This window comes from Cryptomeria japonica, chromosome 4 (assembly GCF_030272615.1).
Source record: "Cryptomeria japonica chromosome 4, Sugi_1.0, whole genome shotgun sequence".
Taxonomy (NCBI): Eukaryota; Viridiplantae; Streptophyta; class Pinopsida; order Cupressales; family Cupressaceae; genus Cryptomeria; species Cryptomeria japonica.
The window spans coordinates 646,084,778-646,228,956 of NC_081408.1; positions in this window are offsets into that span (position 1 = coordinate 646,084,778).

Below are 144,179 nucleotides of genomic sequence, written 5' to 3' on the forward strand. Positions count from 1 at the left end.
AGCTCCAAGGCATCGTCCTCCCACTCCTCGCACCCCAGGTACGGCCTCCAGATCACCATGTCAATGTCATCTATAACTCTCCTCCAGTGCTCCAATCTCCCAATCCGAGGCTGGGATGTAATCATGGCATACAGGTGCACAAAACTCTATCCCTGTCCTCTGCCTCTGAAGTGAATCGGCCGTGTGATGGGAAGGTGCTCATAGGCCCACACCTGCAAGAGAGTCACGCCGCAGCCCAAACCCACTGACCCGTGGTATACAAACTGATGTAGCTCATAATACAAATGTGCTAGGACACATGGCCCCCACGCATACCTAGTGTGCTCTGCCATCAGCATCTCCAAGGCCCCTCCCCAACCCACCGCCAATCCTCGTGTGGCCCTGTCTGGACACAAATATCCACTGATAACTCCTCCAACAACTGCCGGCAATGCTAATCCTGTGGCAGTCATGGTATCCCAGGCTACATGACCTACTCGCATCTCCAACTCAGGATCCTGAAAAACTCGTCTCAATGCCTCCCTGTCACCGTCACGGTCATAGGGGATCAACTCTCCATCAATGGGAACATGCAGAATCCTGTATACATCCTCTAATGTCACTGTCATCTCACCCATCGGCAGGTGAAACGTGCATGTCTCTGAGTGCCATCTCTCCGCTAATGCAGTCAGCAGCCCCATGTTTGCCCGAAACTCAGGCACATAGAGCATATGTGTGAGACCCATCTCCTCAATGGAAATCATGTCCTGAATCGACAACTCTGGTCGTAGTCTCTGGGTCGATGGGAATCTCTCCCGTGACTCCAACATCGGCAAATACTCCTGCAGTCAAGCAACTCACTCATGTCAGTTATCGTGGCATTCACTGTTTATCACAAAATGCTACTTGCTACCTAAATGCATATGGTTATCTACCCTAGTGACACTCACTGTTCATCACAAAGTGTTGCTATCTATCCTAGTAGTGCTCCCTGTTTATCACAAAGTACTACGTGTGTGACACTCCCTGTTCATCACAAAGTGTCACTCACATTCGCACTCCCTGTTCATCACAAAGTGATGTCTATCTTGGTGCTCCCTGTTCATCACAAAGTGCCTTGATCTATCCTAATCTTCCTAGAGGACCTGCTTGAGTGTATCCTCTCAGCAGCTTATCCAATCGATAGCGTATGTTCATCACAGAACTGCCGATTTGACCTAAAAGACTAAAACCATGCATTTAAACACACAAACACACTTTTACAACACACACGCGCTTTTAACTCATAAACGCGCTTATAGACTGCTTAAACGAGCCTCTGCAACACTGACGCGCTTTCTGAACACAAACGTGCCTATGCCAGACACAAACGCGATCATGGGACACAGACGTCCCTATATGACATAAACGCTGCTAAAAATCATAGACGCTTCTACATTTTACAAACGCGTCCGCAATCAACACAAACGCGGTTCCAGGCACAGACGCGCCTGGATCCGACACAGACGCGCCTGTTGGACATAGACGCGCCTGGCGCTGACACAGACGCGGTTGCGCGTTTTTGCACTTTTAAACTACCCTATTCCTAGCGCATTTATTGCTACCTAGCATGCATTAATGACAAAACTCGAAATGCGTGAAAGTACGAGGAGGTTTTCGGGTACTTACCGGCTCTCCTGCATCGGCTGGTCGCTGGAATCGGCGGACACGGTCGAATCTATGCACGAATGCCATCGCTGCTGACTGCTGCTGCTCTTTTCTCGCTCTGCACTGTGATCTTCTAAGGGTGTGGATGACAATGAGGATGTCTTTTGCCCGTGGCCTATCTTATAGCCTACCCTAGCCCTCGCCTGCATTTTCCCGAGTCAGTATTCTTCATCCTGTGACTTTGTCACTTTATCTGATCAGTCCATTCTATCCCGTCTTTCTTATCGAGAGATTGTCTGCAATCTTTTCAGACATTTTCATCCAATCTCTCGAGGGGGCATATAATTCCCATCCTGGGGCAACTTTGTATCAGTTCATCTTATCTTCTTTGAAACAACGCGACAAGCCGCATTGTCTCAAAGAGGGGCAAAATGTAGACACTCAAAATTGTCATGTCTAATTAAATAAATATTTTATTTATTTAATTATCTAAGCCTAATTCTTCTATTAATTAAATAAATTTTTATTTATTTAATTAATTCATTTATCCTCTTCTAGGCTTATTTCTCATTTAAATAAATACATTTATTTATTTAAATTATCCCTTTCCTAAATTAAATAAATATTTTATTTATTTAATTGTCCTATTTCTTCTATTAATTAAATAAATCTTTATTTATTTAATTAATTCATTATCTTTTTCTACACATGACACATGTCATTCATCTCTTATTTCCTACACTACCTACCTCTTTCATTATTTTATTATTTCTTATACCTACCCTCTAATCCTAGCCGACCTCTCTTTTTACACCTCTCAATCTTAACCCTCCATTTCTTATTGTGTCTTCTATTTAAGGAGATGCTCTCTTCATTGTCAAACCCTAATGCTAATACCTAATGAGATTTTGGAGGACTTGGCTACACTACAATTCTACTTGCAACCACATTCCGTTCTTTATTGAGCTCTTGTGCATACAAAAATCTGAGAGCAAGCATATCAAACAAGATCAATGGAGATAGGAAGAATGGAGATCAAAACCCTAGTGGACATGTGATGGTATAATCTTTGTGATTTTGAGTTATTTGCATTGTCTTAGGTTATCTTCATATGTTATGGTGGATCTTTGTTCATTGTTAGACTAGGGTTTGGTGCTTGAATCCATTTTAGTCTTTCAATATTGTTGTTTATTGCTATCCATTTTCACCATATACAGCCCCAAATTAACTTCTTGATGGCAAAGGTCATCCAAGGCTTCAAATCTATTGAAGGTGTCCTCCTCCTGTCTCTCTTGCAAAGACCTCTTTTGTCCTTGGTTCCTGTTCTTTGTCTTAACTAGGACAAAACCATCAATACCACCAGCCTCAACAAGCATAGCAACTTTCCCTTTTTTAGCCTTATCTTGGCTCTGTGTCGACTGCTGAGGTTGGTGCACAACCAGTTTATATCTAGAGCACTTACGCTGTAAATGACCATACTCATGACACAACTGACAATGAAAATGTAAAGTCTAATAATCTAACTGTTGAACCCAAGAATAAGATCCTGTGCACATATCTATAGCATATGGCAAGGTCTTACTAAGATCAATTTTAACACAGATACACGCAAAGGTCATTACCTTTCTCCCCAGGGTTTGCATACAAGATCCCACTGGCTACCCAAGAAAAGTGGCAAGTATCTAGAGCATATCTTCCTGGCACCATTCCACAGGAAAACGTGGTAAATGAACCCACATAAGAACTCTATTTGGGAGCTCCTCTGAAGGGTTAAACCCCGCATACCAAGGTTTGATGAACAACCCCACCTAGTTGTAAAAATACGGACCACCTTTGAAGATCTTATTGTGATCCTTCATGCAGTTGAAGGTAACCATGAAGTAGTTTTTTTCCAACAACGTAATCTCCATTTCCCCCTCCAGGGCCCAAGTCCTTTGTGCCCAGTTTTCCAAAAACTGCAAAGAAACCCTCATTCCCAAAAAATTTCAATACAACGAGTATTTTTAAAAATATTCGATGTCCTTCGCTATCATCTCAGGAGGAATAACTAGCTTTGGCCTCTCGCTACATCTCCCCAAGCAACCATTAATCTTCAAAATGTGAGAGCTACCCACACTACCAAATCCCATGTCTGAGGAGAAAAGGTTATTATTGAACGTCTTCATGCTTTGTGATGGGGATTTTGATCCCACTCAGCACAAAAAATCCAAGGCTGGTTGATCCTTCGAAGCTTCCTTGCCAATACTCATCATAAGGCTCAAGGTGGATGAAACCCTCAACCTCAAGGGGGCCCACAAGAAAAAGGAACCCCCAAATCACCACCCCTCCCCCACACACCCAGGATGGAGGTCCACCCATGGCCCCCAGCCCCACTAGATCTCGTTGCCTTCTTAGAAAGGTGGTCGAGCCGCTCAGCTTGCACCCATTCATAGACAGCCACACGTCTCCCCTCTGTCCTCTACTGCTCCCCACACTGCATAGCCTCCTTCGTGCACCCTGGACTCCTTGTGAATAGCCCTGATCATGAGCTAGGGCCTCGGTGCCCTAGCTTGGCCCTCTGCAACACTCGCCTGTGCGACACGAGCTAGGGTTATTCCTTATTTTTTTCAATGATAAAGAAACACAAAAGAAAGTGCTCAATAAGAAATTTTGGAATGTAGAAAATGCTTGTTTTAGGGTTGTTCCCTGGACTCTTGTTGCATGTAATGAGGAAATCATGGCACTATCTAACCCTAAATGGGTCGTTATTAAAAAATGTTCCTTCATTCTTATGGAACTGTATCTCAAAAATTACCGAGCCTCTAGGCAAAGTGATTAAAATTGATTCTTCTGTTGCTTTATTACCCCATATGGATGTGAGGGTACTCATTGCCTTCAATCGTGGCTCAGCTTTACTCTCTGAAATTGATATCTGTATTAAAAACCATTTATTTTCATGTCCCTTAGAGTATGTGGGGGGAGTTAATGCATGTCATAAGTGCAAAAGAAGTGGGAACTTCTTCAAAAATTGCCCTCTATTGGGGGGAAAAAACTTTGCTCCTTCCAAGAAGGCCTCTACTCGATATCCTCTACATTCTGCCTTGGAAGACCCCTTGAACCCAAAACATACTGGCCCTACTCCTCCCCCATTTCACCCTAAATCTTCACCTCTCGTCCCCCCAAACCCTTCACATCCTAACTTTCTAGACCCACCACCTCCACCCAGCCCTGACCCCCCACTATCTAGCTACTACCCACAAGATTGCCCTAATCCCTCTAGTGCTCCTCCCTCGACTGCTTAGAGTTTAGTTAAATATCAGAAGGCCCTAAAAGAGGCTAATTTGGCTGCCAATGTCTCTATCCCACTGGAATCTGATGTGGTTGGAATTTCCACTACTAATGGTGGACCTAGAACTCAAAATGCACAACAACGTCCTTGAAAATTTGAAAATGGCTGCAGAACATAGAAAACAACTTGAACTATCATTAAGTAATCAGAAAAAGGAGATTGAGTCCTATGCCATGCCTTTCCTCCATAAGTTGATCATAGGGGATGGTGGTGGTGCTCAAGATACCACTAATGCCATCTATAGTGTAAGTCAAACACCTCTGGGGTCTTAATGTATGGGCAATTGTGACATTCCTCCCATTTTATTTTTTCAAATACTCCCTTGGAGACCAAGGTTGAGGGTGAGGGAGCACAAATCCCTACCAAACCCCTTGAGTTGACATATGGTGACATTTATGGGGATATGAGGCTTACCATCCTCCCTTCTGACTATACCATAGGGGATGTTCATGGTACTAGACTTTGTTCGAAATATGATGACTTTGAGGTTATCAACAATGGTGGGGATAATCCACTTTCCCTAGATCTTAGAGTTTTTTATTTTGGATCTAATAATGGGGGAGAAGACCTATCTGGAAATAAATCTAAGAAAAAAAGGAGAAAAAGATCTCCTAAGGCTTCTAAGGAGTCATTGGGACTAGAACAGCTCTCTGAACTTAGGAAGAAAAGAGGTAGACCACTTTCAATAGTGGCTTTTGATGCTAGTTACCTCTCTAATCTTGAGGAATGGCCTAAGTGTTTCGAGGGGTTTAAGTCCCTGATGGACACTCCTGAACAATCTTCCTAATATTGAAAGCCATCTCATGGAACATCAAGGGCCTTGAGGCCCCTGGTAGAAAATATGTGGTCAAAAGATTTCTAAATATGCACAAGGATATTGACTGCCTTATGCTCCAGGAGCTAAAATTAGTGGGATTTACCTTAGAGGCTAGTCTAAAATGCATTTGGAGGGAGGCCACTCCCTTCTATACCAATCACCCTAAAGGAAGAGGTGGAGCTGCAATTTTATTAAACCCTAATTGGGTGAATAAGGTGACAAAATGGGGGCGATCCCCATGTGCAAGGGCAGTATGGGCTATCATTTAGAATGACAATTCCACCTTTGGCATTTGTTCAATTTATGCCTCCAATGACTACCGATAAATAGGGAGTATGTGGTAACAGCTTGCTAAGTTGGAGGATATCCCCTGGTTCTTGGGAGGAGATTTCAACATGGTACTTAGTGCTCAAGATAAATAGGGAGGAAACAAGGTTGAACGGAAGGGTTTTGAGAGAGTGCAGTGGGAAAGGATGGTTAACAAGATGAAATGGATTGATCCTTTAGTAGGAAAGAATGGAGACTATAAATCAATATGGTACACCTAGTGTAATCATCAACAGTATAATAAAAGATTCTATTCCAGGCTAGATAGATTTTATTTCAACAAAGATTTCTTCAAAACTACTAAAAATGATGATGGTGTTCAATATGTTGTCATACCATATACATTATCATATCATCAACCTATTATGATTGGGCTAAAGATAATTGATAGTAGGATGGCCCCACCAAACCCTAGCTTGAACTTCAGAATGAACACTAGTCTACTAATGGATGGGGACTTGAAGTGTACCATGTGTCTTGTCAAAATGTTTAATAAATATGGTAATTACCAAATGTCCAACATTGGCAGATGGAACCAATATGTTAAAACTTGGACCTCACTCTGCCAAGCTACGGGTAAAAAGAAGGCTAAGGATGCCAGAGCCTCTGAGTTACAAATTCATAATGCCCTCCAAGTGGTTGAGCTAGAACTTCAAGGGGATCCTGAGAATGGATCACTCACCAACCAACTTATTAGGGCCAAGGCTAATCTTAGAAGATTGTAGAATCAAAAAATCAAAGGGTGGAGAACTAGGGCTAAATTAAATTGGTTGGATACTGGAGATCGATGATCTAAATTCTTCTTCCAATTTCTTAAGATGAAACAAGCCAGAGAGAAAATTGACACCATCTGGGAGAAAAATAAGAACCTCTTTGAACCAGCTGAGATTCTTGAGTGCTTTGCTTAGTTCTACAAGGATTTGTTCTCTGTTGAACATGTTAGGGAAGAACATGAAATTTCTAGAAAGATTGTCTTGTCATTGGTCCCCAAACTTATTGATAAGGAGGATAGTAGGCTACTTGAAATGACTATCTCAAAAGAAGAAACCAAGAAATCTATCTTGGCTCTTAGTAATGATAAATCCCCTGGCCCTGATTGGTTTCTAGTAAAATTTTATAAGGAAAATATTGGATGGATTATTGATGATCTTCACTCCCTATACACTGAGGCGATACAAAATGGTACCTTGGGCAAAAATATTAACCAAGGTTTGATCAAGCTTATTCCTAAAGAAGGTGACAAAACCCTACTTAAAAAATGGAGGCCTATCACACTGTTGAATGTGTCATACAAAATCTTAGCTAAGTTGATTGCATGCAGATTGGAGAAAATCTTGCCCAAGATTGTCAGTACTACTCAAACAGGGTTTGTTAAAGGACATTATATACTAGAAAACCTAATTACCTGTTGGGAGTCGCTCCACTAGGCTAAGGAATCAGGACAAAATGGAGCCATGTTGCTCATAGATTTTGAGGAATCCTATGACAGGATAGAATGGGGTTATATCATTCAGATGTTGTAGTCATTAGGCTCCCCCCTGGATTTTGTAATATGGTCGGAACTTTGTTATGTGATGCCAATGCTTCTGTTGAAGTAAATGGGATAAGGTCCTCAAATTTTGCACTAACTAGATCCATTAGACAGGGATGTCCTCTGGCCCCTTGCTTATTTGTCCTAGCTACTAATGCAATGTTCTACTTGCTTAAGGACTCATCTATTACTCCTCTTGTTAGGGGTATCTCCCTACCTAACAAGGAGGAAATCTGTAATGTTCAATTTTTTGATGACACTGCACTTTTAATTAAGCTTGAGGAAGATAACCTTGCCACTCTGTTGAAAAATATTGATCTCTTTTGCCTAGCATCTGGCAGTAAGATTGATATGCACAAGTCCAATCTCCTTGGTTGGGATGACAGCCCCTCGAGCTAGCTCTCAAAATTCTCTCTCAAATTGTTGGGTCCAACATAGATTGTAAGATATCTAGGTATTCCCTTTTCCATTCTTCCAAATCTAAAAGAAATGTGGGAATGGGTACAGAATAAGATTCATAAGAAATTCTCCAAGTGGAACAAGAACTTCCTCTCCTTGGCTAGAAGATTCCAGGTGTGTCAGAAAATATTAGTCTCATATAATATTTATTTCTCATCAACTTGGCTCTTTAGGAATTACCAATTTAATCATGTTCAAAAGCAGATCAGGGAATTCCTATGGTCAGATGGCAAGGGTACTAGGAAGCAACATGCAATGAAATGGGAATGGTGCACTATGCATAAACTATTTGGTGGGATGGGGTTGAAGGACTTGAAACTATAGGGCATTGCCCTTGCCTCCAAGTGGATTCTTAAGGCCATGGAAGGTAATGAGCCATGGAAAGTTCTTATAAGAAATAAGCCAAGAAATGGAAAGATCTCCCCATTCTTGACCTTCTTATTGGATAGTTTGAGGTATCTCTAGCTGGATCTGATATCTTTAAGTCCCTATGGAAGGATTGGGAACATGTGAAACACTTAGTACATATCAAAGTAAATGGCACTATACAAGGGCATATTACTGATAATAGATCAATATGGTGGAATCTATTCCATAATGGAAAACCTTTAGCCACTCTCCAAGGCTATTCTACACTGAAATGACATAATATGGGTATTAAATACTTTGAGCATCTATTTGAAAATGAACAATTGAGATCGTGGGAGGAACTGACACTTACCTTCTCTATCCCGACATCCCAGAGCAGGACCTATAACATACTTAAAATAGCCTTATCCTCTGCTCTACCCCCCTCTCACCCCCTTCTCCTCCGTCACCCCCACTTTTGCACTTTGTTGGATTGATGGCACACCTCTCCTTTCCGTTAAAGCCAAATGCATTTACTCTTCACTCACCGAGGCCAATACCATTTTTTTGCACCTTAAAAAATGTTGGGGTTTAAACTGGGAACCAAAGGCCTAGAAAGATAGCCTTTGTAAATTTTAGATGGCTCATAATGAACCAAAAAAGAAATCCTTTGGCTGGAGCCTGCTGTTAAATAAACTCCCCATAAAAGATAAGGAGGGTGTTTTATTAATTGGTAATATATGCAAAGTGCCTGAAACTGTGGAACATATATATTTTTGAATGCCATTTTGCAAAAGAAATATGGAGATTGTTTGGTTTTAACTTGGAATCTATTTCTTTTGAATACATAGATGTTATTCTATGCTATATCAAGGGTTGCGGGAGAATTGAAAATATCTTTTGGTCTTGTTTTTCTTTGGAAGTTCTTTGGTTTATATGGAAGTATCGTAATGATGACATCTTTAATAGCAATACTAGGAACCTCACTAAGTCTCTTAGGAGACTCATTGTTTACTCTATTTCTATGCAGGTCATTGTTATACTTAAGCTGGACTCAGACAAGTTTCACAGGTGGATCAAGGAGGGGTCTACTACTATTTACATCTAATAATTATCACATGGATTCACTTGGGAGAGGGATGAACTGGGCAAGGTTGCATTTGAGCAAGCACTGGTGGCTTTTATGAAGCACCTGGAGTGTAGGTAGATACACATGGAGATTACTTAGGAGGAAGCTGACCTGATTCGTGAGTGCACCTTGCACCCCCATAAATAGGACATACTTGATGGTCAGGTGGAAGTATGGCAGGATGGAAACTTGGGGTGGGTGGCTTGGATCCCCCCAATGGGAAACAACACTTCACTGGATGCTGAAATCTCAGGTTCCTACACTGATGCATATGTTTCTTACATAGACTGTCGCTGATATTTTTGTTTACAAATATGTATATCTAATGTAATCACCACTGTTATAGTGGAGGTACCCCCGATAACTATATATATTTTTGTGCATGCACCTTCCCTTGGTGCCCTTGATACTATTGAACTCAGGTTTTGTTGATGCTATTTAATGGTTTTTTATGATATCTAATCCAAAAAAAAAAAAAAAATAACAATAAATTAATATTGTTTATGAAAAATAATAAAAAATAAATAAAATAGAATATAAAAAATAGAACTACATACCTGGAAGGAGGTAATAAATGGTTTGGGGGGTCAGCTGGGATGAACAAAATGGGTACGCGTGCTCCTCTGAAATGTTTACCCATGTTTGAAACAATGAAAATGATAGAAAATGGTTTTTAAAATAAAATAAATACATTCAAGAAACGGGCACCCATTTTTTTCAAATCGGGCACCCGATTTGAAAAAAAAAGCACTCATCTAGCTTCGAGCACCTATTTTTGAATGGCTCAGGCACCTGAAGTGAAATGGGTGCCCGATTTGTAAAAATCCAGCACCCGTTTCTAGCGGGATCCTTTCCCAACCCGTGGACTTCTGTGGGATTGGGACCCAAATTTATGCATTTACCCTTCTGCTTAGCCTCTGCCTTGCCTAACATCTTCTCACTCTCTCTCTACCTTATTCGCTCACTCTTGCTAACTTACCAGTTCAGATTCTGCCAATTAGATGAACCGTCAAACTCTGTAATTGTTTATCGGTTACTCTATGCCTTACCGGTTTTTACTCCAACACACACAGTCACTTCAAATTTCAACACTTAAACACCTAGACTATTTTGCACTCTTCACTGGAATGTGACTGTTACTACTTATCAAGTTGCCATTAGTTTCATGTCAAAGTTATTCTATATACTCTAGTCGGTTATCTCTACCGAGATATTTAGTCGGTATGCACAGTCTAGTCGGTTATTGAAGAAAGTAGTCTCAAAACATAGTATACACTGAGTTGTTTACCGAGTATCATTTCATGTCTACCGAGCAGCAAAGATGACACACTGAGTTGATATACACTTAGTGAAATGTGTTACCAGATTCATTGAACCTGGACATACATATGAAAATGTGTTACAAGATCGAGGCACATCTAACCGTTATCACATTAGAAATTGCACTTAAAGATTGTGTATGATTTTGAGGTCATCTAACCAATGAAATAATTTAAATGGTTATCATTCGATAAATCATATTTGTAAGATTGAAGCAATGAATGGATCACTGTCATAAGACATCTATTTATACAACATGAGTTAAGAATTAAAAAGTGTGTGTGCGTGAGTGTAAGAAGACTATTATAGAGACACAGAGGTCACCGAGAAGGTTTTCAGAGAACAGTTGAAGAATAGAGTAAACAGAAGGGTTTACCAAGTTACTATATGGGTTACCAAGGTATGCTATAAGCAAGGTAACTTATTTTGAGCACATAGAATCTGCTATAACATTCCAGATGTAAAGTTGCAGATATTTGTAATGATTTTTTTGTAATATTTTGAAGTTGTAAGAGAAACCTTTAACGGGGTAAAAGACTCTAATCAAGTCTATAAATTGTAAAGCCTCTAACTAGGTGCAGCATTTAGATGAAGTGTTGTGAAATCCTTTAGTAAGGTAGATCTAACAGATCTTGTTACTCCTAACAGGGTAAGCTATCAAAAATAGCTAAACATGTAGCTCTAACCGAGCACTCTTTATTATTGTAGTAGTGAAGTTGTGGGTGCCATCCCCATTGCAGTTTTCCTCTCTAACCAGGAGTTTCTACATAACCAAAATATATGTTTTATGGAGTGAATCATGTATGATTGTTATCTATTTGTTTTAGCTTTATATTATGTTACTGCACTATTCGGTTTATGCATAACAGTAAAGTTATTATTGAAGAAAAGTTTTGGAGTACTGATTCACCCCTCCCCTCTTAGTACATTAGCTTTCCATATTGGGCCTAACAATTGGTATCAGAGCTTGAATCTTGGAAAAGGGTTTAACTTCCTAAAGAGAAAGATCTTATCAATGGAAGGCTATAAACAATCTCAGAGGATTGTATATCTACAAGAAGAACTGGATCATGTTAATAAAGTAATTGCAGACATGCAAAGACAAATGCAAAAATCTCTAAAAGTAAGAAGAAGATTATCTGATGATTTGTAGGACTCTCAAGAGTTAGTGGAACAAATTGAGACATCATCTAAGAATAGTATATCTGAAGAAACTAAAGAAATGATTGGAGTATTGAAAGAAAAGAACAAAGCACTGGCTGATCAACTGAAAGCAATGAAAAGAGAACATGAACATTTTAGCACATAGATGATTGAAAATCTTGATGCATTGAGGACAATCAAGGATAAAGTAAGAGATCTAGAAAGAGAGAAACAACAACTTGAATTCTTAGTATCTGATAAGAATGATGAAATCACAAGGTTGACTAGAATTCAACAAAACCTGTCAGATCAACTAGGTTATGCACATCATGAAGCAATTCTGAAAAATATGAGAATCAAGCATTGAAACTTGAAGTATCAAGGTTGACTGATGAACTTGAAACAGAGAAGAAATCCAAAGAAACACTCAAGAAGAGTTATGAAGCATCAAAGAAGCTGGATGAGCAACTGAATACAAGAAGACCCAACAAATATGCAGGACTCGGTTACAAAGGAAAAGACTCTACCAAGAAGGGAATTCATACTACCAAGAGAGGAGAATCATCAAAGCAAGCTGGAAACAAGAATAACATCAAAAGAAAGAAGCCTATTTGCAACTACTGTGGAAATCAAGGTCACACTGCCAACATGTGCCAAATCAGAAAAGGTAAGCAACCAAATGTCACTAAGTCCAAAGGTTATTGTTACAATTGTAATAAATATGGTCACACACCTAATCAATGTAGGACAAAGTCTATTAACAATTATCAAAAGGCAAAATTTAAAGGGTTTTGTAAAAACTGCAATAGATATTAACATAGTACCGAGAAGTGTTGGCTTAAGAAAAAGAACTATATGTGGTCTACACACCGAGCAAATGCTAGAGGTTACCGAACTCACACACATCCTTACCAATAGTAATCTGCAGTACCATGGGATTACAATACAAGGATATGGTGGGAATGTTGTGGAAGATATGGACATATAAGTGCCAACTGCTTTATAAGGTTTGGAATGAACAACCAAAGATCATGGAGAAATCTTGGTATGGCATGTTTTCATTGTCATGAAGTTGGACACTTAGCTGGAGATTGCAGAGATCAACCTAGAAAAGACACTGTAGAAATAAAAGACAAATTAAAGATGATTTGGAAAAAGAAGGAAATTGTGTCAAATGAAGAAAGCACCTTACCTACTGAGTTAGGTGCACCTATTCCAAATTAATCGGTAAAGGTATGAAGGGACTGCATTCTCTCAAGGTTAAAATCTTAACGGTTCCTATTTTATCATGTACTTAATTCAAATCTACATAATTAAGATGTATTAGTAAGTTTGAAATTATATCAAAATCTTTTGAAGCACTATACAGGAAAACTGTCAAGTCGGTGAATATAGGAAACTTGTCTAGTTGGTAAATGAAGTTTGTTTGGTTACTCGGTCAAAATGGAAAAAAGGAGAGTAAATTGGTTAAAGAGGAACCAAGTGAATTTAATGTTTTTGACCTAACCCGCACAAAGCCCGATAAGGCATATGGTGTACTTAAAAGTATTTTCGCAGTCATTTACACTTACCAAGTTTTTGAGAGAGTAGAGAAAAGTGAATCCAAGGTGATCAAACCTCCTACAAAGAAGATTCAAGGTATTTACATCAATCTCAACACATTGTTAAGCTGGTTTACCGATCTTATCTAGTTGTCATTATCTGCTAAGTATAAAGCATCATTTGTTTGAAAATCCTGAAACCCTAAGGATCCTTTGTTATCTTTTATCTGTAATCTACAATGGCACCCAAGATCCAAGATCCCATAGTTGTCAAGAATGTAGAGAAGCTCTCACTAAAATACTCTTTGACTCCCAAAGTTGCATCTGAAATGGATGACAAAACCGCCTTTTTAGTCATCCCGAATAGAGTGTAGTTTGTCGAGGATGTGAGATTCTTCACCAAATGTCATGTTGAAATCAGAGACACCTATGATGAGCTGTGCACAGATGGTAAATTGAATAGCAAGTATGAACACATCAAGATCAAGGGATTAACTAAAGCCCTAACCTATCCCCATGTGTTAAAACCCTAGTGAGTTAAGTTTGTTCTAAACAGAGTTCACGATGATTTCATGTGGCTAGAACAGAAACCATTTAAGATTACCAAGGAAATCATTCATCTGATTACAAGTTACCCCATTTATGATCATGCTCAAGCCCAAAAGATGATATCACAGAAGGAATTGATCAGTTTAACTTGAGTGGAATCAGATTGCAGAGGATTGAAACTAAATAATGTCACAGATGAAGAACTAAAATTTTCCATTAGAGTAATGGGCTACTATTTCTTCCAATCGGCAAGGGAAAATAGTGTACCCTATGCAACAGTAGACCTAGCCTACAAAATTGTGAAAAAGGGAATGAAAATTGACCTATGTGAGGTGTTGCTGAAGAACCTATTTGAAAATCTAAACACAATCAAGAAGCCGAAGAAAAACAACTCGGCTAATACATTAAAAGTTTGGATCATTACTGGTATGCATGTTTTTCTATTTTGAAAAATTCTTTCCATCAGTCGGTAAAGTTGTTTGGGAACTACATCGACCAATCACCCATCAGATAAATGACTTCATCAAGAAGTTACGTGATAATTTCAATGATATTATGGATGACTACTTTAGTAAATTTCAGGAGAAAATGCATAACAGATATAGGATTCCACCCCAGCTAGTGGAGAAATACAAAAATGATATATGTTTTGAAGTTGACACTGATTACTGTTATGTGAATGCTATGGAACCGAGGACTCAATCTTTGTCACCGATGGGTTACAAGATTGACTTTGAGATCACACAATAGCAAATTGATGCATTTCTCTCATTACCGAGACATGCTATTGAGCTAAGGTATGGAACCTATGAGGAAGTAAAGGAAAAGGTAAAAATGATAAAGGCATTGTCAAAGAAATTCAGAGAAGACTCTTCCTCTACACCTGTCAAAAGCACCATTACCATTACCAAAGAGGAATCTGAAGCCCAAGAGGCAGCAATAACACTAAGCACTGAATTGCCTAAGGGAAAAGTGTTGAAGAGAGAGAAACAAGACACATCAAAGGCCTCACCAACTCCACCTCCAAAGAGACCTAATACAATAGCATCTACAGCCTCACCGAGTAAGAAAAAAAAAAGTTTTATTGCTCCCAAAGTAACAAAGACATACAAGAAATCTACTCAAAGGCTCATTTTGGCAAAAGAGTCTAGTGATACTGAATTAGAGGATGCAAGCAAATTCCAGATTGTCAAGAGCAAGAAGGTAAATATACATAGTGTTGAAAACTTATGCGCTAATCTAAAAGAATATGGAGGATTTGAATCATTTAGATATGTCAAGTATGAAACCAAGAATAATGATGAGAAGAGACAAATTGAAGAAGTTGTCATCTACACACTTCTAAAATTCTGGTTAGCTCCATTGGAACTAGCTAAGTCACTTCCGAATGAACTTTACTTGCATATTGATAATAGGTGGAAGTATGCAATGGACTCAGAGAACCAGATCAGAGAGAGAAGTCTGGTTCATCTCTTTCCTAACATGTCAGTAGATGAAATAAAGGAACATCTGACAACCTACAATTCAAAGTTTCTTGTCAAGCAAAGAGCTTTAAAACTGATGAATGGGCTGTATATTGAAGTTGAAAATGAGACAAAAGCAAAGTGCTAGGAAATCTTTAAAATCAAAGATGTCGGTGAGCAAGCTACAGTTGAAATTGTTGATGTCACCGAGAAAGATCCTGATGTTACTGAGAAAGACCCTACTAACACCATTCAAATAGATGAAGATGTCATGGATACAGAGGCACCAGAACAGGAAATGATAGAAGGCAATGCATATGCAAAACTTGTATCTAGTGAATCAGTCTTGGAACAAGTTCAGCCTTATCCACTGGTCAAGCAACCTGTCTCAACCAAAACCCCTCATGACATGGAGCAGGGCACTGAAGGTCACAAGTCTACAATAGGAGAAGGTACTACTCAAGAGCAGACATCTCAAGCACCTTCTAGCACTATGAATGTTGAAACTGAGACACCAAAGGACTCTACAGAGGCTAAAGAAACCAATCAAAGTGTTGCCTCTACTGAGCAACCTACCAAGGGTCATCAAGCCTCACAAGCCCTTGTCTTAGTTCCATTAGTGAAAGGTAAAGAAAAGAAGATGAAAATGTATAGTTTTAAAATCGATTTGTCAAAACCAATAGTGTTGCTCAATGTTGATATATCAAAATTGAAGGGGCAAGCACTCATTGATTTTGGTGAATTATGCAAAGCAAAGGCTGAACAAGAGAAGAAAATGGCCATTCAAAAGAAAAATAAAGTACTTCAGAAGGTGAAAGCACTCTTAATAGATATGCTATCTAAAGCTACAGTATCAATAGATGCAGCCATCCACATTCAACTGGATGAACTCCTAACAAAGATAGAGACATCTAGAGTAGATGCATCAGAGTATTTGAGAAAGCTAAAAGACAAAGAGCTCATTGAAAAAATGATAGAAGAGGTACAAAAAGCTATAGCTATTGGAAAAGTTAAACTTGTCAAATTTATTGTTGAGTTGACTCCTCAACTCAAGCACATTCTTTATTTGTTTCAGAAACTCTACACATTTTCTTTATTCATTAAAGACATTAAGAATAAAATAGAGGCAATTGAGAAAGAGATCACCGATCTCTCAAGAAAGTTGACCACAGAGCCAAATTCAGTTCATAATTTTTATACAAAGCTACAATAGCTTATGGCTCAACAATTAGACCTAAGAAATGAAGAACAAAAGATCCAGATGGACATAATGACACTTCAGACATTATTCCTTCCTCATCTTTCATCCATCCAAGAACAGATCAATCGAGGCACCTCCTTATCTACTACACAAGAAGGAAGCACTCTAGATGGCTTAATATCATTATTGGCTGATATTCAAGCACAAAATTCTTTTATGGATAGTGTAAAGAATGCCCTCTCTGTCACTCTCACCGAAGCCCAAACCAAGTACAAATCCATTTTTGACTAGTTACCACCCCCGAATGGTAATTAAGTTTTGATGTTTGTCAAAAAGGGGGAGTAATATGTTATAGTATTAGAGGAGTGATATAGTACTGGGGGAGTGTAGCATAAATCAAACAAAAGGAGTATAGTATACAGGGGGAGTATACCGAGCAGAGCAAGCAAAGTATCCAAGAGCAGTGTACCGAGCAGTATACAGTATAGTAAGCAAAGCACATAGAACAGATCACCAAGCATGCAAAGTCAGATTTTTGTATAGTATATTGATAAGGAGAGTATATCTGGATATATTATATTATTGACTATTGTATATACTGTCAGCATAGTCAAATGTTGCAAGTATATAGAGTATTGAGTTATAACTTTGAAAGTAGTTTTTGTCAAACATTTCAACGAATGTCAAAAGGGGAGGTTGTTACTACTTATCAAGTTGCCATTAGTTTCATGTCAAAGTTATTCTATATACTCTAGTCGGTTATCTCTACAGAGATATTCAGTCGGTATGCACAGTCTAGTCGGTTATTGAAGAAAGTAGTCTCAAAACATAGTATACACTGAGTTGTCTATCGAGTATCATTTCATGTCTACCGAGTAGAAAAGATGAGACACCGAGTTGATATATATCGAGTGAAACATGTTACCAGATTCATTGAACCTGGATATACATATGAAAACGTGTTACAAGATTGAGGCACATCTAACCATTCAACCATTGGAAATTGCACTTAAAGATTTTGTATGATTTTGAGGTCATCTAACCAATGAAATAATTTGCATGGTTATTCATTCAATAAATCATATTTGTAAGATCGAAGCAATGAATGGATCATTGTCATCAGAGATCTATTTATATAGCATGAGTTAAGAATTAAAAAGTGTGTGTGCATGAGTGTAAGAAGACTATTACAGAGACACAGAGGTCATTGAGAAGGTTTTCAGAGAACAATCAAAGAACAGAGTAAACAGAAGGGTTTACCGAGTTACTATATGGGTTACCGAGGTATGCTATAAGCAAGGTAACTTATTCTGAGCACATAGAATCTGCTATAACATTCCAGATGTAAAGTTGCAGATATTTGTAATGATTTTATTGTAATATTTTGAACTTGTAAGAGAAACCTTTAACAGGGTAAAAGACTCTAATCAAGTCTATAAAATGTAAAGCCTCTAACCAGGTGCAGCATTTAGATGAAGTGTTGTGAAATCCTTTAGCAAGGTAGATCTAACAGATCTTGTTACTCCTAATAGGGTAAGCTATCAAAAATAGCTAAACATGTAGCTCTAACCGAGCACTCTTTATGATTGTAGTAGTGAAGTTGTGGGTGCTATCCCCACTGCAGTTTTTCTCTCTAACCAAGAGTTTCTACATAACCAAAATATATGTGTTATGGAGTGAATCATGTATGATTGTTATCTATTTGTTTTAGCTTTATATTATGTTACTATACTATTCAGTATATGCATAATAGTAAAGTTATTATTGAAGAAAATTTTTGGAGTACTGATTCACCCCTCCCCTCTCAATACATTAGCTTTCCATATTGGGCCTAACAGCAACATCTAGAGTCCCAACTCCTTCATCACCAACTTAGATCTTCAGTCTGCATATTTATACTTGTGTAGGGGAAAAAAGTGAGACTAAGAATGGAAGCCCTAATCCCACTCTCATACACATAGAATACGAAAGAGCCTAGGGAGGTGACACACTTCGGGCTAGTTCTTGTGTGGAAGAGAGAGTCGAGGATAACCTCTTAGGTTTTCTATTCCATTGCTATAAATGAGAGAGAGGAATGATTCAAAATGCAATCTAACTTAGAATGCAAGTAAGCAAGCAAACCCTATTCTAGAAATGCCGTAAGACTTTAGACAACATAAACTTATAAGTCTGAACACTTCAAATACATTCAATACTTGATAACAACTTCACCCATAAACATATCCATGTGGTATACCAGTAATACCATAACCTATTACCTCTGCATGCATAATCACTCAAACACAGAATACTTAATCATCACATGAAAAATGCACAACTCATGACATAGATTATTTTCACGTGGAAACCCAAATGGAAAAAACCATGGTGGGGATGAATACCCACAAGCTTGTTTTGAACTCTTTTGAAGCTCGCTCTATTAGGAGCCTAGTCTGGTTAAAGACTTTACAATAAGGTTCTGTTAGGAACTTATCCATTTAAAGATCAACCGGTTAAGGGATCGCTATATACCCTATTAAAGGTTACCTCGCTAGAGGATTTGAAGAACTCAATGGTCTTGAGTCACTCGGTTAAAGGATTTACAATAAGCCTATTAAAGCTACCCGGTAAAGGGATTTTCCAACTATATAAATTGTTAGAAGACAACAGGTAAAACTCTGATCTGATAATAGCACTACATGCCAAGGAAGATCCTTTTCAATTCCTCTCTTCTACAATCACACTCTATAGTTTTCCTCTTACTGGTCTGGCAAGTATCTCATCACTTAGACACACACACAAAATTTTCCACCAACAAACAATAACAAACATTATCGACCTTATAGACAACACTTAGGGCGGTAGCATAAACCTTAAACTCTAAGAATTTAGGTTTACAATACAAGCGGTCCAATCCTGACCATCCAAAACACTTTGCATAGAGAAATACAATCTTAAATAGATCACAAGAAAATCTGCATCGTTCATTCTTCACTACATATGGGAATCAGTAACCCATCATGCTCTCTTCTCATACCACTAAGGAGAATGATCATTCCCAAGGTAGACATTTAATGCAATCGATCTTCACATGCAAGATCCTCAAGGAAATCCTTCACATGCACAAAACTGATGTGGCACCTCTATCTCATTATCAACTCTTAGCTAACTCATCATAGGATGTCTTTAGTTGCATCACACAAGATGGATTGCCAAACCGAAAACCCTAGAGCTGAGACTACCAACCGGTAGTCACACTAACTAAAGCCCCAACATCGATTCACTTACAAATCTTCATACTGGTTCACCGCCTTCTTCCAATCTGCATATTGGTTCACCTTCACTTATTGACATCAATGACAACATACATTATCATCATATCATCATGCTGGTTTATCATATGCCAACAATATCCCCCTTTGGCATTGATGGCAATACTCAGTGTAGCATTGCAACTGTAAACATATAGACTAGTGTATCTGCATTATTAGATAATCTCTCCCCATTCATTAGTTATCTTCTCCCCATTTGACAACAATGCCAAAGTAAAGGCACAAGCTTCCATTCTCTATTATTCTGCTCCCCCTATGGAGTAGCATCCTTCAACACATCAATCCTAAAAGATTTGACACTATAGTTCTTGACTGATGCGGAGCACACAACTTTAGTTCATTTCATGAAGGGGAAGAACCCCTAATTCACCTCTCAAATGGGTAAATATAGTCTTTGGTAAGGGCTTTGTGAATATGTCTACTAGTTGCTCCTTATTGGAAACATGTTGTAGTAGAACCTCCTTATTCTGAACTTTCTCTCTTAAGAAGTGATATTTAAGCTCAATGTGCTTAGTTCTAGCATGCAATACCGGATTCTTGGAAATATTTATTGCGCATGTGTTGTCACAAAATATATTCACCGGTTCAGATATAGGTACTTTGAAACCTTCAATACATGTTTCATCCAAATTGCTTGAGTGCAGTTCATAAATATTGCTACATATTCTGCTTCAACTATAGATTGGGAAATATAGCTTTATTTCTTACTCATCCATGATACTAGTCTTCCACTGAGAAAGAATGCTCCACCAGTTGTGCTCTTCTAGTCGTCCACATTACCTACATAATTGGCATCGATATACACTTTGAGATTGAAGTCATCTTTATATGCATATGACAATCCATAGTCAATTGTTCCTTTCAGATATCTAAGGATCCTCTTGACTGCTATTAGGTGGGATTCTCTAGGACACTTATGAAATCAAGCTACTATGCCCACTGCATGAGCAATATCTAGTCTATTGTACACCTCATAGTGCAGCTTACTAATCATTGACCGGTACTCCTTTTCATTTACCAGTGCTGAATCATCTTCCTTAGTCAGTTTACAGCCGGTCACTATCAGTGTACTAACCGGTTTGCTCTCCTCCATGCCAAAATCCTTCAATACCTCTTTGACATACTTGGACTTGGTAATAAAGATACCCTCTTTCATTTGTTGAACTTGTCGTCCAATGAAGAATTTTATCTCCCCAATCAGAGACATCTCAAACTCTTTCTTCATTATATCTGCAAATGCATGGCTCATTTCCTCATCTCCTCCAAAGATTATGTCATCTACAAATACTTCACAGATCAGAATTTGATCACCTTCTAGTTTCAAGTAGATGTTGCTATCTTAACTTGTTCTCTGAAATCCAATCTTCACAAGATGAGAATGTAATCTTTCATACCATGCCCTAGGTGCTTGTTTCAATCCATATAGGGCTTTGTGTAATCTACACACCATGTTACTATCTTTTGATAAGAAAAACCCTTCCGGTTTCTCTATATATACTTCCTCTTCAAGGATTCCATTCAAGAATGCAGACTTCACATCCATCTGATATACCTTAAATCCCTTAAATACTACAAATGGAAGTAACATTTGAACACCTTCTAGTCTAGCCATAGGAGAAAAGGTTTCTCCATAGTCTTCTCCCTCCTCTTGAGTGTATCCCTTGCATACAACCCTAGCCTTGTTCCTTATAATTGTACCTTCTTCATTTAAATTATTCTTGAAGACCCATTTGGTACCTATGACATTTTTGTGTTATGGTCTAGGTAGTAAAGACCATGTTACATTCTTTTCTATCTACTCTAGCTCCTCTTCCATTGCTTTAATCTAGTCTTCATCTGTAAATGCTTCTCTAGAAGTCTTGGGTTCTAATTCAGAAATCATGCAAGAGTTTTCTTTCACTTTTCTTCTTGTGAGTATCCCTGCATCTTTATCTCCTATGATTTTCTTTGGATCATGATGTAGTTTCACATATCTAGGAATGACTCTAGCTAGTTCTTCTTGTGTTTCCTCTTCTCCTTCTTCTCCTTCTTCTCCATCTTCTTCTTCTCCTATCGCAGCTTCTACTGGTATAGGAAAAATGAGATCTTTGCTTGTTTCTTTTGTAACTGGTTCCTTGAAAGCTATTCCCAATTCACCTTCCACTTTCTCATTGTTGGTTCCCTTATATTTCTTAGGAGATTAATCAACCTTGACATTGATGCTCTCAACAATCTTCTGAGTTATGTTATTGTAGCACTTGAGGACTTTTCTCTTAGTGGAATATCCTAGAAATATTCTTTCATCACATTTAGCATCAAATTTGCTCAAATGCTCACCTCTCTTGATATAGCACTTACTCCCAAATACCTTAAAGTAACTCATAGTGGGAGTCTTCCTAGTCCAGTACTCATAAGGGGTTTTATCTTTGCCTTTCTTGATAAGTACCCAGTTCATTGTAGAGACTGCAATGCTCACCACTTCTCTCCAAAAAGTGTGAGAAACCTTTCCTTGGATCAGCATTGTTCTCATCGCTTCAACTACATTCATGTTATTCCTTTCTGCTATGTTATTCTGTTGTGGTGTCCTAGGGGCAGACAGTTGCCTCTTGATGCCGATCTCTTCACAGTACTTGTTGAATTCATCAAAAGTGAATTCCCCTCCTTGATCAGTTCTTAGGAACCTTATCCTTTGGCCACTTTCCTTTTCTACTAATGCTCTAGAGGCTTTGAATTATCCAAATGCTTCAGACTTGTCTTTCAAGAATGTGACCCACATCATTCTTGAGAAGTCATCAATAAAAATCATAAAATACCTATCTCCCTAAATACTTCCATTTTTCATAGGACCACACAAATCAGTATGCACAAGATTAAGTAAATTATCTGCTGAAAAAGACTTACCTTTAGAAGTTGAGGAAGACATCTTCCCAAGTTGACATTCTCTGCATAAATAATTCTCAAGTTTGTTTAGCAAAGGCAATCCTCTTACCGCCTTGATCTTACCAGCTTTAACAATATTGTTAAAGTTTATATGACAGAGTCTCCTATGCCATATCCAACTGTCATCAAACTTGGCCATTAGACACTAACTAATCTTGGCATTCAACTAAAATAGGTTACCTCTGGTCTGCTTACCAGTGGTAATAAGTTCACCACTCTTTTCAATTATACTGTAGATTCCACCTTTTAACTTCAGAGTGAGTCTTTTGTCATTTAGCTAAGAAAAACTTAAAAGGTTATGCTTCAAACCTTCTACCCAGTAGACATCATCTGCACTGCTCTTTCCATTCAAAAAGATGGATCCTTTAATTTTTACCAAGCATGGTGCATCATTGCCAAATCTGACAACACCTCCATCATATTCTTCTAGAGACATAAACTTTTTCCAGTCACCAGTCATGTGGTGAGAACAACCACTATCAATAATCCACTCATTGGAGTTGTCAATGCAAGAGACAAGTACTTTCTTTTAAGACACTTCTTCCTTTACATCTACAAACTCTATATCTTCACTCTCTTCATCCCCCGATTCTTCATCATTAACACCTTCATCTATAGCAACAAGACAATTTCTCCTATTTCATCCTTTATACTTTCTAAACCTCCCCGCTTTATCCTTATTATCACTGTTAGGACAATTAATAGCTATATGTCCTATCTTGTTGTAGGAGAAACATTTTAAAGGAAGCTTACCTCTATATTTACCAATTTCTTTTGGAAGTCTTTTAGCAAGAAGAGCTTCAAACTCCATCAGAATCTCTTCATCATCCACATCCCTGCATTATCTAGATTCATAACTAGTACTAGTTTCTTTTCCTTTTCTGGATGGTGCAATAGATTCTCTAAAGGATAACTCAATCTTGTGAACACTGCCATCATAGTTATTCAACTCATATGCAGTCAACTTTGCAATGATAGAGTCTAAGGATACCTTGGTTTTATCAATAGACCTTAGTTCCTGGATAGTAGCAACCCTGATTGCATAGATCGATAACAATGATCTCAAGACTTTACTAACAATGGTGGCATCCTCAATCGTTCCACCAGCGCTTTTGATATCTCCAACCACAGTCTTAATCCTAATGTAATATTGATGAATGGTCTCTCCTTCAACTATCCTTATGTCTTCAAAGTTTCCTCTAAGGCTCTCTTCCTTAGCCTGATTTACATGCTCATCACCACCATAAATGGTTTCCAGTGCGTGCCATACATCCTTAGGAGTGTCCTTGTCTTGTACATCAATAAAATCAATATCTGATAGGCTGTTGATAAGGGCTTCCATGACTGGCCCATTTTCCTGAATCTCAATCTTTTGATCATCAGTCAAAGTGCCAGTGGGAATCACAAAGGCATTCTCAACATAGCTCCAATGTTGAGCACCCATACTCTTGATGTAAATCTTCATTCCATCCTTCCATGTCTAGAAGTTATCTCTATTGAACTTAGGGCCTTCCCTCTTCATCATTATAGCCGGATCTTTTACCTCAAGTGGTTAAGATTATATCACCGAGGACCTGGAGTTGCTCTGGTACCAATTGATGAATAATGATTAAGAACAGATACCCTAACTAGTACTGAGAGGGGGGGTGAATTAGCACAGACAAAAACTTTCTCAACAACTTCTCAACTTAAAGCAATATCAATTCGTTGTCTTCATTAGTGAACTTAATCATGGCAATACTGGTTAAACTCAATAAGACTTTAGACAACATAAACTAATAAGTCTGAAAACTTCAAATACATTCAATATTTGATAACAACTTCACCCATAAATATATGCATATGGTATACTAGTAATACCAAAATCTATTACCTCTGCATGCATAATCACTCAAACACAGAATACTTAATCATCACATGAAAAATGCATAACTCATGACACACAATTTTTTTCATGTGGAAACCCAAATGGGAAAAACCACAGTGGGGATGAATACTCACAAGCTTGTTTTGAACTCTTTTGAAGCTCACTCTGTTAGGAGCCTAGTCCAGTTAAATACTTTACAATAAGGTTCTGTTAGGAACCGATCATGTTAAAGATCACCCAGTTAAGGGATTGCTATATACCCTGTTAAAGGTTACCTCACTAGAGGATTTGAAGAACTCAATGATTTTGAGTCACCCAGTTAAAGGATTTACAATAAGCCTATTAAAGCTACCTGTTAAAGGGATTTTACAACTATTGAAATGGTTAGAAGACAACAGGTAAAACTCTGATATGATAATAGCACTACATGCCAAGGCAGATCCTTTTCAATTCCTGTCTTCTGCATTCACACTCTGTAATTTTCCTCTTAGTGGTCTAGCAAGTATCTCATCACTTGGATACACACATAACATTTTCCAACAAAAAACAATAACAAACATCATAGACCTTATAGACAACACTTAGGTTGGTAGCATAAACCCTAAACCCTAAGCATTTAGGTTTACAATACAAGTGATCCAATCCTGACTGTCTAGAACACTTTGCATAGAGCAATACAATCTTAAACAGATCACAAGATAATCTGCATCGTTCATTCTTCACCTCATATGGGAATCACTAACCCATCATGCTCTCTTCTCATACCCCTAAGAAGAATGATCATTCTCGAGGTAGACATTTAATGCAATCGATCTTCACATACAAGATCCTTAAGGAAGTCCTTTTTGTGCACAAAATAGATATGGCACCTCGATCTCATTCTCATCTCTTAGCTAACTCATCACAGGATCCTCAAGGAAATCCTTCACGCACACAAAACCTAGAGCTGAGACTACCAACCAGTAGTCACACTAAGTGAAGCCCCGACACCAGTTCACTTACAAATCTTCATACTGGTTCATCATCTTCTTCCAATCTACATACTGATTCACCTTCACTTATTGACATCAATGACAACATGCATTATCATCATATCATCATTCTGGTTCATCATATGCCAATAATATCCAACAGAGGTAGCCACATATCATGGGATTATGATAGGGAGGGATCGTAGGAGCTCCTTGAGGAGTCACTCTTGGTCTGTATTGCGATACACACCCATGGGCCCACCTCCACAACAAGATCAAGAGGGGATATCTAGTCACCATCCTCCACCTACTAGTCCTGGGGATAGGAGATGATCTTACGATGTCATGAGACATTTTTTGTTGATATATATGTTATAAAACTAATGTATATGTATTCATTCATGCTCATCAAACATGTTATTTTAATACTTAAACAATGTATACATTTCTTTAGATAAAAAATGAACAAATTTGGTGGTGAACATGTATGTTTAATTTAATTTTCATGTGATTGATTTCTCAATGCTTCATGATTAAATTGATGCATGTGTGATTTAATTATATAACTAAGTATTTAATTAAATGATACCTTGTTGATGTAGAAGATAAATGTGTTAAGATTAAGAACTATATGACTAATGTGATTTAATTGACTCTAATTAAACACAACATGATATAATCCAACTTAACACACAGGAAATTGTATAATATGCTAGCACATATAAAATGTAAATCTATTAAAATTTACATAAATGAATCCAAGACAAACAACAGAGTAAAGAAACATGTTGGCCAAGAATGGAGTAATGTAGACTAAATAATATAACATCATTTAATCCAATATACTTTAATGAAGATATGCTAACACATTATCCAATTTAGAAGAGAGAAAAGGTACAAAGAGAGAATATAAACTAGAAGGAGAGAAGGAGAGAGAGAAAGAAAGAGAAATAGGCTAGGCATGGTATCTACAAAGGTGCATAGTATTTATAGGTTCCCTGAGAGGTGTACCTTCTACATCTACTATCCTATAAGCACCTGATCCATAGATCTCAACAATGATGTATGGTCCAAGACAATTAGGACTGAATTTTCCTTTCTCCCCGGGTAAAGCATGCATGTTACGTTGATACTCATAATGCACTAGATCACCTAACGAGAAGGAATGTTGAATAACGTTATCATTGTACCTCTTTTGCAAAGTTTTATGATATAATTGAATATGCTTGAGAGAATTTATATATCGTTTATCAAAAATTTCACATTGTTGAAGTCTTTGTTATCTATAAGAATCATCATCCATTATACCCCTAAGAGAAAATATCAAAGAAGGAATTTCTAACTCCAAAGGCATAATGGCATAAGAGCCATAAACAAGATTATAAGGAGTACAACCTATCGACGTATAAATCTAACCACTTTCCTAAGTGAATATTTAATTTTCATTTTAACCTGATTCCTTTATTTAATTAGTTTCTCCGCATTCATCTATTTGATTGAATAAGTTACTCAATTTATTTAATTAAGTTCACCTAAGCCTTTTCTAACCTTTAATTAAATAAATCACTTTATTTAATTAATTCCCCTTTCTCCCCTTTTAATTAAATTTACATTTAATTATATTGATTGTTGCATGTAAATATATCTAATTTATTTATTTAAATCCCCCACTTGAATTTATGCAAGTTGCTTCTATTTTTGTTGAAATAAAGTAATTTATATTAATTAAAATTCTCCTCTATCCACTTGCATTTTCCTACATCTCCCACTTGCCTCCAAAACCCCTTATAGATTGTTCTAATCAATTCTAATTTAGCCTAATCCATCTCCTAATTATTGTCACATCCCTAAGCAAAGGGAAGTCACTTCTCAAAGTCTCCAAAGTCTTTGAAAACAATTAAAGGCTTTATGTCCTCAACAAGTTAACCCTCAAAGTCTTCCAAACTATTAAAGGCTCTTACATAACCATTAATGGTTAAACTAAACCTTCTTGCATGATTAGAGACTTTCTCTCTAACTCAACCCTCATCTAACCGAAGGGTCTCATCAAGCATTCATGGCTTTAACCTTGGTTATCCTATTAACCCTTTCACAAGAGTTTATCCCTTGGGTAAAAGCTTTATCCAATGGATAACCCTAGCCTAACCTTAACCCTTACCTCCTAAGGTAACCTTCATGTCTTCTCAATCATTAAATGCTTATTTCATCTCCTCTCAAGCAACCTCTTGTTGACAATTGTCACCATTTCATTGGTGAGAATTTTAAACCTGGATTGATAGCTTTCAATCCTGGCCCTTGTTAAGGTTATCCAATCTTGACCATCCATTGCCCTATTTTTCCTATAAATAGAGCTCGCATTCTCTCATTTTAATATATCCAAGTTTCATGCATCTAACTTATAGTCATTTTACTAAGCATCTAGCCTCTCTTTGTTAAAACACATTAAACATTTAGAAACATTTTTAATATCATAGCATATCCATGTTAGACTAGTATATCTTGTTAGGATGGGATTACTAATCTTTATCATAGCATCATATTCATACTAGTTTAAATCATTCTAATTTCAATATTATACATGTTGTAGGAATGCATTCATACTTATAAGAAAACATCACTCATTCTTGGAGTTGTCATTCCTAAGTCACTTTGTTAAGTGATCTGAGAGCAAAGACATTGACTTCAAGGATACTATGAGATAGGGAACAATGGGACACCCCTTGGGAAGTTGAGCTATTAAATATAGCTCCTATAACTTGCAACAAGAGTCTCATTGGTGTGTGGACTCTTGGAAACTAGAATTTCATGTATATTTCACCCTCATTTCTTTCACACATTTTTGGTGCCCACTGTGGGGCCCGACCCTATTAATCACATCATTTTTTATGCAGGATCAAGATTGCAAGCATGCGGAAAAGTTTTTTTAGCACATTGGAACCTTTCATTAGTGCTTTGGAAACTTTTGTTATCGCTTTTGGTACACTGTTTAGTGCATAAGACCCATTCCTTAGCGCATCTAGACTTTTTGTTGGTGCATAATATTCTAGTTTTTATCCTGCATATTATAATAAATAGCATAGGACAACTGGTAATTAGTGTAGTGCTTAGGGACCTTTAATTAGTGCATCAGTAACTTCTTGTAGCACATCTACACCAAAGTTTAGTGCATGACTTTAATAGAGAAAATACAAAACTGTAACCGAGGGAAGAAAAATTTAGGCTTGTGTAAGCCCACCTTAGATTTTGGTTTTCACTAAAAAATATTCTTGCAGGTAACCAACCATTTTCTTGCAGGTTTAGAATAATTTAAAAGTAGGAATTTTAATCTTGTCTAACTTTCTAGTTAGATAAAAGAATTCACTTTTCTATAATTTTGAAAAGAATCTCACTTGTCTTTTGGGTTTTAAAAGGATCTCCATTGTTGGATAAAAAGAACAACAAAGCAAACCTTTTCATTTTGGCAAGATTAGGCGAAAACACTTCAAAATTGGGTTTAAAAAGAACAAGCGAATTTCCTTTTTTAGTTTGCAAAGTTAAAAAGAACACCATGCCTTTTGGAAGAAAATCTCAAAGTAGAAGTTAGCAAATCATTGCTTTGAAAGCTAATAAGAACTTGTTTTCTTTGTCTCAAAGATGGAAGGTATATGCTAATGAATAATGATGAACAACAGATACCCCAACTAGTACTGAGAGGGGGGCGTGAATCAGTACAGGCAAAAAAATTTCTCAACAACTTATCTAGCTAAAGAAATACCAACTGGTTGTCACCATTACTAAACTTAACCATGGCAATACCAGTTAAACACAGTAAGACATCAGATACCATAAACTGCTAAGTCTGAACACTTCAAATACAATCAATACTTGATATCAACTTCACCCATAAACATATGCATATGGTATACTAGTAATACAATAGCCTATAAACTCTATGTGCATAATATTTCAACCAAATACTTCATAAACATCACATAAAAAATGCATAACACATAACATAGATTTTTCATGTGGAAACCCAAATGGGAAAAACCACTGTGGGGATGAGTACCCAGAAGCTTGTTTTTGAACTCTTTTGAAACTCGCCCTGTTAGGCTCATAGTCTGGTTAAAGACTTTACAATAACATTCTATTAGGAACCGATCCTATTAGAGATCACCCGATTAAGGGATGGCTATATACCCTGTTAAAGGTTGAAACCCTGTTAGAAGTTACCTTGCTAGAGGATTTGAAGAACTCAATGATCTTGAGTCACCTAGTTATAGGTTTTACAATAAGCTTGTTACAGCTACCTGATAAAGGTATTTTCCAATTATTGAAATGATTAGAAGACAACAGGTAAAACTTCTAATTTGATAATCTATTCGAAACTGGTATGGCAAGTATCTCATCACAAGCTTCCAAAATCTACTATGTTGTCCCCCCTAAGGAGTAGCATCCTTCAACACATCAATCCTAAAAGATTTGTCACTATAGTACTTGACTGATGTGGAGCACACATCTTTAATTGATTTCATGAAGGGGCAGAATGTTAGGGTTTCAAGCAGATCTAAAGCAAATATGAACTAACAATTATATGCAGATTTAAATACAAAAGATAAAGAAATAAAATAGGACACAGATAACATAGAGATTTAATGTGGTTCACCCAGAATGGGTTATGTCCACCATACATAGTCGTCCAATCTTTCTTATTATCCAGCAAAAATAGTACATCAACCTTGCAATGCCTTAAGCATCCCAGCCGCTTATAACATGCATTTTTAGGGCAACAAACAAAGTCGGCCTTTTTTAGGGTTTTATTACAATGTCGATTTTCATCAACAAAAAATGGCAAAAAAAATTTTCTCGAGGGCTGCTGCCCCTGAACCCTTGCTTTCTCGGGGGCTATTGCCCCCGAACCCCTGCCCGGGGCCCAGCCCGGCCCCAGACCCCGGCGAGGATACATGTTAAGTGTACAATACTTTGCTGATCAGTCGCCACATTTCAACAATCTCCCACTTGGAGACTGATCAGGCTCCACACCGAATAATCTCCCAACTGGAGACTGATACTACACGACACCACTGTACATGCAACATCTGCTGGATAAAACACTAGGACTTGACTGGTATAAATTCCACAATTATCAATCAAGAAGACCAACAGAAACTAATAAAGAAATCAGCTTCTCCTGTGGAACTGCCTTTGTGAACATATCGACAGGATTCTCAATTGTGTGAATCTTCTCAAGTTGTAACTGACCCTCCTCCAAGATAGTCTGGATGAAGTGGTACCTAAGCTAAATGTGCTTTGTCCTTGAATGAAAAGCAGAGTTCTTTGCAAGATGAATGGCACTCTGGCTATAAGTATACAATGGGCTATCCTCTTGTGTCTGACCCAATTCCTTCAGAAAACATTGCAACCAAATCATCTCTTTACTGGCTTCTGTAGTAGCAACATACTTAGCTTCAGTGGTTGAAAGTGCAACAACCTTTTGCAGCCTAGAAATCCAACTGACTGCAGTTCCCCCTATAGTAAAAACATACCCTATAGTACTCCTCCGTGAATCAATATCACCCGCCAGATCAGAGTCAACAAATCCACTTAGAGCAGTATTAGATCCTTTGAAACATAATGCCTTCGTAGTAGTTCCTTTCAAATACCGAAGAATCCATTTCACAGCATTCCAATGTTCCATACCCGGATTACTCATAAACCTGCTCACAACTCCCACTACATGTGCAATATCTGGCCTTGTGCATACCATTGCATACATCAGACTGCCAATAGCTGATGAATACGGGATGTTAGACATTTTATTAACTTCTTCCTGTGCCTTTGGGCACATCTCCTTAGTCAATTTGAAATGACTAGCCAAAGGTGTACTAACTACTTTTGCATCCGACATGTTAAATCTTTTCAAGACCTTCTTTATATACTCACTTTGGGACAAATTCAAGGTTCTATTTTTCCTGTCCTGTGTAATCCTCATACCGAGAATTTGCTTAGCTGCACCCAAATCCTTCATAGCAAATGACCTGGCTAATTTCTATTTAAGATCATTTATATGTTGCATGTTAGACCCAGCAACAAGCATGTCATCAACATAAAGCAACAGGATAATATAACTGCCATTATCAAATCTCTTAAAATATACACAATGATCAGAATGACATCTATGATAGCCATGTTCAGCCATGAAACTATCAAATTTTAAATACCATTGTCGAGGTGCTTGCTTTAGGCCATACAAACTTTTCTTCAACCTGCACACCAAGTTCTCCTTACCTTTGACCTCATATCCCTGTGGTTGCAACTTGTAAATTTCCTCCTCCAAATCTCCATGGAGAAAAGCTGTTTTGACATCTAATTGTTCAAGATGTAAATCATCTGCAGCCACAAGACTAAGTACAGTTCTAATTGAAGTCATTTTTACAACTGGAGAAAATATTTCATCATAATCTATACCCTTTTTCTGTGCAAAACCTTTTACCACAAGTCTAGCCTTATATCTTTTCTGACCTCCTTCCTCCTCTTTCAGCCGATAAACCCATTTGTTAGGTAAGGCTCTTTTTTTTGTAGGTAAAGGGACTAAGTCCCAAGTCTTATTTTTCATCAAGGAGTCCATCTCCTCTTTCATGCCTAGTTGCCACTGTTGTTTGGCATCTACCTACATTGCTTCTTCATATTCTTCTGGTTCACTAGAATCAGTTAATAAAATAGAATACAAAGAAGGAGAAAATCTTTCAGGGGGTCTACTTGTCCTCGTAGAACGTCTAACACTTGCAAGAGTTTGTGGAACAATTTGTTGTTGCTAAGCATCAGGTACTTGTGGCATTTCATTTTCAGGAATCTCATCCAACACCACATATTCTTGTTTGTCCTGTTCATGCTTTTCCTGCATCTGTTCTTTATACACAACCTTCTCATTGAATATAACATCTCTACTTCTAATTATTTTCTTATTTTCAAAATCCCATAACCGATAGCCATATTCATCTATCCCATATCCAATGAAGGTACATTTTTGAGATTTAGCATCAAGCTTGGTTCTGTTTTCTTTATCAACATGGACAAAAGCTTCGCAACCAAAAGTTTTTAGAAAAGAATAATTTACCTTTTTACCAGTCCATGCCTCCTCTGGAATACCACCATCCAAAGGGGTTGAAGGTCCTTTATTTATCAAATAGACAGTAGTATGTATAGCATCTGCCCAAAAATGTAAGGGCAATCCAGCATGTAATCTCATGCTCCTCACACGTTCCATGATGGTCCTATTCATTCTCTCTGACACACAATTTTCTTGTGGAGTTCCTGGAACTGTCTTCTGCTTTTGAATCCCATTTAAGGAACAGTAATCTTCAAATGCTTTGCTGCAATACTCACCTCCATTATCCGATCTGAGACACTTCAACTTTTTTCTTGTCTCATTCTCAACCAAAGCTTTCCATTTCTTAAAAGTTTCAAAAACATCTAATTTTTGTTTTAGGAAATATACCCATGTTTTTCTGGTTGATTCATCAATAAAAATAACATAATAACAAGAGCCACCAAGAGAAGATACCTGAGCCGGTCCCCATACATCTAAATGTACAAGCTCTAACTTCTCACTCTTCTTCTCTTTCCCAACCTTGAGAAATCTGACTCTTTTCTGTTTACCATAAACACAGTTTTCATAGAACTCTAAATCAATCTTCTTTAGCCCTGGCAATAGATTTTTGGAGTGAAGGATTTTCATCCCTTTCTCACTCATGTGCCCAAGCCTATGGTGCCACATTATCAGATCTGTTCTTGCAACATTTATTGTTGTTGTCCCTGCAGTAACTTTATCTGTAGTAGCTGAGGTAGAGTAAGTGTTACAAGTACATAGATATAATGTGCCTACCTTTGCACCTTTAGCTACTACTAATGATCCTTTAGTGACCTTCCACATACTGTCTAAGAAGGTAACTATGAAACCTTCACTACCTAGTTGCCCTGTAGAAATTAAATTTCTTCTTAAATTACGAACATGTCTTACCTCCTACAGAAACCAATCATTACCATTCTGAAACTTGATCTTTATCTTTCCTTTTCCAATAATTTGATAGGGCTCATCATCACCCAAATATACCTGTCCAAAATCACCTTGAACATAATCTTGAACATAATCTACTATGTTGCTCCCCCTAAGGAGTAGCATCCTTCAACACATCAATCCTAAAAGATTTGTCACTGTAGTACTTGACTGATGCGGAGCATACATCTTTAATTGATTTCATGAAGGGGCAGAACCCCTAATTCACCTCTCAAATAGGTAAATGTAGTCTCTGGTAAGGGCTTAGTGAATAGATTTTCTAGCTACTTGAAACTGGAAACATGTTGTAGTATAACCTCCTTATTCTAAACTGTCTCTCTCAAGAAGTGATATTTAAGTTCAATGTGCTTAGTTCTAGCATGCAATACTGGATTCTTGGAAATATTTATTGCACTTGTGTTATCACAAAATATATTCACCGGTTCAGATATAGGTACTTTGAAACCTTCTAATATATGCTTCATCCAAATTGTTTGAGTGCAGTTCATAAATACTACCACATATTCTGCTTCAGTTGTAGATTGGGAAATACAGCTCTGCTTCTTACGTGTCCATGATACTAATCTTCCATCAAGAAAAAACACTCCATCAGTTGTGCTCTTTTGGTCATCCACATTACCTCCCCAATCGACATCGGTATATATCTTGATATTATAGTCACCATTATATGGATAACACAATCCATAATCAATTGTTCCTTTCAGATATCTAAGAATCCTTCTGATAGCTAGCAAGTGGGATTCTTTTGGATATTAATGAAAATGAGCTACTATGCCCATTGCATGAGCAATATCTGGTCTCTTGTGTACCACATAGTGTAGTTTATCGATCATTGACTGGTACTCCTTTTCATCACCAGTGTTGAATGATCTTCCTTAGTCAGTTTATAGCCAGTCACCATCGGTGTACCAACTAGTTTTCTTTCATCCATGCCAAAAGTCTTCAATACCTCTTTGACATACTTGGATTGGGTAATAAAAATACCCTCTTTCATTTGTTGAATCTGTAAACCAATGAAGAACTTTATTTCTCCTATTAAAGACATCTCAAACTCTTTCTTCATTTCATTTGGAAACACATGACTCATTTTATCATCTCCTCCAAAGATTATTTCATCCACAAACACTTCACAGATCAGAATCTAATCACCTTCTGATTTCAACTAGATGTTACTATCTTCACTTGTTCTCTGAAATCCAATCTTCACAAGATGAGAGTGTAGTATTTTATACCATGCCCTAGGTGTCTGTCTCAGTCCATACAGGGCTTTGTGTAACTTGCACACCATGTCACTATCTTCTAATAAGGAAAACCCTTCTGGTTTCTCTATATAAACTTCCTCTTCTAGGATTCCATTCAGAAAAGCAAACTTCACATCCATCTGATAAACCTTAAATCCTTTAAATGCTGCAAATGCAAGTAGCATTCAAACACCTTCTAGTCTAGCCATAGGAGAAAAGGTTTCTCCATAGTCTTCTCCCTCCTCCTAAGCGTATCCCTTGCATACAAGCCTAGCCTTGTTTCTTACAATTGTGCCTTCTTCATTCAGCTTATTCCTGAAGACCCATTTGGTACCTATGACATTTTTATGTTTTGGTCTAGGCACCAAAGACCATGTTGTATTCTTCTCTATCTAATCTAGCTCTTCTTCCATTGCTTTAATCCAGTCTTCACCTGTAAGATCTTCTCTGGAATTCTTGGGTTCAAATTCAGAAAATCATGCAAGAGTTCTCCTTTACTTTTCTTCTTGTGAGTATCCCTGCTTTTTTATCTCCTATGATTTTCTTTGGATCATGATGCAACTTCACATATCTAGGAATGACTCTAACCTAATCTACTAGCTTTTCTTCTTCTTCTTCACTAACCTCTTCTTCTTCTCTTACTGTAGCTTCTATTGGTACAAGAACATCGAGATCTTAACAAGTTTCTTTCTTAATCGGTTCCCAGAAGGCTATACCCAGTTCATCTTCTACTTCTTCATTGTATGTTTCTTCAGGGGATTCATCAACCCTAACATTGATACTTTCAACAAATTTCTGAGTTCTATTCTTGTAGCACTTGAGAGCTTTTCTCTTAGTGCAATATCCCAGAAATATTCCTTCATCACATTTTGCATCAAATTTGCTCAAATGCTCACCTCTCTTGATATAGCACCTACTACCAAACACTTTAAAGTAACTCATAGTGGGAGTTTTCTCAGTCCAATACTCATAAGGGGTTTTATCTTTGCCTTTCTTGATGAGTACCCAGTTCATAGTATAGACTGCAATGCTCACCGCTTCTCTCCAAAAAGTGTGAGCAACCTTTCCTTGGATCACCATAGTTCTAGCCACTTCAACTACAATCTTGTTGTTTCTTTCAACTATGCCATTCTATTTTGGTGTCCTTAGGGCAGACAACTACCTCTTGATACCATTATCTTCACAGTACTTACTAGATTCATTAGAAGTCAATTCTCCTCCTTGATCAATTCTCAGACATTTTATCTTTTTACTACTTTCTTTCTCTACTAGTGCTCTGAAAACTTTGAACTTTCCAAATGCTTTAGACTTGTCTTTCAAGAATGTGACCCACATCATTCTTGAAAAGTCATCAGTAAGAATCATAAAATACCTATCTCCCTGAATACTTCTAGTTTTCATAGGACAACACAAATCAGTATACACAAGATCAAGTAAATTTTTTGTTGAGAAAGACTTACCTTTAAAAGTTGAGGAAGACATCTTCCCAAGTTGGCATTCTCTGCACAAAGAATTCTCAGGTTTGTTCAGCAAAGGTAGTCCTCTTACCGCCTTGATCTTACTAGCTTTAACAATATTGTTAAAGTTAATATGATAGAGTCTCCTATGCCATATCTGACTGTCATCAAACTTATCCATTAGACACCGACTTATCTTGGCATTCAACTGAAATAGGTTACCTCTAGTCTTCTTACCGGTAGCAATAACTTCACCACTCTTCCCAATTATACTGCAAACTTCGCCTTTGAATTCCAAAACTAGTCCTTTGTCATTCAGCTGAGCAACACTCAACAAGTTATGCTTAAGACCTTCTTCCCAGCAGACATCATCTGCACTGCTCTTTCCATTCAGTGAGATGGATCCTTTACCTTTCACCAAGCATGGTGCATCATTGCCAAATCTGACAACACCTCCATCATATTCCTCTAGAGATAGAAACTTTTTCTGGTCACTAGTCATGTGGTGAGAACAACCACTATCAATTATCCACTCATTAGAGTTGTCAATGCGAGAGACAAGAGCTTTCTTGTCAGACACTTCTTCCATTACTGCTACAAACACCATGTCTTCATTTTCTTCATCCAAAACAACTAGACAATTTCTTTTGTTTCCTCCTTTATACTTTTTGAACCTCTTTGGTTTATCCTTATTGTCATTGTTAGGGAAATTAATAGCCATATGTCCTATCTTGTTGTAGGAAAAATATTTCAAAGGGAGTTTACCTCTATATTTTCTTGTTCCCTTCTGAAGTCTTTTTGCAAGAAGATCTTCAAACTCCATCAGAATCTCTTCATCATCCATATCTCTGCATTGTCTGGATTCATAACTGGCACTAGTTTATTTTCCTTTTTTGGATGGTATATTAGATGCTTTAAAGGCCGACTCAGTCTTCTAAACATTGCCATCATAGCTATTCAACTCATATGCAGTTAACTTTGCAATGATAGAATCTAAGGATGGCTTAGTTTTATCAATAGACCTTAGTTCTTGGATAGCAGCAACTCTGATTGCATAGATTAGTAACAATGATCTAAGGACTTTACTAACAATAGTGGTATCATCAATAGTGCCACCAACACTTTTGATATCTCCAACCACATTCTTAATCCTAATGCCATACTATTGAATGGTCTCACCTTCAACCATTCTCATATCCTCAAATTTACCTCTAAGGCTTTCTTCCTTAGCTTGATTTACATGCTCATCACCACCATAGATGTTTTCCAATGCATCCCATACATTCTTAGGTGTGTCATTGTCTTGTACATCAATAAACTCAATATCTGACAGGCTAGTGAAAAGGGATTCCATGACTTGCCCATTTTTCTAGATCTCTCTCTTCTGATCATCAGTCAGACTGCTAGTGGGAGTCACATAGGCATTCTCAACATAGCTCCAATGTTGAGTACCCATACTTTTGTTGTAAATCTTTGTTATATCCTTCCATATCTTAAAGTTATCTCTATTGAACTTAGGACCTTCCCTCTTCAGCACTGCAGAAGGATCTTTTACCTCAAGAGGTTAAGCTTATATCACTAAGGACTTGGAGGCTCTCTGATACCAATTGATGAATAATGATGAACAACATATACCCCAACTGGTACTGAGAGGGGAGTGAATCAGTATAGGCAAAAAAATTTCTCAACAACTTATCTAACTAAAGAAATACCAACTAGCTATCACCATTACTGAACTTAAACATGGAAATACTAGTTAAACATAGTAAGACATCAAATACCATAAACTGATAAGTCTGAACACTTCAAATATGATCAATACTTGATATCAACTTCACCCATAAGCATATGCATATGGTATACTAGTAATACCATAACCTATAAACTCTGCATGCATAATCTTTCAACCAAATACTTCATAAAGACCACATGAAAAATGCATAACACATAACACACAAATTTTTTACGTGGAAACCCAAATGGGAAAAACCACATTGGGGATGAATACCCACAAACTTGTTTTTAAACTCTTTTGAAGCTCACCCTGTTAGGAGCCTATTTCGGTTAAAGATTTTACAATAAGGTTATATTAGGAACTGATCTTGTTAGAGATCACCCGGTTAAGGAATGGCTATATACCTTGTTAAAGGTTGAAACCCTATTAGAGGTTACCTTGCTAGAGTATTTGAAGAACTCAATGATCTTGAGTCACTTAGTTACAGGTTTTACAATAAGCCTATTAAAGATGCCTAGTAAAGGGATTTTCTAACTATTGAAATTATTGGAAGACAATAGGTAAAACTTTTGATCTGATAACAACACTACATGCCAAGGTAGATCCTTTCCATTTCCTCTACTCTACATTTTTCCTCTTACTGGTTTGGCAAGTATTTCATCACTCGGATACACACACAACTTTTTCCAACAACTTTACAATAACAAACATCATCAACCTTATAGACAATAGATAGGTCAGTAGCATAAAACCTAAACCCTAAGCATCTTAGGTTTACAACATAGGTGGTCCAATCCTGACTGTCTGAACACATTGTATAGAGTATTACAATTTCAAACAAATCACAAGACAATCTGCATCATTCATTCATCACTGCACATGGAAATCAGTAACCCATCACACTCTCTTCTCATACCACTAAAAAGAATGATCTTTCCTAAGGTAGACTTCAAATGCAGTCAATCTTCTCATACCTCAATCCTTCACACGCACAAGGCTGACATGGCACCTCGATCTTACTCATATCTCTTAGCTAACTCATCATAGAGTATCATCAGTTACATCACACAAGCTAGATCACCAAATCAATAACCATAGAGATGAGACTACCAATTGGTAGTCACACTTAGTGAAACCCTAACACCGGTTCACTGTATCTCTTCCTATCTCTTCATACCGGTTCACTTGAACTTATTAACATCAATGGCAACATGCATTATCATCATATCAACATGTCGGTTCATCATATGCAAATGACATCCAATAATCTCCCCATATGCCAACAACATCCAACATATTCTCTCTCCTTAATTGGGTGACCAAAAGACAAATCACTCTTATGCTTTCTTTATTTCAAGCATTTAAATCCTTTATCAGGCATGCCCTCCCAAGTTGCTCTTAGAACACAATTAATGACCAATGAGAGGAGAATGACCTAACTGGGAAAAAACTTTATCACCAAGTGTTCCAACCCACTATAATCAAATGTGGAGGCTGACGAAAGTCCCCTTCATTGGTTTTTCTTAGTGATTAGCCTTCACCTAGTATTTTAAAGATGTGTAAAGCCTTTGTTCTAAAAGTTGGGAAGCCTACCGAGGGAGTTTATCACTGAAGACTGAATGGAAGCCTAATTAAGAACCTTAGCACTAGAAATTTGAGCCGAGTTAGTATCCAAATATTTTCAACATCATAGTGCAAGGGTGGGGAAGAATCCTCCCCCAAGATCACTCACCATATATCTCCCATGATAACTACTCAACTGTGAATCAATTCACTTTGAGTTAATTTCTGGCAAAAGATAAAAAAAAAGGGCACCCTCTAGGGGGTGACACGGTTGTTTGAGTTGATGGAGTATCGAGACTAGTGGGCTATGTTGTTAATGACACTTGTATAAAGAGTCTGCTTGATCTATATTACTTGTTATCTAATCTAGTGAAAATATCGGGGATTTGAACACATCTTCACAGAACATACACTAATTGTCTAGCATAGGCAAAATTTGTTATGTCTTTCATGTTGTGTTTGCAATTTATTTTTCAAAAAATCATCCATCCAAAAAACAAGTAAAAAATCCCCAAAATCAGCAAAAGCAAAGAAATCAAGGCAGCTTAGTGCATAGGAGCCACTTCCCTACACATCTGAACCATTCTGTAGCGTGTCTCAACCAAAACATAATGCTTTTAGTCGTCACATTAGTGCATAACCAGTATCACACTGGTAAAACTTTTAGTGGCACTTCTGACACTAGTCTAACGCATTTAAACACCAGCTTAGTGCATCAGAGACATACCTTAGCACTTTCATCTTAAACAATAGTGCATAATCGAGACATACTAGTGCATGACTTTTCCAACCAAGTCAGTTCCAAACAATCTAAGTTAGCATGTAGGAATGGAACCTTAGCACATAGAGAACCTTTTGTGGTGCATCTAGACAATTTGTTAGTCCATCTAGTCTATGTTTTAGCACATATTTAAAAACCAAGAAAAACAGAGAACAAATCAGGACTTTCAGGAAAATTTCATCAATGGTCTTGAGTACCCTTTTAGGTCTTTTGTCAAACTCAATAGTAAAAATCCGAATCAAATTATCAAAGAAAACAATTCCAAAATCAACAAGGCATCCTTAGAGAAAGTTTTTCGAATCCTAAACTAGCTCGAGATAAGACTTCATCCAACAAAATCAGGCAGTATCATAACATTGATCAACGTTTCACCATCCAACAGATTCTATCACAAACAACATACCAAGTTTAAACCTTAATTTGTCAAATCAAGTTTCCATATTGGGAGACTTTTATCCATATCATTTGACACACTTTGTCATGGAGGTGAATCTGACTAAACCTCTACTTGATAAAGTAAACTTGAGTTTTCAAATGAAGAATCCAAATCCAACATCAATGACAACCATTGATCATTCATGTATGACCACTCCTCATATTTTGAGAAGAACAAGTATTCATTATAAAACTAAGTTGAAAAAGAGACAACCTATTTCTAAGGAACTTTCAAAAAGGAATAAATTTATCGTTATCAATCACTAACTCTTTGCATCGCATCACATATTCTTGTGTCACATGTGATTATATATCCAAGGCAAAACAAACGAGTTTGACAAAGAACATATAAGAAGTGGAGCTTATATTCAGAAAGCGACATTCAACCAACACCTAAATCATGGAGGAAGGATCAACCATGCTTTATTCCCATAGTTCTATATCACATATAACAAAGCTCGACCTGAACCACCAACACCACCAAGAATTCCCATAGAATATGAAGAATTCATCATGGTAGAAATTTACTAAATGCTCGTTGTCACTCAATCTCAGAGAAACAAACAAAGAGAATCGCAACCAAGATAAAGTATGGGTCGTAGATTGTCCATCCCTTTTGATGAGTATGCCAATATGGGTGATACAGAGATCACCGAGGAACTTCTCCAAGAGTGTCAGTAAAACCCATCATTTTGAAGGCTCATGGAAAGACTTATTGATGCAGACAAGGAAAAATATATACTCATGCTAACTAGCAAAGGAGTTAGACTTCCTGAATATTTTGATACCAAAAACTTAAGGAATGTAGATGAAAGAATTTTTAGAACAAGGTATAGAAATTACACCTATCAAGACCAACAAAGAGAAGAAGAAACATGTGACCCAGAAAACATACATGAACAAGACAACACCCCCGAACACAACCATGCCCGCAATCGAGATAATCTTAATGAAAGGGAGGAAGCTCTCCCTCAACGTAAAAATTCACCCATGGTCTTTCTTACATAACAAATACAAATGCTACAAAGGTAAATGTAGGACATGGAACAAGGAACCACTATGTGATACTCCTTGGATGAGATTTGTCCTTATCCTTTTGACAGGAGATTGAACATGGTACCTTTTACTCCAAATTCAGATATACCAAACTATGACAAGTATGATGGTAAAAGTGATCCCTGTGATCATGTTTGGGAATTTTGTACCATAAGCCTAGAGTTTTCTCACGATGACACTTACTTGATGAGACTATTCCCAAGAAGTTTGGGAGGGAAAACAATGGAGTGGTTGTCTAAACTCACACCTCCCATCAGATTATTTGATGAGTTGGTAAACAAATTTATCACACAATACACTTATAATATTCAACACACCATCACCATGTTGGATGTGTGTAACACCAAACAAAAGAACACTGAAACATTCATGATTTTTCTTCAACGTTAGAGACAAATGGTTTCAAGATATCCTCGAGATGTGCCTGAAAAGGAAAAGATGGAGATCTTTATCGATAATCTAAATAGTGAGATGAGTTATCAACTCAAACTCCAATACATTCCATATTATACCAAGTTGATAGAAAAAAAAATCCAAGTGGAGGAAGCTTGCATCAAGAAAGGAACATTGAAGTTCTTTAAGGAAGGATTTAACTTGTCACACACTAATCCCATTAACAATCAAAACAACAACAACACTTTAGACAAATCCATATTTTAGACAAGGAACAAAAATGTTGTTAATGATGGGGTAGTTGATGCTAATAATATAAAGTCCAAACAACCAGTGTTGGCCTTATCAGGTAACCCACCATCTAATAAAAATAAAAAAAGTGTTAATCAAGGCACTAAAACTTATCCACAAAATACAAATAAGGGACCTTCAATTTCAAACACCAACAACAATACCCAAGGCAACACCAATAACCAAGGGAACAACACTAACCGAGGGAATAATACAAACTAGAGAGGCAACACCAACACTTTCCTAAATATGATGCATCTACACACCATTAGGGAAAACCTTAGAATCAACATTTCAAGAACTCTTAGCAAACAAGATTATCACATTACTAGCCATAAACAACTTTGAACCCCATGTCAAACCACCTTGGTGGAATGACTCACATTTTTGTGATTTTCATCGAAACAAAGAACATCACACAATTGATTGCATAAGGCTTAAGAACATCATTCAGGACATGATTGATAGATGTGATTTGATAGTTGATGGTCTCAAAACAAATGATGACCATGACCCCTTTAAAAATCCTCTTCAAAATTAAAACAAGGGAGGATCTTCATCATCAAATGATACCAGAGGAGCTCATATAAATCACTTGTATAATAACACCATCAATCACATATCAACAGATGACAATAAAAAAAATTTCGTAAAAATAAAGGACAAACAAGACCATGTGTCGATAAATATAAAGAGCACAAAAATACATCTTGAAAGGGCATACATCAACATCCACCGCTACCCCTAAGCATCGATATAATTTGGTTGATTAACTATGGAGAACTCCCACTCAAATATCCATGCTGGCATTACTCAAACTCTCGCCAAAACATAAGGACATCTTAGAGAAATCACTTGTTGAAAAAAATGTTCCTAAAGATCTAGACATTAATAGATTCCAAACCATGGTGGCTCATATGATAGGGCCTCATAAACTTACATTTTCTGAACATGATGATGTCTTCTTGAATCATCCGCATAACACTCCTCTCCACATTGAAGTCTTAGTCTATAAACATCGAGTTAAGAGAGTGTTAATAGATGGAGGAGCTGGTCTCAATATCTATACTTTAAAGCTTATATGTGCATTGGTCTTCTCTAAGTAGTCTACTAATCCAAACAAAAAGATCACTGTCAAGGCCTATGATAATGAAGAAAGGTCAACCAAAGGAACAATAATACTACCTATTCAGGTAGGACCAATACAAAAGGACACTATATGTTAGGTCCCAGAGACAACTGAGAGCGGGGGGTAAATCAGTTGTCTAATAAATTCAAACCAAAAACCAATTAACCAACTTAATGCTTAATACCGCTAAACCAGTTAAGTGTGCCGGTAGACAGTGTTAACAGTAAATTGCTATACCGGTAAAGATTAATGCATGAAACATAAATATAGAGTCATCCACAACACATAACACCAATATTTGTACATGGAAACCCTGTAAGGGGAAAAACCATGGTGGGAAACCTTAGCCACAATCAGATGATACTACTACAGATAGTAAGTGTACATAAATGGGGTCTGCACATGCAGAAAGGCCAATAGCGTAGAGCTCACTACTCAAACACAAAATGGGAGTCACACTAACTACAGTTGGATGGTTAAATCCAATAAGAATGTACTGCACAAAATAGCATCTTCATATGTTGGATTCAATACCGGTGTAATGTTGATATGCTTCTACATAAACCTAGCTTCACCTTCGAATGATGTCTTCATGTATACCTCTACTTAATCTCGCATATACCTTCATACAATTCTTTTTCACATTCCACACTTTGATCTTACATATAAGATCTTACATTTATACCATAACCTAAGACCAATTTTAGTAGGTCGACTCTACAAGATATTACAATAAAAACATTTTACATACAATATAATATCTGATGCAATAACCGATTAAACATGCCATCTTAATGCATTTACATCAATAATAAATCATCTCCATAGTGTGCCATGCTGATCTAGAAAAGATAAACCTGCTGGTGTAACCCTAGATAACCCTAGACCTATTTGCCAGTAAAAGCAAATATGTAAATATGCATATACCAATGATTAATTCTTCAAAACAAAGTGTCCACATGATGTCTTTGACATTACCAAGTGTCTTCCATATCATTCCAAGTGTCAGTGAACATTATATCCTGTTGATGAACCATATACCAGTAACTGTGCAATAGTTACTTGCTTGCTGGTGAATGTTGCTGGATCTCCAAAGTGCTAGTTTTCAGTAGGTGTTGACATCAATGACAAAACCATACCAAAATAGCAATGCTATGTGCCAAGTCTTGGACATAGACTTAACATACAATATTCTATTGGGTCATCCTTGGATACATGAAATGCAAGTAGTGCCTCTGACATACCATTAGTGTATCAAATTCTCGTATAATAGACACAAAATTTCTATATCTGCCAATAATAACCCTTTTCAACATTGCAATGCTATGGGGGCAGCTCAAGACAGCCTGGTTCCACACAACAGAGAGGCACAAGCTTCCTCAGCATTCGATCATCATCAAGAAAAACTCAAGTCTTTATCCATAGACTTCAAACAAAAGATTAAAATCAAAGATCAAGGCATGGGGGAATACTCTTTTGAATCCATGTGTGTATCAAAATTACCAATATCACAAAAATCTTATGGACAACCTTCAGCATCAACACATCAAGCAACACAACCCATCACCAAATTTGATGACAAATTTATCCAATTAGGCACACTAGCAAATGAATCAGAAGAGAAAGACATCCTTAGTTGGCTATAGAAGGATGAGGAAGAGGTCAGAGCTGCTACCCTAGAGGTGGCCATACCAACACAATAATATGGAAAAGGATTTTGGATCATGCAATGGATTGGATACAACAACAAAGGATCTATAGGCAAGCATCAAAAAGGCATTACAGAACCTCTATAACCTCCTTCACAATTTTCACGCGACAAAACAGGACTGGGATATGGACACAACATACCACCTAGATGAAAGCAAAATAAGTATCAGAAGCCTCAGTAGAAATAAAAGAAGAAATACAATGAAAACTCATGGCAAGAAGCATTACACCAAGCAGTTGAAACGACAAGAAAAGAGAAAGAAATAGCGAAACAACAAGGGGAACTAGCTATGCAAAGGGAAGAAGCATCTTCCAAGAAAGTGCATCATGTGCAAGAACCTATTCAAACCAAGGCAGAGTCACCACTTGAAGAAATTCCTACTCCCCGAGGGGAAACAGTGTATGAAAAAATGCAAAGGGTACAAGCAGGCTCTGATTTTGAATCAGAAAAAACTACAAAACTAGTATCAATTGTCAGAAATCATTTCTCACCCTACAACGTACCTGTCAGCAATAGTGAGAGACTTTGGGATAGTACTTCTAAAACTGATTCTAATGAATATGAATGGCGTAGCTATTCAGATATTACTGAGGATTTTGAGGTAGGTACTATTGATTCATACACACCCCTTTCTCAAGAGGGCCTAGGCGCAGAGTCTCGATTACTTGAATTCGGACCACGACATATCTACAAGGCTAAGGAAAATGAGAAGCAATAATACTAACAAGTCTACATCGAAGACCTTGACAATATCATTAACCTAACCAGCATCACAAACAACTATAACACTACCTCTATCATGACACCTACCGAAGCCGATGTCAACCCACTATGAATCCATTGTCTAGTATCTATGTACAACCAATCTAGAAATGTGCTCTACTAGTGAAAAAAGTAATGATATCTACAATTAGGGGAGTGCCAAGTCTCTCAGTTGCAAAAATGAAAGAAACAAAAGGTCTAATGTTGAAAACTAGTCAATGGCAGTGTTAGATCACAAAAAAGTTAAAATAAAGGACACATCTACAGGTGAAAACCTTTTTGAGGCACCTAAGGATGGGAGACTTGACACTCTTCATGAACACTACCAAGAGAGGTCACCCATATTGATTGAGCCCACTCAATAAGTAAACATCAGTATAGAAACACTAGTCAAAGCCATACACCTAGAAAAATCACGGATAGAAGAAGAGCAACCAGATTATATCAAATTCTATAAAGAAAAGAAAATAAATTTTTCTTAGTCCTATGCTAATATGCTGGGGACAGATCTGAACCTGATCATGTATCATTTATCCATCACTCTAGGAGCTAAGCCGGTCCAATAGAAATTAAGAAAGATGAATCTGCATGTGGCATTGTTGGTCAAAGCTAAACTAAAGAAGTTATTAGACATTGGATTCATTCGACCTATAGACTATGCTGAATGGATTTCAAACATTGTCCCAATTTCAAAACCTAACAGAAGCATCAAAATATGCATAGATTTTAGAGATGTCAACAAAGCCTATCCAAAGGATGAATTTCCTTTGCCCAGCATCAACATTATTATGGATCTAATAGCAGATCACACTATGTTATCATTAATGAACGGTTTCTTTGGCTATAATCAAATCAAAATTTCCTCAGAGGGTCAAGATAAAAATGGGTTCACCTGTCCATGGGGAATGTATTGTTGGAACGTCATGCCTTTTGGCTTAAAGAATGTTGGGGCAACTTATCAAAGAGTCATGACTATAATCTTCCATGATATGATGAATACCTTCATGGAGGACTATGTGGATTATTTACTGGCTAAATCATTCACCCAGGTAGAACATCTAGGAATATTAGATAAAATATTTCAAAGATTGGAATAGTTCAAGGTCAAAATAAACCCTAAGAAGTGTTTCTTTGAGGTCACATCAGGCAAACTATTAGGCTACATTATGTCCGCCAAAGGGTATTGAATTAGATCTAGTGAAGGTACAGGCCATCATGGAGATGCCACCTCCCAGGAACATTAGCCAACTCAGATCTCTACAAGGATGGTTGCAGTCTACCAGGCGATTCATAGCCCAACTAGTAGATAAAAGTCTACCATTCAATCATCTGCTACATAAGAACATACCTTTCAGATGGGAAGCCAAGTGTGTGGAATCATTCTACCAACTCAAGCAATATAATGAATCCACCAGTTTTGGTACCACCAATAGCAGGGAAGTCGTTCATTCTCTACATATCAACAACTAAAGTATCATTGGGGGCACTACTAGCACAAGAAGATCAAGAAGGCAAAGAACAAGATATATATTACTTCAACAGACCATTAAATGGGTATGAACTAAACTATACATTCATTGAGAAGGATGTCTTAGCTATGGTATTCGCTCTCAAAAGTTTCGTCACTACATGCTAGCCCATACAATCAAGCTAGTATCAAAAATTGATCCTCTCAAGTATTTACTCAATAAAGAAGCTCTTATAGGCTGACTGGCTAAATGGGTCATGATTCCCAGTGAGTTTGATATCCAAGACACAAAGCATCGGGATATTAAAGGATAGGTAATTGCAGATCAACTAGCTGAAGCACCACTACCAGATAAACAACCAATGCAGGTGGAATTTCCAGACATGGATGTCCTTACTAAAACACCCAAGCAATGGACCTTATACTTTGACGGATCCTATAGTCAACATGGATCGGGTGCTGGCCTATTGTTCGTCACTCTAGAAGGGCACACAATTCCATGATCTTATAGACTGATGTTTCCATGCGCCGACAACATTGTTGAATATGAAGCCCCTAGTCACAAGAATCAAAATGGTGGAATGGAGAATCACAAAATTGAGAGTCTATGGGGATTCTCAATTAGTCATCAATCAAATCAACAATGAATATCAGACAAAGGGTGATAAACTAATGCCCTATAAGAGAATAGTGGATGATTTCAAATAGTACTTTGTACACATCACCTTTGAGAAAATACCAAGGTTGGACAACTAAGTGACTGATGCAATGGCCACTATCATTTCACTTCTTCAAATTCCAGAGAAATAGAGTCATTATGAGTTCCTAGTAGAGCAATTATTTTCCCTGGCCTACGATAATTCTACATCCCAAGTCATCTATGCCTTAACCAATTCAAACTCCCCTCTATATGGGACAATCTATGAATATCTTAAGAACAATACCCTACCACTCGACCTATCTCATAACCAAACACGTAGCTTCATCTGGAAAGCCACCCCTTATACATTAACCACTAACACCCTTTACCATCAAGGTCTAAATGGTACTCTTCTTCGTTTCCTTGATCATAATGAATTTTACTTTTCCTTACACAAGCTTCATGAGTATATTTGTGGTACGCATTCAAGTGGTCCTACTCTTGCCAAGAAAATTCTGAGAATGGGATATTACTGGCCAACAATGGAGAAAGACTTATCAATTTGTAAAGAAATTCCCTAAGTGTCAAATTCATGGAAATCTTATCCATGCACCAGCACAAGAGTTGTAGCTTTTTACAACATCTTGGCCTTTCTATCAGTGGGGACTTGATTTAGTAGGGAAAATCCATCCTTCCTCTTCAAATGGACACAAGTTCATTATCACTGAAACAGAGTATTTCACAAAGTGGATTGAAGTAGTCCCGATGACCACAGTAACTAGAAAAACAATCACCTCATTTATTCTCAATTATCTCATTTGCAGATATGACATTCATAGTTCCATCATCATAGACAATGGGCTTCCTTTCAAAAACCAAGATGTACAAGAGCTATGTGAAAGATTCAAAATCCAACATTGCTTCTCTACACTATACTACCCACATTGGAATGGTCAAGCAGAGGCATCAAATAAAATAATCTTGAAAATCCTCAGGAAAACATTAAATGATTCGGGTAAAGATTGGCATGTACAACTCAATCCGGCACTTTGGGCATGCAAGACTAGCATTTGGACACCTATAGGGGCTACGTCATATTCATTGGTGTACAGATCAAAAGCAATTATGCCTCTTGAGGTATAAATACCCTCTTTGAGAGTATCTTTGAAAGGCCTCATACTAGATGAGAAATATTGGGTAAACAGATTCCATGAACTAGAGCTTCTGGATGAAAAATGACAAAATGTCTATGATCATCTCAAGGAATACTAGTAGCGAATGTGTAGAAGCTACAACCACATAATCATCCCTAGGGATTTCAAATTCGGTGATATTGTACTAAAGGAAAATCCCATAATTCAATAGGATCGAGAAAATAAAGGGAAGTTTGAACCTAACTAGTTGGGTCCTTTTGTCCCATGACCCCTTAGGACATAATATGACCCCTTAGTACACCATAGGACCCATAATGACCCAATATGTTGTCTTAAGGGGTCATATGGTGTCCTAAGGTGTCGTAGGACACAATATGACCCCTATAGATACCATATGAATTATAACGACCCAATATAGTGTCATAAGGGGTTGTATGTTGTCCTTAGGGGTCATATGGTGTCCCATGATCCCTTAGGACACAATATGACCCATAAAGAAAAAATTTGGTGTCTTAAAAGGTCATATGGTGACCTAAGGGGTCATAGGACACAATATGACCCCTATGAAAACCATATGACTCATAATGACCCAATATGGTGTCATAAGGGGTCGTATGTTGTCCTTAGGGGTCATATGTTGTCCCATGACCCCTTAGGACACAACATGGCCCATAATGACACAATTTGGTGTCTTAAGGGGTCGTAGGACACAATATGACTCATAACAACCCAATATGGTGTCATAAGGGGTTGTATTTTGTCCTTAGGAGTCATATGGTGTCCCATGAACCCTTAGGACACAATATCACCCCTTAAGAAAAAATATGACCCATAATGATAATATTTGTTGTCTTAAGGGGTCATATGGTGTCCTAAGGGGTTGTAGGACACAATATTACCCCTATGGACACCATATGACTCATAATGACCCAATATGGTGTCATAAGGGGTCATGTATTGTTCTTAGGGGTCATATGGTGTCCCATGACCCCTTAGGACACAAAATGAACCATAATGACACAATTTGGTGTCTTAAGGGGTTATATGGTGTCCTAAGGGGTCATACGACATAATTGTTGGCATATGCACACCCTAATGAGACATTGTAGATGATTGAAGGTTTTGTCATTGATGGCAACCTTACAATCCTATGGCACTGGCAAGGCATTACACCGATAAGGAATCACACTACATCGACACTAGCAAGATCAAACTCTACACTGGCACTTAGACCATCGACACCGGCATAGAGAAAGGAAGCATACTGGCACAAAGGCCAATAGGATTTTTGATATATTATATTTTGTTTATTATTGTAAAAACTTTGTAAGCCAACTTGGCAAGTTGTAAAATGACTCTTATATATAAGAGAGATCATTGTAGACATTTTGTAAGGTAATAGAAAGAAAAGAAAAGGAAGAAATATTAGGCAGAGCTATTATGTGAAATATAGGTTAAGGGTTTATGTAAGAAGCAAAGCAGAAACCGCTACTAGATCTGGCATTGTAGATGCTATTTTGAAGCAGTACAAGATACTGGATTTGTATAATCCATCATTATAAGTCAGTGAGACTTCCCATTGAGCAGTGAGCTCTAGGTAGTTGGCCTTCCTGCATGTGCAAGCCCCTCTTGAAAGTAATATTCTCTTATTGGCTAGTAAGTGAATATTGTGGGTCACAAATCCCACCAAGGTTTTTCCCACACTGGGTTTCCTCATTAAATCATTGTGTTATGGCATGTTTTTCATGTGGTTGTTTTTAACTTTGTTTATTGCATTATTTCTTGCATACTAGTACACTGTTATAATATGCTCTACATGTTTTAAGCTAAGAAATCCTATTCATCGGTTAGATATTGATTCACCCCCTCCCCCCCCCCCCGCTCTCTGTATCATGGGAATCCTAACAATTGGTATCAAAGCTTGGTCCTCTATTTTCAGAAGTGTAACAACTTGAGGAAGATCTTGACATAGGTAGATATGGAAAATTTGATGAAGCAACTCTTTTAGACTATGATGCAGAGAAATTGAAAAATATCAAATTAGAAGATGATCTAAAGGTAGCTCAGGATATCATTCAGGCACTTCAGGAAAATCTTGTCTTTACAAGAAACAAGAGAAGAGAACTTTGTGAAAAGATGCAAAATGAGAATGATGAAAAAGGAATCACTTAATGATCAGATAAGCAAGCTGAAACTGGAGAACATAACAATGAAGAATGAGATGCAGGATATGACTATGAGATTTTGTAAAGAAATTGAAGATAGAAAGAAGAATGAAGAAGATTTGACCAGAAGACTAAGTGATGCTGCAAATGAAAACACAAGACTTAGTTATGAAAATGATTTATTGAAGACAGATCTGATGCAAACTCAGAATGACTCAAATGAACTGATGAGGTAGAAAGAAGTATTAGAAAGAGAACTAGATACTGCAAATGAACATAAAGAAAAATTCAAGAAAAGCTCAGAGGAACTTGGTAACTTGTTGAAAAATCAAAAACCTAAAAGTGACACTTTTGGAATTGGCTTTGAAGTTGGTGAAAGCTCTGATACTGCAAACACATAGGATCATAGAAAACCTATAAGGCAACCTAATGCTTATAAATTCAATGGAAAATGCTTTAACTGTAATAAGTATGGTCATAGAGAAAATGAATGTAGATCTAGAAATTGTCAAAATATCAACACACCCACCGATCAATGTTCAAAATGCTACAAAGTTGGTCACAACTCTGAAAATTGTAGAATGAATGTGAGACGTTATGTTTGTGGAATATTTGGACACCTATCTAATTAATATAGAACACAAACTGGCATAGGCTATGGCAAAGCTATTCAGAAGAATAATGTGACTTGTTATGCATGTAACAAAATTGGACATATTGCAAAATTCTGTAGAAGCAAAGGATCACCAACAAACAACAAAAGTTCTAGCTTGAAAGGGAAAGAAAAAGTTGAAGAGGTAAAACAAGAATTCTCAAAACAATGGATTAGAAAAGATAATCTAAATGTTGGGAATACTCCTCCACCGGTAGAACCAATCAACACTCCATTGGCAGAACAGAGTATTACTCCACCGGCAGAACAGAGTAGTGCTCCATTGATGGGAAGTTCTTCATCAAATTGAAGAAAGTTTCTTTGAGGGTTTGGCAATCTAAGGACACATCTATTGTTATTCCCTTGGTTAAAGTTGAGAAGTTGTAAATTACTTCTATACCGGCAGACAATGTTAAGTGAATACTTAACTGACATGCATTAAATGTGGTAGATGGAAAAATAAACATTATAAATTTATTGTTTTGGTTCCATTTCATTTCACCATGATTTCAAACATTCGTAGAGCACAAAATTTGCAGAGCTAAGGAATTTCAAGCAAAGAGGCGAAGCACTTCAAGCAATCAATCCATCCAAAGGTAGAAAAAGGTATTTATCATCATGGCATCCACCTCTGCACTTGAATATATAGAAAACCCTACTATAGTCGAGGTTATAAAATGCCCTAGGCCTGTATTTCAACTAGTTCTTGAGGTAGCAAAGAAAGATGACAATATAGGTGCTTTTTCCCAAATTTCAAAGGGAGTTGTTTTCATAGAAGATCCTCGAATATATATTCATTGCAACATAGAGGAATTAGGAGATGAAGAGATCAAAACAATGTATAAATCTATCATATGTGATAATTCCAAAAATGTAAAATCGGAACATAAAATCATTGAAACCCTAGGATTTACTGAAATCCTCTGCATTCCTGAATTTCCCAGGGATGTGATTAGGATAGTCTTAAGCAAGGTACATGGTGAATTTTTTTGGTTAGATGCAATTCACAAAATTACCAAGGAAGCTGTGAAAGCTGTCATAGGGTTACCGTCCACCGGTAAAAGACCAAACAAGACTAAGGTCTCAAATGACCTAGTAACTAAACTAACTGGTGCAACATCAGACAAAAGGTCATTGAGGGTAAATGATGTAACAAATAAATGTGAGATTTGTTAGCATGATTTTAGGGTATAAAGCTACTCATGCAAATAGACTCAACTCAGTTTCAAGTTTATGCATTAAGAGTGCTTATCACATGATTACAGACAATGTGAAAATTGACATATGTGAATGGTTAAAAGATGAGTTAACTGACAACTTAGGCAAGATAAAGAAAGATAAGAAAGGAACTTTTGGGTTTGGTAATCTACTTGTATGCTTGATGCTACACATAACCAAACAGGTTCCCAGTATAGGCTATAAAGAACTTGGATTTGATATACCAGCAAGAAAATAGTTAACAAAACTATTAATAACATGGGTGAAGACAAGGAAAAGAACATTCATGACTACTTTAAAGTACTTAAGGCCAAAATGAAGAAGAGAATCAGATTATCACAGAAGATTGTTGACAAATACAAGGATGATATATGTTTTGTAATAAAAAAGGATGAGATCTGGATGGAGCAGTCATCCCAAGAACAATCTAGGTAATAGAGATGGGTTATGAGACAGATGATCATATAATTGAAACTTATGCTAAAGCATTTCTGGAAGCACCAAATGAACCAAAGGAAGAAGTATTTGGTAGTGCTGAGACCATAGAAAGTCAAATACAATCTAAGAAGAGAGTGAAAAAGGTTGAAGCAATTGTGAGAAGAGGCTCTAGTCAGGATAAAGCTATTAAAGAAGATGTATTGAAACAAACCAGTGTCACTGAGGATGAGTTAGGAACTCTACAGCCCAAAACTCACCTATCACGGATAGCTACTTCTTTGGAGAATTACATGCTTGCAACCTTCAAAAGAGTTGTAAGAAAAAGAGATCCTTCACCGGCAACCACACCCTCACCTAGGAGAACTAGACAGAAACAACAAGCAGTAAGATCTCCGGTTAGAAAGACTACACCAAAGAAGAAATTGACACCAAAGAAGAAGAAGACAAAACAAAACATGGCCCCTCTTGACATATTGCTAAATGAAATTACAGAGGAAGGGAAACTAAAGAATATAAATAAATTGTACGACACTCAGACAGTAGATGAAAAAGAACAAGTGGAAAAAAGTGTTATTTTGCACATGGACATGTATAAGAAATTTTTTATGGAAGTGATAGATGAAGTACCAGATGAAATGTTCAAAAGACTGGAAGAAAGAAGACAATTTGTTATAGAGCTTGATAAGAAAATCAAAATTGAAAAGTTACTAGATGTTTACCCAGTAAACTCACCTAAGGAGATAGATGATTTAATTGCAGAAGCCAACCGGTCAGTATTCTCTACTGCACACCGGCATATTGCTTTAATGGTTGGAAGAGTTAATGAGGTAATTGAAGAAACAAAAAATGCATGGGATATATTCCTAGTTGAAAAAGAAAAAAAGGAAGAGTACATGAGCCACAAACCTATAAAGGTATATCAGAAGGACAAGGACAAGGGTAAAGGAAAAGTTGGTGGACCTCCTAGTATCAAAGTAAAAGACAACTTACCCCCACCTCCTTTGATTGCATCACCGGTAAAAACTACTGAAGATCAACCAGTAGATGAGAGTATGGACACAGAGGATATAAATCCTAATCTTGAAGTCTTATACACAGTAGATGTTGATACACAAAAGATCAACATTGTGGTAGATAAAGATACAACTAGTAAGACAGACATGGCTAGTGAGCCACCGGTAACTGAGCAAACTGATCAAAAACAAGAGGAACTAGCAGATGATAACACAAAGCAACAAATAGAGAAACAAGAAGAGAAAAAGGCTCCAAAATAGGAACAGGTACACGAACAGAGTCATGAGGAAATAGTACAACTGGCAACAGGAGAAGTACACAAACCATTTCTTAAGGAAATGTAAACACAAACAGACCTACCAGAGGTCAGAACAAGCTTGGTTACTTCCTCCACCGGCGGAATTCAGAATGTTGGTTCCTCCTCAGCAGGAAACAAATCAACAAATGTAACTGAAGTACTCTTAGATTCAATCAAAAGGATAACAGATTGTAGTTCATAGGCTTATAAAGCTATAGATGACACAATCCCAATTTTAAAGGTAATAGCTCCTAACTGTAACATAGACAATAAGGATTCTTGAAAATAACTTAATACTTTGTGTAAATACTGTATATGGTGAAAATGGAAACAACAATAATACTGAAAGACTAAATGAATTCAACCACAAAACCCTAGCCTAACAACAACAAAGATCCACCATAACATATGAAGATTACCTAAGACAATGCAAATCAAATGAAATTATAAAGATTATACCATCACATGTCCAATGGGGTTTGAATCTCCATTCTTCCTATCTCCATTGATCTTGCTTGATATATTTCCTCTCAGATTTTATATGTGCACAAGAGCTCAACAAAGAATGGAAATGTGGTTGCAAGTAGGATCGCATATGAAAGTGCAAAAGCGTAGTGTAGTCGAGTAATCATCGGGGTTGAATGCATAGTGAGGGTTTGATAATGAAGGAAGCATCTCCTTATATAGAAGACACTATAAGAAATGAAGGGATAAGATTGAGAGGTGTAAAAGAGGTTGGCTATGATTAGAGGATAGGTAAAAGAATTAATAAAATAATAAGAGGGTAGGTACTGTATGAATTAAGAGATGAATGACATGTGTCATAGGTAGAAAAGGCTAATGAATTAATTAAATAAATAAAGATTTATTTAATTAATAGAGGAAGTGGGATAATTAAATAAATAAAATATTTATTTAATTTAGAAAAAGGATAATTTAAATAAATAAATAATGACAAATAAGGCTAGAAGAGGATAAATGAATTAATTAAATAAATAAAGATTTATTTAATTAATAGAAGAATTAGGCTTAGATAATTATTTAATTAGACTGGACAATTTTAGGTGTGCTATATTTTGCCCCTCTTTGAGACAATGCAGCTTGTCGCGTTGTTTCAAAGAAGATAAGATGAATTGATACAAAGTTGCCCCAAGATGGGAATGATATGCCCCCTCGAGAGATTGGATGAAAATGTCTGAAAAGATCACAGACAATCTCTCGATAAGAAAGAAAGGCTAGAAAGGACTGATCAGATAGGATAGAGTGACAGAGTCACTAGATAATGAAGACTGACACGGGAGACTAGGGCTAGGGCTAGGGCTAGGGTAGTCTATAAGATAGACCACGAGGGGAAAACATCCTCGTTGTCATCTGCACATCCAAGAGATCAAAGTGTAGAGAGAGAATAGAGCAGTAGTAGTCAGCAGCGATGGCATTGGTGAATAGATTCAATCACCTTCGCCGATTTCAGAGGCTAGTAGGTGCAGGAGAGCCAGTAAGTACCACAAAACCTCCTTGTACTTTGGTGCATTAAATGTTGTCATAAATGCATGCTAGGTAGCACAATAAATTCATTTTAGGTATGTCAAACAAGGTCAAAAAATGCTTAGGCACTCTATGTCTTCAAGGCCAAATTGGAAGTTCTGTGATGAACATACGTTGTCGATTGGATAAGCTGCTGAGAGGATACACTCAAGCAGGTCCTCTAGGGAAGACTAAGATAGATTGAGGCACTTTGTGATGAACAGTGAGTACCAAGACATAGTACTTTGTGATGAACAGGGAGTACCAATATGAGGAGAACTTTGTGATGAATAGGGAGTGCAAATATGAGTAGCACTTTGTGATGAACATGGAGTGCAAAACACTTAGTACTTTATGATGAACAGTGAGTACCACTAGGATAAATAGCAACACTTTGTGATGAACAATGAGTGTCACTAGGATAAATAGTGCCATATGATAAATATGAGCACTAGGATAAAGAGCAGCATTTTGTGATGAATAGGGAATGCCAATATGACTGACATGATTGATTTGCTTGACTGCAGGAGTACTTACCTATGCTGGAGTCACATGAGAGATTCTCGTCGATGCAGAGGTTATGAACAGAGTCATGATTGAGGTTATGGGTTTGTGATATATTCAGTATGTGCTTGAGTTTTGGGTGAACATGGGATTGTTGACTACATTAGCTACGAGATGGCACTCAAAGACATGTACTTTCCATTTGTCGATGGGTGAGATGACAGTCACCTTGGAGGATGTGTACAGGATATTGATGATACTGATCGACGGGGAGCTAATACCCTATGATCAAGATGGAGATAGGGAGGCCCTGAGATGAGTGTTCCAAGATCCAGGACTGGAGATGAGGGCTAGACATGTGGCATGGGACACAATGGCACAGACAGCATCGACGCTAGCAGCGGTGCTGGTAGGAGTGATCAGTGGGTTCCTTTGTCTGGATAGGGCAAGGTGAGGGGTGGCTACAAAGGACATAGGGGCCAGGAGAGATGATCTTGGGGCGGGTCCTTCTAGGGCTCAGACTCTGTCAAGGCCAGCCAGCTCCAAGGGAGGGAGTTCATCATAGCCTTTGAGGGCTCTGTATGTATCAATTTGTACCATTTTGTATTATGATGCAGACACCTTTGGGTAATTGTAGCCATATGATTTTGACACCATTATATCATGACACTTATGATTATATAGATATGAGATGATTCATCATTGCGGTAGCTATATGCATGTGTACCTATGTTATGAGATGTTTCATGATGTATGTTTCTATATGATTCTTATGATATAGATGCAAATATGTACATAAATTTTTTATGTTGTTAATGTGTTATGTATGATGCAAATGTAAATGTGTGAAATGCAGATGACTATGATAATGCAAATGTAAAATGTGCTAACTTGTGTTGTGTGCAGGATGTGATGCAATTGTGATATCTATATGTATGTATGAACTTTTAACATGTGGTAATGTAGGTGCAACTACATGAAATGCAAATGTTTTTGGCATGTCATTATACTCAGTCATGTGATAACAGGCTACACGGACTCAAGAAGGATGACGGAAGTCAATCAAGAAAGGGGGATGGAAGATAGAAGATATGGAAGTGAAAGAGATTCTTGTGCATTATCATCATTGAGCTTTATTATGGCAAAATAGGTTGTGACAATCGAGGCATATGTTTGACCCAGAAAGTCATTGTACCCATTTGCATGGAGATAAGATAGTCGCAAACAAGGAATGCCCCAGTTCACACTAGACTCTCAGTGTCCTCATATCCTTGGACAAGTCATAGCATTACTAAGAGACAATCCATAGACAACAAAGGAAATAGGTGACGATACCTCATCCTCGCCTTTCTAGTCAAAGACATCTTGGAGATAGAATCTCTAGTCAAAGACATCCTGGAAAAGCTAAGAAACATGTCACCAAAAGATAAAATCAAAAGAAAACCAAGACTCGACACCAACATCCACTGTAGTCCTCAAGTTTAGTGTCTCTTGTCACTTGTATAAGTCTTATTTGATTGTAGTCACAATGTTTACTTTCATAGAAAGGATAGATAGCACTGAACCATATGTTATCTGAGTTTGTTGAAAGATTCGATTTATTGAAGCCCATTGTTATTGTTGTGTCCCATCTGAAACTGACGGAATCCATGAAACTGATACCATATTGCGAAGAAGATGAAACTTTATTGCGGATTGGCGATGCAGATGTTTCTTTATTGCGGATTGTGTGCAGATATACTAAAGAAATTTGGAAGAAACTGCACTCCTCAAAACATGTGATGCTCTTAGTTCCACACCCATCACTAGACATAGGATTTGCCTTAGCCATAGATAGGAGCTGATTTATTGTGGATGGAAAAAGGTGAAAAAGAATGTTTATTATGAATGGCGAACCAATCTTAGGTAGATCAATAATAAGCCATGATGGGAATGGGTATGTTTATTATGAATGGATAGGTCGTGAGTGTGTGCAAAGTGAAAGGATGAAATAGAATCCTAAAGGAGGGAGGAGCAATGTCTCTATGCATGGCACTAGTGACCCAGTTTTCACCATGGTACTTGCCCAGGTCACCACCAAAGTGGTTTTTACTATTGGACGAAATGTTTTTTGTTTACTTTTTGATTTTTTTTGCGTCACAAGGCGCTTGTTTACCAGGTTTTCACCAAGTAATGATTTTTTATATTTTTTATGTTTTTTTTTGTATTTTTGAATTTTTTGATTTTTTTTTTTTTTGTATTTTTTGATTTTTTGATTTTTTTGTATTTTTGAATTAGGATACTCGGAAGAGCTATGTGTAAAACCTATGAAGGTGCATGCTATTGATAGGATTCTCCAAAGGTTCACCCTCTATGGTTGAGAGCTGATATGCACCAGATCCATATGCTACTGTGATGATGTAAGGACCAAATCAGTTTGGTTGGAACTTGCCTTTCTTCTCTCTATCTTGCTGATTTTTAGGATTTTCTCTAAGAACCAAATCACCTACCTCAAATGTGCAAGGCTTGACTTTGTGATTGTAGCTACATTTTTCCTTGACTGAATGATGTGTAGCTCAAGTGACTGTCTTCCTTGATAAAGGAACTGAGATATAATTACTAGTGTGTGGACTACACAGGCCCATATGCATGTCACCTAAAGAGGTTTGGGCATCATTAATAATAAAGTCCTTCAAGGAAATTCCATTAAAGGTCCATTGATGTGATGTATCACCAAAAGGGAAAGGATGTGTGGAAAAAGTGGATGAGTGATGAAGGCTTATGATTGTGAAAAGAAGTGAAAGTAGGATAGCATGATGGAGACTTAGGATCAACAAGTGTTCTTTTTTACTTAAAATTGTAGAACTTTTGCCCCCAGTTATTTTGATATTAGGGGAGATCAACTCTTGTTCCTTTTCTTTCATAGGAATTTTATCCTTGACTTTTATTTTTGTAGAGTCCAATAGCTTTTGATTTTGATTTGAACTAAAGGACTTCTCTTTATTTTTGACTTTTAGATTTTTCTTTTCAAAGCTTGATTTTTTATCCCCAATTAGTAAGGGCTTTTCTAATTCTTGTTGATCCAAGCCTGGGAGCAGAGAGGAAATGGAATGAATGGATGATATGGTAAGGCTATGTGAGCTCTCAAGAGGGCTGGCGATATGCTCAATAGATTATTTGTTGGAACCACTCTTAGGATTATTGATATCAAGAGTTGCTTGCACCACTGGAGGAGATTTGCATTCAAACTTAGTAGCCACAACACTAGGTGGTTCACACCCAATTCCTTGGCATTGAAAATTGTTTGTAGGTTGTTCATGTTGATTTAATACCTTAGGAGATAGTGGGAGTTGATCAACATGAAAGATATACTCACCACATCCCAGGTCTTTAATCTTGAACTTTTTTTTGATCTCTGCTTGTTTTGATGTAAAAGCTTTCAAGGATTTTGGATCCACATATGATGATGAAGGAATAGCCTCTCGATTGACTGGGATTGTTATTTCCAATTTAGGTTGCAGATTGTTGCAATATATGAATGGATTCAGATCACCTTTGATGGTCACTTCAACTCCATTGTGAGGAAACTTAATGCATTGGTGATATGTAGATGGGACTGCGCTCATCTGATGAATCCATGGACATCCTAGCAATATGTTGTATGTGAGATCTAGATCAAGGACTTGACAAACCAAATCTTTTATAACTAGCCCAACTCTGAGAGGTAAGGTGATTGTGCCCTTGGATGAACGCTCTTCATCATCATATGCTTTGATGGTAATTTTGTTTGTAGAATTCACAGCCTTGTTTGAATATCCCAATTGTTTAATAGTGCTCAATGTACAAATGTTTAGACCTGCTCCTCCATCTATCAGGACTTTCTTTATTTGATGTTTGTGTATGAAGGCTTCAATGTGTAAAGGTGCATTATGTGGTTGACTCACGGAGGCATCGTCAGCTTCTGTGAATGTAAGGGAGTATGGAATAGAAAGGTATCCCACCATGGCTTGGAACATGTCCATGTTCAGATCAGTGGGGACAGTAGTGTCTCTCAAGATTTTGTCAAGAATGGCTTTATGTGCGGGGGAAGGATTGAGATAAGTGTGGGTGTCTTCCCTAACTGTTCTACAAGATCATATTCAGGCTTGGTTGATGAGGAAGCAGTGTTTTTAGCTAGAGCACCTTGCAAAGTGAATTTACCTCAGCGAGTTGTAACATTACATTTAGAGGTAGGTTTGGAAGAAGATCCAATTCCTTTTAGGACAATCTTGGGTCTTTGGGTAGAATTCTCAGGCATTTTGTCCTTGATGATAATGGCAGAGACATAATTGTCCATTGAAATGTGATTGATAGTTGAATCATAGTAATAAGATACTCTGGTATAATTGGTTTGGTCATCTATGGCTTTAGCTTTCCCTTGTCATGTTTTTGGAATGGTTCCTTAAACATCTCATGTTCTTGATTGGAGGAATGTCCTTCAATCTCAATGTCACCTCTATCAATGAGATCTTGTATGATGTTCTTTAGCCGATGACTATTTCCTATCTTATGACCCTTGCTTTTATGAAATTCACAATACTCATCATCTTTCCACCAATTTGGTTTGACCTTTGGCTCATATGGAGGCAAATTTGGAATTGTTATTATTTTGTTTGCCACTAGCTTCTTGAAAGATGACTCAAGTGGTTCTCCCAATGGAGTGTACTTCCTTCGTGATTTGGAAGTTGTTTGAGTATTCACTTGATTGTTTGTAGAGCTTGATTCGGAAAAAATGATTTTGGGTCACACTGTAGTGGCATCCACAACACCATCATTGACTGTGTTCTTGTTTTTATTTCAAAATCTTGGCTTGTCTTTTCCTTTAAAGTCTTCTTTGTTTTGTTTGAATATTTTAATTACTCCTTGTTTAATTAGGACCTTCTCTATTGCTAAGCCTTTTTCAATGACGTCTTTGAAGGTGGACAAACAAGCTTTTCTTAGGTCATAACCAATGTCTTTGTTAACATTCTAAGTGAACATTTCTACCATTTGTTTCTGTGGAATTTCACAAGAGCATCTGCTAGCTAGATTCCTCCATCTTTGTAAAAATGATGAAAAAGACTCTCCATCTTTTTTCTTAGTGTTGCACAAAGTAGTGACTGATATGTCTATCTCTATGTTGTAGGAGAAATGTTGGATAAATGCCTCAACTAAGTCACCCCATGACTTAATTCCAGGTGGGAATTGGGAGAACCATTCTATAGCTTGATCACCTAAGCTTTGTGGGAATAATCTCATCAAATATGTCTCTTCTGCTGCTACCTCAATGCAAGCTGTAAAAAACTATCTTATGTGTGCTTTAGGATCCCCTTTGCCTCTGTACTTATCAAACTTAGGTGTCACAAAGTGTGTAGGAAATGGAGGCATTGGAATGCTTTTGTCAAATGGATAGGGACATATGTCTCTCATTGTGTAAGTTGGCTTCGGTGTATTTATGTCCTCCATTTTCTTTTGTAAATCCTTGATTTGTTGTTCCAAATTATTCTTAGGTGGATACCGACTTCTTCGACCATACCCCATGCCTGAACCAATGTGTGGAGGAGCATGTTGCATATATGAATGATATTGATCATACACATGTTCATATGGAGGAGGTCTATAGTGATGTTGTGTATATGGACCACTTGGTATAGATTCATCTTGAGGAATGGAATATATGGTTTGTCCATGTATACCATACTCTATAGGCATGTCATGAGTTTGTTCTAGTGTTTTGCCCCCAAATTTGACGTGGGGTTTCCTTGTGTCCAAATTTTGATCATGCCTTTGGATATCCAATTGCTTTGGTGGTTGATCCTTAGCTTTGGTATGTGATTGAGTATATTTTTCTGCATAAGACCTCCATAATGGTCTGTGAAGGTGAGTATCATATGCTTGACCATGTGTGTATGGGACCTCTGGTTTTTGAAACAAAGATGATGGTGATTCAGGCACAAGATATGGTCCTCTATTACCTCCACTATTAAGCCTCCTTTGATCCATGTTGAGGTGAGGTTGTTGCAAAGGTTGATTTTTCATTATTTGAGACATGTCAAAATCATGAGGGATATTGGCTCCACTATGTGCCATCACTTGTAAGAAATATTGTCTATCTCTCATCATTATTTCCTCAACTAATCGATTGAAATGGGGATCCATAATGGTGTCTTCCACTTCTACTGAATGTACTAAAATGTTGGTCGTATTGTCATTGTGTGTATCATTGTTATTTGTATTGTCCATGTTCTCAATATTTGGAATGTTTCTATAAGCATCCATGTCAGGTAATGTAGTATGATCAGAATTGAAAAAGACATCATTTTCATACTCATAGGCACTCATGTTTACAGACTCTTGAGCCTCTTTAGCTTCTCTCGTAGATTTTTGGAAATAGGTTTCAACCATGAACTAGGTATTGACTAAGATGTTTGAGACTAGATTAAAATGGAAAGAGTATGGAAGACCAAGAGTTGGATGTAATGTAAATGAATCTGAGGTTTACTTGCAATGTCCAAAGTGTAAGACCAAGTATGTATGTAGTAGAGTAGGTGTGGCTTCCTAAGAGATGATAGTTTCTCTTGATGAGGTAAGTTGACCTTGACTCTAAGTAAGACCAAATGAGACCCAAAGGTGATAGACCTTGATGAGGGACCACTTAGCAAAATGTTGTTGTATGTAGTGTGTTGACAAAGTATGATGAGGACAAGAAAGTGACCTTTTGACTCAATTTTAGACAAATGTGAATGTAATGTAAGGTGTAAAGCAATGATGGACTTTGTGAGACCCAAAGACAGGTTGAATTCTAGATGAAAACCTGAAGAGATAGCTTAGGAAGCTCAAGAATTCTGAAACTGATTGCTCTTGTTTGTTGGATTATGAAAGTTTTTCCCAATATTAAACATAGATGTGTTTGTATACTTCACAGACATGGTTCTAAAATCTGAGTGCAACTTTTCCAATATGTGAAGTGACTTGTTGTGACCCAATCTGAATTTTTGACTATTTTTCATGACAAGAGGACATAATATTGATGAGGACTCAATGTTTGCAAGTGTTTAGACTCCAAAATGACTCAAAGACAAGTGTGTTGTTTGATGTAAAAAAATTTTGCATACACTTGAAGACACAAAAGACACAATGTTTTAATGTTTAAAATAAGTCAAACACAATTCTTATGGCTGGCCAAGACAATAGTTGTTGATCCCACATGGAGTTTCCCCTGAGGCTATGCTATTCGGAGCAGATACTTAGATGCTTGACCCCACTGGCTCCACCCTTGACACTCACTTCTCGTGCCAGCCAAGCATCAATCCCCACAAAAACTCCTCGTGGTGAACTTTGTATCTCTACTAAGAACCGTATGTGTGTGGGCCACTACCAGAGGTCCGACCTCCTACCTCAACAACTAGAAGGATTTTGGCTTCTAAAATAAAAAAGTGCTAGTAAAGGCATCTGCTCGTGTGGCCATACATGCAGCACTTTCAGCTCTATAAATACAGAAGGCTCCTAGTTGGTAGGGGTTACACCCTACAAATGATCAAATAAATTTGATCAAATGGGTTTATGAAGAAACATAGTGTCAGTATGAACTAATCAACACACGTTATCCATAGTTTTCACCATGAATACAGTTGTTTATAGTGGTTTAGAATAGGTGGGTTTTCGTTGCTACCACTTGGGTCATTCTCTCCTCACTAGTAGTCCTAATGACCACATGGGGAGACAGGCCCTCTAAAGATGAAACAAAAACAACCTATTGCTCAAGACACAAAAGACAATGGTTCAATTTTAGTGCACTAATTGAAGTGTTTGCTAGTCTATGAGAACAAGGCACACAATAAAGATCAAAAACCCTTGCTAAGGTCCTGCAACAAAGATTTGTTAGTAGTTTGGATTGTTTCAAATGATCACCCCTTCCTGCAAGCACACAAGTTAGGTAAATTTTCGATCCAAAAGACTTTGTGAAATAGGGGCCTTCAACAACGCATTTTGTTGAACAATTCAAAGTTTTGATTCATCATAAAAAAAGATCACAAGTAAAATTTTAGGAGATTTCCAGAAATGTAAGAAAATTCAAAAAATTTACTAATTTGCTCCAAAAATTAATTTTTTCTGAGAAATCATAAAAAAATCATATAAAATGCAAAATCAATCCAAAAAATCTACAATTTTTACTAGAAAGTCCTGATGGACTTCCAAACTTGCATAAAAAAATTTCTACAACAAATCCAAGCAGTTTGTGAGATATGAGTAAAATAATGCAAAACCCTAATTTTCAAAGATCCAATTTTTGAGGAATGATTTTGCATCAAATTTAAAATCACAAAGAACAGATCTTGTGTACACTTCTAAGAGATTTCCAAAAATGTAAGAAAATCCAAAAAATTCGCTAATTTGCTCTCAAAATTAACTTTTTATGAAAACTCATAAAAAATTCATATAAAATGATAATTTGATCCAACAAATCTGAAATTTTTATTGAATAATTCTAATACTTTTCCTGATCTGGACAAAAAAATTTATGCCAAAATTAGAAGCCATTTGTGAGATCTAATCAAAATAAGGAAAAACCCTAATTTTTAAAGATCTAATTTTTATGGAAATATTTTGCATCAAAATTGAAATCACAAAGAATAGATTCTATGTACAATTATGAGATATTTCCAAAAATGTAAGAAAATCCAAAAAATTCACTCATTTTCTCTCAAAATTATTTTTTTATGAAAATTCATAAAAAATTCATAGAAAATTAAAATATGCTCCAATAGATCTGAATTTTTTTTTGAGAGCTCCTGATACTATCTTCAATTTTCAAAACAAATTTGGTACAAAATTCCCAAGCCATTTGTGAGATATGATCAAATCTCTCCAAGATCTTGATTTTGTGTCCAAAACCCTAGCTGCACAGGGTTATTCTCCAAATTGTTTTACAAAATAGCAATATAGGGTTAGAAAAATCTGCAAAAGACATAGATCTAACAAAAATCCATGTCCCACAGGGCATGCCAAAATGTTTATGGTGAAAATGGAAACAACAATAATATTGAAAGACTAAATGAATTCAACCACAAAACCCTAGCCTAACAACAACAAAGATCCACCATAACATATGAAGATTACCTAAGACAATGTAAATCAAATGAAATCATAAAGATTATACCATCACATGTCCAATAGGGTTTGAATCTCCATTCTTCCTATCTCCATTGATCTTGCTTGATATATTTCCTCTCAGATTTTATATGTGCACAAGAGCTCAACAAAGAATGGAAATGTGGTTGCAAGTAGGATCGCATATGAAAGTGCAAAAGCATAGTGTACTCGAGTAATCATCGGGGTTGAATGCATAGTGAGGGTTTGATAATGAAGGAAGCATCTCCTTATATAGAAGACACTATAAGAAATGGAGGGATAAGATTGAGAGGTGTAAAAGAGGTCGGCTATGATTAGAGGATAGGTAAAAGAAATAATAAAATAATAAGAGGGTAGGTAGTGTATGAATTAAGAGATGAATGACATGTGTCATAGGTAGAAAAGGCTAATGAATTAATTAAATAAATAAAGATTTATCTAATTAATAGAGGAAGTGGAATAATTAAATAAATAAAATATTTATTTAAGTTAGAAAAAGGATAATTTAAATAAATAAATGTATTTATTTAAATGAGAAATAAGGCTAGAAGAGGATAAATGAATTAATTAAATAAATAAATATTTATTTAATTAATGGAATAATCAGGCTTAGATAATTAAATTTATTTAATTAGACTGGACAATTTTAGGTGCCTACAAATACATCACTAAGAACACAGTGACTATTGAGCAAATAAAGGAAGAGACTTTGAAGAATAAGGTACAAATTGAAAAGAAAAAATTCTTTGAAGATTAGATAAAGACGTGTACTAGAGAATTTGACACACTTCTACCGAAATTGTGCAACTTATTAAAGGAATTTAAAACTTTGTATAAAGATACTTGCAAAACAAACTTTTTGACAATAGACATAGATAAGAAGATGAGCAAGGTATAGGATGAAATCAATAAACTTGCAGACAATTTTGTTAACTCACCTGATACATTATTAGTTTTTGAACAGAAGATAACAACTTTTGAGGAAGAGTGACTTAAGCTAGGAAGAGAAAAGGAGAGAATAAAGGATAAGGCAAAGAATTTGAGACTAAGACTGAGTCCAAGATTGGACTATCTAGCATTCACGCGGAAGGAAATATCTGAGGCACCTGTACAAGGATAGAGAACACCGGCAAAGCAAATGCAGCACCTCACCGGTACAGTTCAAAGAACAGAGACAACAATAAGAGATAGTAATAAGTTTATGGAGAGTATAAACTTGATTTTGGCGAATCTATTTCAAATTGTAACTACCCAGTTACCAGGTTGAGGCTACAACTCTATTGACACCTTGACAACCTTTGTCATTGATGCCAAAGGGGGAGTAGTAGTATGAGAAAATAACCGGCAAAAGACTTATCTGCTCAGGGGGAGCTCTTATATTTTTGGTAACATATTTTTGGAAACGTAATTTTGGATTATAGTTTTGGATACACTTTTGAATTTTCTCATGAGTGTTGCCATCAATGCCAAAGGGGGAGATTGTTGGCATATGCACACTCCAATGAGACATTGTAGGTGATTGAAGGTTTTGTCATTGATGGCAACCTTACAATCCTATGACACTAGCAAGGCATCACACTACATCAGCACTAGAAAGATCAGACTCTACACCGGCACTCAGACCATCGACATCAACATAGAGAAAAGAAGCATACCGGCACAGAGGCCGACAAGATTTTTGATATATTATATTTTGTTTATTATTGTAAAAACTTTGTAAGCCGACTTGGCAAGTTGTAAAATGATTCTTATATATAAGAGAGATCATTGTAGACATTTTGTAAGGTAATAGAAAGAAAAGAAAAGGAAGAAATATTAGGCAGAGCTATTATGCGAAATATAGGTTAAGGGTTTATATAAGAAGCAGAGCAGAAACTAGTGCTGGATCTAGCATTATAGATGCTATTTTGAAGCAGTCCAAGATACTGGATTTGTATAATCCATCATTGTAAGTCAGTGAGACTTCTCATCAAGCAGTGAGCTCTAAGCAGATGGCCTTCTTGCATTTGCAGGCCCATCTTGTAAGTAATATTCTCTTATTGGCCAATAAGTGAATATTGTGGGTCACAAATCCCACTGAGGTTTTTCCCACACCAGGTTTTCTCGTTAAATCATTGTGTTATGGTGTGTTTTTCATGTAGTTGTTTTTAACTTTGTTTATTGAATTATTTCTTGCATACTGATACATTGTTATATATGCTCTACATGTTTTAAGTTAAGAAATTCTATTCATTGGTTAGATACTGAAACACCCCCCCTCTCAGTATCTGTGGGAATCCTAACAATAATATGACCTCTATGGACACCATATAACTCATAACGATCCAATATGGTGTCATAAGGGGTCGTATGTTGTCCCAGGGGTCATATGGTGTCTCATGACTCCTTAGGACACAATGCGAACCATCATGACACAATTTGGTATCTTAAGGGGTCATATGGTGCCTTAAGGGGTTGTAGGACATAATATAACTCTGTAGGACATAATATGACTCATAACAACCCAATATGGTGTCATAAGGGGTTGTATGTTGTACTTAGGGGTCATATGGTGTCCCATGACCCCTTAGGACACAATATGACCCTTTAGGTTAGGATATGACCCATATCAACCAAATTTGGTGTCTTAAGGGGTCATATGTTGTCCCAAAGGGTTGTAGGACACAATATGACCCCTTAGGACACCATATGACTCATAACGACCCAATATGGTGTCATAAGGGGTCATATGTTGTCCTTAGGGGTCATATGGTGTCTCATGACCCTTTAGGACATAAAATGACCCCTTAGGACATAATATGACCCATAACGACACAATGTGGTGTCTTAAGGGGTTATATGGTGTCCTAAATGGGTCATAGGACACAATATGACTCTCATAGACACCATGTGACTCATAATGACCAAATATGGTGTCATAAGGGTCGTATGTTGCCTTTAGGGGTCATATGGTGTCTCATGGCCCCCTAGGACACCATATGACCCATAATGATATAATTTGGTGTCTTAAGGGGTCATATGGTGTCCTAAGGGTTTGTAGGACACATTATGACACCTTAGGACACCATATGACTCATAACGACCCAATATGGTGTCATAAGGGGTCTTATGTTGTCCTAGGGATCTTTTGGTGTCCCATGACCCCTTAGGACACAATATGACCCATAACAACACAATTTGGTGTGTTAAGGGGTCATATGGTGTCCTAAGGCATTGTAGGACACAATATGACCCTTATGGACACCATATGACTCATACCGACCCAATATGGTGTCGTATGTTGTCCTTAGGGGTCATATGGTGCCCCATTGCCCCTTAAGACACCTTATGACACATAACAACAAAATTTGGTGTCTTAAGGTGTCATATGGTGACCTAAGGGGTCGTAGGACACAATATGACCTCTTAGGACACTATAGGACCCATAATGACCCAATATGGTGTCTTAAAGGATCATATGGTATCCTAAGGGGTCATAGGATCCAATATGACCCCCATGGACACCTTATGACTCATAAAGACCCAATATGGTGTCATAGGGGGTTGTATGTTGTCCTTATGGGTCATATCACATCTCATGACCGCTTCGAACAACATATGACCCATAACAACACAATTTGGTGTTTGAAGGGGTCATATGTAGTCCTAAGGGGTTGTAGGACACAATATGACCCCTTAGGATGCTATAGGACCCATAAAAACCCAATATGGTGTCTTAAGGGGTCATATGGTATCCTAAGGGGTCGTAGAACACAATATGTCCCCTATATACACCATATGACTCATAAGGATCCAATATGGTGTCATAAGGGTTCATATGTTGTCCTTAGGGGTCATATCATTTCCCATGATTGCTTATGACACCATATGACCCATAATGACACAATTTGTCATCTTAAGGGGTGATATGGTGTCCTAAGTGGTCATAGGACACAATATGACCCTATAGGACACCATATGACTCATAGCGACCCAATAGGGTGTCATAAGGGTTCGTATGTTGTACTTAGGTTTCATATGGTGTGCCATGACCCCTTAGGATACTATATGACCCATAAAGACACAATTTGGTGTCTTAAGGGGTCATATGGTGTCCTAAGGGATCATAGAACACAATATGACCCCTTAGGACACTATAGGACCCATAACGACCCAATATGGTGTCTTAAGGGCTCCTATGGTGTCCTAAGGGGTTGTAGGACACAATATGACCCCTATGGACATGATATGACTCATAACAACCCAATATGGTGTCATAAGGGGTCATATGTTGTCCCCAAGGGTCATATGGTGTCCCACGACCCCTTAAGACATAATATGAACCTTAATGACACAATTTGGTGTCTTAAAAGGTCATATGATGTCCTAAGGTTGTAGGACACAATATGACCCCTTAGGACATCATATAACTCATAATGACCCAATATGGTGTCATAAGTGGTCATATGTTCTTTTTAGGGGTCATATGGTGTCCCATGACCCCTTAGGACATAATATGACCCCTTAGGACACAATATGGCCCCTTAGGAGACCATATGACCCATAACAACCCAATATGGTGTCCTAAGGGGTCATAGAATGTCTTAAAGGGTCGTAGCATACAATATGACCCCTTAGGACACCATAAGACCTATAACAACCCAATATGTTGTCATAAGGGGTCATATGTTTATCTGAGGGGGTCATGGGACACAATATCAACTATAACAATAGAATTTGGTGTTTTAAGGGGTCATATGGTGTCCTAAGGAGTCGTAGGACACAATATGTTCCCTATGGACATGATATGACTCATAACGACCCAATATGGTGTCATAAGGTGTCGTATGTTGTCCTTAGGGGTCATATCATGTCCCATGACCCCTAAGAACACCATATGAGCCATAATGACACAATTTGGTGTTTTAAGGGGTCATATGGTGTTCTAAGGGGTTGTAAGACACAATCTAACCCCATAGGACACCATATGACTCATAACGACCCAATATGGTGTCATAAGGGGTCATATCTTGTCCTTAGGGATCATATCGTGTGCCATGACCCCTTAGGACACAATATGACCCCTTAGGATACCATATGACCCATAACAACACAATTTGTTGTTTTAAGGGGTCATATGGTGTCCTAAGGGGTCATAGGACAAAATATGACCCCTTAGGACACCTTAGGACCCATAATGACCAAATATGGTGTCTTAACATGTCATATAGTGTTCTAACGGGTTGTAGGACACAAGATGAGCCCTATGGACATGATATGACTCATAACGACCCAATATGGTGTCATAAGGGGTCATATGGTGTCCCATGACCCCTTAGGACACAATATGAACCTTAACAATATAATTTGGTCTCTTAAGGGGTCATGTGGTGTCCTAAGGGTTTGTAGGACACAATATGATCCCTTAGGACACCATATGACTCATAACAACCCAATATGGTGTCATAAGGGGTCATATGTTGTTCTTAGGGGTCATATGGTGTCCAATGACCCCTTAGGACACTATAGGACCCATAGCGACCCAATATGGTGTCTTAAGGGGTCATATGGTATCCTAAGGGGTCGTAGGACACAATATGTCCCCTATGGACACTATATGACTCATAACGACCTAATATGGTGTCATAAGGGGTCATATGTTTTCCTTAGGGGTCATATCATGTTCCATGACCCCTTAAGACACCATATGACTGATAATGACACAATTTGGTGTCTTATGGGGTGATATGGTGTCCTAAGGGGTCATAGGACACAATATGACCCCATAGGACACCATATGACTCATAATGACCAAATAAGGTGTCATAAGGGTTTGTATGTTGTCCTTAGGGGTCATATGGTGTGCCATGATCCCTTAGGACAAAATATGACCCCTTAGGATACTATATGACCCATAACGACACAATTTGGTGTCATAAGGTGTCGTATGGTTTCCTAAGGGATTATAGGACACAATATGACCCCTTAGGACACTATAGGACCCATAATGACCCAAAATAGTGTCTTAAGGGATCATATGGTTCCCTAAGGGGTCATAGGACACAATATGACCCCTATGGATAATATATAACAACCCAATATGGTGTGATAAGGGGTCATAGGTTTTCCCCAAGGGTCATATGGTGTCCCATGACCCCTTAGGATACAATATGAACCTGAATGACACAATTTGGTGTCTTCAAGGGTCATGTGGTGTCCAAAGGGGTCATAGGACATAATATGACCCCTTAGGACACCACATGACTCACAACAACCCAGTATGGTGTCATAAGGGGTTGTATGTTCTTCTTAGGGGTCATATGGTGTCCCATGACCCCTTAGGAAACAATATGACCCCTTAGGACACCATATGACCCATAACAACCCAATATGCTGTCCTAAGGGGTGATACAGTGTGTCAAGGGGTTGTATGACATAATATGACCCCTTAGGATGCCATAAGACCCATAACAACCCAATATGTTGTCATAGGGGGTCGTATGTTGACCTGAGGGGTCATATGGTGTTCCATGACCCCTTAGGACACAATATGAACCATAATGATATAATTTGGTGTCTTAAGGGGTCATATGGTGTCCTAAGGGGTTGTAGGACATAATATGTCCCCTATGGACACCATATAACTCATAATGACCCAATATGGTGTCATAAGGGGTTGTATGTTGCCCTTAGGGGTCTTATTGTGTCCCATGACCCCTTAGGATACCATATGACCCATAACAACACAATTTGGTGTCTTAAGGGGTGATATGGTGTCCTAAGGGGTCGTAGGACACAATATAACCCCTTAGGACACCATATGACCCATAACGACCCAATATGGTGTCTTAAGGGGTCATATGGTGTCCTAAGGGGTCATAGGACACAATATGACCCCTTAGGACACCATAGGACCCATAACAACCCAATATGGTGTCATAAGGGGTCGTATGTTAACCTTAGGGGTCATATGGTGTCCCATGACCCCTTAGGATACCATATGACCCATAAGGATACAATTTTTTGTCTTAAGGGGTCATATGATGTCCTAAGGGGTCCTAGGACACAATATAGACCCTTAGGACACCATATGACCCATAACGACCCAATATGGTGTCATAAGGGCTTGTATGTTGTCTTTTGGGGTCATATGGTGTCCCATGACCCCTTAGGACACAATATGACCCATAACAACACAACTTGGTGCCTTAAGGTGTCATATGATGTCCTAAGGGTTTGTAGGACATAATATGACCTCTTAGGACACCATAGGAACCATAACGACCCAATATGGTGTCTCAAGGGGTCATATGATGTCCTAAGGGGTTGTAGGACACAAGATGACCCCTTAGGAGACCATATGACACTGAACGACACCATATGGTGTCATAAGGGGTCATATGACCCATAATGACACCATATAGAGTCATAAAGGGTCATATTGTCTCCTAAGGGGTCATATGGTGTCTTAAAGGTGTCATATGGCACAATATGATCCCTTAGAATACAATATGACCCATAATGACACAATTTGGTGTCTTAAGGGGTTATATGGTGTCCTAAGGGGTTGTAGGACACAATATGACCCCTTAGGACACTATAGGACCCATAGTCTCTCTCTCCCTCTCCTCTAATCTTTCTCTCTCTCTCTCTCTCTCTCTCTCTCTCTCTCCCCCCCACTCCCCCCTCTCCCTCTCCCAAATATCATATACTAGTTTATTTATAAATTAATATATTAAAATATTATATATTAATATATTAATAAATAATAGATTAATTATGTGCAAATTTAGTTAGTGAATTTACTTATTAAAATTAGATATCCGATATAATCGGATATCCAATTGTACCAGATATCTAATTTTATTGGATGTCCGATTTTTGTTGTACAAATTTCAAATTTCAAATTTTGGCTTGGGAATGCTTTGGGATTTGGCTTGGAAGTGACAAGCCTGGAAAGTCAACTGAAAAAATGTGTTTTTCAGTATTCCTTGAATTTCCATACTTTACACTAGTGCCTGATGACATTTTTATAGCCAAAATTGATCAAATGAAAAGGGTTTTTTAAGGACATTTTAAGCATTTCAAAAATATAAGGCTTGTTTTATTTCGATTTTAATAAATAATTAATATTTATTTTCTAATTGAATTCTGATAATAGTCCTGATTGATAGACTGATTGAAAAACACTCATAACTTTCAAACGGTATAACATTTTTTTAATCCGAAACATGCATCACATCCTATGCGTCATCTACTATAGGGAAAAATTAAAAAAGAAAAAAATTATAAGGTTTTGACTAGGTTAAGGTGGTTAGACGTAGGAGTTTTTGAATTTCTAAAAAGCTGTAGTAAAAAAATCATAAATAATTATTTACTTTATAAAAAAATATAAAAAAATATGTGTCATATCCGAACATGAGTCTAATACTTATATTATAAATATTATAAAAATAATATTATTATTTGATTGTGATTAGGGTGGTTAGACACACATCTACTTTTTATCCTTTTCCTGAAATTTAAGTACCATTGCACTGAAATTTGAAATTTTCATCAAAGAGGATTTTTGTTTTCAAAAAACAACTAGCAGTTTAGAAACTACATTCAATTTTCTATAGATTCTCTTTTTACATATTTTAAAAATAATGTTCATGTCTTATTCAAATATTCATGTCAAGTTACATAACTCCAATTTTTTGAAATGTCATTGCCACTTAAGGGCCTGTTTTTGCACAGCATGATCCTGCACATACCCATTCCTCTTCCCTGTTCTTCAACCACTGCAGAATTATTTGATGTTGCTGAAGTAACTAGTTCAACTCTTTGTTCCGATAAAGGTGCTACCAGTTCCTTCTCATAAACTCTGATTTGTCCTCTATTCAACTCATCTAATTTTACATTAGCACTCTCCATAATTCTCTTCAATCTCTTGTTATAACATCTATATGCTTTGATTTCATTAGAATAACCAAGAAATATGCCTTCATCATATCTAGGATCAAATTTCCCAATAGTATCACCTCTCCTGATAATACATTTACTACCAAATTTTTTGAAATACTTAACTGTAGGTGTATTGTCAAACCATAATTCATAAGGTCTCTTACCAGATTCTCCTTTGATATGTACTCTGTTGAATGTATAAACAACTATACTCACTACTTTTGTCCAGTAGATATGAGGTAGACTAGCTGTTATCACTGTTTTGAAAATTGGGTATTCTTGTCCCATAACTGGCTAAGATCTGCAAAGATGTGTTTGGCATAGCCTTGTTGCCTCTGTGTTTTTTGGGTCAAAGAGGGTTTAAAGATTTGAAAGATTTAACCCTTCCTATGTTTTGAAAAACCCTTGCATTCTATTTCTGCATTACTTTTTCCACTTAAGTGGAAGGGTTGCTCCATCATGAAAGTGTTCCCCCCCGTTAGATTTTCCCTAGGTGATCTTTTAAATATTTTCAATTTTACACCTTTACCTATGTTTTCTTTTAATCTTTGTCGAGCTCCTTAATAATTGTGCAAGTCAATGTTAATCTTGCGGTGTGCATTGTTTCACTGGGCGAAGATGCCTACAGATTAGTGTTTGCGAAATGGAGAAAAAGGTAAGCGGGCCTAGCCAAAGGATTGTTCATCAAGTTATAGGACTGCGTCTTGTATTGGATCCAATGGATTGCGTTGCTTTGCTAGCCCAAGATGCATGTGATTTACCTTCTGCAAAATAGCGAAAGAGTTGGTGGGTCCCAGAGGCAAGCGGTTCCTTTGGTTAAAGGATGATCAGTTCAGAGAAGATCAATGATGGGCATTGATTTGCAGCTGAAAGATGTCTGTGTTTTACCTTTCGCGAAGTAGCAAAAAGGTGGAGCGCCCAGGCAAGGTAGTCTCGACAAGGGTAACAGATGAGTAGGTTTCTAAGATCCTATGGTTGTCGTTGCTTTGCAAAGAAGAGTTTCTTGAGATTTAAAGTCTACGAAATAGCGAAAAGGTCAGTGGGCCCAAAGGACAAGCAGGTCGTAGTTTTAAAGACTGATTAAGTAGGAGTTGATCAGACAGCTTGCGTGGATTCACAACCCCAAATCAAATGGAGGTTACTGTTCGCAAAATAGCAAAGTGACATAGAAGTCACATGGTGGATGACATGGAAAGACATATGGGTTGCTCCATGGAGAGAAAAGGTAACTTGGTAGATGCATGTGGCTCCAAAGGATAGTTGAGGGCCTGCTGTGATTTAGCCGATGGTTGTGTTAGAGAAGGGTAAAGTAAAAGACGTGGCGGCCTTAGAATGGAGCCTGGTGGAGTTATCTAAGCGAATGGTTGATTGACACATGACATTGATTCATCAGTGATGAAACAAAGCAAGTAGTTTCTAAGCCGAGGACCCACTTTAAAGGTTCGGGTTCATTAAATGGTGTACATCTTGAGGTGGATCCAACGATGGGCATTGTTTCATGGCTCGAAGATGCGGGGTGGTTAGCCTTCACGAAGTGGAAAAAACCAGTAGCAGTGATGGTTTGGCACAGTTAGTAAAGTAGACTGGCGGTCATTGTAGGAAGTAAAGACCGAGCAAGTAAAAAATGATCGAACGACCAAAATTGTTTCATGTGGTTAAAGTGCACAAGGTTTAATGTTTGCGAAGTAGCAAAAAGAAGGTGGGGCCCATTATTAATGCAGAGTGACTGGGGAAAGTAAAGGCAGTGCAAGTTTCCGATATCCAACAATCGTCATTGCTTCGTGAAGGAAAGATGCGGGGGTTTTAAACTCCATGAAATTGCGAAACAATGAAATAGGGAAATACTCAGAAGGCTTGTGATCCGTTGGAGCCCGTTTTTGAATTTGATTTGTGAATTCAATTATGAGGTGATGGCCAAAGCATGTGAGATTAATGCCTCAATTCAATGCCAAGTTTCTGAGTTAAGGTCCACATCAATAGAATATTGGCACCATTTCGACAAGTTTTTTACAGAGGAGCTAGGTGCAGAGCATTTTTCTTCAAGCGAGTAACATGCTTTTGTGTTTCTTCTTGCTAGTTGCAGTCTGAAAATAGGTGTTACTATGTGAATTGCTTCATTCAAGTTTTGTTTAGCTCTCAATTGGTCTAATTGTATTAACAGGATGGTGCCAAGAAGGGATTTCATAGGGAAGGTAAATTACCAAGATAGGAGCATATGTGATGACTTCTTGGAACAACTAACCATGTCTACCAATGTTGCGGCCAAAGCTAAAGAATTGGTACCAAAAAACACTCATTTAAGGATTGGAGATGGTATATATGATCAAGGCAATTGGTTAAGGGATCCATAGATAGGGATGTCAGGCCTAGGACTTTTCAAGGTAGGTTTTGGTCAAAGACATTCCCTTGCCCCATTAAATAGTATATGGGAATTGGATGTGGGAAAGCTCGTAGTCCCCGACGTTTTCTTGGATGTAGATTTGTTGAACCTGATTGCACAAAATTAAGACCCTATAGCCAAATGTATCAGAAATATAAAGGGCCCAACTTTAATTGAGATCAATGATGAGTTCAGGAAGGTTTTCAAGCTTAGTGAAGTGTCCAATTATCTAGAGCCTATCAACTTCGAGACACTTGCACAAGTCTACAATGTGCAAAGGGATCACCTTAGGAGTGGCCCACTGAAATAGTTTTTTGTCAAGATAGGAGGGTTAACTATTGTAGGCCCCAGTACCATGGAACCTTTCTCTGTGAGTTTGTTTACTCTAAGGGCTAAGGGCATGTATTGGTCACTTTGTCAAATTTTTGAAAAAGATGCTGAGAGAAACATGCCAACCCATTATATGCTGATGATAGCACATATTCTCAGCCCCTCTTTGGTTGTAACATTTGACTATGCGCCTTACCTCACTGATGCAATTTATGAAGGGTTAGTAGGCATAAAATTTTTTAAGGTGGATAGGCATTTTGGATGGTACTCCCTTCTCATGCATATGTTTTTATTCAAAGGTGCTAATTATTTCGCTAGTGAAATGGAACTAATAAAGAAAAAAGATGGTGAAGAGATGCCAGTGAAATTATGGAGCACCATTCTATCCTCGGATAGAGAAGATGCCAGTTACATAAATTTTGATAGATGCTTTGCATGTAAAATCAGGATTCTCTTATGCATAGAAAACCCTAGGATCCCAAAGGCTCTTTTGGAGTTCCTCAGGCCTAAGGAGTTTGTTGAAGGTATTAAAATTGTTCATAATTGGGGTGATATGTATTTATACCCTATTTCTACAATTTTTAGAGTTTATGGTTTCAAAGGCACTCCATATTTATTGCCTTATCAAGTCCCATTAAAGATTGGGATTGCAGAAGTCTTAAGGCAAATTGGAGGTGTGCAAGAGGCAGAGCTAACAAATAGGGGTAAAGGGACTATTTTCCCAACTGTTACTATGGCTCATCATTTTGTGATCACCAAAGGTGGCTGGAAGTATTTTGAAGAACTATTTAAACCATATAGGTTGTCTACTATGATTTCAAGGTTTGTAGACCCTAAAATTTTTTTCAATGGCATGTTTAGAAAGAGAGCAGTATGTAAAGGTAGGCCGCACCAATTTAATTTCCTTGAAGATCTGATTAGGAATGAATTCATTTTGGATGAGAAAGAATTGAGGAAAGAGAAGTGGGTGGCATACAAAAGGGCTCTTGATTTCATTCATCAATTTGATAGTAGTTATGACCCTCTTTCTAGTTTTACTCCCTTTGAGGAAAAAATCAAATTCTTAATTCTTTATTTTGAAGACCTCATGTAAAATTTCAAGGAAAAGAGGGAGGCTATAATGAGAAATGATCCTGACAGGGTTAGAATGGTTCTGGCTAAGCCTACCTTTACTAAGGTCATCCCATTGGGTGATTATGTAATGCACAAGAAATCAAAATACAGTGTGATGATACCAGTGAATGGTGAGCCTTCTACTTCAAGAGGGAAAAGAGAAATTGAAGATGTCATTGACATTCAAGACTCCCCTAAAAGGAAAAGAGTGGGGAAGGAAGTGCAAACTGATGAGCTTCTATATTCTCCATCTCAATCCCCTATCCACATAGGAGATGAGCAGGCGGTGGCTGAATAGTTGTTACATGCTGAGTTAAACTTGACTGAAGGTGGGTTCAAAGGTAAAGAGCTAGACCCAATTGTCAGGCAATCCAGTGAGGAGTTCCTGGCTGATAGTAACTTTGTTACAACAGGGGCCTTCATGCAATTTGTATGGAAAAAAAACATTGAACAATTTGAGGCAAAATGTGAAAAAAGGAAGAATGAGCAGCCTCACAAAGATGTAACTTTGGTGGAGGAAGAGGTAAAACAAGAAATGATTGAAGAATTCAAGGCCATTACTCCTAAAAAGGGAAGAGAGATGGTATGAAAGGCTGGTGTTTTAATCCTCCCTAAGTGGGATATAGCTGATGCTTTGGTACTTGAGGCAGTCAAGAAAGAAACCAAGCCTATGGAAGGAGTGACATTCAAAAAAGATGATGCTACTTTAGTCATGTGGTCATTGAAAAAGGATGAAAATAGAAGAAGGAAAGATGCCCTAGATTCTATTTTCCTAGGAGGTATGATTGTGAAAAGAGTCCAAGATATAGGGGTGGTAGAAGCTCCTAGCATAGTTTTAGAAACTGCAAAATTTAGTGTAGCAGTGGTAGAAAAGGAGGCAAAGGAAAAAGTTAATCTCCATTTGAAATTGGAAACAATCTTGAAGGCCTATAATGAGGCCAAAGAAGGAACAACTAACCGAGATAGCATTATTGCTAGAATTTAGAGTCAGTTGGAAGGACAACACCATCAAGGTGAGTCCTCTACTCTAATGATAGCTTCTTCTCCAGCAAGACCACCACCTACAAGTCCTATCATAGAATTTCCCCCTTCTCCTATGCCTTATAGTTTTCAACTAGCTGAAACTATTCAACATGAGTTGGAAAAGTTGAAATAGGCTCAAGACCTGTTAGTAAGTAAATACGAGGAAAAGGTAAAGGCCATAATTTTGAAATTTGTTGATTCAGTTAGGGCCTCTATCATACATATTTGTATGAAGAGGATTCTGAATATTTTGACTGAATTAAGAGAAGATGAGAGCACTTTGGAACTGATTCTGAATAAGTGGATGCCTAGGGGAAAGGAGTTAGAGCTTATGTGTTCATCTCATGCAGATGTAGAGGCAAATGACAGTCTCACATCCACTTGTGAATTCATAAAATAAATGAATATACTCTCAGAAGAAAGGGCATGTGTGAAGAGAAAGGCCCAGTTATATAGGAAATAATATTTTGATCACAAGTATGAGTTGTTTCCCAGGGGTTTTGTTGGTCCGAATTAGTTAAAAGAGGAGAAGACATGGCTAGAAGAGATGGACCACAACTTGTCGCAAAGAGTCAATGAAACCATCAACATTGATAAAATGTCCTTATTTGTCAAGACAATTGAAGAGATTGAAAAGGTAAAGTCAGATTATGGTTTCATAGAAATAGAGATTGGGCAATTAAGGGTGACTTGGAAAAGCCTAGAAGGGATGAAGAAGAATATTGTTAGCTTTTCTTGGCTGAATGATGATGTGTTCCAGGAATGAAAGGACAAATATACCAGACAAAAAGAAGAAGTTCCAGAATAGTTAGAAGATGTCACAATAGGACAACAAGGTGAAGAGGCCGTTGATATTGAAAAGGACTCATAACTATTTCTTGGAGGACATTGTAGTTTGTAACAATTTTTTCTTAGGAATGTTCGAAGCTTGTATGCATCCATAATGTTATAAATGGATACCAGGACTAATGGAAAAATGATCACAAGACATTTTGTAAAGAAACTCTATAGAAATATATCTGGGATTTTGTAGCTATCACAAAGAATACTTTGAATCATGTAAGATTAATTTTCAAATTGAATATAAAGATGCAAATCAACACTTTTCTGGCCTAAAGCTATATTGTCTTCTGGTGTGCACTTGTTAATTTATTGGTTTCATTTAAATAATCTAGGGTTATTTGATTGAACATGGATTGCAAGGCAGTCATATGGATATGTTTCTAGCTTTTCTTTTCAAGGGAGAGGAATTAAATATGCTTGAAATATCTCAATCAATAAATCAATTGTTTGCTTACTTTGAATTTGATGAATGGTTTTAGGTTTTAGAGGATAAAACTCATCTATATGTCAGGCATGTATGGGGTTAGCTAAGGCCGAGGTGGTGAAATGTATGAGATTATTTAGTTTTGGAATTCTAATTTGATTTGGGTGACTCTGTAGCCCGATTAAGGCACTGGTATTCAATTGTAGGATTCTTTTTACCTTTCTTGAAGATCAATACTGAAAATGGACACAAGTTTTCTTTTAATGTTTCAGTTTCATTGAGGTGATGAAATCCATGGGTTTTCTAACACTGGTTTAATGTGGATCTTAATCTTAAAGTGTGAAAATATTCATAGAAGGTATACCCACCTGAACTTTGGATAAGTTGAAAGTGTAGAAGGCTTTGAAACCTTGATATATGTTATTTTTGAGTTCTATTTCTCTGATCTCTTCATATTGAAACATAGTTACTTGATTTTTACTAGAAGGATAGAAGGGAAATCAAAATTTGAGAACAACAAAAGTGGCAACTTTGATGGGGAATAGTCATAGTGTGTTTTATGTTACAGATTGGTGCCTGAGTTAGTTCGGAAGTTTGTTTGGATATCTATGTGTTGTGGAACATTGCCTGATCTCTCATTTGTGCTATGTTTCTCTTTGAGAATCTTCTTGATTTTGTTAAATCTTTGCAAGTGATTTGTCTAAGCTTGTTTTCTTATTACTCACAGTCTTTATGGGTAGCAACTCTGACAAGTATAACTAGTACTATTGAATAAGTGTAATTCTTTTAAGAAAAACAAGCACAATGAAGAGAGGAAGGAACACCGGGTCATTCATGAGGAAGCATCCTCAAGAGACATTGCAAGAGGGATTACCTGAACAGGCACAAAGAGGCTAGAAAAGATTAGTTGTACATGAGCCATCTAATGCTGATTGGGTACAAAAGAGCATTAATATGGGTAAGTCATCTGACAAAGCCATATATGCAAATTCAAATTCTTCCTCCTGTGAATCCGATCAAGACATTTTGGGTTTCCATTCTGGGTTAATGAGGATGTCCAAATTTTAAATCAGAAGATCTCTCATGCTAGTTTTTTTGGGAAGGACATGAATAGTTCAAATATCAAAATGGATTTTGTGCCTAGGACAATAGATGGAAATATCAGTTTGATTGATATAGACCAAGTCAATATATCAAATTCTAAAGAAATGTTCCCTGATGAAGATTGTTAGTTAGATGAGAGGGGGGGTGAATCAGATAACCTCAATAATCATTATTCTAATAAGATTCAACCTCGGTAGCATTTACTTGATATGCAACTTATGACTGTAAATCATTCAAACTCATAAATAGATAAACATGAAACATTAATCACAATTGACACTAGATTTAATGTGGAAACCCTAATAGGGAAAAACCACTGTGGGATTTCAGACCCACAAGAAAATATACTCTTCTAGAGTATGCTTGGTTAAAAGAAAATCCTATTAAAGATTACATACACATTGCTAGATGTGACCCAGTTAAGGGATTTCCCTCAGATCTATTAGAATCTTCACTTTGTTAGAAGTGACCTTGTCAAAGGATTTCAAACACTCATTCAGAATGTTACCTTCCAAGAGGATTTACAAATAAGACTGTTAAGTCTACTTAGTTAAGACATTTCCTATCACTTACAAACATAAATAACAGTGATTTAGTATATCCGCAACTTCACATCTAAAATGTTAAAGCAAATCTTCAATCTTCAAGATAATCTTGTCATAAGACTTATCTTTCTCCTTGCTGGGCTTCTCAATCTGTTCTTCAGTCAGATCTTCAATCTTCTATACTCAGTAATAACCTCTCTAGCATCACTATGCTTCAGTTTGCCCGCATTCTTGTTCTTCAACTACTCTTTATTTATAAGCAATTCCCAATCGCTTAATCTCCTTAATCACATTTCCCATGATTAATCTTAGGCATAAAATCTTCAAACTTGACTAGGTTCATTGTATCCTTCGATCTGAAAAATGTTTTATCTTGCCTTGAAACTTGTATCCTTCCTTGGTACTTGTGCTCGGTTAGAACCATTCAATCTGTGTTGTAGATCTTACTCTTGAATTTTAATTGCTATTGATCCTTAACAAACTTCTTGCATGACATTCCTATCTTCAATAAACCTCCAGCTCATTGGCATCCTTCATTAAATAATGTATACACTTTATTTAATGCATTTTATTACTGCTCGGTTGGTACTCAATTAATACTGAACTTTAGTAGTTAGACATTCTCTTCTCAATGACTTTTTCACTCATTAACCAACTTCAGTAACCTTAGAGTTTACAGACTAGCTCCTTGCTCAGTAAAATAGAATAGTATCAAACCTTTACTCATTCTATTTCATGAAATCTTTTCCCCTTCTAGTTCAGTCTTCGAATACATATATATAGGATATCAAAACAATCAAACCATCATAATCTCATCACTGTCAAACTCGGTAATAGTTGCCCATTGAATAACTTATTACTCCCCTTCATTTTCACATTGTTTCTGTGTCACTAACAAACATCTTTATACTCATCAAAACATACTTTTTAAGATATGGCAACATCACACTGAATTAGAAAATCAATTGCTTGACATCAATGACAAAATAATAATATTAAGATAGTAATCATCCTTTATGACTTATATCATTCATCTCCAACAACCTTCTTAATATCAGCAACCATCAAACTTATTGTAATGCCAACAATCTCCCCCTTTGGCATTGATGACAATACCAACTTGATTTATTCCAATTTCTTTAATCTTCTGCTATTATCCTTGAGCTGTAAACAATCATCTCTCTATTGTAACCTTTTCTTGTTTGATAATCTTCTCCCCATTTGACAACAATGCCTAAAGGAAGACTGATCCATAATTACTCCCCCTGTGATGTAATTTCCTTGTAGTTCAAACATATATAAATGTATCTCAGTCAGAGAAACTTGTCTTCATTCACTATATCCTGCACAACTTTAGACATCCTTCTAAAGTGTGTAAATCAACATCAACTTACAAATAGTATTCTTTGGAGTTATGAAATTGATGTTGTCACTGAACTCTGTCAGTGAGTGCTAGATAGGGGTAGGACCCCTAACTTACTTTTGAGATACTCAAAAGTGTCCCTTGGTAGTGGCTTTGTGAAGATGTCTGTGATTTGTTCCTTTGTGCTAACATATTCCAGCACAACATTCTTTTCTTGAACTTCCTCTCTAAGATAATGATACTTTATAGAGATATGTTTTGTCTTAGAGTGCATTACTAGATTCTTTGAAATGTTAATGGCACTTGTATTATCACAAAATATAGTTACTGCCCTGGTAACTGTCTCATTCATTCCTTCCAACTATTGTTTGATCCATGCTATATTGGTACAATTCAATGCTGCAGCGACATATTCAGCTTCAGCTATTGACTGTGAAATGCATCCTTGTTCTTGCTAAGCCAACTTACTAGTCTTTCTCCCAAAAAGAAAGCTCCACCACTTGTGCTTTTCCTATCATCAATATTTCCTACCCAGTCAACATCAGTATAGAATTTAAAGTCAAAATCATTCCTCTTTTCATATAGTAGACCATAATCTTCGGTGCCTCTCAAATATTTGAAAATTCTCTTGACTGTTGTCATATGAGTTTCTTTATGATTTGCAGAAAATCTTGCAGCTATACCTACTACATGTGCAATATCAAGCCTATTGTGAACTACATATTGTAGCTTTCCAATCATAGATCAGTAAAGTGTCTCATCAATAGATGCAGATTCATCATTCTTTGATAGTTTACAATTAGTAGTCATATTAGTACTTATAGGTTTAGAATCCTCCATTCCAAATTTCTTCAAGATTTCCTTTATATACTTGGATTGAGTAATAAAAATCCCATTTTTCATTTGCAGTATTTGTAAACCTATAAAATACTTTATCTCGCCGATTAATGACATCTCAAATTCTTTGCACATTTCATTTCCAAAGTTCTTACATAAAGAATCATTTCCACAAAAAATAATATCATCAACAAATATAGCTGACATCAATATTACATTCTCATCATTATTCATATACATTTTGTTCTCACTAGTCCTTATAAATCCAGTCTTTAATAAGAAAGAGTGCAACCTTTCATACCATGCTCTAAGTGCTTGCTTTAGACCATATAAAGCTTTGTTCAACTTACATACCCGATATCTATTCTTCTCTTCAATAAATCCTTCAGGTTGTTCAATATAGACTTCTTCTTCTAGTATACCATTCAAAAATGCAGATTTAACATCCATTTGATATACTTTGAAATTTTTGTAAGCAGCATATGGCAACAATTTTCTTACTCCTTCAAGTCTTGCTACAGGTGCAAAAGTTTCTCCATAGTCTATTCCTTCTTCTTGAGCATAACCTTTGCAAACTAGTATTGCTTTATTTCGAATGACCTCACCTTTTTCATTTAGCTTATTCCTGAAAATCCACTTTGTATCGATTACATTTTTCTCTTCTAGTCTTGGAACCAGTGTCCATGTTTTATTTTTATTGATTTGATCAATCTCTTCTGTCATAGCATTTACCCAATCTTCATTGCTTAAATCTTCTCTTACTATCCTCGGTTCAATTTCAGATATCAAACATTTGTTGTCTCAGTTTGTTCCTTGTCATTATTGGAGCATCCTTATCTCCTATAATCTAACTTGATGCTTGATTTATTCTGTTATATTTTGCTAATATAGGCTCGGCAGGCTTTGGATGATCTTCTTCATCACTCGGTAACTGAGTATTTTCTTCATTGGATTTCTCGGTAAAACTGGTCGGTTGTACATATACAAACTCTTCATAATCTTCTAGTTCTTTGGAGTTTCCTTCATCATTCCTTTCTGCAAATTCATCAATTTTCACATTTGCACTTTCCACAATTTTGTTGGATGATTTGATCAGACATTTAAATGCTTTACTCCTAGAGGAATAACCAAGAAATGTTCCTTCCTCACTTTTCTGATCAAATATTCCATTTCTATCATCTTTGTGAACATAACATCTACTTCCAAATATTTTAAAAGAATTTACATTTGGTTTCTTGTCATACCAGATTTCATAAGGTGTTTTCATAGTTCCTTCCTTCAGTTGTACTTAGTCCAAGGTGTAAACTGTAGTGCTTATTGCTTCTCTCCAAAATATTTGAGGTACACTCTTTTCAATCATCAAAGTTCTGGCACAATCTACAATTGATCTATTTCTTCTTTTAGCTATTCCATTTTGGTGTGGTGTCCCTGGTGCTGACACTTGTCTCTTTATACCATGATCATTGCAAAATAAGTTAAATTCATCAGAAATGAATTCTCCTCCTCTATCAGATCTAAGACATTTCAACTGTCTTCCTGTTTCTTTTTCAACTCTTGCCTTATACCATTTGAACATTTGAAAAGCTTCTGATTTCTCTTTTAGAAACATAACTGACATCATCCTTGAGTAATCATCCACAAATAATATGAAGTATTTATCACCATAGTAACTTTGAACTTTCATAGGACCATAAAGATCAATGTGTACAAGATCTAAAATTCCTTTAGAAGTGTAAGGATTACTTGTAAAGCTTGATTTTGTCATTTTACCCATCTAGCATCCTTGGCATATTGCATTCTTAGGTTTTTCCAAGCTCGGTAGACTTCTTACACAATGCTTCTTACTTATTTTGATTAGATTATCAAAATTTACATGACAAAACCTTTTATGCCATAACCAGGTATCTTGTATTTTTGCATACAGACAATTGTTCCTAGTTGAGTCAAGGTGAAATGTATTACCTCTAGTTTGAGTCCTGGTAGCAGCCAACTTTCCATGTTTGTCATGAACTTTGACAATTCCTTTCTAAAATTCTATTTGGTATCCTGTATTATTTAGCTATGCTACACTCAACAAATTGTATTTCAGACCTTCAACCTGATATACATCATCACATTTAGCATTGTCAAGAAGTGTAATAGAACCTTTACCTTTCACAGAACATGGTGCATCATTACCAAATCTTACATAACCTCCATCATAATCTTCTAATTTAACAAACTTGTGTTTATCACTTGTCATGTGATGTGAGCATCCACTATCTATGATCCAAGAATCATTTTTATTTATGTGTGATATTAAGGCTTTTTCTTCATACCTTTCTTCATCTGATCCATCTTTGATAGCCACATATACAATTTCCTCTATCTCAGTCTCATCAGATTTATCATCATTGGATTTCTCATCAGCTACTAGGCATGTCTTTCTTTCTCTCCTTCTGAAGTCTCGGTGTCTTCTATATTGGTTGTCTTTCTATCTGTCATATCGGTAATCTTTCTTTTCATCATCTTTGTCAGGGTAGTTAGAAGCCATATGTGTAATTTTATCATAGTTAAAACATTTTAGAGGTAACTTCCCTTTAAACTTACCTTTGCCTCTCGGTAACCTTCTAGCCAATAATGCTTCAAACTCTTCTTGCTTTCTGATTTCCTCATATAGTTTGTGTACTTCTTCCATGTTTTTGTGAAATCTCTCACTTGCTCCACTATGATTTCCTTTAGCATGCTTAGACATTCTATCATTGTAATCTTTAGATTTACTGAGATGAAAAGAATTGAATGCAGATTCAACTTTGTTTACCGAAGACCCACTGTTATCAAAATTACTTAACTCAAAAGCATGTAGTTTATCGATAGTAGCATCCAAGGAGGTTGGCATGTTTGGTACAGACCTTAATTCATTTATTGCAGATACTCTAATGGCATAAGAAGGTTGAAGTGTTCTCAGCAACTTACTTTTTACATCCTTTTCTTCAATAGTTCCTCCTGCTCCTTTGATTTGATTGACAGTTTCCTTTAACCTTGTACTATATTGGATTATGTTCTCACCTTCATTCATTCTCATGGATTCAAGTTGTCCTCTTAGACTATCTATTTTTTCTCTTTGAACATGTTCATCTCCAGCATACACAGATGTGAGATTATTCCACATTGCTTTGGCATCATTACAACCTTCTAGATCATTAAACTCTGAGTCGGTCAAAGAAGATGTTATTTCTATTATTGCTTGAATGTGTTCTTGCTTTGCCTTTATTTCTTCCATTTTCATAGGTTAGGTGCTAGGTGCACTGTAAGCATTCTCCAGATAATATGTTGCATATTCTCCAATTCCTGATAAGTGCAGCTTCATCCCTTTCTGCCATGTGATGAAACTTGACTTGTTCAGCTTTGGTGCATCCCTTTTATACATCTTCAGATATTGCCTCAAGTACCTTTAAACTTTTTCTTCTAGAGTCCAAGCTCTAATACTAATTGTTAGTTAGATGAGAGGGGGGGTGAATCAAATAACCTCAATAATCATCTTTCTAATCAGATTCAACCTTGGTAGCATTTACTTGATATGCAACTTATGACTGTAAATCATTCAAACTCATAAACAAATAAACATGAAACATTAATCACATTTGACACCAGATTTAACGTGGAAACCCTAATAGGGAAAAACCACTATGGGATTTCAGACCCACAAGAAAATATACTCTTCTAGAGTATGCTCAATTAAAAGAAAATCATGTTAAAGATTACATACACATTGCTAGATGTGACCTAGTTAAGGGATTTCCCTTAGATCTATTAGAATCTTCACTTTGTTAGAAGTGACCTTGTCAAAGGATCTCAAACACTCATTCAGAATGTTACCTTCCAAGAGGATTTACAAATAAGACTGTTAAGTCTACTCGGTTAAGAGATTTCCTGTCACTTAGAAACATAAATAACAGTAATAAAATATATCTGCAACTTCACATCTAAAATGTTAAAGTAGATTCTATGTGCTCAATATGCTCAAGATAATCTTGTCATAAGGCTTATCTTTCTCCTTGTTGGGCTTCTCAATCTGTTCTTCAATCTTCTATACTCATTAATCACCTCTATAGCATCACTGTGCTTCAATTTTCCCGCATTCTTGTTCTTCAACTACTCTTTGTTTATAAGCAATTCCCAACTACTTAATCTCCTTAATCACATTTCCCATGATTAATCTTAGACATCAGATATTCAAACTTGACTAAGTTCATTGTATCCTTTGATTTGAAAAATGTTTTATCTTACCTTGAAACTTGTATCCTTCATTGGTATTTGTGCTTGGTTAGAACCATTCAATCTGTGTTGTAGATCTTACTCTTGAATTTTAATTGCCATTGATCCTTAACAAACTTCTTGCACAACATTCCTATCTTCAATAAACCTCCAGCTCATTGGCATCCTTCATTAAATAATGTATACACTTTATTTAATGCATTCTGTTACTGCTCAGTTGGTACTCGGTTACTATTGAACTTTACTCGGTAGACATTCTCTTCTTGGTGACTTTTTCATTCATCAACCGACATCGGTAACCTTGGAGTTTACCGACTAGCTCCTTGCTCGGTAAAATAGAATACTATCAAACCTTTACTCATTCTATTTCATGAAATCTTTTCCCCTTCTAGTTCAGTCTTTTAATACATATATATAGGATATCAAAACAATCAACACATCATAATCTCATCACTGTCAAACTCGGTAATAGTTGCCCATTGAGTAACTTATTACTCCCCTTCATTTTCACATTCTTTCTGTGTCACTAACTGACATCTTTATGCTCATCAAAAAATACTTTTTAAGATATGGAAACATCATACTAAATCAGAAAATCAATTGCTTGACATCAATGACAAAATAATAATATTAAATAGTAATCATCCTTTATCACTTATATCATTCATCTCTAACAACCTTCACAATATCAGCAACCATCAAACTTATTGTAATGCCAACAATCTCCCAATTTATTTTAATGCCAACAGAAGATAAGGTGTCCCAAAAAATTGAGGCCCTTAATAGGAAAGTCTATCACTTAATATCTTTAAGAGCACAAAAGGAAGCAAATAAAGAAAAGGAAGTGAAAGCTAAACTAATTGAGAGGGATAGGCTTCTAAGGTAGATTGTTGATCTTGAGTTATTCACCCAAGAGAAAGCTAAAAGTGAGGATGAAGGTCCAGTCATCAGAGAAAATTTAGTTCCCTCAATCAACCCTGTATACAAATATGTTGTGCAACCAAATAGAGAAGTCTTAAGTGATCCACAACCTATTATAACATTGACAAAGGGAAACAAAAGTGTATGGAAGATGGGTCTAGGTCTAAAACTACAATAGAAATCTCTTCTATGTTGTCTGCACATGAGAAAGAGATAGATAGGATGAGGAAAGATAAGGAAGACTTGCAAAGGGAACTGGAAAAAGCTGAATTAGAGGCAGACAATCAAGAGGTTAAATGGAAAATTAGCTATCTAAAGGCTCCCCCTATATTTTTTCCTTTAGTGGACTCAACTAAACCTTTGCTTCATCCTACCCCACTCCCTCCAATAAAATTCCAATCAACCCCGCCTACTAGTATTGTTCCTGTTAATCGAGTCCCCATCACAAATCAAAGTAGCCAAGCTCTTCCAATTCAGAACCCTAATGTTAGAATGAACATGGGTAATAACTTTACTGGCAACCAATTCCAAAGAAGACCCATTAATCTGGAACTATATAGGCAACTCTTCTTTGATGGAATCCCAGGGTACCCTAACCATGTTCCTACAGAGTTGAGGGATAGACTCCACAAATTTGCTGACAATAATGCAATCAGTGCAGAAGAGCACCTAAAATATTTTGGTGACTTAATCAATGATTATGAAATAGTAGATGAAGATGTCATCATGAAATTGTTTGTACAGTCCTTAGTAGATGATGCAAGGGACTGGTACAAAGGTCTCCCTATGAATAGCATTGGGTCTTGGGAAGATTTTAAGAACTATTTTCAAGAACAATATGGTGACAAAACAAATGTGAGCTTCATGCTCAATGAGTTAAATAATATTAGAAAGTCTGATAATGAAATTGTCACAGATTTCAATGCTAGATTTCAGAAAGCAATGCATAGGCTATATCAAGTAATGAGATTAGATGATAATATGTGTCTCAACACTTATTATAATGCTTTTGATTCTAAAATGACCTATATTATTAGGGAGAAAAACCCACATAGTTTGAGGGATTCTTTTAGAATTTCTATAAATGTGGAAAGTAATAGGAAAGCGTCTAGAAAGTTGGGAAGGAGGATTGATGGAAGGTTGTGGAAAGAATCAAAACAACAACCTAATAAAGTTGCTAAGGAAGATGACAAAATAGAGAAATTAGTGATTTCCATGAAAGATCTTACTGCCAAGGTCAGTAAAAATGATAAGCCTCATTACAATTGGCAAGATAGGCCTCCTAGATTGCATGACATGCCTTACAATACAACCTGGAAAGATGGCAAACCTCAAAATGAGAAGCCAAAAAATACATAGAACCAAGATACCCCAGATCCTTTGAAAGGAGGAAATGTTCATAACATGGAGAACACTCCTTGGTGCATGGCTTGTGATGGACCACATTCTCCTCATCAATGTGTTGTAGGTCAAGCCCTGGAAGAATCCATGAGAAAAGAGGTTGAGCCTGATATTAATATGTTTGAAACTATTATTGAAAGTGATGATGAGTCATTATAAAGTGAATTTGGTGAAGGTGATTTCCTAAATAGTAATAGATCTTATCAAGGACAATTGACACTTGATTGGCATCCCACCTTGAATGTGTTGACTATTGAAGATGAAGAAGTTCATCTCCGAAGACCCAGTGATGAAGAGGTAAGAAGTCTTACCAAGGCTGCCATAGCCAAATCCAAGCACAATTATAATTTGATAAGTAGTAAGAGGGATGAAGATCAAGGGGAACCTATTTCAATGTTCATAAAAGAAATATCTCAAAAGAAGGCATCAAGTAATGGCACTTTGCCTCAAGATGGTTAGAAAAAGAATGACCAATTGAAAGATGCAGCCAAAGGTATGGATAATAATACTACTGGTGATACACAAGGAGTTGCTACAATGAGAGGGCAAGTCAACCTAAGATAGATAAAGTTAAGACTAATACTGAGTTGATCAATAGCTCCACTTTTGATATGACTGAGGCTCTTACCCAGTTGAAGGTCACAGTCCCTTTGATAGAATTATTGAAAATAAAGGAACATAGAGAAGCTGCTTTATCTTTATTTTCTAAGATATCTAATAGAAGTACAACTTTACCTCTAGGTTCAACTAAGGATGAAAAGGATCAGGAGCTGCAAACCCTGGAGGTATATGTTGGAACAACTATTACACAAGAGCCTTCACAGGTTGATCCTTTCTATGTTACTTTGTTAGTGAATAATCGATTAATTAAGAACTGTATGATAGATTATGGTGCAGCTACAAATGTAATGCCATACAGTATCATGAAAGAATTAGGACTGTCGGTAAGTACAATGTATGGGAAGTGTTATTCTATGGACAACAGAGAAGTGCTAGTGATAGGTACAATGAAAGATGTTGAAGTAAAAATAGCAGCGTTCCCTGAAGCAACATATAAGATGGATGTCATTGTAACTAACACTAAACCTCACTATGGCATGCTTTTATCTAGACAATGGGCTGCAATGATGAATACTAAGAGGGAGGGGGTGAATTAGTATACCAAAAAATCTTGCACTTAAACACTTAAATAGTCTAAAGATAAACCGGTAAAATAGTTTAACAGACAGACCGGTTATCACACATGCAAACCAAAATGCAAATAATGCATTCACCCACAAAAGCAATACAACCATAACACAAAATATTTGATGTGGAAACCCAAATGGGAAAAACCACAGTGAGATGGAACTCACAAGTCACTATCTACAGAATAGAAACCAGACTGATTAAGGTCAGACTGGTTAAGGTCTTACAATGTTCTTCACCAGAACAAATTCTGTTAGGAATCTCAATATTTGTTAGGAGATAAGTTCGATCAAGGACTACCTTGCTAGAGGATTTTAGATTCATAAAGGTGAACCACCTTGTTAGAGGATTTTACAAAAGGCTTTTGGGCCTAGTTAGTTAAGGGCTATAGACTTGTAAAAGATGTGAGTAATCAACAAGTGTTTGATCTATCTAATAGCACGGACTGCTCAGTTAGATCCTTGATAGCTTGTTCTTAATGCACTCCTACATTACTTCAGTCTTCTACACATTCATATTCTTTTCAACTCCTCAACCACCTTAAACCCTAATCACAACATAAACCCTTTCAGCAACAACCTAAAACCCTAGACATGATGTCCTTTTAAAGGAATCTGATTTCATGTCAGTCCAATAGGATTACATTTCAATTTCCTAGGTTCAATGAATCTAGACATACTCAGTAACACAACACAAGAAGAACCACCAGTGTGTCGGCACCGTCAAACAATCGGTGGATTGATAACTCATCACAAAATGCCAGTTGGTAACTCATCATAGAGTATTACCAGTTCATACAAAATACCGGTTGCCGATTTGACAAAAATGAAGACTGGTTGAAATGTGTTATGCCACTTTAATCCCTCGTACCACTTGAGGTCAACATGCCGCTTTAGACTGATAAACACATTCTGAAAAACATCAATAGTCTAATGACTATAATACAACAAACTTGCAACATACTAGTTGAAACAAATACTGGTTGTGCTCTAACTCATACATATAAAGAGGATCTTAATGCAAGTGTGTGTCCATCAATGACAATCACAACATAAACATAAAAAATGCCAACAATCTCCCCCTTTGGCAGTGATGGCAACACTTAGGAAAATAAAATTTTGACATCTAAGTGTTTTACAACAAAATTATGCCATTAGCAAAATTGCTCCCCCTAAGCATATACACTATCTCTTTAACAATACAATGAATAGCAATTTTGCATACAGAGCATATATCAAAGCATATAGCAAAATTTTAAAACTAGATACTTCTCCCCTATACCTCTCTAAAATAGAGTACTTCTCCCCCTTTGCCAACAATGACAAAGTACCACTGAACAAGCCTGTTTCCATTTGATATTAAAAGAATAAAAGTTTATGACAATAAGGAGTAGTACTTGTCAAAAATAGATTTATAGTCCTACAAGAATTGCTTCATTGATAGAGACCAGGACTCAAGTAGGGAGGTGGCCACTTCTTTCTCTATTTGCATCTAAGAGACCTGTTCTTCCATGGCATCAACTATGCTCATCTCCTCTGTAACTGTCAAGGCATCTAGGTTCAGATAACACTTCTGAAGAATTTGTAGACATGGAAGTAAAACCAGTTGTAACTCCTGCAAATCTCTAGACTGTGTGCTGATTTCTTGCTACATTTTGGCTGACTGGATATGAAACCAGTGAACGGTTTGCCCATAAGTTGTGAAGGAATCATAAGGCAGCTTGAATGTGCTCAAGTAGGACTGCAAGTCCTATTCAAGTTTTTTCTTCTGAGCTAGCACATCATCATAGAACATATGGGGTTGACAGATTTTGCTGAGTATCATATTCCCCTCATCTAGAGTGTCCTTTATGTCCTTTTGTTCTTTCTTCAGTTCAGATCAGAGCTCATTCAACTTTTTCACCAGAGCTATATTAAGAGCCTTTTGATGCTCCTTCTTGACATTAGCCTCTACTACCTCTTCATACTCTACACTTGATCATCTACTACTATGGATAGGAGCTTTAGTCTAGCTAATGAAGAATCAGTGTTTGGAAGATTTGTACCGGGTATCAAACCGGTAAGCGTATCCACAACAGCTTGGATTACATCTTTCTCCTTCTTTCATCGAATGTTTTCAAGGTGCTCTTGAGCTACCTTGATGCTCTGCATTAGCTCCAATTCACTTGTAGACTGGAGATTGATAGGAATAGTGATATCAGCTGGTTTGGCTTGACTACCGGTTGCCTTCGGAGTCTCCATCTATGTGCTCTTCTCTACTTCTCTTGTCTTGTCCTTTTCCGCTTTCTTTTTCTCAGCTTCTCTCCTTTTCTTCGCTTCCTTATCTTTTTCTTCCTTCTTCTTTTCCTATTCCTTGTCTTCTTCTTGCTTCTTCTTCCTCTCAGCTTCCTTCCTCTTCTACTCTTCTTTCTCTTCCTCTTCCTTCTTCTTCTTTTCTTCTTCCTTCTGCTTCTTCTCTTCTTTATCCTCTTCTTCTTTCTTTTTCCTCTCATCTTCTTTCCTCTTCTTCTCTTCACATTTTCTTTTCTCCTCTTCCTCTTTTCTCTTCTCTTCCTCTTTCCGCTTTACCTCATCTTCATCCCTCTTCTTCTTCTCTGCCTATTCCCTAGCCACTTCCTTTCTATCCTCGACTTGCTTATTGCCCTATTCGGCCTGATGCTCCTATCCTGTTCCCTCAGAAGGTATGTCCTGAGTGACATCTTCTACATCTAGGGCATCAACATCAATTGTGTCGATTAGTTCTACAACCAAATTTCTTTCATCATCAAATGCTTCACCTGGTTTGGATATAACCGATTCTTCTTCTGCTTGCCGGTTGGCCAAACATGCTTTGTGAGACTGGACAACAATTTGCATAAACAGATGGGTGTCCTTTTCGACATCAGCAACTCTACCTTCTAATAGCCAGAGTCTTCTTTTTCTAGTGAAGAAGATTCCTTTATTTAGATCAATAACATCATATAATTCCAAATTTGATAGGTCGGGAAAGTATTATGCAAAAACCTTCTCTCTAATTTCCTGTTCTTTCTCTATGGCAATGTGCCATCTATTATCTAATGACATATATAAAGAATCCGGTGTTTGAGACTTAATCTCTGAGGGCGACCGGTCATTACTACACAGATACTGAATTATTTCCTTCTCAACCACTTCCTTTTCATCTTCATTGAAGTCATCGAAACACTCAAGTAAATCATTTAACACTTTTCTCCTTATATTCTTTATTGTTCTTTGACAATGTGTCAAAGTTTTATAGGAGGAGATATCTTTATTTACCAGTGCTGAAGATTCTGGTTCACTCTGTGTCTTCTTTCTTTTCTATCTCGCCTTTTTGGGCTGCTCCTCAGACACCGTTTCTTCTGAGTATGGAGAGTTGCTTCTTGTCGTCCTCTTTCTTTGGAAAACTTTAGTCGATGCACCTTCTGATTTCTTCTTAGCTGGTGACCGATTGGTCACTTTTGGAGTTGTAGTAGTAACCAGTGCTGATGCTGTAGGCACTGCCTTTGCCTTCTTCACTGCCAGTCCTTTCTCTTTCACTGCTGGTGGTTCCTCAGCCGGTGCTATCCTCTCCAGGTAGGTGCTGGTTCTCTTCACCTTAGGATCAAGCAGTGAGGCAATAAGAGTAGAGGCATACCCTTCCAACATGTCGTACATCACCTCATAGCCCATTGGCTCCACTTCTTCCATTCTAGGCTCAACGCCCTCCATTATACATTTGTCTACTTGGATGGTGAAGTAGATATCATCTTCATATTTCTTGATGATGTCTCTTGATATCCTCACTCTTTGGCTCATCTTCCTTCTGAACTCATCAAAATAATTGTTCAGAATATCAGGGTAACTGGTTCCAAGTGCTTCAATGCTTTCCTTGATTTGCTTGGTTATCAGTTGGTCACCAGACCACTGAATGTCTCCTACTTCTGGGAAGTATCCTTGAAAGTAAAAGAACAACCCAATCAATAGTTGTCCAAACTTGAACCTCAGTGCATTATCTTGTTTGATTGATTTCAGGTTCAATAGGAGTTGCCTCTGCATACCAGTGCATAGGTCAAATGATGGATCCTCCTTTATCATTCGGTAAGCGACATTTACTGCTACAGTAGATACAAAGTTGATTCTACTGGCTGAGAACGTCTGGTAGCCTATCACCATGCAGGCATACTTAACCAAGTCATCCTTGATTGAATTTACAGTCATGCCCCGTGAGTCACTCACTGAACGAGTGAGCTTGGACATCTTAGTTTTGCTAACTATCCTTAGGGCTAGTACTTCCCCTATGTTGTAGAAACTGGTGACTACATGAATTGCCTATGGCATAATATCATGCATCCTCTCCAAGTACATTTTGTCACCATGGACCCTACTTAGAATAATCCTTATATGATCTTCTGTGAAATCCTCCAGAAAGTAAACAACATTGTGGAGTTTCTTCTTCTCCAGAATACTATACTCCGGTTTGATAATCTTATCTTGTCCACAAAACAGACCTAGTTGGGTATGGATAGCTAGAGACCCTAGGTCTACAAGTTTACAACCAATATAATCTGAGATTCCCTCTTCTACTATCACTCTAGCCAGAACTTGTGATAGGGTATTATACTTTGACTTCCGTTGAATAAAACTTTTAGACTCAATAGATGCACTAGAACTAGTATGAGATGTGGAAGCCATTGTAGAAATTTTAAGAACTCAAGAAATACCTTTCAAAACACATGAATTTAGGGCTTTCCAATTCTCCTTTATTCCTCACTTCGTCGGTAGCTAAATCACCACTTTGTGTTCTAAACTTGACCGTTTGCTATTTGAATTTGAATCTCCTTCGCGGTTTCTCAATTTCTCCAAATTTCTGCTCAAATCACCTTTTCGTCGCTTTTCTTTTTGAAAAACTTTTCTTCACTCGAAAACTGACAGTGAGAAATAATTTCAAAAATGCTTTTAAACATAGTCCTCACCTACCATCATTAATGCTCCTCCATTAAGGCATAAACCCTAATTTGCCTTTTTACCATTTTCGGTCTTCTACCAAGCGACAGGTATCATATACCGGTTAAGGTCTTTTGCCGGTTTAAATCAGGGGTTTGAAAACATTTTGCCATTTGCTCCCCCTAAGCCTTTTGAAGCTTAGTTTTCTGGTTCCAATATTTCCACACTAGGTGCAGAAACCGGTTCCTCTTCCAACATTACTAGTTTCCTCTTCCAAGTTTTGTTCATGTTCGCTTGAACTGTTTCAACATCAATTCCTCCTTCCTGAGTGACTGGTATATCATCAGATATACTCTTTCTACTTCTACAGAATCTTGCAATGTGACCCGGTTTGTTGCAATGATAGAAAACCAATCCAGGTGCTCTCCAAGGTCCATTGTTCATGTTTCCATTCTTCCTTCTGCATGTTGCAGTAGTGTGACCATGACCATTACAGATCATACAATTTTCTCTCCATCCGGTTGCCACTTGATAGTCACCGCTTCTTGGCTGATGATTGAAGACATTAAACCGGTTGTGATTCCGGTTCACAAAAGATTCAGAACCAACTCCTTGGGTCCTCTAAGGATATCTTCCAGTGTTATTCATGACAGACTTGCATTCAAATTCTCTATGCCCATACTTGTTGCATGCATAAAAATGACCATTGAACTTATTGGATCTAAGTACACTGTTAATAAAGTAAGAAAAATTATTGTAGGCTTTGCTCCTGCATACATTGGCAGTGTGTCCTTCTTTAAGACAGTTAAAGCAAATAGGTTTGAATTTTTGCTTACCTTTACCTTTGAATGCCAGTTGCTTCTTTGATGCTTTAGCATTTGTTCTTGAGGATTCTCCTTCCTCATGTCTAGAGAAACCAAGTCCATTGGTATTCTTTATTGGTCTAGTTGACTCAAGCTTTTGCTCTAGCTTGACAGTAATTTTGTGAACTTAGCAAGTATTTCCTTTGACTCAGAGAGTTCTTTGGAAATAGTAGCATTTGTTTCCAACAAATTTTCATTCTTAGAGATGGCAGTGTTTAGTTTTCCATGCATGTCTTCCTTTTCCACCTTGCTTGTATGGAGTTGAGCATTTAGCGCACTCATCTCTTGTTTCAGCTTGGAGATCTCACAATCTCTTTCTTTCACTAGGTCTTCAGTTTTTCTCCTGTTCTCAAGCTCTTGACACATTCGGATAGTCAGTCCTTCCAACACCTTTCTCAGGTTGGAGTTTGATTCATTCAACTTATTTACTTCTGCAATTAGGGCTTCCATGTCTACTTCATCTGCAGAACTATTTTCAGATAGCTCCATCAACTTTTCTGCATGTTCTCTCCTTTTTACTTGAGATACCTTGTATTTGATCATAAAATCATCATAGGCTTGCTCAGACTGAGTGAGCCATTGAGTAAGTTCCCTCAAGGTGTATTCCCTCATATCTCTTTCCAAGTGGTTAAAATTATAGAAAGGTAGGCTCTGATACGAATTGATGAATACTAAGGGGGGGGCTGAATTAGTATACCAAAAAGTCTTGCACTTAAACACTTAAACAATCTAAAGATAAAACGGTAAAACAATTTAACAGACAGACCGATTATCACACATGCAAACCAAAATGCAAATACTGCATTCACCCACAAAAGCAATACAGCCATAGCACAAGATATTTGACGTGGAAACCCAAATGGGAAAAACCACGGTGAGATGGAACTCACAAGTCACTATCTACAAAGTAGAAACCAGACCGGTTAAGGTCTAACAATGTTCTTCACTAGAACAGATTTTGTTAGGAATCTCAATCTCTGTTAGGAGATAAGTTCAATCAAGGACTACCCTGCTAGAGGATTTTAGATTCATAGAGGTGAACCACCTTGTTAGAGGATTATACAAAAAGCTTTTGGGCCTACCCAATTAAGGGCTATAGACTTGTCAAAGATGTGAGTAATCAACAAGTGTTTGATCTATCTAATAGCAAGGACTGCTTAGTTAGATCCTTGACATCTCATTCTTAATGCACTCTTGCATTACTTCAGTCTTCTACACATTCATATTCTTTTCAACTCCTCAACCACCTTAAACCCTAGTCACAACATAAGCCCTTTCAGCAACAACCTAAAACCCTAGACATGATGTCCTTTTAAAGGAATCTAATTTCATGTCGGTCCAATAGGATTACATTTCAATTTCCTAGGTTCAATGAATCTAGACATACGTAGTAACATAACACAAGAAGCACCGCTAGTGTGTTGGCACCGTCAAACAATTGGTGGATTGATAACTCATCACAAAATGCTAGTTGGTAACTCATCACAGAGTATTACCGGTTCATACAACATACTGGTTGTCGGTTTGACAAAAATGAAGACTTGTTGAAATGTGTTATGTCTCTTTAATCCCTCATACTGCTTGAGGTCAACATGCCGCTTTAGACCGGTAAACACATTCTACAAAACATCAATAGTCTAATGACTATAATACAACATACTTGCAACATGCCGGTTGAAACAAATACTGGTTGTGCTCTAACTCATACATATAAAGAGGATCTTAATGCAAGTGTGTGTCCATCAATGACAATCACAACATAAACATCAAAAATGCCAACATGCAGTATTAGGTGGAAATATTCAGTTGGATCTATCATATGCTACAATCCCCATCAATGGGAGCTAGGTTAATCTGTATAGAGAACCACGTGCCTCTAGGGTAATTGAGAAAATAGACCCTAGTATGTTAAATTGTATGATTGATGTGGATCTTGACAATTTTACCTCAATTGAAGAATACTGATGCTATTGTGACTGAATTGGAATCTCAAGAGCATGATTTGTGGCACATGTATTTTGATGGAGCTTGATCCAAAGAAGAATTTAGAGTAGGAGTTCTTTTTGTGTCCCCATCAGGTATGACCTTCAAATATTCTTTTATGCTCGCCTTCTAGTGCATGAATAAAACTGTTAAATATGAAGCCTTTCTATTGGGGCTTGAAGTTGCAAAAAGGCATGGAATTCAGTTGTTGAGAGTACTAAGGGATTCAGAGTTAGTTGTTTCTCAGGTTAGATCAAAGTATGCATCTAAAAATGATCATTTGAAAAGATACAAACATACAGTTTGGGATGTGATTGAACATTTTAGTGCATTCTCTATTAATTGGATAGAAAGGTCAAAGAATACCATGGCTGATTTCTTAGCAAATGTTGCATTAAAAAATTATGATATAACACTAACCGGTGTATCCACAGTTGAGATAAAAGCTAGGCCAGCCATTCTTGATAATATGTATAATTGGCAAGTGTTTGCTAATGATGAAGACATTCTCAGATTCAGACAATGCATTGATGACTATGATGGACAAAAAAATGATTGCAATGCATTGGTAGAAGTGGTTGAAGATAGAGAAATTGTGTTTAGAAATGACATGGTTTAGTTGGAAACTAATGAAATACCTAAAGGGTTAGTAGAATTGGAAGGTATGTTCAATTATAGTGACAGTCATTTGCATCAGCAGTCAACCACCAAGTTAGATGAATTAGAGGAAGTGAACTTGGGGACTGAATTATCCCCCAAGTTGGTGTATATTGGAAAAGTTTGTCTCCTCATGTCAAAAGTAACCTTATTAATTTATTGAAGAAATATAAGCATATTTTTGCTTGGTCTTATGAAGATCTGAAGGCATATAGACAAGATCTATTTTAGCATGAAGTCCCTTTGCTTCCAAATGCTAAGCCTTTTAGACAGAAATAAAGACCTATCAACCCTCTACTGGAATCTAAATTGCAACAAGAATTAACCAAGTTAAGGGAAGGGGGAATCATTAAGCCTACAAGGCATTCATCATGGGTGTCTAATTTGGTTCCAGTTAGGAAGAAGAATGGGGACATAAGACTCTATGTTGATTTTAGGAAACTAAATGTTGCTTCTTTGAAAGACAATACTCTTCTCCTAATATGGAAGCAATGTTGTAGAGAGTTACTAGTTGTGACTTGTTGTCTATGATGGATGGTTTCTCAGGATATAACCAAGTGTTAGTGAAAGAATCTGAACAGTTCAAGACTACTTTTACTACCCCTTGGGGATCATATGCATATATATATGTAAGAATGCCTTTTGGTTTGAAAAATGTTGGAGCTACTTTTCAGAGATCAATGGATATAGCTTTCAAGGAATTCATTAATATTATCATGGTAGTGTATCAAGATGATTTAACATGCTTCTCCAAAAAGGTGGATGAGCATTGTGGGCACTTGGAAAAGGTTTTCAATAAAGCTCTAGAATTTGGTGTCTTCTTAAATCCAAAAAATGTCATTTTGTTGTCACTGAAGGGAAGTTGCTTGGGCATATTGTTTCCAAAGAATGGGCTAGAATAGACCCCGAAAGAATTGAAGCTATAAACAATGTACCTAAGCCAAAGAGTGTTAAAGGTATCCAATCTTTCTTGGGAAAGGTAAATTTTGTTAGAAGATTTATTGCAAATTTTGCAGAGATAGTCAAGCTCATTGTTGAATTGCTTAAGAAGGATACAAAGTTCTGCTAGGATGAAGAAGCTTGAAAGGCTTTTGATGAAATAAAAAGGGCTATTCAAGAAGCACCAGTGTTGAAGTCCACTGACTACAGTAAGAATTTCTCTCTATTTTCTTTTGCTTCATATCATACAGTGGTTGCAGTTCTTCTACAAAAGGATAATGATGGATATGAACATCCTATAGCTTTTTATAGAAAATCTTTACAGGCTGCAGAGTTAAAATATGAAATTATGGAGAAGTAAGCATATGATTTGGTCAAGGTGATTAAAGCATTTAGGCCATATATTGTAAATTCACAAGTGATTGCTTATGTCCCACATGTGGCTATTAAAGATATTTTATCCTAGTCTGAGGTCACTGGTAAAAGATGCAGATGGATAACCAGAATTCAGGAGTTTGATTTGGAGATTAAGATCACTAAATTGGTCAGAGGTTTAGGCCTTGCTAAGTTGATGGCTGAATCAAACCTTCTTGATGTTGAAGTGAATAATGTTGAAATTGAGAACATCTTGGTCACAAGTATTGAGACACAATCGTGGTACTCAGAGATAGTGCATTTTTTAAGGAATGCAACATATTCAGAGGGAATGACCCATAATGAGAGGACACTAAGATTAAAATCTCAAAAATATGTCCTTATTCAGGGTGATCAGTATTGGTGGAATCAAGATGGGGGATTGCTGATGTGTTTGGATAAATCCCAGGCTAAAAGGGTGTTAACTAAAATGCATGATGGAGTATGTGGAGGTCACTACTTTTCCAAAACAACTGCTGGTAAGATAGTTCAGGCTGGATATTATTGGCCAACTTTGTTTAAAGATGCCCATGAACATGTTCAAAGATGTGATCCATGCCAGAAATTTTCATCCAAATTGAAGTATGAGGGAGCTTTACCCCTCAAACTAGTCATAGTGGAAGCCCCTTTTGTTCAATGGGGCATTGATTTTTTTGGAGAAATAGTTGAGAAACCAAGAAGAGGTCATAGGTGGATTATAGTAGCCACTATTATTTCACCAAGTGGATTGAAGCTATACCCACTAGGAGAGCCACAAGTAAGGTTGTTATTGACTTCCTGATGGATAATGTCATAACCAGATTCGATGTTCCTATGAAACTGGTGATGGATAATGCCATGAGCTTCATGTCAAAGGAGTTCATTGAATTTTGCACTAGCCATGGAATAGTTATGTCCCACTCTTCACCATATCATCCTCATAGTAATGGAAAAGATGAACATCACAATAAGAGCCTCTTGAAAATTATTAAGAAAATCCTGGAGGAGAACCAAAGGTCTTGGGACCAGAAGTTAAAGTTGGCCCTATGGGCAGACAGGGTTATTGTCAAGAAAGCAATTGGGGTTTCACCTTTTGAATTAGTATACGACACACAATCTAGGGTGCCAGTCAATAATATTCTTCCAGTATACAAGTTCCTGCAAGTTGAAGACATGGAATTATCTTAACCTATGGAAGACAGAATGGTTTAGATGGTGGAGGTGGAAGAAATTAGAACTTTGGCCCATAAGAGGAATTTGAAGATCCAGTTGCAGTCCAAATATCTGTTTGACAAATGACCCTTGTTAAGAAAGTTTCAAATTGGTCACATGGTTCTTCAATGGAATGCAAAAGGGAAAGATAAAGAAAAACACAAAAAATTTGAGTCACTATGGATAGGCCCCTCTGTGGTTTATGATCTTAATGGCAAGGATTCATATTTTTGCAAAAAATGAATTGTGAGGTACATGAATTTCCAGTGCATGGATAATTCCTAAAACATTACTTCTCTTAAGTCCATGCACAGTAGGTCTTAGTTTGTATATATTTAGGTTTTCTTTTGTTGTTTGTTTTTGGGCTTGTGTTTGGTCTATTCTCTAGAGTTTCTGAATTCTTGTGTCGATCTTGCAATCAACCATCTCCAGTTAGAGCCGCTGTTATCACTGTTTTGAAAATTGGGTATTCTTGTCTCATAACCGGCTAAGATCTGCAAAGATGTGTTTGGCATAGCCTTGTTGCCTCTGTGTTTTTTGGGTCAAAGAGGGTTTAAGGTTTTGAAATATTTAACCCTTCCTATCTTTTGAAAAACCCTTGCATTCTATTTTTGCATTACTTTTTCCACTTAAGTGGAAGGGTCAATCCATCATGAAAGTGTTCGCCCCCATTAGATTTTCCCTAGGAAGTCTTTTAAATATTTTCAATTTTATGCCTTTACCTATGTTTTTTTTAATCTTTGTCAGGATCCTTAATAATTGTGCAAGTCAATGTTAATCCTGTGGTGTGCATTGTTTTGCTAGTTGAAGATGCCTATAGATTGGTGTTCACGAAATGGCAAAAAGGGTAAGCAGGCCTGGCAAAAGGATTGTTCATCAGGTTATAGGACTACATCTTGTATTGGATCCAACAGCTCGCGTTGCTTGGCTAGCCCAAGGTGCATGTGATTTATCTTCTATGAAATAGGGATAGAGTTGGTGGGTCCCAGAGGCAAGCGGTTCCTATGGTTAAAGGACCATCAGTTCAGAAAAGATCAATGATGGGCATTGATTCGCAACCAAAAGATGTCCGTGTTTTACCTTTCACAAAGTAGCAAAAAGGTGGAGGGCCCAGGTAAGGTAGCCACGACAAGGATAACAGACAAGCAGGTTTCTAAGATCCTACGGTTGTCATTGCTTCACGAAGAAGAGTTGCCTGAGATTTAAAGTCTGTGAAATAGTGAAAAGGTTGGTGGGCCCAAAGGACAAGCAGGTCATAGTTTTAAAGACCGATTAAGTAGGAGTTAATCGAATGGCTCACATAGATTCGCAACCCCAAATCAAATGGAGGTTACCATTTGCAAAATAGCGAAGTGACATAGTAGTCACATGGTGGATGACATGGCATGATAGATGGGTTGTTTCGTGGAGAGAAAAGGTGACTTGGCCGATGCACATGGCTCCAAAGGATAGTTGAGGGCCTGATGTGATTTAGCCAACAGTTGTGTTAGAGAAGGGTAAAGTAAAAGATGTGGTGGCCTTAGAATGGAGCCTGATGGAGTTATCTGAGCGAATGGCCGATTGACACGTGACATTCATTCACCAGTGATGAAACAAAGCAAGTGGTTTCTAAGCCGAGGGCCCACTTTAAAGGTTCGGGTCTGTTAAATGTTGTACATCTCAAGGTGGATCCAACGATGGGCATTATTTCATAGCCCGAAGATGCGGAGTGGTTAGCCTTCGCGAAGTGGTGAAAACTTCTAGCAATGATGGTTTGGCACAATTAGTAAAGTAGACTGGCGGTTGCTGTATGAAGTAAAGACTGAGAAAGTAAAAAATGATCAAACGTCCCGTGTTGTTTCATGTGGTTAAAGTGCACAAGGTTTAGTGTTTATGAAGTAGAGAAAAGAAGGCGAGGCCCATTACTAATGCATAGTGACCAGGGAAAGTAAAGGCAATGCAAGTTTCCAAGATCCAATGATCGTCATTGCTTCGCGAAGGAAAGATGCAAGGGTTTTAAACTTCGTGAAATGGTGAAACAATGAAATAGGGAAATACTCAGAAGGCTTGTGATCCATTGGAGCCCATTTTTGAATTCTATTTGTGAATTCAATTCTGACGTGATGGCCAAAGCTTGCAAGATTAATGTCTCAATTCAATGCCATGTTGCTGAGTTAAGGTCCACATCAATTGAGTATTGGAACCATTTCAACAAGTTTTTTGCAAAGGAGCTAGTGCTGAGTGATTTTCTTCAGGTGAGTAATAGGTTTTTGTGTTTCTTCTTGCTAGTTGCAATCTGAAAATCGGTGTTACTATGTGAATTTCTTCATTAGAGATTTGTTTAGCTCTCAATTGGTATAATTGTATTAACAGGATGGTGCCAAGAAGGGATTTCATAGGGAATGTAAATCACCAAGATAGGAACATATGTGATGACTTCCTGGAACAACTAACCATGTCTACCAATGCTGCAGCCAAAGCTAAAGAATTGGTACCAAAAAACCCTCATTTAAGAATTGGAGATGGTCTATATGATAAAGGCAATTGGTTAAGGGATCCACAAATAGGGATGTTAGGTCTAGGAATTTTCAAGGTAGATTTTGGTCACAGACATTTGCTTGCCCCATTAAATAGTATATGGGAATTGGATGTGGGAAAGCTCATAGTCCCTGACATCTTCTTGGATGTAGATTTGTTGACCCTGATTGCACAAAATTATGACCCTATAGCCAAATGTATCATAACTATAAAGGGAGAAGATTTAATTCAGATCAACGATGATGAGTTCAGGAAGGTTTTCAAGCTCAGTGAAGTGTCCAATTATCTAGAGCCTATCAACTTTGAGACACTTGCACAAGTCTACAATGTGCAAAGGGATCACCTTAGGAGTGGCCCACTGAAAGAGGTTTTTGTCAAGATAGGAGGGTTAACTGTTGTAGGCCCTAGTACCATGGAACATTTCTCCCTAAATTTGTTTACTCTAAGGGCTAAGGGCATGTATTGGTTACTTTGTCAGATTTTTGGAGAAGTTGCTGAGAGAAGCATGCCAACCCATTATATGCTGATGATAGCACAAATTTTGAACCCCTCTCTGGCAGTAACATTTGACTATGCACCTTACCTCACTGATACAATTCATGAAGGGTTAGTAGGCATAAAAAATGGTAAGGTGGATAGGCCTTTTGGATGGTACTCCCTTCTCATGCATATGTTTTTATTTAAAGGTGTTGATTATTTCTCTAGTGAAATGGAACTAATAAGAAAAAAGATGGTGAAGAGATGCCAGTGCAGTTATGGCACACCATTCTATCATAGGATAGAGAAGATGTCAGTTACCTAAAGTTTGATAGATGCATTGCATCTAAAATTTGGATTCTCTTGTGTGTTGAAAACCCTAGGATCCCAAAGGCTCTTTTGGAGTTCCTTAGGCCTAAGGAGTTTGCTGAAGGTATTAAAATTGTTCATAATTGGGGTGATATGTATTTGTACCATGTTTCTCTAGTTTTCAGAGTTTATGGTTTCAAAGGCACTCCATATTTATTGCCTTATCTAATCCCATTGAAGATAGGGATTGTAGAAGTCTTAAGGCAAATTGGAGGTGTGGAAGAGGCAGAGTTGACAAATAGGGGTAAAGGGACTGTTTTCCCAACTGTTACCATGGCTCATCATTTTGTGATCACCAAAGGTGGCTGGAAGTATTTTGAAGAATTCTTTAAACCATATAGGTTGTGTACTATGGTTTCAAGGTTTGCAGACCCTGAAGATTTTTTCAATGGCATGTTTAGAAAGAGAGCAGTATGTAAAGGTAGGCTACACCAATTTCATTTCCTTGAAGATCTGATTAGGAATGAATTCAATTTGGATGAGCAAGAATTGAGGAAAGAGAAGCGGGTGACATACATAAGGGTTCTTGATTTCATTCGTCAATTTGATAGTAGTTATGACCCTCTTTCTAGTTTTACTCCCTTTGAGGAAAAAATCAAATTCTTCATTCTTTATTTTGAAGACCTCATGCAAACTTTGAAAAAAAAGAGGGAGGCTATAATGAGAAATGATCCTGACAAGGTTAGATTGGTTCTGGCTAAGCCTACCTTTGCTAAGGCCATCCCATTGGGTGATTATATCATGCACAAGAAATCAAAATACAATGTGATGATACTAGTGACTAGTGAGCCTTCTACTTCAAGAGGGAAAAGAGTAATTGAAGATGTCATTGACATCCAAGACTCCCCTAAAAGGCAAAGAGTGGGGAAGGAAGTGCAAATCAATGAGCCTCTATATTCTCCATCTCAATCCCCTATCCACATAGGAGATGAGCAGGCGGTGGCCGAATAGTTGTTACAGTTAGGGAGTCTCGGGGAGATTGCCTACACATATGAGGAAACACAAGAGGGGTGCCAATAGAGCCACCTAGTGTTGAGATGAACTTGACTCAAGGTGAGTTCAAAGGTAAAGAGCTGGACCCAATTGTTAAGAAAGCTAGTGAGGAGTTCCTGGTTGATAGTAACTTTGTTACAACAGGGGCCTTCATGCAATTTGTATGGAAACAAAACATTGAACAATTTAAGGCAAAATGTGAAAAAAGGAAGAATGAGTAGCCTCGCAAAGATGTAACTCTAGTGGACGAAGAGTAAAACAAGAAATTATTGAAGAATTCAAGGCCATTACTCCTGAAAAGGGAAGAGAGATGGTATCAAAGGCTAGTGTTTTAATCCTCCCTAAGTGGGATATAGTTGATGCTTTGGTACTTGAGGTAGTCAGGAAAGAAACCAAGCCTATGGAAGGAGTGACATTCAACAAAGATGATGCTTCTTTAGTCATATGGTCATTGAAAAAGGATGAAAATAGAAGAAGGAAAGATGCCTCAGATTCTAGTATCCTAGGAGGTATGATTGTGAAAAGAGTCCAAGATATAGGGGTGGTAGAAGTTGCTAGCACAGTTTTAGAAACTGCAAAATTCAGTGTAGCAGTGGTAGAAAAGGAGGTAAAGGAAAAAAGTTAATCTCTAGTTGAAATTGGAAACATCCTTGAAGTTTTATAATGAGGCCAAAGAAGGAATAGCTAATTGAGATAGCATCATTGGTAGACTTCAGAGTTAGTTGGTAGGACAACACCATCAAGGTGAGTCCTCTACTCTAATGATAGCTTATTCTCCAACAAGACCACCACCTACAAGTGCTATCATAGAATTTCCCCCTTCTCCTATGCCTTCTTGTTTTCAACTAGCTGAAACTATTCAACATGAGTTGGAAAATTTGAAACAGGCTCAAGCCATGTTAGCAAGTAAATATGAGGAAAAGGTAAAGGCCACAACTTTGTATGAAGAGGATTCTGAATATTTTGACTGAATTAAGAAAAGATGAGACCAATTTGGAACCGATTCTGAATAAGTGGATACCTAGGGGAAAGGTGTTAGAGCTTATTTGTTCATCTCATGTAGATGCAGAGACAAATGATAGTCTCAGATCCACTTGTGAATTCATAAAAGAAATGAATATACTCTCAAAAGAAAGGGTAGATGTGAAGAGAAAGGCCTAATTATATAGGAAAGAATATTCTGATCACAAGTATGAGCTGTTTGCTAGGGGTTTTGTTGGTTTGACTCAATTAAAAGAGGAGAAGACATGGCTAGAAGAGCTGGACCACAACTTGTCCCAAAGAGTCAATGAAATCATCAACACTGATGACACATCCTTATTTGTCAAGACAATTGAAGAGATTGAAAAGGTAAAGTCACATTATGGTTTCATAGAAATAGAGATTGGGCAATTAAGGGTCACTTGGAAGAGGCTAGAAGGGATGAAGAAGAAGATTGTTAGCTTTTCCTAGTCGAATGATGACATGTTCCAGGAATGGAAGGACAAATATGTCGGACAAAAAGAAGAAGTTCCAGAACAGTTAGAAGATGTTGCAGCAGGACAACAAGGTGAAGAGGTCATTGATATTGAAAAGGACTTATAACTATTTCTTGGAGGACATTGCGGTTTGTAACAATTTTTCTCAGGAATGTCCAAAGCATGTATGCATCCATAATGCTATAAATGGATACTAGGACTAATGGAAAGATCAACACTTTTCTGGCCTAAATCCGTATTGTCTTTTGGTGTGCACTCATTAATTTATGAGTTTCATTTGAATAATCTAGGGTTATTTGATTGAACATGGATTGCAAGGTAGTCATATGGATATGTTTCTAGCTTTTCTTTTCTAGGGAGAGGAATTAAATATGCTTGAAATATCTCTATCAGTAAATCAATTGTTTTCTTACTATGAATTTGATGAACAATTTTAGTTTTTAGAGGATAAAACTTATGTATATGTTAGGCATGTACAGGGTTAGCTAAGGCGGAGGTGGTGAAATATATGGGATTATTCAGTTTTGGAATTCTAACTTGATTTGGGTGACTCTGTAGCAAGAATAAGGCACTGGTATTCAATTGTAGGATTCCTTTTACCTTTCTTGAAGATCAATATTGAAAATGGACATAGGTTTTCTTTTAATGTTTCAGTGTCATTGAGGTGATGAAATCCATGGGTTTTCTAACACTGGTTTACTGTGGATCTTAATCTTAAAGTGTGAAAATATTCAAATAAGTTATACCCACTTGAACTTTGGATAAGTTCAAAGTGTAGAAGGTTTTGAAACCTTGTTATATATTATTTTCTGATAACTCAATGATGAGAAAATAGTAGCAAACTAGTACTAAGAGGGGGGGGGGTGAATCAGTACAGATAAAAATACAGTCCTAAACCAGTTTGACAACAGATACTTCAAATGACTAGCAGACAGTGACATCGGTTTGAAACGGAGTGCAACTGGTAAAGCTAAGAATGTTTGAGACAAGCATTAACTGGTTACTCACTTAGCTTTTCACTCAACTCAAGACTACACTACCATTTCACCCTTATGCATAAATAGGTAATCTATCATCAAATCATAATAACAACTAGTTCAACATGTTTTATTGACAGGCATAAAACATAGAACCATCATATGCTTGATAGACAATAGCAAAGCATCACGTGATAAAAGCATCACACATGACACACATATTTTTCATGTGGAAACCCAACTGGGAAAAACCATGGTGCGGATGAATACCCACAAGCTATTTTAGAACTCTTTAGAAGTCCGCTCTATTAGGAGCCTTGTCCGGTTAGAGACATTACAAAAGGTTCTTCTAGGAACTGATCCTATTAGAGATCACCTGGTTAAGGGATGGCTACAATACCCGGTTAAGGGTTTAACCCTATTAAAGATTACCTTGTTAGAGGATTTCATGAACTCAATAGCTAAAGGATTCTGAACTTAGTAGCTTTGAATTACCTTGTTAAAGGATTTTTAGCAAGCCGGTTAAGGCTACCCTGTTAAGGGATTTTCCAACTATTGAGGTGGTTAGAGATCAACAGGTATTATAATGATCTCATAACAACACTCAATGCCAATGTAGATCTACTTAAAATCCTCTTCACCTTCTACACTTACACTCTGCAGGTATCACTTCTCTCCTTTTGGTCTAGCAATAATCACGCATCCCTTCTCTTGGATACACACACAACTTTTGCCAACAACCTTAGAAAGAGATACAACATCGACCTTATAGGAAAACAGATAGGTCAATATCATAAACCCTAAACCCTAAACTTGTTAGGTTAAGGAATTCAAACGGTTCAATCTCAACTGTTGAGAACACTCCATTAATTGCAAAAGTCTTGATCCAATCTCAAGATATTCTCCATCATCCATTTTCACCAATTTCATGGCAGCTAATAACCCATCACACGTTATCACCATTTTACAGACTTTGCACATTCCCAAGGTAGATAGGAACAATCTCCTTCATGTAAGATCCTTCATGTGCACAAGGCTGACATGACAACATGATTTGTTCTTCATTACAATGCTAACTCATCACACAATGTCACCGATTGAGCCATAGAGGCTTGAAGCACATCAACTAGAAACCTTGAAGTTGAGACTACCAATCGGTAGTCATACAATGCTTCCATCTATCGGATCCTATAACCATTTGTCGGTTCACCTTGAATAAGCACACCACTTCACTTTGGCACAAATTCCGATTCACAGTGTTATACCAGTTCTCACATATGCCGATTCACACGTCTTCAACATATTGACATCAGTGACAACATACAATGTCATTATGTCCACATACCGGTTCACATAATGCCAACAATCTCTCCCTTTGGCATTGATGGAAATATACAAAGATATCTGTCTGCTTCACATCTTTTCCCCCAATTTCTACAGATATCTTCTTTGCTTCACATCTTTTCCCCTTTGACAACAATGCCAAAGTGGAGGCACAAGCTTCCCTATTTCATTATGCTAGTCCCCTAAGGAGTAGCATCCTTCAACATATCAATCCTGAAGAAAGATTTGACTATGCAATACATGACTGATGCGGAGCATATACCTTTAGTTAACCTCCTAAAGGGGTAGTACCCCTAATTCACCTCTTAAGTATATAAATGTAGTCTTTGGGAGAGGCTTGGTGAATATGTCTGCTAACTGCTCCTTACTGGAAACATGTTCTAGTGCAATCTCTTTGTTCTGAACCTTTCCCTTAACAAATGATACTTAAGCTCAAAGTGCTTGGTTCTAGAATGTAAAACCGGATTCTTGGAGATATTAATTGCACTAGTATTGTCACAAAATATACTTACCGGTTCAGATACAGGAACTTTGAAGCCATTCAATACACGCTTCATCCAGATTGTCTAAGTGCAGTTCATGAAAGTTGCAACATACTCTGCTTCCGTTGTAGACTACGAGATACAACTTTACTTCTTACTCATCCATGAGACTAGTCTACCACTAAGGAAGAATGCACCACTGGTTGTGCTCTTCTGGTCATCTACATTACCAGCCCAATCAGCATCTGTGAACACTTTCAAGTTGAAATCCTTGTTGTATGGATACCACAATCCATAGTCAATAGTTCCCTTCAGATACCTAAGAATCCGCTTGACTACAACCAAGTGGGATTCTCTTGGACTTTTCTAGAACCTTGCAGTAATGCCAACTGCATGTGCAATATCCAGTCTACACTAAATAATGCAATTTACCAATCATTGATCAGTATTCCTTTTCATCAACCAATGCTGAGTCATCCTCTTTGGATAGTTTACAACTGGTCACCATCGATGTACCAACCAGTTTGCTATCTTCCATGCCAAAAGTCTTCAACACTTCTTTGACATATTTGGACTGAGTGATAAAGATTCCATCCTTCATTTGCTAGATCTGCAATCTAATGAAGAACTTAATCTCCCCTTTAAGTGACATTTCAAACTCTTTCTTCATCTCATCTGCAAATTCATGACTCATCTTGTTATCTCCACAAAAGATAATGTCATCAACAAATACCTCACAGATTAGGATCTGATCTCCTTCAGACTTCAAGTAGATATTGCTTTCTTCACTTGTTCTTTCAAATCCAATCTTCACAAGATGGGAATGCAGACATTCATACCATGCCCTAGGTGCCTTCTTTAGTCCATATAGGGCTTTATGTAGCCTACATACCATGTCACTATCTTCAGATAGGGAAAACCCATCTGGTTGCTCAATATACACCTCTTCAAGTACACCATTTAGAAATGCAGATTTTACATCCATTTGATACACTTTGAAACCTTTAAAAGCTGCATATGCAAGAAGCATACGGACCCCTTCCAATCTGGCTACATGAGCAAAGGTTTCTTCATAGTCTTCTCCTTCTTCTTGAGCATATCCTTTGCATACCAATCTGGCTTTGTTTCTAATCACTGTTCCATCCTCATTCAGCTTATTTCTAAAGACCCATTTGGTACCAATGATATTTTTATGCTCCGGTCTGGGTACCAAAGACCATGTACCATTTTTCTCTATTTGGTCAAGTTCCTCTTCCATTGCCTTGATGCAGTCTTCATCTTTATGTGCCTCTTTAAATGATTTAGGCTCAAATTCAGAGATCATACATGAGTTTTCTTTGACCTTTCTTCTTGTAAGGATTCCTGCATCCTTATCTCCTATGATCTGATTAGGATCATGATTCAGCTTGACATATCGAGGAATGGTCTTGATGGATTCCTCTTGATTTTCTTCTTCATCCTCATCTCCATCAGTATCAACATCTACATTTGCCGGTGTAGGAACACTATTATTGGTATTCGGTTGATTGACAATCAGTTCCCAGAAGGTAGCAACTGGTTCGTTTACTGCTTGCTCACTGCTAGTTTCCTTAGTTTTCTCAAAGGTTTCATCAACTCTTACATTGATGCTTTCCATAATTCTTTGAGTCCTATTGTTGAAATACTTGAGAGCTTTGCTCTTGGTGGAATATCCAAGGGATATTCCCTTATCACATTTCACATCAGATTTGCTATGGTGTTCACTCCTCTTGATGTAACATTTGCTACCAAACACTCTAAAGTAGCTAACCACAGGTGTCTTACCAGTCCTATACTCATAAGGAGTTTTATCTTTACCTTTCTTGATGAGTACCCAGTTCATTGTGTAGACTATAGTGCTCACTGCTTCTCTCCAAAAGGTGTGAGCTACCTTTCCTTGAATCAACATGGTTATAGCTACTTCAACCATAGTCCAGTTATTCCTCTCTACTAGGCCATTCTGTTGTGGAGTCTGGGGAGCATACAATTTCCTCTTGATGCCATGTTCTTCATAGTACTTGTTGAATTCACCGGAAGTGAATTCCCCTCCTTGATCAGTTCTCAGGAACTTGATCCTTTTACCACTTCCCTTCTCCACTAAAGCTCTGAAAGCTTTGAACTTTACAAAGGCTTTAGACTTGTCTTTCAAGAATGTGACCCACATCATTCTTGAGTAGTCATCAGTGAGAATCATGAAGTACCTATCACCCTGCACACTTCTAGTTTTCATAGGACCACACAAATCAGTATGCACAAGATCAAGCAAGTTGTTAGCAGTGAAAGATTTACCTTTAAAGGTTGAGGAAGACATTTTCCCCAATTGACACTCTCTACACAAGGTATTATCTAGTTTGCTTAGCATCGACAACCCTCTAACTGCCTTGATCTTACTAGCTTTCACAATGTTATCAAAGTTTACATGGCAGAGTCTCCTATGCCATATCCAACTATCATCAAATTTTGCCATAAGACATGTACTTATATTTGCATTAAGATGAAATAGGTTACCTTTGGTCTACATGCTGGTGGCCACCAATTCACCATTCTTGAATTTCAGAGTGAGGCCACTGTCATTCAGCTGGGCAACACTCAGAAGGTTGTGTCTAAGACCATCAACCCAATACACATTGTCAACACTACTCTTTCCATTCAGAGAGATGGACCCTCTGCCTTTGACCATGCATGGTGCATTATTGCCAAAGCGAACCACACCACCATCATACTCCTCCAATGATAGAAACTTGCTCCGGTCACCAATCATATGGTGAGAACAACCACTATCAATGATCCAATCATTGGAATTATCAAACCGAGAGACAAGAGCCTTCTTATCTGACACATCTTCTTTGACAACAACAAACACAATATCTTCATTTTCTTCATCCTCTAATTCTTCATCTGTGACACCTTCATCAACTGCCACAAAACAGTTTCTCTAGTTTCCTCCTTTTAATTTCTTGAACCTTTCCGGTTTGTCCTTATTGTCACCATTAGGATAGTTTACAACAATATGTCCTATCTGGTTGCAAGAAAAGCATTTCAAAGGTAGCTTACATTTGTATTTTCTAGTTCCTTTTGGAAGTTTCCTAGAAAGGAGAGCTTCAAATGTCATCAGAATCTCCTCATCATCCATTTCTCTGGTCTCTCTTGGTTCACCACTAGTGCTAGCTTCTTTTCCTTTTCTAGATGGTACAACAGAAGCTTTAAAAGCTGATTCAGTCTTTTGAACACTGCCATCAAAACTATTTAGCTCATAGGCTATCAACTTTTCTATGATGGAGTTTAAGGATACCTTAGTCTTGTCTATTGATCTCAGCTCTTGAATAGCAGCAACCCTTATTGCATACACCGGCAATAGGGATCTCAGGACTTTTCTTACCATAGTGGCATCTTCTATTTTACCACCTGCACTCTTGATATCTCCAACAATAGTTTTGATCCTTATTCCATACTGTTGAATGGTCTCACCTTCAACCATCTGCATATCTTCAAACTTCCCTCTAAGGCTTTCTTCCTTAGCGTATTTTACATGTTCATCACCGCTATAGATATTTTCAAGAGTATCCCATACCTCTTTGGGATTTACCTTATCCTGAACATCAATAAACTCAATGTCAGATAAACTACTAATTAGGGCTTCCATGACTTGGCCATTCTCCTGCATCTCTCTCTTTTGGTCATCAGTAAGGGTACCAATAGGAGCAACATAGGCAGTCTCAACATAGCTCCAATGTTGAGCACCCATGCTTCTGATGAATATCTTCATTCTATCTTTCCATATACTGAAATTTTCTCTATTAAACTTTGGACCTTCCCTCTTCATCATTTGACTGGGATCTTTACCTCAAGCGGTTAAGCTAATAACATAGAGGACCTGGAGGATGCTCTGATACCAATTGATAACTCAATGATGAACAAATAGTACCAAACCAGTACTAAGAGGGGGGGGTGAATCAGTACAGACAAAAATACAGTCCTAAACCGGTTTGACAACAAACACTTCAAATGACTTGCAGACAGTGACACTGGTTTGAAACAAAGTGCAACCAGTAAAGCTAAGAATGTCTGAGACAAGCATTAACTGGTTACTCACTTAGCTTTTCACTCAACTCGAGACTACACTACCATTTCACCCTTATGCATAAATAAGTAATCTATCATCAAATCATAATAATAGCTAGTTCAACATGTTTTATTGACAAGCATAAAACATAGAACCATCATTTGCTTGACAGACAATATCAAAGCATCACAAGATAAAAGAATCACACATGACACACATATTTTTCACATGGAAACCCAACTGGGAAAAACTACAATGGGGATGAATACCCACAAGCTATTTTAGAACTCTTTAGAAGTTCACTCTGTTAGGAGCCTTGTCTGGTTAGAGACATTAAAAAAGATTCTGCTAGGAACCAATTTTGTTAGAGATCACCTAGTTAAGGGATGGCTACAATACCCGGTTAAGGGTTAAACCTTGTTAAAGGTTACCTTGTTAGATTATTTCAAGAACTCAATAGCTAAAGGATTCTGAACTCAGTAGCTTTGAATTACCCTGTTAAAGGATTTTCAGCAAGCTGGTTAAGGCTACCCTGTTAAGGGATTTTCCAACTATTGAGGTGGTTAGAGATCAACAACTATTATAATTTTCTAGTAACAACACTCAATGCCAATGCAGATCTGCTTAAGCTCCTCTTCACCTTCTGCACTTACACTCTGCAGATATCACTTCTCTCCTTTTGGTCTAGCAAGAATCACGTATCCCTTCTCTTGGATACACACACACAACTTTTGCCAACAACCTCAGAAAGAGAAACAACATAGACCTTATAGGAAAATAGATAGGTCGGTAGCATAAACCCTAAACCCTAAACATGTTAGGTCAAGGAATTCAAATGGTTCAATCCTGACCGTTGAGAACACTCCATTAATTGCAAAAGTCTTGATCCAATCTCAAGACATTCTCCATCATCTATTTTCACCGATTTCAAGGTAGGTGATAACCCATCACACATTATCACCATTTTACAGACTTCACACATTCCTGTGGTAGATAGGAACAATCTCCTTCATGCAAGATCCTTCATGCACACAAGGCTGACGTGACAACATGATCTGTTCTTCATTACAATGCTAACTTATCACACAATGTCATCGGTTGAACCATACAGGCTTGAAGCACATCAACCAGAAACTCTGAAGTTGAGACTACCAACTGGTAGTCATACAATGCTTTCATGTGCCAGTTCCCATAACCATATGCCGGTTCACCTTGAACAAGCACACTGCTTCACTTTGGCACAAATGTCGGTTCACAATGTTATACTGGTTCTCACATATGCCGATTCACACCACTTCAACATATTAACATCAATGACAACATGCAATGTCATTATGTCCACATACCAGTTCACATAATGCCAACAATTTCGAGTTCTATTTCTCTAATCTCTTCATATGCAAACAAAGTTACTTGATTTTTGCATGAAGGATAGAAGGGAAATCAAAAATTGACAACAACACTAGCTTCCATCATCATTGTTCTAGCAGCATCTAAGATAGTTTTGCTCTTCCTTTCCACAACTCCATTCTGCTGAGGTGTCCGAGGTGCAGAAAATTGTCTTCTTATACCATGCTTGTCAAAAAAGTTATTAAACTCATCAGATGTGAATTATCCACCATGATCTGATCTCAAACATTCAATCTTCAATCCTATCTCAGTTTCCACTTTATCCTTAAAGATTTTAAACTTTTCAAATGCTTCAGATTTTTCTCTCAAAAAAGTAACCAACATCATTCTAGAATAATCATCAATGATTAGTATGAAATATCTATCACCATGAAAACTTTTAACTCTAGCAGGGCCACACAAATAAGTATGAATAAGATCAAGAACATCATTTGATTTATCTTGTATACTCCTAAAAGAGGTTCTAACTTGTTTACCCATTTGACAATCTTTACATACCGGATTTTAGGGCTTCGTAATCTTAGGTATATCCCTAACTTCCTTAGTTGAACTGATCTTCACAATGCAATCAAAATTCACATGACACGCCCTTTTCTGCCATAGCCAACTCTCATCAATTTGTGTAATAAAAAATGTCTTCTCACTGGAGTTCAAATGAAATATATTACCTTTTGTTTGTGTACCAGTTGCAATCCCCAAGCCAGGTCTATTAATGATTTTGCATTTTCCATCCTTGAACTATAATTGAAATCCTGTATCTACCAATCATGCTATACTCAAACGGTTATGGTTCAAACCTTCAACATAATAGACATTATCACTATTGCTCTTACCATCCAATGATATAGTTCCTTTTCCTTTAATCATACATGCCTTGTCATCTCCAAATCTAACTAGACCACCTTCAAATTCTTGCAAAGATAGAAACTTCCCTTTATCTCCAGTCATATGATGTGAACAACCACTGTCAATTACCCATTCATCCTTGTCTTCAATTTTAGCAGCAAGTGCCTTCTCTTCAGGTACATTCTCTTCCAGTGTTGGATAATCTTTCTTGATAGTCATGTGTTGGGACTCATTAAATTTGAGTAATTTTAGAGGCCCATTTCAAAATTTTGCTCTGCATTTCCAAATGATCATAAAATGAGTTAGTTTGAATGGCCTAGTAGAGAGAGGGTAAAATGGAGCCAGTTGATTTTCAAAGGGTAAGGCTTGGGAAATGTGTCCTACACCTTTCATTTGCTTAATGAAGTATTGTGCAAATTTTAGAATTCAGTTTGAGTCAATTTATCAGGTACCCATTTCAAGGGGTGAGCTGAAAGTGCATTTTAGGCTCAAATTCATATTTTACCAAGTAGCCTACTTTGAGCTCCTATATCTTTTGACCTATTGACAGTAATGAATAAATTCAAAGTCAATTGAATTCTATGCATAAATGTAAGCCTCCTTGCAAAATTTTAGGTCTTTATGAATTTATTTGCTTAGTTTAGAAAGCTCAATCTGTTTGCAATTTGTATGGTTTGACAAGTCCCTGTTTCAGCTGCTAGTCGGAGCCCTTTTTTGCACAAGTGTAAAAGTTGCCTCAGTATGTGTTATGTCAGAATGTTTGTTCCAAGATACTATTGGTATGAATGACAAGAAATGCTTCTAGTTTCAAGCTCTTGCCACAACGTTTGATCGGTTTTCAAAAGGGTTTATTGAACCATCTATTTCAGTGATCTGTACTTTCATTACTATATCAGTTAATGTAGCTATTTTTATGAGCGCGCCATTTGCAGCCAGTCATCCTTTTGGTCAAACTAAGTATTCAAAGATTTGATATGTACTTCAAGGTACCTATGCCTTAGATTTGAGGGTCTGTGGATGTCATTTGATATTTTTTAGAAAGGCATCACGTGTTGCCTATGCATTGACTTCATCAGGTCCATAGTCCCGACAAAGGCAGTTGGTCATTTTTGACGATTAATATCTTTTCACTCGGGATTTGTCTTGAGAAACTTCTTGGTAGAGTTTGTTCTTGTATATCAAAGTACATGCTTGTGAGATGGCAAGGTCCAGAAAGGTGTTTTGACTGGCTTGAAAATTATGTCTTCGCAATTAAATGCGAAATTCTGGCGCAAGTGCCTGAAAATTACAAAACTCAATTTAATGATCCAAAAATGGTGCTGATCGATTCTAGAGGTATGTTTAAGGCACTTGAGGCATTTCAAAGGTTAGTTGTATGAAATTGAATTTTTTTTTAGCTGGACCCACTTTGGGGCCCGACCTGGATAAATGCCCGTGCACTAATTTTATTCGCGACTTGGTTCACTGAGAGAATTTTAGAATATTTAAATGAGGATTGTAATCATGAGACATGTCATACGAAATTTTTGAATAAATGTGTAATTAAGTAATCCGGCCATGCCCCTCCATTCACATTTCTCCAATATGAATTCAATAGGAACAACAATGAAAGTAAGCTGGATTAGTGCAGATAATAGAACACAATATGTTCAATTATCGAATGATAAAACATACTGAATCCACAAAGGGAAATTAGAAGGAGTAGCCACTGTTTTTATTGGTAAATGCCTTGGCATCTTAAAGTAAATTCCATGACTTCTCCAACAGCCTCTCCACATGAAACATTGCCAGGCATAAACTCCCAAGGCAAATTGCATTAGTAGAAAATGCTATTGGCAAGTGAATGGCAAGCCTCCTCCTCTCTACTATGGCATGGATCCTCAGGCAACATGATGAAAGACATTTAAAACGTCTTAATACAAATGCATTGGCAGTTGGTAAAGACTTGGAAAAGTTACAAACAAATGAAAGTAGCAGCTGGAGCGTGGAAATGGAGAGGGGCAGTATTGAAAACAATAGCAAATGCAATCAGCAGCTTTAGAAACCTTAACCAATGGCATTATGGTAGGTGTGAAGCCCAAGCATAACCCCCCAGCCCAATGAAGGTAAAGGCAACATTTAAACTTCAGCAAATGAAGTCTCAGACCAAATGTAAACAACAATATTCTGAGGGCATGAATAAAGTTTAAAAATTATGCAATGCTAATGGCAACCCCTACATGGTGTGTGGAGTGTGGAGTGGAGCATCCTTGGCATAATTCCCCTCTACATGGATGGTGAAAGGGAAATGTTTAAATTCAAACCAATGCACATTGGCTGGTGTAAACTAAATTCTATAGCCTTTACCAATCCTCCTTGATGTGCTAATGGAGTGGCAGTATAGAAGTTTGGGGAGTGAAATTAAAACTTCCAGCAGAATGCAATTGGCAGGTGTGTAATCCAATCCAAAACACATAGAAACCTTCAAATAAATGCAATGTGCAGCCATAAACTCTCCTCTGCCCTGCATGGAAGTGACAATAAAGAGGGCAGCAATAAAATTTAACCAATGCACATTGGCTGGTGTAAGGTAAATTTCCTGCTATGTGTGTTCTTTGGATGGCCTTAGAAAATCTCAAACAAATGCAAAGGAGCCATTAAAAGTCTTAGAAAAAGCTTCAAAATACACAATCCTAAGAAAATGTATTTATCCCACATTTGCTAGGCAAAGGAATATTATGGTGTTTAATTGAAAGGTTTTACCCATTCATACTATCAAAGCTTTGGGCTTTTGACACAATGTGGCAGTTGGGCGCCCAGGTGGACCCCATGCATGTGAGCATGCTTCTCGAGGTGACCAAGGAGGCTGTCAGGTGGTTACCATGTGGACCCCACGTAGGCACAAATCTTGAGTTAGGCGAGTTTTGTAGAGAATAGATGGGTTAAAGATCATGCAAGTTTAGAGAAGATCGATGGTGCACGTTGATTCACGAAGGGAAGATGATCGAGAGTTACCTATCGAGAAATGGTGAAAGATTAAAGAGTGAGAAAGTTCCATGAAGATCGAGGGCTGACGTGATTTCGTGAGGTGAAGATGTACGCCTATTACCCTTTGCAAAATGTTGAAAGGTGATGTGGCAAGTCCAGGTGGAGGTCCAACTCACGGGTCCCAATGACATGTCGATGATGTGGCACTGAGGTGGCAACAAGTAAGCAGACAAGTGGCAGTCTAGTGGTGATGATGAGGTGGACAAGTGGTGAAAGGTGAGGTGTCATCCAAAGTGGTGCCCAGTGGACCCTGTCAGTGAATCACCGGATGGCACATGGCAAGATGTCAAGCCAAAAATGAGAGAAAAATAAAAATTAAATGATATATTTTCAACTATGGAGAAATTCAAAAAATTTAAATAATGGATCCATATTCAAGTTTAATTCGCCCAGAGGTCCATTTTTGCCCAAAACACTAAGTATTATATATCACCAAAAAGCACTCAAAATGAGGAATGCAGGTATGATGTTAGTTTCAACAAATGTGGGATTTTGAGAGCAGTGTCCATGGGGAAAGAAGGAGATATTTTTGCAGTTAGGGAAAAAGAAGACACATGGCATGTTCTGATGGATTCTAATCTTTTTCCCTCTCCTTCTTATTCCCAATTATTCTCAGTTGTAAGGGTTGCAATTTTTGAGAAATTCTCTAAAGGAGATTTCCAAGAGGGGTTCCAGTCTGGTGCATTTTAACTTTATGGGTTGTAATTGTTGATGTTCTCATTCTTTCTGTCATGGAATAGATATGTTTAGCTGCAAATTCTTAGTTGCAGGCCATATATATGCAAGGCATATATACATTTCAATTGGATTATCTTCGGGCATTTTTTTAATTTCAATAAATTCAGTCTTCAAGGGATTTTGAATTTATCTTCTCCAAGGGAGAGTGTAATTCCTGTTCTTAGGCATCCTTTACATAAAGGATTTAAATTCAATGAGTAGAAATTGTGAATTATGAATTAATGTTTGGATTTGTATGATCTTTTGATTTGAAGTTTAGAATGTATTAATGCCAGGCATAAATACATGGATATCTTTTGAGTAAATTTGATCTGTAGCTTATATTTCATTTGTGGCCATTTGTGTTGACTCTGTGCCCAAATGAAGGTTCTAATATGTTAGAATTAGAAGTTATTTGCACAAGAAATTTAAAATCAAATCAGAATATCTTTTGTTTTTCTGTTCTATGCTAGTGCCCATCCATCTCATGTTTTAAAACATTGTTGAGTTGAAATTGTAGATCTAGCCCATCTACAATACCCTCCTTGTTTTTTGAACCTTTTATGAGATATCTCTTCTTTTATTGATGCTGTCATATGTGGGTAAATGAGTCTGATTCAATGCATCAACGGGTGTTCCCCCTAGGTCTAGCAGAACCTCAAGTGTAGGAGGATCATTAGGATCCAATGTTATGTTGTCCAAGCCCTAAAGTGTTTCACTGATTGAGATTGGCTTTCTCATAGATTGATTTGTAGGTGATCTTGGGCTAATCAGTTTTTGTGAACAACAAAAATGGCGACTCTCCTAGGGAACTAACAGTGTTTTGTAATTCCATTTTTAAGTAAGGTTGAAAGAAGTTGTACCAATCTTGTTGATTGGAGTCAAACCCATGAGTCTTGCCAAAATTCATTTGGTGAAAAGTCTTAGAATTATACAAATCTGAAAGTCATTTTTAGATTTAGAAATGTATATCCTAGAAAGTCTTATTGCTTTGAAATTTGAAAGTATTATGTGACTCTGTTGTGTGTGGTATGACCCAAAAATCTGAAAGTGTTTCAGAGTGAAGATTAGTAGTTTTAAAATTTATTCCTCTTTAGGGAGGTGGCGACTCTGTAAGAATGAACCTAAGATTTGGAGGAATTCTTCAAATTTTCAATCAGAGGTGAAGTGGACAGCAACAACAATTTTTTCTAGGTATTCCTCAAGGTATTCATGAAATAATTTTGTTTCTTATGAGGTGAAACAGTCACCATTAAAAGGAAAATAAATCTGCACTTTACATACTTCATGTTTTGAAAATTTCAGTTAAGTGATGGGAGAAGTATGTAATTCTAAATATTTATGACTGTATGTGTTTTGAAAAGAATTTATGAAATAGTAAGATGCATGGTCATGATAATGGTTCAGTAGATGTTTAAAATTGATGGATCTAGATGTAGCTCCTAGATCTAAAAATTCTCTGTCAGATCTGAAAGAAATTGATAGGGAAAGTCAAATATGTCTTAAAAGGATCCAAGAGAAGTTTGTCTGGTTTTTAAGAAGGAAAGTAGGGAAAAGAAAAGAAGAGTCATCATATGTTTTTTATGAAAGATTTATAGCTGCATTGAATGAGATTTTAGCTGATGCTAGATCTCATGAGTCTATTTTGATTGAGTTATTCTTAGAGCTTGATGAGCCTGACTCGGTTAATTGCTCTACAACCTTGAGAGAAGAGAGTGTTGCATGTATCAAAGAATGGATAGATGAGATTGAAGTAATTAAATCTGAACATGTACACAAGATTGAGGACAGTGAGGGAGATGAATCCTTGAGTGGATATGCTTCCTATGATGCTGGAGGTGCTTTTTATTCTTAGCATGACAATTTAGATGTGTATTCAAAGCAAGAAGAAACTTGTGAGAACATAAGTAATTTTTCAAATAATCATGAGCCCCTTGAGGTTTCAGATTTTAAATATATGGGTCACCTTCTTGTTAAGTTCAATCCACAAAATGATTGTAACCCCAGTTATGAAACTATGTCGCAACATATAGCAACACTTTATGAGCAGCATGATAAAGGCTATGATGTGGATGCAAGTTGTTGTAATGATGAAATAAATGTGCATATAGATATGAGCACTGCTGATTTAACACCTTTATCCAATTAGAACAATGTTTACAGCTCAGAGGATAAAGCCAAGGAAAATGAAAATGAAGAAGGAGGTTCACTAAGTAGTGAACAAATTTCAGAACTCTTAGCTGCTGATTTTTAGAGGTATGCATCCAAAAATGTGCCCAATCTCTCACACCCAACCAGTACATGTTATGATATTGATGATGTTTTTTGAGGGTGTGAAGTATAATACATATGTTGTTGATTCTTTCCCTATATTTGTTTTGAGTGATGGACAAGATGAAGATGCATATACGCTTGATAGGCGTGATAATGTAGATTCATATGTTGATATGAACTCAGATTTTGATATGCATTGTCTGAATCTTTCTTTTAAAGGCATGACAAATCTGAAATAATTTTCCCTGATTTACAATTGGGAAGTGAACCATTGACAAGTAATGATCATGTGCTTTTACTTATGCAAAGTGCTGATAGAAATTGTGATCAGCAAGATGAGGTGCAGTCAGTTTATGAGGAAGTTTTCCTCTCTAGTTTGCAAGCCATCATTGTGGAGGAGTATTTATCATTGGAGAAAAATATCAATTGAGACATACCTAATATTCCAAGTGTTTAGATTAAGTTGGGTTACTTTTCTTTTCAGCTAGGAAAGAATGATAAAGAATATGGCACTCTTATGTCACCTAGTGATCAACCCTTTTAGAATTTGTTTGGTTTTCAAAGATTTTATGATTATGAACATGATGTTGATTATGTTTTATGTGATGAACTGATTAGATATGGAAGTGTGAATGATCAGGCAGATGTGAATGAAACTTTCAGTTTACCTCTAGTTTGTGGAAATGAAAGTCATGTGTTTGACGAAGGTAAGAATCGATTTCAGTTTTGATGGCCCGGGGCCTATTATAAGTTGTATATTTTATATAATTTTTTTTCTTTCAATTGTGTGATTTTCAATAAAATGCCCTGTTGTTTTGGTAGAATAAAGAGCCCTTTACTTTTGAGAAGAGAAATTTTCCATTTTTGGGTGGTCTGCTTAACCATAGATTCTAAATTTTTGTTTTGATCTTGCAATCAAAAATCCCTAATAAGAGCCACTACTGGGACCCATTAAATTTGAGTAATTTAAGAGGCCCATTTCAAAATTTTGCTATGCATTTCCAAATGATCATAAAATGAGTCAGTTTGAATGGCCTAGTAGACAGAGGGTAAAATGGAGCCAGTTGATTTTCAAAGGCTAAGGCTTGGGAAATGTGTCCTACACCTTTCATTTGGTTAATGAAGTGTTTTGCAACTTTCAAAATTTAGTTTGGATCAATTTATTAGGTACCCATTTCAAGGGGTAAGCTGAAAGTGCATTTTAGGCTCAAATTCATATTTTACCAAGTAGCCTACTTTGAGCTCCTATATCTTTTTCCCTATTGATAGTCATGAATAAATTTCAAGTGGATTAAATTATATGTATAAATGTGAGCCCCCATGCAAAATTTCAAGTCTTTATTAATTCATTTGTTCAGTCTAGAAAGCTCAATTTGTTTGCAATTTGTATGGTTTGACAAGTCCCTGTTTCAGCTGCTAGTCGGAGCTCTTTTTTGCATAAGTGTAAAAGTTGCCTCAGTAAGTGTTATGTGAGAATGTTTGTTCCAGGATATTGTTGGTATGAATGACAAGCTATGTTTCCAATTTTAAGCTCCTGCCACTCCATTTGACCAGTTTTCAAAAGGGCTTATTGAGCCATCTGTTTCAGTGATGCGTACTTTCATTGCTATATCAGTTAATATAGCTATTTTCATGAGCGCACCATTTGCACCCAGTCATTCTTTATGTCAAACTGAGAATTCAAAGATTTGATATGTACTTCAAGGTACCTATGCCTTAGATTTGAGGTACGCGGAGGTCGTTTGATGTTTTTAAGAAAGGCATCATGTGTTGTCTACGCATTGACTTCATCAGGTCCACAGTGCCAACAAAGCCAGTTGGTCATTTTTGAAGATTAGTATCTATTCACTCGGGATTCATCTGGAGAAACAGTTTGGTAGAGTTCATACTTGTATATCAGAGTACATGCCTATCAGATGGCAAGGCCTAGAAAGGTGTTTTGACCGGTTTGAAAATTACATCTTCGCGATTAAATGCGAAAATGTGGCGCAAGTGCTTGAAAGTTGCAAAACTCAGTTTAATGATCCGAAAATGGTGCCGATCGATTCTATAGGTATGTTTAATATGCCTTAGGCATTTCAAAGGTCAATTGCATGAAAACAATTTTTTTTAGCCAGACCCACTTTGGGGCCTGACCTGGATAAACGCCCCTGCATTGATTTTATTGGTGACTTGGTTCACTGGGAGAATTTTAGAATATTTAAATGAGGATTGTAATCACGAGACATGTCATAAGAAAGTTTTGAATAAATGTGTAATTAACTAATCTGGCCATGCCCCTCCATTCACATTTCTCCAATATGAATTCAACATGAACAACAATGAAAGTAAGCTGTATTAGTGTGGATAATAGAACACAAGATGTTCAATTATGGAATGATCAAACATATTGAATCAACAAAGGGAAATTAGAAGGCATAGCCATTGTTTTTTTTGGCAAATGCCTTGGCATCTTAAAGCAAATTCCATGACTTCTCCAGCAGCCTCTCCACATGAAACATTGCCAAGCATAAACTCCAAAGTAAATTGAATTAGAAACAAATTCTATTGGCAAGTGAATGGCAAGCCTCCTCCTCTCTGCTATGGCATGGATTCTCAGGCAACATGATGAAAGATGTTTAAAACCTCTTAATACAAATGCATTGGCCGCTGGTAAAGAGTTGGAAAAGTTCCAAACAAATGAAAGTAGCACCTAGAGTGTGGAAATGGAGAGGGGCAAAGTTGAAAGCAATAGCAAATGTAATCAGCAGCTTTAGAAACTTTAACCAATGGCATTATGGCAGGTGTGAAGCCCAAGCATAACCCCCCATCACAATGAAGGTAAAGGTAGTGTTTAAACTTCAACAAATGAAGTCTTAGACCAAATATAAACAACAATATTCTAAGAGCATGAGTAAAGTTTAAAAATTATACAATGCTAATGGCAGCCCCTACGTGGTACGTGGTGTGTGGAGTGTGGAGTGGAGCATCCTTGGCAGAATTCCCCTCTACGTGGATGGTGAAAGGGGAGTGTTGAAATTCAAACCAATGCACATTGGCTGGTGTGAACTAAATTCTATAACCTTTACCAATCCTCCTTGTTGTGCGTATGGAGTGGCAGTGTAGAAGTTTGGGGAGTGCAATTAAAACTTCTAGTAGAATGCAATTGGCAGGTGTGTAATCCAATCCAGAGCACATAGAAACCTTCAAACTGTTGAAATGTGGAAATTTTTTTTTGCCATTTTTTTTTTGATGAAAACCAACATTGTAATAAAACCCTAAAAAGGTCGAATTTGTTTGTTGCCCTAAAAATGCATGTTATAAGTGGCTGGGATGCTTAAGGCATTGTAAGGTTGATGTACTATTTTTGCTAGATAATAAGAAAGATTGGACGACTGTGTATGGTGGACGTAACTCATTCTGGGTGAACCACGTTAAATCTCTGTGTTATCTATGTCCTGTTTTATTTCTTTATCTTTTGTATTTAAATCTACATATAATTGTTAGTTCATATTTTCTTTGGATCTACTTGAAACCCTAATAATTGGTATCAGAGAAAGGTTTTCTATAAATTGGCAGGACTATCAGATTTGAGTGGGAGCAATGGAGGATTCCAAATTCAAGGTTGAAAAGTTTAACGACCAGAATTATCAGTTATGGAAAATGCAGATGGAGGATTACCTGTATCAAAAGGATTTGTGGCGGCCATTGGAAGGAAAGGCAAAGAAACTGACCACACTGTCAGATGAAGAGTGGGACATTTTAGATAGAAAGACATTAGGATCCATTTGATTGTGCCTTGCACTGTCTGTAGCATTCAATATAATAGAAGCAAAAATGGTTGTAGATTTGATGACAACATTGGCTAAGTTGTATGAGAAACCCTCAGCTTTGAATAATGTATTTCTTATGAAGCGTTTGTTTAATTTGAAAATGTGTGAGGGAGGATTTGTAGCAGAGCATTTAAATGAATTTAATACAATTACTGGTCAATTGTGTTCAGTAAAAATTACCTTTGCAGAAGAGGTTAGGCTCTCTTGATTTTATGTTCTTTGCCAGAAAGCTGCAATAGCTTGGTTACGGCTGTAAGTAACTCTATCTCTGGTAAAAATACTTTGGTATTTGATGATATTGTTGGTGTTATCCTAAGCAAGGAAATGTGAAGGAAAAGCATAGGTGAGACTTCAACATCATTGGGTAGTGTTTTGAATGTGGAGAACAGAGGAAGATAAAAGGAAAGAGGAAAAGACCCTAGGAATGAGAAGTCACGAGGGAAGTCAAAGAAAGGACGCTCTCAATCTAGAGGAAAGAAAGATTGTTGGTACTGCGGAAAGCTTGGTCATCTAAAGAAAGATTGTTAGTCTTAGAAAATCAAAGAAGGAGACAAAAATGAAAATGACAATAAGGAAGCTAATATTGCAAGTAATACTTTACAAGATGCTTTAATCTTATATTTGGATAATGTTAATGATTCCTGGATAATAGATTCTGGGGCTTCATTTCATGCTACACCCCATAGAAAATATTTTCTAGATTATGTTCAAGGTGATTTTGGATAGGTATATTTGGGTGATGATGAGACCTGTCAAATTGTTGGAAAAAGAAAGATAAAGATCAAGTTGCAGAATGGTAATGACTGGTTTCTGCAGGAGGTAAGACATGTTCCTAATTTAAGAAGAAATTTAATTTCTGCAGGGCAACTAGGTAGTGAAGGTTGCATAGTTACCTTCTCAGACAACATGTGAAAGGTCACTAAAGGATCATTAGTAGTAGCTAAAGGTGCGAAGGTAGGCACATTATATCTGTGTACTGGTAACACTTACTCTACCTTAGCTGCTACAGATAAACTTATTGTAGGGACAACAACAATAAATATTACAAGAATAGATTCAATAATGTGGCACCATAGGCTTGGGCATATGAGTGAGAAAAGGATGAAAATCCTTCACTCCAAAAATCTATTACTAGGACTAAAGAAGATTGATTTAGAGTTCTATGAAAACCATGTTTATGGTAAACAGAAAAGAGTCAGATTTCTCAAGGTTGGGAAAGAGAAGAAGAGTGAGAAGTTAGAGCTTATACATTCAGATGTATGGGGACCGGCTCAGGTATCATCTCTTGGTGGCTCTTGTTCTTATGTTATTTTTATTGATGACTCAACGAGAAAAACATGGGTATATTTCCTAAAACAAAAATCAAATGCTTTTGAAACTTTTAAGAAATGGAAAGCTTTGGTTGAGAATGAGACAAGAAAAAAGTTAAAGTGTCTCAGATCGGATAATGGAGGTGAGTATTGCAGAAAAATATTTGAAGATTACTGTTCCTTAAATGGGATTCGAAAGTAGAAGATAGTTCTAGGAACTTCACAGGAAAATGGTGTGTTAGAGAGAATGAATAGGACTATCATAGAACGCACGAGGAGCATGAGATTGCATGTTGGATTGCCCTTACATTTTTGGGTAGATGCTGTACATACTATTGTCTATTTGATAAATAGAGGACCTTCAACCCCTTTAGATGGTGGTATTCTAGAGGAGGCATGGACTAGTAAAAAGGTAAATTATTCATTTCTAAAAACTTTTGGTTGGGAAGCTTTTGTCCATGTTGATAAAGAAACAGAACCAAGCTTGATACTAAATCTCATAAATGTACCTTCATTGGATATGGGATAGATGAATATGGCTATCGGTTATGGGATTTTGAAAATAAGAAAATAATTAGAAGTAGAGATGTTATATTCAATGAGAAGGTTATGTATAAAGAACAGATGCAGGAAAAGAAGCATGAACAAGACAAACAAGAATATGTGGTGTTGGATGAGATTCCTGAAAATGAAATGCCACAGGTACCTGATGCTTAGTAACAACAGATTGTCTCACAAACTTCTGCAAGTGTTAGACATTCTATGATGACAAGTAGACCGCTTGAAAGATTTTCTCCTTCTTTGTATTCTATTTTATTAATGGATTCTGCTGAACTAGAAGAATATGAAGAAGTAATGTAGGTAGATACCAAACAATAGTGGGAGCTAGGCATGAAAGAGGAGATGGACTCCTTGATGAAAAATAAGACTTGGGACTTAGTCCCTTTACCTGCAGAGAAAAGAGCCTTGCCTAACAAATGGATTTATTGGCTAAAGGAGGAGGAAGGTGGTCAAAAAAGATATAAGGCCAGACTTGTGATAAAAGGTTTTACACAGAAAAAGGGTATAGATTATGATGAAATATTTTCTCCAGTTGTAAAAATGACTTCAATTAGAACTGTACTTAGTCTTGTGGCTGTAGATGATTTACATCTTGAACAATTAAATGTCAAAATAGCTTTTCTCCATGGAGATTTAAAAGAGGAAATTTACATGTTGCAACCACAGAGATATGAGGTCAAAGGTAAGGAGAACTTGGTGTGCAGGTTGAAGAAAAGTCTGTATGGCCTAAAGCAAACACCCCGACAATGGTATTTAAAATTTGATAGTTTCATAGCTGAACATGGCTATCATAGATGTCATTCTGATCATTGTTTATATTTTAAGAGATTTGATAATGGCAGTTATATTAGCCTGTTGTTTTATGTTGATGACATGCTTGTTGCTAGGTTTGACATACAACATATAAATGATCTTAAATAGAAATTAGCCAAGTCGTTTGCTATGAAGGATTTGGGTGTAGCTAAGCAAATTCTCGGTATGAGGATTACATGGGACAAGAAAAATAAAACCTTGAATTTGTCCCAAAGTGAGTATATAAAGAAGGTGTTGAAAAGATTTAACATGCAAGATGCAAAAGCAATTAGTACACCTTTGGCTAGTCAATTCAAATTGACTAAGGAGATGTGCCCAAAGGCACAGGAAGAGGTTAATAAAATGTTTAACATCCCGTATTTATTAGCTATTGGCAGTTTGATGTATGCAATGGTATGCACAAGGCCAGATATTGCACATGCAGTGGGAGTTGTGAGCAGGTTTATGAGTACTCTAGGTATGGAACATTGGAATGCTATGAAATGGATTCTTTGGTATTTGAAAGGAACTGCTACGAAGGCATTATGTTTCAAAGGATCTAATGCTGCTTTGAGTGGATTTGTTGACTCTGATCTAGCAGGTGATATTGATTCACGAAGGAGTACTACAGGGTATGTTTTTACTATAGGGGGAACTACAGTCAGTTGGATTTCTAGGTTGCAAAAGGTTGTTGCACTTTCAACCACTGAAGCTGAGTATGTTGTTGCTATAGAAGCCAGCAAGGAGATGATTTGGTTGCAATGTTTTCTGAGGGAATTGGGTCAGACACAAGAGGTTAGCCCATTGTATACTGATAGCCAGAGTGACATTCATCTTGCGAAAAACTCTGCTTTTCTTTCAAGGACAAAGCACATTCAGCTCAGGTACCACTTCATCCAGACTATTTTGGAGGGTCAGTTATGGTTTGAGAAGATTCACACAAGTGAGAATCCTGCCAATATGTTCACAAAGGCAGTTCTACTAGAGAAGCTGATTTCTTCATCAGTTTCTATTGGTCTTCTTGATTGATAATTGTGAAATTTATACCAGTCGAGTCCTAGTGTTTTATCTAGCAGATGTTGCATGTATAGTGGTGTCGTGTAGTATCAGTCTCCAAGTGGGAGATTGTTTGTTGTGGAGCTTGATCAGTCTCCACATGGGAGATTGTTGAAATATGGAAACTAATTAGCAAAGTACTATACACTCAGCACGTATCCTCGTCGGGGTCCGAGGCCAGGCCGAGCCCTGGGTAGGGGTTTGAGGGTGGCAGCCCTCGAGAAAAGTGGGGGTTTGGGGGCAGCAGCCCCCGAGAAAATTTGTTTTTGCCATTTTTTCGTTGATGAAAACAAACATTGTAATAAAACCCGAAAAAGGCTAATAAAACCCGAAAAAGGCTAACTTTGTTTGTTGCCCTAAAAATGCATGTTATAAGCGGTTGGGATGCTTAAGGCATTGTAAGGTTGATGTACTATTTTTGCTGGATAATAAGAAAGATTGGATGGCTATGTATGGTGGATGTAACCCATTCTGGGTGAACCATGTTAAATCTCTGTGTTATCTATGTCTTGTTTTATTTCTTTATCTTTTGTATTTAAATCTGCATATAATTGTTAGTTCATATTTGCTTCGGATCTTCTTGAAACCCTAATACAAACAAATGCAATGTGCAGCTGTAAACTCTCCTCTGCCCTACGTGGAAGTGACAATAAAGAGGGCAGCAATAAAATTTAACCAATGCACATTGGCTAGTGTAAGGTAAATTCCCTGCTATGCGTGGTGTTTGGATGGCCTCAGAAAATCCCAAACAAATGCAAAGGAGCCATTAAAAGTCACGAAAAAGCTTCAAAATGCACAGTCCTAGGAAAATGTATTTATCCCACATTCGTTGGGCAAAGGAATATTATGGTGTTTAAATGAAAGGCTTTACCCATTCATAGTGTCAAAGCTTTGGTCTTTTGACACAAGGTGTCCGATGGGCACCCAAGTGGACCCTATGCGAGCGGGCATGCTTCCCAAAGCGACCAAGGAGGCTGACAAGTGGCAACCAGGTGGACCCCACGTAGGCACGGATCTTGAGGTAGGCGAGTTTTATAGAGAACAAATGGGTTAAATATCATGTAGATTCAGAGAAGATCAATGGTGCGTTTTGATTCACAAAGGGAAGATGATCGAGAGTTACCTATTGCGAAATGGTGAAAGATTAAAGAGTGAGCAAGTTCCATGAAGATCGACGGCCAGTGTCATTTTGTGAGGTGAAGATGCATGCCCGTTACCCTTCGTGAAATGGAAAAAGGTTACGTGGCAAGTTTAGGTGGAGGTCTAGCTCACGGGTCCCAATGACATGTCGATGATGTGGTGCTGAGGTGGCAATAAGTATACAGATAAGTGGCAGTCCAGTGGTGATGACGAGGTGGACAAGTGGCAAAAAGTGAGGTGTCATCCCAAGTGGCACCTAGTGAACCCTGTCAGCATATCGCAGGATGACACATGGTAGGACATCAGGCCAAAAATGAGAGAAAAACCAAAATTAAATGATATAGTTTCAACTATGGATAAATTTAAAAAATTTAAATGATGAATCCATATTAAAGTTTAATTCGCCCAGAGGTCCATTTTTGCCCAAAACACTAAGTATTATATATCATTGGAAAGCTCTCAAAATGAAGAATGTAGGTATGAAGTTAGTTTCAAAAAATGTCAGATATTTTGAGAGCAGCGTCCATGGGGAAAGAAGGAGATATTTTTGCAGTTAGGGAAAAAGAAGACACATGGCATGTTCTGATGGATTCTGATCTTTTTCCCTCTCCTTCTTATTCCCAATTATTCTCAATTGTAAGGGTTGCAATTTTTTAGAAATTCTCTAAGGGAGATTTCCAAGAGGGGTTCCAGTATGGTGCATTTTAATTTTATGGGTTGTAATTGTTGATGTTCTCATTCTTTCTGTCATGGAATAGATACGTTTAGCAGCGAATTCTTAGTTGCAGGCCATATATATGCAAGGCATATATACATTTCAATTGGATTGTCTTCAAGCATTTTTTCAATTTTAATAAATTTAGTCTTCAAGGGATTTTGAATTTATCTTCTCCAAGGGAGAGCGTAATTCCTATTCTTAGGCATCCATTATATAAAGGATTTAAATTCAGTAAGCAAAAATTGTGAATTATGAATTAATGTTTGGATTTGTATGATCTTTTGATTTGAAGTTCAAAATGTATTAATGCTAGGCATTAATACAGGGATGTCTTTTTGGTAAATTTGATCTGCAGCTTGGATTTCGTTTATGGCCATTTGTGTTGACTCTATGCCAAGATGAAGGCACTGATATGTTAAAATTAGAATTTATTTGCACAAGAAATTTAAAATCAAATCAGAATATCTTTTGTTTTTCTGTTCTATGGTAGTGCCCATCCATCTCATGTTTCAAAACATTGTTGAGTTGTAAGTGTAGATCTAGCCCATCTGCAGTACCCTCCTTGTTTTTTGAACATTTTATGAGATATCTCTTCTTTCATTGATGTTGTCATATGTGGGTAAATGAGTCTGATTCAATGCATCAAAGGGTGTGCCCCCTAGGTCTAGCAGAACCTCAAGTGTAGGAGGATCATTAGGATCCTATGTTATGTTGTCCAAGCCCTGAAGTGTTTCATTGATTGAGATTGGCTTTCTCATAGATTGATTTGTAGGTGATCTTCGGTTAATCAATTTTGGTGAACAACAAAAATGGCGACTCTGCTGGGGAACTAATAGTGTTTTGTAATTGCATTTTTTAGTAAGGTTGAGAGAAGTTGTACCAATCTTGTTGGTTTTAGTCAAACCCATGAGTCTTGCCAAAATTCATTTGGCGAAGAGTCTTAGAAGTATACAAATTTGAAAGTTATTTTCAGATTTAGAAATGTGTATCCTAGAAAGTCTTGTTGCTTTGAAATTTGAAAGTATTATGTGACTTTGTTGTGTGTGGTTTGACCCAAAAATCTGAATGTGTTTCAGAGTGAAGATTAGTAGTTTTAAAATTTATTCCTCTTCAGGGAGGTGGCAACTCTGTAAGAATGAACCTGAGATTTGGAGGAATTCTTCAAATTTTCAATCAGAGGTGAAGTGAACAACAACAACAGTTTTCTCTAGGTATTCCTCAAGGTATTCATGAAATAATTTTGTTCCTTATGAGGTGAAACACTCACCATTAAAAGGAAAGGAAATCTACACTTTACATACTTCATGTTTTGAAAATTTCAGTTAAGTGATGGGAGAAGTATGTAATTCTGAAAATTTATGACTGTATGTGTTTTGAAAAGAGTTTATGAAATAGTAAGATGCATGGTCATGATAATGGTTCAGTAGATGTTTAAAATTGATGGATCTAGATATAGTTCCTAGATCTAAAAATTCTCTGTTAGATCTGAAAGAAATTGATAGGGAAATTCAAACATGTCTTAAAAGGATCCAAGAGAAGTTTGTCTGGTTTTTAAGAAGGAAAGTACGGAAAAGAAAAGAAGAGTCATCATACGTTTTTAATGAAAGATTTATAGCTGCATTGAATTAGATTTTAGCTGATGCTAGATCCCATGAGTCTATTTTGATTGAGTTATTCTTAGAGCTTGATGAGCCTGACTCGATTAATTGGTCTACAACCTTGAGAGAAGAGAGTGTTGTATGTATCAAAGAATGGATAGATGAGATTGAAGTAATTAAATCTAAAAATGTACACAAGATTGAGTACAGTGAGGGAGATGAATTTGTGAATGGATATGCTTCCTATGATGCTGAAGGTGATTTTTATTCTCAGAATGACAATTTAGATGTGTATTTAGAGCAAGAAGAAACTTGTGAGAACTTTAGTAATTATTCAAATAATCATGAGCCCATTGAGGTTTTAGATTTTAAATATATGGATCACCTTGTTGTTATGTTCTATCCACAAAATGTTTGCAACCCCCGTTTTGAAACTATGTTGCAACATATAGCAGCACTTTATGAGCAGCATGCTAAAGGCTATGATGCAGATGCAAGTTGTTGTAATGCTGAAATAAATGTGTATACAGACATGAGCACTATTGATTTAATACCTTTATCAAATTAGGAGAATGTTTACAGGTCAGAGCATGAAGCCAAGGAAAATGAAAATGAAGAAAAAGGTTCACTAAGTAGTGAACAAATTTCAGAACTCTTAGCAGCTGATTTTTAGAGGTATGCATCCAAAAATGTGCCCAATCTCTCACACCCAACTATTACATGTTATGATATTGATGATTTTTTTGAGGGTGTGAAGTATGATACATATGTTGTTGATTCTTTCCCTATATTTGGTTTGAGTGATGGACAAGATGAAGATACATATATGCTTGATAGATATGATAATGTAGATTCATATGTTGATATGAAATCAGATTTTGATATGCATTGTTTGAATCTTTCTTTTAAAAGGCATGACAAATATGAAATAATTTTCCCTGATTTGCAAGTGGGAAGTGAACCATTGACAAGTAATGATCATGTTTTTTTACTTATGCAAAGTGCTGATAGAAATTATGATCAACAAGATGAGGTATAGTCAGTTCATGAGGAAGTTTTCCTCTCTAGTTTGGAAGCAATCATTGTGGAGGAGTGTGTATCATTTGAGAAAACTATTAATTGAGATATGCCTGATATTCCAAGTGTTCAGATTAAGTTGGGTTACTTTTCTTTTTATCCAGGAAAGAATGATAAAGAGTATGGCACTCTTATGTCACCTAGTGATCAGCCCTTTCAGCATTTGTTTGGTTTTCAAAGATTTTATGATTATGAACATGTCGCTGATTATGTTTTACATGATCAACTGATTAGAAATGGAAGTGTGAATGATTAGGCAGATGTGAATGAAACTTCCAGTTTACCTCCAGTTTCTGGAAATGAAAGTCATGTGTTTGATAGAGGTAAGAATCAATTTCAGTTTTGATGGCTCGAGGCCATTTATAAGTTGTATATTTTGTACAATTGCTTTTCTTTTAGTTGTGTGGTTTTCAATAAAATGCCCTGTAGTTTGGGTAGAATAAAGAGCCCTTTACTTTTGAGAAGAGAAATTTTCCATTTTTAGGTGGTCTGCTTAACCATAGATTCTGAATTCTTGTGTTGATCTTGCAATCAACCATCCCCAATAAGAGCCACTGATGGGACTCATTAAATTTGAGTAATTTTAGAGGCCCATTTCAAAATTTTGCTCTGCATTTCCAAATGATCATAAAATGAGTTAGTTTGAATGGCTGAGTAGAGAGAGGGTAAAATGGAGCCAGTTGATTTTCAAAGGGTAAGGCTTGGGAAATGTGTCCTACACCTTTCATTTGGTTAATGAAGTGTTGTGAAACTTTCAAAATTTAGTTTGGATCAATTTATCAGGTACCCATTTCAAGGGGTGAGCTGAAAGTGCATTTTAGGCTCAAATTCATATTTTACCAAGTATCCTACTTTGAGCTCCTATATCTTTTGCCCTATTAATAGTCATGAAGAAATTCAAAGTGGATTGAATTCTATGCATAAATGTGAGTGTAGCATCCTAAAATTTTGACACTTGCAATTTTGACCGCATTTGGGTCTTCATGATGGCGACGCAACACTGAACCTGAATGGAGACCCCAAAACTTGTTCATGACATCAAAAATTGCATTTTTCAGCACCCTGGCCTGATCCTCCTTGCACCCTGCTGTCCGTGGAGGTGGGACCATGGTGCCCAGTGCCCTGGTCCTTCAAGACTAGGGCGCCTAGCGCCCTGGTCCCCTAGGACCATGGTGCCCAATGCCCTGGTCCCTGGCCCTATTTTGGGCCCGGTCTCTTATGGGGCTTCGGGTCTTTAAGTTTGCAAATTGGAAAATAATGTTTCTTGGTCAGCCTAAGGTCAGAAAAATTAGCCTATCAACCCTAATTGACAAGTATATAAACTGCATTTCCTCTCCCATTTTGGGTAGAAGGAAAAAAGGCAGAAACAACATTCAAGCATTCAAGCATTCCTTCAAGCAATTGATCATTCTAAGTCTCCATTCAAGGCTAAGTGTTGCATTCAAGACAAGGATTCAACCATTGAAGAGGAGATCACTTACAACATACAACATACAACAACATCTACACCTTCGCATGTAAGAATACAAACATTCTTACAACAAGGTACTAGTACTTGTTTTACATTACAATCATTTCCAGCATTCTCATTTCTTGGTTAATTGCAAAACCAGGGTTTGACCTAGGGGAAAACCCCTAATCCCTAACCCCCCAATCATCCTCTATTTTCTATGTGTAGGTTGTAGGTATGCGACTGTAATTGAAGATCTGGAATCCTTGTGTAGAGACGAACAGATCCCCCTTCATTTCACAGATTTTTCGGAGGACTGTGTGCATGCCGCGCGCCATCGTCCCATCAACTTTCACTCAAATTTGTAGGACAGCACTGTCTCGACATTTTACTGCTAATTCCAGGTCTGCAGCTTCATCCTATATTCCTATCCCTGTTTATAAGCGAATCTTTCTCACTTTACATGCATTCCTAGCTCAATCCTTCTATCTACATTCTGTACAAAAGAGGGTCGCCTTGCTGTCTTAACCCTTGAAACTCATTTAGAATCCATTCTTGCATTGTGTGGGATTGGATCTTGTGGGTTTCGACCCCCCTTTTGAATGTAAAGTCTCTCCTAAGTGAAAACCATCAACCCTAGTGACCCCCTTTCTCTCTCCTTGGAGTGGTGGGGGGAACACTTAGGGTTCGCTCGTGATTTTTTGCTTTACATTTTGGTGAACCCGACGTGAACATCCTTTCTGATTATTCATGGTTAGATCTGAAAATTGGATGCCTTGATTATATTTTCATGTTTGATCTTTTGCAAATTTTAGAGGTTAATTGCATAAAAACCTTAAATTTTCTTTTTAGTAATTGAGCTTGTGAAATGTTTAATTATTAATGCTTGTTTCAGATCTACCCTTCTATTGCAAACTATCAATTCATATTTGTGCTTTAATTTTGAAAATTAGGTGGTTAAGTGTCAAAACCCTAATTTTTAAAACCCTCTTGATTCAACCTTTGACTGATAATTTCACTGATCAAAACATCTCCAAATCAGCTGTAACTTTGGATTCCGCAACAAAATCATAATATATTTCATCCCTAAAAATTTGGAAAAAAGTTGCGAGGACCGTGTGCACCCCAAGTGCCATCATCCCCAACATTTTTTTTGAAATTTCGGGAGTTAGATCTTACTGTATTTTTCTGCTAAAATCCAAAATTTTGGCTGATTTTATCAATTACAACACTTTCAAAATTAAAGTCAAAATTGGTCTAGTGATTGCGTGGATTAAGGCTCCTAATCATTCAAAAATTATTGAAATTGAAATTTTGTGTCGAAATTGTGTTCTTACTGTCCTAAATCTGAAAAGTGTGTTGGCATTCATTCGAAATTTCAGTGCTTTATTCAAATTCTTGCAATTTGTGACTTTTGAAATTAAATGTTTAATTGCGACAACTTTGATTTCCGCTTTCAAAATTGAATTTTGCATGAAATTGAGTCAACTTTTAAATTTCAAAACTTGCATTGCTTTTGGTATTCCCTCTAAAATCCTAAAATCCAAAATTTCAGTTTCCCTTTCTTTTTCAAAATTCAAATTTTGCATCTTTCAACAATCTGGGTAAGGTTCAATTTTGAGATTGCAACTTTAATTTGGCCTATCTATAGATCATAAAATCACTCAATTTTTTCAAATTAGCTTTAAAATCATCATATCTTTCATCCCTAAAAATTTCAAAAAAAGTTGCGAGGACCATGTGCACTCCGAGCGCCACGGTCCCTGACATTTTTTTCAAAATTTTGGGAGATTGTCGTGATTACATTTAACAGCTTAAATCTAGGAGATTGGCTGATTTTATTGAAATTTGCTACCTCTAAATTCAAAATCTTCTCTCTCTCTCTAGTGCATGAGTTTTACAACAATAAGCCCTACTTACACTATTCCCGTTAGACGAAGCCGTAGAATTAAGTCTTTCCAAGGTTTAATTACTGAGGAGATGGAACCTAATTTGAATAGCCTTTTTAATGAGGACACGGGTAATTCCTCTAATCCTCCTAATGATGAAGAAGCTCTCCATGAGGTTTCTGTAGAACAACTTTCGAAATTGGATAACCAATTTGATGATTTTCAGCAATGGATGTCTCAAGAGTATCCCGATAGTCAAGCTCTTTCATTAATTGAGGGTCTAAAATGTATGGTTCAAAGTGATAAGAATGGAATTGATATTTTGTGTGGTATTGCACACATTGTGGATTTGAATGTGATGCCTATGAAGAGTTGTGCTGAAACTTTGGGTTATACACAACCTCCTACTCAATTCAATCATTCTATTCCTTTGACAACCTCAATTGCTAGTATGCCTACCTTTACATCAAACATAATGGCTACTTCTATACAAGACATTCTGCCTATGATCACCAGTCATGGGGGCAATCCTTCTTCTTCAATTAACCCTCTGCCTTCATTCAATTCGACTTCTTCATTCATTCCTTCAATAAGTGTTCCTATTATATCTCCACAAATGAACCTGGCGCAAGGGGTCAATTCATTTAACCATTCCATTCCTCCTTGTAGTGTTCCTCCTTTCCAATCATCTCCTATGACTAACTATCATAGTGTCCCGCCACCTTAATCTCAATCAATACCTTCTTTCAATAACATAATACCTCCTTCACAATCTAACACGTCTAATATGAACTCTTCGACTGAAGCAACCATTAACAATCTTGCACAAACTGTCTCTTCTTTACAGCAACAAATTGACTCTATGAATCAATCTAAGTCTAGTGTGCCCACATTTGATGTTGCAAGCCCACTTTCTCTTGACATTGTTCGAGCTATCCCTCCTAAACATGTTGAAATCTCGCATTTGGAGCTTTATAATGGTAAAGGTGATCCTCTAACACATGTTAAGACTTTTCAAACAATATGTACCGATTTTGCTTATGACCAAAGGTTGCTTGCAAAACTGTTTACTAGAACATTAAGAGATAAAGCCCTACAATGGTATTGCTCGTTGCCTTCTTATTCTATTACTTCTTTCAAACAACTTGCAAATGCTTTTATTCAACAATTTCAAAACAATATAAGTCCTAAGGTTACTTTGATTGATTTAATGCATTGTAAACAAGGTGTTAAAGAAAAAGTGACTGATTTCATTGGTAGATATAAGCATTTGTATGCTCAAATCTCTTTTCCAGTGCCTAACAATGATATTCAAAGAATCCTTATTTCTAATTTACAAAAAGATATTCGAGACAAACTTCTATTTTCTGAGTTTACTTCTTTCCAACAATTGTGTGCAACTCTTCACAATTATCAACTGACTGTGAGTCAAATGGAACAAGCAAATCCTATGGCTCTGAGTGATAAGGGTGATAGTAGTCAACAACCATTTGGGAAGTTTAAACCGAACAGAGAATCCATTAAATTCAATGAAAACATCATCAACAACAATGTGAATGCAGCATCAGGTGTGCCTCCTATTTCTAAGTTTTTCAAGAAAGAAAGAAAGTTTACTCCTTTGAATGAATCATTGCATAGTATTATGAATAGGTTATTGGAACAAAATGTGCTTACTCTCCCTCCTATAAGGCAAATAGATCCTGCAAAGATTAATTCACCCTATTTTTATAACAAATCTTTTTGTCAATTTCATCGTCAACCTGGGCATGATACTGAAAAATGTTTTTCTTTAAAGGGTAAAATTCAAGATTTGATTGATAATAATACTGTCTCTGTTACAAGAGTGAATGATAAAGGCAACACATCTGTAGCTCCTCCTAACCAAAATCTTAAGATTTTTACTGATCCATTACCTTCTCATACCTCTAATGTGATTGAGACTAATGATTCCTCTTTCTCATCTGATGGTCTCGTATCTATGACTCCGAATGTGATTAACTTTGTAGAGTAGCAAGAAAACCCTAAAGAACCTTCCATCACATTTGATTCTAGTGAAACTATTAGGGCACCTGATGGTCCTTTATACATAGTTGCAAAAGTCAAGAATACACCTTGCCATGGAGTGCTTATTGATCCTTCGTGCATGGTTAATGTTATTACTGAAGAATTTCTTTTTACTTTGCAATTGAATCAAGTGATCTATGACAAAATAGATGTGATTGTGAAATTATTTGATGCATTTTCTTCTCCTACAATTGGTTCTATTACATTACCTATTGAGGTCCATAACAAATCCCTTGATGTGAACTTTGCTATTATTCCTTCATCCGAACAATTTCGTGTGAAGCTTGGCTATCCTTGGCTATCTTCCATGAAAGCTATTGCTTCTCCTATTCATAAATGTTTGAAATTTCCCCATAATGGTGAAGTTGTTACTGTCAATCATAGTCTCTTTAAACCAGCTGAAAGAACTTCTAGCGTTCCTATTGATTATTTTTGGCCTAAACAATTCCAATCTCTTCTTCCACGAAGTGGTCATCTTTTCAAATCTTATCAAAAGTGGAAAATAGATATGATCCTATCTCTAAGCGAACCTAGAACACCCAAACTTGATATTCCTATCGTTCTTGAGAAGGAAGTTCTTCCTTTGAAAGATAAAACTAATGTCTTTCCTCAAGAAGATTCCCAACCCATTCCTATGGATGTGACTATGTCTATGTCTGATAAACTTCCCAAAAGTAGACCTATACCTCCTCGTCATGATGGACTTGGTCTCCTTCCTAAACCAAATATTCCTCCTTTATATGGAGCAGTTCCTCCTCCTTCCTTTTATAAAGAGAAGAGACCTTCCTCTTCTCCTATTATCCAGCCTAAGAGACCACAACCTAAACACCCAAGTGATAAGGATGAGAACATTCCTCCTCCTCAATCTTCTCCACTTCCTACTAAGACTAGACGAAATCATTCTGCACGTGAATGCCGAAGAAAGCATCGTCTTAGAGCTTAGGCAGCTGCTTCTCAAACTTTGCAATCCCCAAAAACACCTTCAACAAGCATTATTCCATTTTCTCCAAAATCTCCTAAACATAAGATGCATGATGGTCTTGATCCTGTGCGAGTTAAAGATCCTATTTTTATAAATCTTGATGATGATATAGATGAAAATGTTATTCATGATGAAAATGTTACTTCTCTTGCTTCTGATAGTGAATATGAATTTGTTGATATTGATAACCATTTATCTAACGAATTTTCTAAAGCACTTATCCTAGCTCCTAGACAAGAACAACGTGGCTTGGAACATAAACATAGCCCTTGTTTGGATCTTGTGATAGCTCCATCTGCTGTGTTGGATGTTCCTCCTCTAGCATTTTCCCTGCCTTCCCGAAATATTGATCAGCAAGATCGGGGGGTAGATGACGTGCTAGACTAGTTTCATTAGCATAGCAGATTCTCTCCTCCTCTCTTTTGTTACTTCTTCTATGTGTTATTCTCAT